Here is a 144,179-nt window from a genome sequence, read left to right as displayed (position 1 = left end):
CATACATTGTATAAAAACTATTTGTACAGTAGCTGTGGTTTCTCTGGTTTAACAGACAGACTGTTACCCTCCCATGCTAATCCTACTGTCTATCTGTAATAACAACACAGGTAGTATCTTGTTATTAGGGCCATCATCTAGTTGGTGTGCTGAATCACTGAGCACAATATGCTGCCAGTCAGTGAGGTAGAGGGCAAAGGATTGAAAGAGCTAGTTTGGTACCTCAAGCCTGAGTATGCTATGCTATCGAGAACACTTTGAGGAGAAGAACCAGGGCACACAAACTAGCTCTGACCACCAACTACTGGGCAGCTCTTACATATGACTACTTACTTCACAACTTTTCTTAAAAATTAACCGGTTAGTTACCAGTTAATGAGCATTGATCTATTGAAAGCAAAATTAACAGAAACTGACATGAAAATAATGCATCCCTCGCAGTGTATTGATGTAGCAACTACAGAGTACTCAGCAAAACACTGCAGTGGACATCCAGCAAGTGCACATATATAAATCTCATATTCAACTGTTTACATTACAACCATCTCAACAGAAAACAAAGTTTTGCCACTGTGATTATTACAAACGGCTGTGTTCATATCATTGTCTCACCAGTACCTTAACACAGGGCGGACATTTCTGAGACATTTTTTCACATGGGTCATCTTGTTTGAAGTCACAGTCAGGCTTTACGGGCAGCTGGTTGCTCTGCTCTCTCCTTATTCTGGGGTTTCTGGGGTTCACCTATGGGCTACAGGTTGTTATGTTGCGCATGTGTGTGAGTGTGCGTGTGTGTGTGTGTGTGTGTCTGTGTGTAAATGGAGGGGTGCTTGCCCTGCAGGGCATCGTTAAGGTCCTTTGGAGCTCCAGCTTTTTTCCCTCTCATTTCACTTTGATTCCTGGAACACTTAACATTGCACATGCATGAGCACACATATGCACACACTGACACTCACACTCACACTCACACACACACAGACACACACACACTTAACTAGACATGGACCCTTTACTGACAACAAGTTGGGCAACAGCTCACACGCTGCATTCAATTAGTGACACACTCACCCCCCATCTCCCCCTAAATCACTGGGAATTACGTGAATGTTGCTTTGATTTTAATGAAATTTGATCATCAAGAAAGCATAAAAAATTCTTAATTTCATGGTGAAATAAATTACGCGCCAAAGTTATCTTTGACAGGAACTTGAGCTGATGATTTCTAAGTCATGCCAAAAGGCTTTGTTTATTTGAAACTGTGAAGAGGCAAGCATAGTTTTTCACATTTGTAATGAATCACTGGTTGGAGCATCGCTGGAGCGTCATGTAGTACTTGGGTGTTTCCAGGTTTACTTTATTATGAAATAAAAATTAATCTAATCATTCAAAAGAATGTTTTTCCTTACAAAAGTCTCACTTTTCATTCAGCACAATTTAAAAATTGTGGGTTAGGGTATTATTTTGGTTACAGGGTAATTCCCATGTTCCAAGTCAATGCAATGTCCTCAAAAGTTTGTTAAACCAACATGTGTGTTGAATCTTTAGTATAAAATGGGGCAGAGTGCCCTCCAGACCTCTTCTGAAGATTCCTTCCTTCTCCCTCTAGACTTTTTGTCTACTTTTTTTACAGTCTTACTTTCGTACATTTTTCATGGCTTGTTGAGATTCCATGTCTTGCATTGTGGTTTTCTTTTGCCATGACGGTTATTTGACTGAACCTTGGCACTGCTCATAGTCAGAATTCTTAACATGCTCTTTTCATGGTTGGAGCACTGGAGAATGATTGTATTTTCCATTGTTATAGAGAGGCAATGAGTGCTTGTTTTGAACTTAGTTTGGCACAAAATGTAATCACAAAAAAAATATTTTGTGTGTTTTCCTCATTTTAAGTAAGGGCAGGAATGTAAATTTATTCAATTTTAATTTGAAGTAATTAAGGCCACCTTGCAGCTAGCTTACTCTCTTTGATTCTGATCATGTTGTACATTATTGAAAGATAGACAGCTTGAGAAAATGAGAATATCACAAATAAAATTTCGATATGATGACGGGCCTGGATGAAAAGTAAAGGAATCAAAGTTATTACAATTCACCCTGAGTAGGACCCGTAAATCTTTTCCAAATGTCATTCAATCTAACGGTTGTTGAGATAATTCAGTGGCTAGTACGGATTTCAAAAATAGTGAATATGAGCTCACTGCTCTGATTCTCTTTTTCTTTCTTCTGATGTTCCATCTTGTTACCGATTGAAGGATGACATGTTTACTTGTTTAACCAGATAAGTTGCAAAACAAACAGAGCAGATATACAACGGATGCAAAAAAGGGGCGTAAAGGTGCAAGACAAAACTATAAGGCAACGTACAGATATGGGAAAATAAGCATATGTATGGCATTATACTAAGCAGACAAACAGCCTGTCTGGGCCTGGATATAGTCAAAGCTATACGCAGTGACATTAAGGATCACAAACAGGCCAGAACAGAAACAGCACCATAAAGAATGCAAATATGCAGAGCAGAGAGTCACCATCCTCTAAATGTCACGCATATTAGTCTTGGATTCAAGGAAACAGGGCTTTGCATAGACCTTAAGTATGTTTTCCTCCTTTTAAGGGCAATAGTTTGACTCTTCTTTCTGCTGCTTTCTGTGCATGCTCATGACTACATAATTACTCTGCTTTGCTGTTTGGTCTTGCAGAAGCCATCCCAAATCTCATGAGCTCAAGTTTTGTTATGAAATATCAATCTGGAGAACATCCACATAAAATCTATTGAGCTGAAAGCTGCATGAATTAACAAACTCCAGAGAAATGGTTTTATTGATGAGGTGATCCGACAACTGGCCAGCTTCTCATTCCTTCACAATGTTTTTTCCACTTTGAAAATGGGAAGCGAGGACAGCTCAGGAGGACAAGGTTCTTCCTCATATACAGGTAGGCCTCAAGTTTATTGCAACACTGAAATAGAGTTGCAAAGTGGGAGGAGCTATTTCAGGCACCCCTAGTTCTGGAGGTTAAAATCCCATTCATTTTTCCCATAGACATCACATGACTCACAGTTTAAGCCCTTTTACAACTTGAAATTCTCACAGTTAAGTCATCAGTATGAAAGATGAACGACTGTGTCAGAAAATATCCATGTGTCCACGGTGTACATGAAAAGTTTGCTGTAAAAGACACTACGACTCCCAAGGTGCACTTTGGCAGCCAATGGTGAAGCTAATGGACAAAAATTGGTTTTACTCAGAAACTAAATTTAAATAATGTAAACTGACTGTCATAATATAAGCCTATAAGATTAACCGACCAATACTGAATTTCTGAGGCTGATGCTGATTGATCGATAAACATATAAATATACACAATACATAAATAAACACATATTTTATGCAATTATACCTCAAATATGGTTATCAAACACTAGTGACAAAGATATGTTAAGGAGGCATTATATTTTATACTTAACTTAAAATAAAATGACAGCAGTGCACTGAAACAGTGAATTTTACAAACTGCTGTGCGGAAAAACATACATATTGGATCATATATACGCCAATACCAATATATCTGTAATAGGCCAGTATGGGCTAAAAAATATCAGCTGACCGGTATATCAGTCAGACACTAATTGTTACATTACCCAGGTCCTAAGTTTCTATGTTAAATAATATTGAGGATATCATTAAAGAAAACATTGAAATGGGAATACAGAATGGGTAAAAACCCCTCTGTTACCAGCAGTCCCTCCCACTTCTCATCTATAGCGGAGGATGAGTCATTGTAAGGGAGTTTACCATCCTCTGGGCTGAGTGTTAAAGCCTCTGAAGGAAATGCTAATAATTGTAGCTGAAGGCTGACAAAGCACACTCCTCACTCACTTTCTGGCCAGAACTGAACTCACTGAACCCTCCCTGGAGAGAAATGTTTTAATTGATTTCACAGAACTACCGGTTTGTTTGCTTTCAGCAAAGTAATACTCCATATAAGCTGTTGCCTTGACGATGATAGTATGTATGGGGTCCAACATGGAGCGTGTGAATGTGTGTGCATGCAGCAGCAGAAATAGATTATCATGTTGTCATCTCTGTGCTTTTTAGGAATTTATCCTGACCTCTGACTCCAGACTGACTCCCTGACTAAACATTTCACATACACAGACTCCCAATAAAATATATTGCTGACAGCAACATTTTGCAAAGAAAAAAAGAACAGACTTGCGTGAAGTGAAGTGAGTGAAGTAAGGATTTGTTTGTGTTTGACTTAATCTCAGGGATAAATTGTGCTCTGACCTTTCTTTTGTTAATGGAAGTCATTGTAATCATTATCATGTCAATTATAAATCCCCACATCTCTAACACTCTGTATTGTTTTCCCAGAGACAGTGACTCTAGTCCGGCTCGGTATTAAGTTGTGTATTAGATAGCAGCAGTCACCTCCTCTCTGATTATTCAGTTCTCAGAAGGTAATCTGCCTGAAATCAGTGTTACAGACAGTTTTATCAATATTGATATAATCTCAAACTAAACAGCAGTGCAGGAATGGAACATTTTTCCCCTTCCAGTCTCTCTTTATCCTTTCATTTCTTCCTTTCCACTCGTCAAAATGAAACTGTGGAGCACATCTGAAAGGGCAAGACTTTAGAAAGAAATGAGACAAAAAATACTGAATAAATTCTGTTTTTATTGTTAATTTAATGTTATTTTATTGGAAGAACTAAAACTGTTAAATGTCATATTATTGGGTAGACTACAGTATTCATTACATTTTTGTTCCAGTTTTTAGATTTAGGAATTAGGCACCACCAAGTGCCAAATTATACTCTTCAGTGTATCAGTTTCCATCATTGTTTCTCCCACCTGCCTGTTCCTTGTCACCTCTTTTTTCATCACATCTGTTTGTCACAACTTTCCCTATTTATGACACTCTTCTCCCCTCCACATCTCTCACTCCCCTTCTCTTGTATTTCTCCACTTTTTGTGATTTACTACATTTTCATCTCTTCCTCTTCTATCTCCATCTCCCTTCCAATATCTCTTCCACCCATCCCGTTCTCCATCACTCCCACAGACCCATCAGTGCTTTTCTGAGTCCGGGCTTGTATATCCATTAGTCAGTGCTATCTTCATGTCAACAGTTCCTCTCAAATATTTACAATAGTCCCTGGTGGGGAGACATCCAGCCAGGGGTGGGATGATTCACCCTTTGTTAACACAATCACCCCAAAGTAACTCTGTACCACTCAGAAACACATGCTCATGAGTAATGAGCCCAAAGTGTCCCAAACTTGTTTGGTACACTGAAGAACTTGACCTTTGAAAATAGGCTTTATAATGTAAATTAAAGACGGAAGAGATTTAGCTGGACAGTTGCAGAAAAGGGGTGTATACCTGTGTGTGTGTGTGTGTGTGTGTGTATGTGTGTATGTGTATACAGTATGTGTGGCAATGATTGAGCCTAGATGAACTTTTTAAACATGAGTGGAACATTTATATCAATCATTATTGTTCCATATTAATACTGACAAGCAATGGCTGTTGAACTATAACTAATTCTTCTTATTTGTTTAGCATTTTAAGCATTGCAGACATTATAGTTCATACATCTGGGATGAGCAGAACAGGTTTCAATAACTGGAATTGAACTAATTGTAACTCGACTTGATGAATTGGACTCAAATGTTACTGTATTGACTAATAGTGACAATATAACATTCAAATCTTACAGTAATCCTCATTTAACTTTGCCCCTTTGGCTGTCACCTCTACTGTATGTTGTATCCAAATCATTAAAGCAAACCTTTGTTGTTTTTCTTGTTAACTACTGGATATGTGTATCATCTATAATAATACATGGTGATGGGGGACGGGGGCTCTATGGTTGAATATTGAAGATTTTCAGAGGTCTATGTGACATTACTATTCTCCTTAGGACAAGATTGATGACTGCATTTACCCACAATGCATCAGCAACACATTCTTTTGTGACCGCAAGTCAAGCAGCAGCAGTAGCTGAAGCAAGAAAACAAAACTAAACATACACTTTGAAATATATACCAGCACTGGCAGATAGGCCACCCCAGGTTAACCACAGATATGTTGCACGTCTACACAGCGTAACACTTCCATTTGAGGACACCCACTGGCAACACATCCAAAAGCCACGAAAATAACCATATACTGCAAAGGTACATGCAAAAGGTACACGTGTCACACAAGCAGCCGTGAGCTTGAGCTTACACACAGATGCAAACACATATACAGGCAAGCAACAAAAATATATTCACAGTGAGTCACAAGTAAACTCTGATAGATAAACAAGATGTTGGAGGCAGCGAGTTTATTTGACATTTTCTCTCTCTCTCTCCTTCTCCTTGTGGTGTCTCTATTGGCCCATCTTTAACCGTGACCTCCGGTTGTATTTGTTTGAGAGTTGGGACGCTGTAGGACTGTTCAAGGAAACACACACATACACACATACTGTACATGCACACACAAAAGCACAGACGTTGCTTAATGGAAGGAGGAAATGTAGTAACACAGTCTGACGTTAGTAAAACACTCAAGCGTTTCCTCATGGAGTTTTTTTTTTTTTTTTGCAGCATTTCTCTCTTTATCTTCAGATCTCACATATTAAATTTGGGGTCAGCTGGTGCTTGAACCTTGAGGACTTTTTTCCTCTGAAGCATTAGTCCATTCTGTCAGTCTTGTGAAGCTTTTTTGGATCTGACAGGCAAGCAATGTCAATGTATCCTAATGGTATCCTAAAAATTGATGATGGGTTGGTGGGAAGATTAAACAACTGTTCGGTTTTTAAAAATGTTCTGTTCTTTTAATAGTACATCCAATACAAGTAGGTTGAGGAGAACAAAGAAACAGATGAACACAGATGAAAGCAAAAAGTCAGTATTTCATATTAGTGTCATCATGAAGTCATCAGCTCAGTTTTGATGATGATGATGCACCTTCCTGGGTAGTCTTTCAGCCAATTCTGCACTGTGCACTGGTAGTTAACCTTAAACCTCCATAGACTACAGGGTAATCAAGGAACACCCACACATCAGCATACTCACACACACACACACACACACACACACACACACACACACACACACACACACACACACACACACACACACACACACACACACACACACACACACACACACACACACACACACACACACACACACACAAATACACATTCTCCTTGCCTAGTGATGAGCTGGCATGTGGAGAGATCCACGTGTTAGGGGTGTGAGGGATACCGTTTGAAAACACACCGCCACCAACTCTACTCAAAAACCAAGATGAAGTACACTTACTGGTACGCGCACACACACACATACACATGCACACACACATACACATGCACACACACACACACACAGACATCTGCACTAGAATTTTATTTTATTTTTTTAAATTGAATTCCTGGTGTGTGGAAAATTTTGGAAATAATGCGAGTAGATGATGGAAAAATTATTTGGCAGCAAATCTTAAACATCGGGCCTGTGTGTTAGTTATTAGACTTGACTGATGTCTCTAATCGTTACAAATAGCTGAATGCATTTTGTAAACCAAAACATTTGTTTGGACATTTCAAACTAAGCTTTGTACAGTATGGCCAAACTTTTCTTTTACTTTACTCTTAATTTAGATGAAAAATTGTGATTTTCAAAGACTTTAAGTTTGTATAGTCCTCATCATATTTTGGCGTTGTCAGTCTTCATACTGTATATCAAATCTGTGATCACATACAGTGTAATATCATATTTCTATTTGTTGCACAGGTCCTCTATCTGTCTCCTAAAAATATAATAAACAGATTCATGACTATTTTGTTTATAGCTTTTGCTCATTTGGACAGATCTGAAATCATAGCAATAACACGTGTTTTGGGGTGAATATTCCTGTTTAAAGAATCAAATCCTACTGCTCAAGTCATCAGCACTTTTGGGCAGCGTTCCCCATACATAGGCCTGCCCAGGTAGATAAATCCAAATTCAAAACAAAACAGATTTGTCCTATTTGTCTTTGTATTTACTGCTTCATTAGTTTTATGCAATGAATGAATGAAAAGGAGGAATGCAGAGAAGGAAAAGGAAACTAATAGTGCATGTTTCCACAGTAAATCATCTGTTGAGTGTTTGATGGTTATCTATTTGTGCTTAACGGCTGTGAAACAATCAGAAAATAACATTTTATTTCTCTCATTCTCCAGCTTTGTTCTTGCTACTGCCACTCCCTCTCCTCGCTCAACCACCGCCGCACTGTCTCCTCTATCTCTCAGGAAGTCAGGAAGCCGTTACCAAACAAAGAGAAATGTCCTCTCCTTGTCCCAAACTGGTCCTAAATCTGTACTAGAGTATTTCCTTGTGGAGATGCACTGATTGCAATTTTCACTTATCTGAAAGTCTGACCTGATTTTGGCTGTTTATTTTCTTTCTTTCTATAAATTATAATTCATAGCATACACAAAAATTGTTGTAACTTTTACACAACAAATACACAAACTTGTTGTGACTTTTCTTTATGGAAAATTCAATTGTCATAAAACATTGTTCATATAAAACATAAAACATGAACATTTTAATTTTTTTGTTTAGTTTAATAGTAATTTGTAGCACTCTGTTCAACTTATTTGGTCATCATATCTACATTAATAACGTTTATCGGCTGTGTTAACCGAAACTTAATTTTATATCTTTTCTTACAGATTGAAGCACACGGCATGAGTCACTTAATGTTAAATTAAATTAAATATAAACACAATCTACTTCCTTGTTTTGTGAATGAAGCAGTGCTCAAGTTGTGTGTGTTTGACTAATCAGCAATGGTCATCCCTGAAAACCCCACCCCCAAAGTTCCTGTACTTTTGGTAAGTACTAACCCCACAGCAGGGACTTTGGGGGGGGTAAAACAATATATTTTAGACCCTGTTCCCTCTGGAGGAAATGCAGGTCAAGGAACTGAGTTCCTCAACAGGTTCTTAGTCCCTGGGGACCCTTACATGGCTGAACTGTCAGAACATCAAAGCAGAGCCCTGAAGTTCCTGTACCATAGTCAGCACTTAACACAAACCATTCAACACCTTACCATCTCTGCTGGTGATGTCATCACGACATTATATGTGACAGCAAGAACCCTGAACAAGAGGCTGAATGAACACTAAAAACAGACATCAGCTGTCTGACCAAAGTTCATCCACTGATGGAGGCCAAAAGATGTGGCTGAAAGCCTCCCTATAAGAAGACCTTTTTGAATTTTCCTACAAAGAATTTGGTAAGTGACTACTGTAGTTCATTACTGAATTCGTCCGTCACATAAACCGAACCATAGTTCAGGTTAATCTGGACAGAGACCACCTCTTTTCACCTGACAAAGATTCAACAGTTTGGTCTGTACCATGGTCCCGCAGAGGTTTTCACACCTGTAATTTTGTTTCCATTCACATTTTGTATCAACATGACTGTAATGCCATTCCTGTAACAACATGTATCTATCACTGTGTCTGCAGACGTTTTTTTCACATTCTCCATTTCTTTTGTATTGTTTGCTGTGAGCATTGTGGGTGGTTTGCATGCAGACTGTTGAATGCAAGACTGACCACTTCCGCATCTGGTTTTGTAGATTCAATAGCTATTTATACTAAATCTGATTTCCATGCCTCTCAAAAGTCACACTAAAAAGACAAGTGTAACTGTAGCTTTGGTCTGAAGAATGATCTTCAGACCAAAAAGAACTGATTGCGGTCTCTGGGTTCAGTCTATCACCAGGAAAGACACTGGAGAGAATTCCATGATTCAGTGCATATTTTATCAGGCACCGAGACAAACCGCACTCAAAATCAAACTCAAATGCACACTTATTGAGCTAGAACAATATTCCCCCTCTCAGGAACAACTCCAAAAGCCTGGAAAAGATTGAAAAGACTTTTTAGGCATCTGGGTATGGTAAGGTGTGGATTCACATGCTTCACTGTCTGGTTTTCTCAGCATATCAAGACACAAATGTTAAGGTTGTATTTTATAAGGCTTAAGTGCATCTGTTTTAAAGCTGGACCATCTGTGCCCCTCTCTGCATCTAAAGCAGAACTCAATCATTTCTACACCTGACATACAAAAACTAGTTGCTGCTTTCTACATTTCCCTGGAGTGGTTATTGTACCCAATCGTAACAGAATAATCGTATCGTATTCAGATGAATCTGTCAAGTAATGTCTATCGACAGGAAAACTATTATGATAATCAGTCTACAGCCATGCTAACCGTTCTGTGAGGCTGTAGAGCAGTGCTTTGAGCTACATGCTACACTCAGCATGCTGAGAGAATGTATACCTTGTTCAACATATTAGTTTAGCATGTTTGCCAGTTAACATTTATTAATTAGCACCAAACAAAGTGCAGCTGAGGCTGATGGGAATATCATTAGTCTTGCAAGTATTTGGTCATAAACATACAAAATGAAATTTTGACCTGATGAAGGTGCTCAAGGAAAAACTGGATGAACCAAAAGTTCAAATTAGGCCCATAAAGATGGCAAAGTGTGATGTTACCCACGAGTTTGCTTTGGAGGCAGTTTGAAGCCCAGAGTTGCTGCTTTTGGACAGTGCCATCTTTTCGATTTGGAGTCAGGACATTCCAAATAAGGAAGGTGTTGCCATTAATGCTCTGGAAACCCATCCCACTACTGTGGAGCAAAGCAAATGCTAGTTTACTGGGTACACCGACAGAACCTTGAAGTTGCAAAAATATTGTAACAATCGTCCAACTCAGTGCAAGTCTCAGAGCTGGGGAATAGTCGGTCCATCAACTGTCAATCAATACCTACACAGCAGACATCAAAGCTACTTTAAGGTTTCAAATCTTATTAACGAAGCCATAATTTCACCAGCACACTTGTTAAAGGGTGCTCACATTAAGTGATTAAGGCCATAGTGACTCATTGGGAAAAATGACTAACGCTTTTTGATTGTGAGTCAGTTGGAGTCAGATATTTTGGAGCCAGCATGCCATTATGGATAGGAATGCACTCTAAGGTACTTCTACTTGAGGCTGAAGCCAGTGTAGCTCCCACTGGGGTTGGGTCAATGGGTGATACCATTGCCCATTGCAGATGACAGACAGTCATCAACCACTAAGCCCCTACCATAGTAACATTGTGACTTAAAAGTGCCATACTCTATAACGACAAAAAAATCTGAGGACTAACCAGCTAGCTTGCCACACAAGTGAGGCAGTGGAGGCATCAAATGAGAAGAGAAACGTCAACTCTACAACTCTACACACAGGAAAATATAAAGACTATACTGAATGATAGGGCACTCTGACTGACCACTGACAAATGGGCATTGCTGGCCATATATGCTTATGAAGTAACAGTAAATTGTACATCTGAAACATTACAGTAAATTAGTTGTTAGTTTGAATATGTTTGGTATATGCATGGTGTTCTCCATACAAAATCCCACTAACCACCTTCTAAGCCTTCTCACAAGTGCACTTGAAAATTAACAGACACATTTCAGTTTTTTCTTTTAACCTGCTGGATTGAATCAACTTGCACTTCCAATTTAACAGAACTATGTTGGAAAAAGGAGAGAGAAAACTAGGCAAGAAACACAGGATATGTGTAATTAAGCATGATAAAACAAACAATCTCTGTTTTTTAGGTCTTTGTACAACATACCTCTCCACAGCTCATCTTCGTTATGACGTTTCTACTCCCACTGCAACAGCTGAGGAGCGTCTTATAATGACGCTGTAACACCCACATTCACACAACTATAAACCCACACTTTCAAACATACTCACATGCACGGACACACTCAGACAGGTCATGGCCTCTTATTAATATTTCCTATTCTGGAGTGTTCTCTTGGCAGATGGAGCTATGCTGCTACAGTGTGTGGCCTCGCTGCACAAACACGTCAGAGTTTCACAAAAAAAACTTTGTAAATTAAGTTTTATTACCATTCCAAAGCGTGACTCATCGAACTGTCACACTAATGAGGGGTTCCCCTACCTTATTCTAACTTTTTCCTCTGTGTTTATTTCTGTATGTTGTTGTATATTAGGACTGTAAGGGTTAAGGGTTATCATTAGGGATGGATAATATATCAATGGTTGAGCTCTCAACACACGCACAAAAAACAGGCAGCAGTAACTTCAGAGCAGAGCCCACCATGGAGAGAATAAAATGGACATGGGGTTATGTTTTACACAATTCGATGACGACAATGCTTGTTGCCAATAGTACAACAAACTCTGCAAGTAAGACAAACAGTGAACAATTTATCAAAAACCTGTTGAACAAGCAGAACATTAACATTCAGAAAAGCCACTTCTTTGAGCGCACTCCTTGTAGTCAACTCCCTGTTCCATTTTCAACTACAGTTTGCAGCCATATAGAGTTTCTTATTTTAACAGCGAAATAAATATGAAGAAGCAAAAAAAACAATGACACAAAATAGCAACATATCCTAAATTACTTGAATTCTTGTGAACTTTGAGGCTGAAAACAAATAACCTCTCCTCTCCACCAGGAATACCTGCAGTATTCTCTTCACATCAGCAGCTAAGGGAGGAGGAAAGAGGAATGCATAAAAGATGCTGCAGGGCTGTTGACCAGTTTTTTTTAGAAAGACCGGTACCCTGTCTTACCAGTGAAGTCAAAGGCTGTCTGAAATTCACTCCTGGCCATGGCATGTACACTACTTTCTGCTAACAATCCCCAAAAGCAATTCTCCATGTTTTAAAGATGCAAAAACTACTGTCACGAGACTCAGCTGCTAGTGATGATACAAAATGACAACTATTAGTTAGTGTTCGAAATCTTGATTTGCTAGGGAGTAGTCACAGAGTGAATAAGGGAGCAATTCTGGACACAATCAAGAGCTTTCAGTAACCATCTATCAGTCGTATGAAAAAGTGCGGGCACCCCTGACAATTTCCATGATTTTCAATTATAAATAATTGGGTGTTTGGATTAGCAGAAAATGTGCAATATGCATCAAAACAAAATTAGACGGTGCATAAATTTGGGCACCCCAACAGAAAAATCACATCATATTTAGTAGAGCCTCCTTTTGCAAAAATAACAGCCTTTAGACACTTCCTATAGCCTCTAATGATTGTTGATTCTGGATGAAGGTATTTTGGACCATTCCTCCTTACAAAACATCTCCAGTTCAGTTAGGTTTGATGGTTGCCGAGCATGGACAACCCGCTTCAAATCATCCCACAGATTTTCAATAATAAAGGTCTGGGGACTGGGATGGCCATTACAGAACATTGTACTTGTTCCTCTTGCCTGAGTAGATTTTGAGCAGTGTTTTGGGTTGTTGTCTTGTTGAAATATCCAGCCCTGGCGTAACTTCAAAATTGTGAATGGTTCTTGAACACTATTCTCAAGAATCTGCTGATATTGAGTGGAATCCATGCGACCCTCAACTTTAACAAGATTCCCAGTACCGGCACTGGCCACACAGCCCCACAGCATGATGGAACATCCACCAAATTTTACTGTGGGTAGCAAGTGTTTTTGTTGGAATACTGTGTTCTTTTGTCGCCATGCATAACACCCCTTGTTATGACCAAATATCTCAATCTTTGTTTCGTCAGCACCTTATTCCAAAATGAAGCTGGCTTGTCCAAATGTGCTTTTGCATACCATAATGATGAACAATCTTTGTTTTCAGGTCATTTGAGAGTTGTTTTGGGGCGTCCATGTTGCCACTCTTCAGAGGAGAGTCAAAAAGAACAACTTGCAAATGGCCACCTTATATACCTTTTCTCATGATTGGATGCACCGGTCTATGAAGTTCAAGGCTTAATGAGCTCACCAAAACCAATTGTGTGTTCCAATTCATCAGTGCTAGGTAGTTACAGATATTCAAATCAACAGAATGACAAGGGTGCCCACATTTTTGCACAGGCTATTTTTCACATCTGATTTAATTTCATACAACTTTGAAAATCTTTGTCTGGAAAATACCCCAGTACTCAGCTTTTATTAGAAAATAAATGGCATGCCACTGTGATCATTTTCTGTGATGATTATTATGCAGCCTCAGAGGGGTGCCTAAACTTTTTCATACCACTGTAGTCCAGTGTTACTTAGTCCACATACAAAAAAATAGAAACTAAGGTGATTACTAACAAGTTTACAATAAATGTATGTTTTATTCTGGAGATATTGGAAGCTCTGTAAAGATTGGTGTTGTATCAGACAAATATAAAAATATAGGCATTATTGTCCTCTTCATATGTTTGCATTTTTAACAATCATTTTAACAGTACTTTAAATGGCATTTTCCACAATGAACAAGTAACTATCAGCTCTGAAATTCCATATCAGTGTATTTTTCCAGTTATCATGGCTTATCTTTTTTTTTCCTGTCTGTAGCATGTTCAATGCACTGACGCAGGACTCTAAGACAAAGGGCTCCAGAGGGAAAACACAAACAAACTCTGGGTCATTTGCCTCCACTGTTTACCTCACAATCATTGACGCACAGGATAAAATGATGCAACACACCCCTATAAAACACAGTGCTTTCTGAACACCAGGTGAGGGTGTAGCATTGACACATGACTGTGGTAATGAGGCAGCTACACTAAGCCCAAGAGAAACAATTACAACAAAACAAATTCAAGAGAATCTGTTTGCCATGGAAACTCGATAGCTTGTGATGTGGAGAAACAAACAATTGTAAAAATGAACAATAGAAGCTTTTTCTGTCAAGTTTTGGGACAGATCAACCAGCGACAAAAACAACAATCCAAGAGACAGACTGACTGGTATTTGCTGCACTTTTTAAAAAACAATTCTGAAAACATCTGCAAAATACAGCATCTCTCCTATCTGAGTGATTAATTCAAAATTAGTTTCTCTTCTGGCACCATGTAACCACTGTTATTTTTCACTGCCTGTAATCTGTTCATTGTGTCAAAGGCTGTCATTTATTATTCATGTCTGTTTAGTTGGCAGGACATTGATTGCTTTCTGTTATTACTGTCTGTTTGCAATCAGCCTAAACTGTCAAAAGAAAATGTACGCACTGACTAAAAGTTCTTGTCTGTTACCATCATGTAGTGTGATAATTAATGGAGGGCAATGTCACATCAAATGAAGTGCGCAAACCTAGTTCATCACTGTGCTATGGATCAGCTGATGTGCCAACTAAGCTTGTGTGTTGCATTCGCCCGTGTAAATAAGTGCAGCTGTCAAAGCCGCATCTCAGTCTTTGTTGCTGCTGCCGTCTGCTCGCCTCTCCAGTCAATCCAGCCCTCAGCTGGCTGTTCTTTGCCGTCATGGTTTCCAAAATGAGGTTGCAGTTAAGCTTCCTTTGCATTTTCTTTTGGCTGACTGTAAATAAAACTTAACATAGGAAGAGATGCTGTACAAAACAGAGACGTGAGGCCAAAAAATCTCCACAACCTGTACAGAGCTGGGCTGGTAAGGCATATTTGCTGTCAGCACTTACTAATATCACCACTTTACACAATAAAACCCAGATGGTAACTATGTTTTGGCTGATTAAAAGTATGCAAGTCATGGCTAGAATGGAGACAAAAGAGATTTCGATAAATTTAAGTAAAAGTGATGAAACGAGTGATCCATTGACCAATATTTTATTTTATTTTTTTATTAGATTATTTTTTCAGGAATTTTTTTTGCCTTTATTGGATAGTGGGCTGTGAACAGAGAACAAGGGGAGAGAGAGATGGTTATGACATGCAACAAAAGTCCCTGGCTGGAATCGAAACAGGGATGTGGTGGTTATATGGTATGCACAGTAACCATTCAGCTTCCAGGGTGCTTCAGTAATAACCAATGTTTGGTTAAAATGATGATCTTCATGTGATTACTTTACCTATGAACAAACAAATCTGCATGGTACGTGTATGTATGTTAGAGCAGGAATCTCTTCAGTAAGAATGGAGTTGCTCTTTGTTGTTCCAGAAATTCAAGCAGGGCAAAACAAGCCTGTACTGCCTTCCTCTTGTTCCCTCTCTCCTCCTCCTCCTCCTCTAGTGGCACGGAATACCTATTGTCCATCCCTTACACACGGACATGAAACACACACAACCACAACAAGTGCTTTTCTGTGCTTTAAATACACCTGACTGATATGGCTGGAGTGTTGATGTGGGTATCACGAGAGTTTCAAGGTTCCACCTGTGCCATCATCAACATCATCATCAGCGACCCACACTGTAATACTGTTGAAGTCGCTAAAGCTCCTTTTACACAGCCAAGGTTGTTCAAGGCAGGAATGTTGCGCCTTTATTCTACCTAACTGTTCTGTATGAAAAGGTACAGACACAGAGTGGTGGCGGTGGTGTTGAGGGAGTTGTCCCTCCATTAAGCTGGCTACAGGGGTAGTCAAAGAGCTGGATCCACATCTGTGTAAAAGGGAGAGTAGACACAGTTGACATTGTTGTGCTACACATCACGCCTTTGAATACAGAATATTGACATGCTGTGATGGATCTTATTTACAGCTATAAAGCAGGTTATAAAAAGGACCATAAGACACTGTCAGTCTCATCTTACTGTCATTCCTTCACTGATATAGTGCTGCCCACATTCATATTTCCATTATTATTTCACCATTCACATTTACTAAGGCCACAACTAACGATTATTTTTCAATTAGTCAGTTATTTCCCAAATAGTCGATTATGTCCTGTTTAGTCAATTAATCCTTTGGTTAACTTACACATAAATAAGAAACATACAAGGAGGCTCTTTCTTCAGCCAAGACCACATACGACTCAACATTAATCAGGACAGCTGATGGGAACACGAGAGCCCTACTCTCAAGTCTCAACAATATTCTAAAACCACCGGATGCTCTACCACCTCACTCAAAGTTACACAGTGTGATACCTTCATGACCTTCTTCAATGCCAAAATTGAAAATATCCACCAGACACTGACTGCTACGAACAACTCTGCATCCTCTCTGCACTCTTGGCCTACATCTCCCTTCAGCTCTCTGCTCGCCAGCTTCATACTGCCAACTGCCTCCGAAATAACTGGTCTCATTCATAAATCCAAGTCATCTACCTGCCAGTTAGATCCCCTACCTACCCACCTGGTAAAAATCTGCCTACCTGCCCTGTCCGCGTTAATAACTGACATCATTCAATCCTCACTGACTTCTGGTGTTGTTCCATCATCACTAAAGACTGCTGCAATAACACCAATACTCAAGAAACCTGCCGCTGATCCGAATGATTTGAACAACTTCCATCCCATCTCAAACCTGCCATTTCTCTCCAAAATACCAGAAAGAACTGTTGCAGCTCAGGTCCACACCCATCTGTCTGACAACAATCTCTATGAACAATATCAGTCTGGTTTCCATCCCCTCCACAGCACTGAGACAGCCCTAGTGAAAATCACAAATGACCTCCTGATGGCATCTGACTCTGGACTTCTCTCCATTCTGGTTCTCCTCGACCTGAGCGCAGCTTTCGACACTGTTTCTCATTCTCCTGGACAGATTAGCCTCCATTGGAATCACTGACATCTGGCTTGGTTCAGATCATATCTCTCTGGCCGCACACAGTTTGTTCAAATCAAGAACCTGAGATCTGGCTCCTCTCCAGTCTCTTGTGGTGTTCTCCAGGGTTCCGTCCTTGGCCCCCCCTGTCCATTATTTATCTTCTGCCTCTTGGTCACATTCTCAGGAAATTTGACATACAATTCCACTGTTACGCTGATGATACTCAGCTCTATCTTTCCACTAAGCCTACTTCCACTCTGCCACCCACAGCTCTATCCGACTGCTTACTGGAAATTAAATCATGGCTCTCACTCAACTTTCTTAAACTCAACGGCGAAAAAACTGAGGTCCTCCTCATCTGTACCAGATCAACCTTAGCAACACTCAACACTTTCTCCATGTCCATCAACAATTCCACTGTTCCTCCATCCCCTCAGGTAAAGAGCCTGGGTGTCATCCTGGACAGCACACTATCTTTCAAAGCCACATCAATAACGTTACTCGGTCTGCATACTTCCATCTACGCAACATCAATCGTCTCCGTCCCTCACTTTCACCAACCTGCACTGCTATCCTGGTAAACACCCTGATTACATCCCGTCTGGACTACTGTAAGCCTCTCTTCTTTGGTCTTCCGCGGAAATCTCTTCACAAACTCCAACTGGAGTGCTTTCAAAGGCACCTTTAAATAAAATGCATTGTTATTATTATTACTATTACAGTAGAGGAATGTATGTGTCTACACACTCTGCAGTCAGGCTTCCTCTTAGTCCCCATGTTCCCTGCAGCTGAGAAGAGGCATTCAGATGGGGTTCATGCTGCAGTGACAGACATCTATGGCTTTCCCATGATGATCAATATGGGAAAGCTTACCTCATTTTCCTTCCACCATTTGAGTGTATATCAGTACCTCATTCCTCACCTCACTGTTAGTATCATTATTTTCAACATTGTCTTCCTCACTGTTGCTGTGCTCATCTGAATCTGAGCCAAGCCGAGACAGTGGCATCCACACTGAAACTAATGGTTTGGCACTTGCTTAGTCATCCTGTTTCACACTGTGATGTGTTTCCTCTCTCTCTTCTTTTTGCTTGCACTGAAAATAAAACGTTGACTTGCACTTTTAAGCACTTTTAGGAAATCTTCTATCAAGTGCAGCTACAATAATGCATATATTTTGTGCATTGTTTCTGAATGTAGTCTCCAGCTCCCATCTTGAAGTCATCTTCTCTACTGCAGCAGCCTGGAAAGCCTTGACAGGAATGATCTCAAATGATGTGCTGTGCGTGGATTTTGGCAGCCCTTCACCAGCGGAGGTACGGCAGAAACAGTGACATCAGCCTCTCCACTCAAGAAGACAGTGGCATAGTCAACCAGCTTTAGGACTTGTTCCAGTTCTTCAAGTAGGCTCAATTGATCACTTTCCAGACCCAGGAAGTGCTTCCCCTGTATGACTTCAGGAACTGAAAGGGTTGCTGTCACGGGCCACCTCTGTTCCAGCTGGTGGCTGACCATGAATGAGCTGTTCCAGTTTACTGATACATCTTGTATTAGTTTATGCCACTTTGCTTTTAGCTTGGTGCTGTCCAGCTAACTCTTTCTGAAACATTCCACACAACATCTTGCAGTCCTGAATGCTTTGCTGATCTGTTCATCCTTCAGTACATGGTTGACAACTGTTGTGTATAGCCAACCAACCTGAGAGAAGTAACCCCATGCCTCTTTTTCAACATCCTTAGAGCAGCAACAACATTATCAGCACTGTCATACAAAACAACGATTACTTTAGTGATGGATATACCAAATCTCTCAGCTGCTTTTTCAGCAGCAATATTTCTAGTTGTATGTCACTCATCACGTGGCAATGTGGTCATGTTTACAATCACAATACCTATCTCAGTATAAAATATTTTAATTCAATGAATAAATAGTTGGTCTGAGCAACCCCACCCACAAGTATAGTTGTCCACTTGAATACTTCACCTTGTTCACTATCTCTCCTGTGTGTGCAGCACATACATGGAGGACTCAGCTCCACCCACCATGAACCACAAAGAGCAGAGGAGAATAGCACAACCATAAATGACTGCAAAACACAGCAGCTGAAATTAAATGAGTGCACATAAATAACATAAATAGACATTCTCCACCGTGTTTTGCTGTTATTTATAATTCACCGTCACGCTGCTTGTCTCTTCTTCTCTTACTCAGAGCAGGCAGGGCTGAGCAGCCAAGAATGTGATTTGTGTCACAATGAAATAAATGATAGAGCATAATATGAAACAACAGACAGTTTTCTATTGTCACACAATACAGTCATATAGCACAGCCCTAGTCAGGCTATATGAAGTCAGCTCCCAGTCTTCATTAATAGAATGGCAGGTGATGCTTAAGTATGCCTCAGTGGCAGTATTTGTCTATGCATCTGTGGTGAGAGTGATTTTTGTTTTGACCTCTGTAAGTGAAGCTTTTACTCTCTAAAGAGTCTCCTCATATTTCCTCTCCATCAGCTCAGTGGACCCTGGAGGGAAGTGTGTACTCCGGGTAAAATGTGTTGACCATCACATGGAGCCCTGACCCTCCACAATAGAAAAGGGTCTCATATCACATTTTAACATGAAGTCTATGAATGAATTAACCATTTCAACTTCAACTTTTACCAAATGGTACCATTTATCACAAAAGTAATTAGGAAAGGTATTTTTTTACTATATTTTTCCACTAATTATCATTTAGTGTTGAGTATGAGAGTCCCAGCATGCTTTCTTTTGAGATGCCCATGCTCAGCAGTTGTCCTGCTGTGGTATGCATGCAGAACACAAGTCTCTGTTAAAGGAATCCCCACAGTTTTGACAATCAGATTTGGGCTCTTTGGGACGAAGTCTCACTTTCAGCATGCCCAGGAGCAGGAGGCTATAGCATCAACATATAATTCCAGCCCTCCTATTTATTGTACCCAGGGGCAGGCTGGTTGACTGGTTGTCTTGTGGTTGATAATACAGCAACACCGAAAGTAAAAGATAAATATTCTGTTCTGATTGATCCTGCATTACAGTGGATGACACATGTCAATGTCATTGTTATGTGTTATGTTTTCATCACATTTGTCTTCTTCCTTTCCCCTTCAACCAAATTTATTCTGGAGCTTTCCATACAAATGATCATTATGCTGCTTTCGGAGCTGTAATGAAAATACCAACATTATAACCTGTGCATGAATAACTCACCAAGATGTTCTGTTTATGTTTGGTAACTCAGATTTTTAACCATAAAAACAGTGTATAAGACGCACCTTTAACGCAATATTTTTTCATTTCAAAGTGAGGTGCGGCTTATACACCAGTGTGTCCTATTCACCAGTGAAATACAGAGAGAAGTTGGATATGGATATGAATGTAGGTATGTAAAAGGCTGTCAACACTAAGAACAATAACTATAACTGTAAAGATAATGATGTGTGCATCCACACTTATGAACTATAATGTCCTATAAACAACGGTGTCAAGCACACACTGCACGCTCCAGCTGTGTCAGCAGCTAATGAAAATTAATGCTGTATGTTGTGTAGGAAAAATGATTGTGTTTTGATCAGAAGTATTTCAGATACTAGTTGCTGTGATGTTTCAGTATTTACAGACCAAACTGATGAAGCGCGATGTGCAAAAGTGTGACTCGGGTGCAGTAGTCTATTTGCGCACAGTGACAGCTCTGATGAAGAGTTTTTGGGACTCGAGTAAGCATACAGGTACACACTGTATTAAATATGTAAGGTTATTGTGTTCTTTTAAAAGGTTTAATTGAAACTCTGTCTAATCCGAACACAGTCTGAGTTAATATATCACAATACAATATTATTACGATCTTCAATATATGATAAAGATATATTGCAATTCATTACCTTTTTTCAACTGCAAATTATGACCCTAAATGAATATCGCCACACAAAATATTGTGATATGCTGTATCGATTTTTCCCCCCACCCTAACATGAGACCCAATAGACTGCCTCTTATACATCGGTGTGCAAGTTAACAAAATTTGGGCCTTTTAGTTGTGCTGCTACTACAGTAATTACGGTAGGCTAAAGGCACTCGTTCGGATTTTATTGGGCTGCTGCAATTACTGTATTAACAGTGCAACTTCAAAGGCAGATTTCTCTCCCAGAGTTCCACTCTGCTGCTGTGACACGCCCGGCAGAGGATGGAGCAAAATCGTGGTGCAGCCGTTTCTCGCCGCTGACAGACCCGGTGGAAATCCCGGGTGACTCTGGTCCTGTGCTGTGCTCAGTGTGCTGCGTGAGAGGGGGAGTGGCCGGCAGCTAGAGCGGCAACAGCAAATGTGTGCTTCTTTTACCGATATATTTATCTATATGTTTTACATTTGTCATCCAAACAACATCAAATTTGAAATCAATCGGATGCTCCATCCCAAAGTAATGTCTTCATACCGCTTGTTTTATCCAATTAATTGTCAAAAAAGAGAGCTTGGTGATATCCCTTTTCTTTTTGTGCTGATTATGGTCTAAAATATGATATTTTATACCCACAACATCCTTGGTTCAAGGTCATACCCATCTTTATCTCTCCCCTTGTTTCCTGTCTGCCTCTTCACTGCCCAATAACTGGCACAAATGCACAATCTTTAATCTTTTAATCTTTAAAAAACAAAGTTCTGCATTTTGTGAATTGACAATAAGCTAATCATTTTATTTTTCAGTCTTAGTTATTAAACAATAAACATCATATTTAATTGATGATTAAAATTGTCAGCTATCAACAAAATGATGAATCAATTGCATAGTTTCAGCACAATAATATTGGTTAAGAAATATATTGGTCACAATTAGATTATTTCCTTAATTTGTTCAGTATATAATGCTTTAAAACACAAGGGCAGCAGCACATCTGGGTCCACAAGATGTATTACAATGTTTTGGCCACACAGGTTCCATCAAAAGTGATGTTTTACAGTAGCATGATTATTATACAATCAGTATGTAGTCCAACTAAATAAGAGACTTGTTGAGAGTTATTTTATATCAGTGGCTTCTCTGCATCCGATTTTAAGTTAAACAGCACTATCAGTAGAAAATATCAGTAAGCCAACACATCGGTGTCTCCCTGGCTAACATACAGGTTTCATCAGATACCCACTCAGACTGTGTGATCAAACACTTCAGGCGAGCCACTGATCACTGAATGGGCCACCATACAGCTGGGGAGCGTTCAAAGACTCTCAGGTAGGTAGGCAGGTGAGGTATGCAGGCAGCTGCTGTTCTCCCTCATTCAAACACCCAAATACACACGCACATGCACACACACATACACACACAACCTCACACAAGTGGCACATTCCTTCTATGACACAGCCCTGCCCAAATAAGGGGCTCAGGTGTTTCTGCCTTTGTAGTTTTACAAACACTAAGAAAGAGACAGAAAGTGAGTGAGACAGAAAGAGAAAGGGAGGGGAGACATATGATGTTTTCCTTTTTCTGCCTCGGCTGTGAAACCTCATCCCTCTTTCATTCCTTCTTTCATTGTGTCAGTCGCTCCTTTGTGTGCGTTGCTGATGAGGCTCCCTTGACACTGAAGAGGTTATCCACTGATACCCGACTCCCATTGAAGACATTTTTCTCCCAAACACACATTACATGCGCACATCCACAACCCTATTTTCGTTCTTATTTCTTACACACCGAGCCTCTTAGTCACCTCTCTGCCACCCCAACACAGATACAAAGGTCACACCACACAAAGCTACCACAGAAGAAGAAGTGTTGGAAAACCCTTGCATCACTGTTGGGAGGGAGAGGGAAAGGGAGGGAAAGAAGAGTGGGAGTACATGGAGGAAGAGAGTGCATTTCTCTTCTCCTCTCCCATCTGTTACCATCTGTCCTTTTCCCTCCTTCCTGCCCCTTATGTGCATCACGTCTTCCCTTCACCCTTGAGTGATATTGTGATAATGAAAGATAGCTCTGCTTTCTTCAGTTTTTCTTTCTATACCATTTTTCTATCATTAACTGAAATGAGTTAAGTTTCATCACCTTGAAAAGAGAAGTAAATCCACTAAGAACCCCCTACCAACCAGACACAGGACACCACATGAGGTCAGATCCTGAGGGATTGAAACTCCACTTCAGACCTTCTTTTAGGTTGTTTCTCTGGCGACTCTCACGGAAAGCTCTAGAGTTCCCTCTCAGATAAAAGACACCTCAGATGACGGACCAAAGTGGCCACCCTGTCACAAGATAAGGCTGGGTGTATTTTACAGTGCTGGGTATGATAAGACGGCGAGAGGGAATGTGTGTGTACTCTGTGTGTGTGTGTGTGTTGAATAACAGCCCGATGACAACTTGAAATACCTAACAGCTGGTTCGCATACTGTCTATGCTTCTCTCCCTCACCCACTGCTGGCAGACCATTTGATCATCTGTTTTATCTTTATTATTAGATTTTTTTTTTTATATATTGATAAATTGTATTAGAATTGTTGGCTAAAAAATATAAATTGTAAAGCCTAAATGTGTGGTTAGTTATACTTGATCTGTTATTGATTTGATCTAAGATTTTATAAAATCTAAAAACATACAAACTATTATGATGTAACCATATCTAAGAAGAGAGCATAAAAATGAGATTTCGAAAGTGCAACAAAACTGTTGAAACAGATAAAATCAAGACAACAACCTTATGAGATGATAACACAATTACTGTTTGTTCCTTTTCCAAAACATAAGCATGAATTTAATGTTGTTATCTGCATTGTAAATAAAGCTGTTTCACATTATGCAGAGTATGATATCACAATTATGATGCCACTCTCCAACAGTATTCTAAGATATTTACTGTGCAAAATATTTTTCATAGCACAACATTTCCAAAGAGCCTTAAGGAATCAAGGACTGAAGAATTTCTGTATTTAGTATTTACCAAATAATAATTTAATGCAGACCGGGTATAAAATTGAACCACAACCGGACTGCACTGCTTTTGAGTTATACATCGCTATCAAGTCAACTCACGTCAGCCGGCCACTAGTCACCACAGATAGTACGTTTGTTATGGAATGTAGGAGCCTCGGTTAATAAAGTAAAATGGCTTGTTCAAAACTAGCCAATATAAAAAGAAAAAGGTTGACAGTGAAAAACATGCATTTACGAAGGACATTCATTTTGCCCAAGGAAAGTATGAGACCATTGTGCTTGATTTGCAATGAAACAGTGGCCATAATGAAGAGTGGGGACACAAAACACCACTACAACACCAAACATGCCTGGTTTGAACAAAACTATCCCAAAAATACGGAGGCAAGAACCACAAAACTGAACCAGATGAAGTCGTGAGCAAACATTTTCAACAATGAATGCAGTGCTCCAGTTTAAGGACTAGGTTACACAAAAAGAGTGTCCCGTCTCTTGGGCTGGGTAACAGTACTCAATACCTTTAAAAAGGTACCGACTGAAATATCCCAGAAGTATCCCAGAAGTATCCCAGAAGTATCCCAGTAGTATCGAAACTTCTCCAGTCAAATGCATTAGGTCTTTGTAAATAGTAGATAAAAAGACTATTTGTATGGTTCATCGATTAGGTGCAACATGTGATTGGCCAACTACTGCAGCACCTACAACTCAAAAAGTCTGTGGTTGTGAAGTCCAGCGTGATATATTTGACAGAGTTGGAAGATGGCAAATACATAATTATTGTAATAATGGGGGCCTTTGATGAGTATTATAAAAAGATACTGGTATCGTCATTTTTTTAACAAAACTGAGCCCTACACATCTTCCATCAATGCGGGAATTCTGTTCATAGGGCTGCTACTAACTATTATTTTCATTATCCCCTAATCTGTTGATTGTTTTCTCGATTTATTATTTAGTTGTGTGGTCCATAAAATGTCAAATGTCAATCATTGTTTCCTCAAATGTCTTTTTTAACCACAACCAAACGTCACTTAGTTTGCTGATACAGATTTTTTTTTAAAAACTGAAATATTCACATTTGTAAGCTGGAATCAGACACTAGTTGGTAATTGGACATTTAATATTTGGCAACTTATTAATCGACTAATAACTGCAGCTCTGGTTGTTCCTGTATATAATTATGGAGGTTTTGTACTCAAATATCACCTTGTAATGCGTCTTTACTGGACGCAATGGAAATGTACAAGTGTAACCCACACCTACACGGGTATTTTAGTTCCCCTGATTTACAGTATAAAGTGGATTGTTAACCTACAATTACCCCTCAGTCAATGACTTCTGCCTTCATCTGCCAAACTGACATTTTTACAGCAACTAAGAACTGATTTTATCACCCATGTTTCATGACTCAGACGGCAGCCAAAGATGCCTCGACCATGAGAAAACCATGAGATAATCCTCGATTGTTTTCACTACCTGGCTTTGCAGTGATAATCTTAAGGCTTAAGACCGTTGTCCTGAATTGGAGTTATTCATAGACAAATGTTTTGACCAAACTGGGAAACCTTAAGAGTAGCAGTAAAGGTAGCACTAACACTGACAGTGAAGTAGTGGCTGTAGTACTAGTGGTGGTTATAATCATTTGTAATAGTATAACAAAATAAGATTTGTCTTAATAGTCTTTATTGTCCTTGTTTTCTAAAGGAGTTTCAAAAAGTTCTACCAGAGTTTCATTTGGATAAATCCTTAGGGGAGCCTCAAGAACCTTTTCAATCTCACTGCACTGTCCTGGACTGCCCTGCTGTAAATGTAAAAGCATTCTGTTGCCAAATCCATATACTAAACCTGTAGGATTAGACTTAATCCATGGCCAGCAAAAAAAAGGGCATAAAAGGCTTGAAAGTAAACTAAGTGAACCTTCTTGAAGTGTCAAGTGATTGAGGTCATTTCTAAACTAGTCCATGAGACACACACACACATCTGACCTGAAAAAAAGAGAGACTAGCTTACAATGCAATATACAGTCTGCTGTTGCTATAAACAAGGCATACTGCCACTGACCGCTCTGAAGCTCTCACTATTTACTGTATATGCCTGGAAGCACAGTGGACCTTTACAGTGCTGTATGTAGTCATACTGTGCCTTAGTGTCAGATCATCTCGGATCGATAAAACATCCAAACAGACCAATTAGACATGTTGTTTCAAAAGTGAACAATTTACTTTCAACTTCTCTTTACCTTTCTCTGTCTTCAGACACACATAAAAACACAGCCAGAGCTAGGGCTGGGCCATATGAACAAAAACAAGTATCACGATATTCTTAGCCAAATACCTCGATATCAATATTGCAACAATAATGTGGAGATGATTCTTGATGCTTTCACTGAATATTTACATTATGAAATGTTTGGTAAATAATCATTGGTAATGTGGATATAATGACAAAGTGGGTAAAAGGTAAAAAAAAAAAGAAAAATTAGAGTCTGTTAAATTGACAAAATTACATCATTTTACAGTAACGAAGCATTTAAAAGCAGGAAAAGACAACACTGATGACATATCACGATATTACGATATCCAAAATCTAAGACGATAGCGATATAATATCAATATATTGTCCAGCCCTACCCAGAGCTGTTCTAGCTCACAATCTACCAGCTTGTAGATGAGACATTTCACAACCAGGCTGGCCCAAGATTTAAACCCAACCTCAGACTGAGCTGCATTTGTCTGTGTAATTAGACTGTGTTTTGTCTTGTGGGTAATTTAAATACCTTCATACTTGAAGCAGTAAATAAAATGCTAGTAGTTTGACTAATACTGACATGAGCATGGAATCCTGCCTTGACAAACCACAAATGTGCTTGCTATTGTTTTATTTCTTGGTCAAATAATAAAATTATTCATCTTTAGCCCTCATACCAGATACAGTTCATACCCAATACAACAGCTAGTACGGCAGCTTTAAAGATAGCTTTAGTACATGGTATTGCATTAAAAGTTGCTTTCTTTTCCAGATGACTCTACACTCTAGGCTGCTGTCACTCCAGAGATCCACAAAAAACACAAACACTTCTGGGCAGATATAAGAGAAGCTATGAAGATGCCTATAAGCAAACAGCTTATTACCTGGTATTTAAATGTTGTCATACAGAAAGTGTGTGAATCAAGTTTTTCATTTTAAGATCCTAATGACACTCTGACTAAACTGAGTGAGCTTTGACAGGATGTGTATCGTTTCTCTTTTTAAAGGACAGAACATTTTTAAACATGGGGCAGAGTGAATATTATTGAATGACCATCACCAAAAAATATTCAACCCGCATGCTGCTGTCTCTCAAGCATTTATTCGCCACATGGTTTCTTAGTTTGTAAATTTTCCTTATCAAAGGGTGAAAGAGAGCAGAACAAAAGAGAAAATAATAACTTTAATGAAAAAAGATAATAATAAATAAAAGGGAACTAAATCTGCCTCCCTGCAACTTTAATCGACTGTAGCTAAATAGTACCTGAAGACAATAAGCTTATTTCCCAATATGTCAATCGTTTGCTTTAGGTATTGTGGGAAGTGGGAAACATGGAAAAATAATTCTAATTTATGCTTTTGACAAGACGGACAATCTTACTGACAACTTACAAGCAAAACAAATAAATATCATACTGAAATCCACCACAGTTCCATAGCAAACAAGTTTGCAAACATATTTTCAAGGATTTCCATCCCAGTGTTTGTGTCTGACAGCCACAGTGAGGTTACACCGGCTTCAAAGCTCTGCGGTGTGATTCCCTCCTTCATTTGCATAGGTTGGGTTTCCTGACCATTCAGTGTAAATACAATTCAAGTTTACAAATTTTTTTTTTTTTTTTTTTTTGCCCCTACAACTCTAGAGTAGCCACAAGACAATAACAAACTGATGCTAAGCGGTCTGGAAAGATGTTTCAATAAACATTTTGTTTCTCTGAACTTTGTGATGCATCTGCTTTAATGACACTTATGCCCTAACAGAGAGATGCACAGATACACACAGAAAGAAACCACTCTAAATGATTCCTGCCTGACTTCAGAGAAAAACCCATCCCTTCACTTCTTACCACTACATTAACCAGCCCCTCACCTCTTTTCATCCCTGCCTTATTCCCCCCTCTCTTCTCATCCTTCCATCCCAACCTCTCAACAATTTACATCCAGAGGTTGAGAAGCAGCTGGACAATAAAAGCAGCTTAAAAGGACACACTCCCACGATGTTTATGTTAGCCAGCCCTGAGCAGCTATGAAATTGAACAGTAAAGAGGCCAGTTGTGTTGCTCGCTGGCCAGGTTAGTGTGTCTACATTTATCTCTTGCTGTCACAGTCAAAACGACTTAAGGACAGTGCGGGGCAGACATTGTGTATGTTTGTATGTATCTGTGGGACCATGTATCCAAGAGGCCGGGGTCTGGGGGGCTTTTAAGACACCGCTCAATAATGCAGTTTCTCTAAACAAGCTGTTCATCTTCTTCTGTTGATCAGATTAGACATTAAGGAAGGGAACATGCTCCAGATCAAAGATGAAAGAGATTCCTCTGGTTGAGAGGTCCTCCATTCTTACCACAAACCCATGACTCATAATCAGTCAACACAACTAGTGCTACGATGACGGCTCAAGATGATGCATCCTCTATTTGATACAGTTTCACCAACTCATCAGGTGGTTTGGTGGTGTCATCGCTACTCACAGAATTACTGTTAATAAGAAACAGCCGATATATAACGTTTGACATTTTAACTGGCAAAAGCATCAATCAGTGCCAGCTACACATGAAAAGCCACTACTTGTTTTGTACATTTCTCTTTGCTAGTAAGAAAGACACATAAAACAGAGCAAATGTGATAGCATCTTAGCTTTGGTTCAGGACAACCTTTTGGTTTGTTTCTACTTAAATCAGATAAGCTCTCTTTTGTAAGGGAGATCTAGCAAAAACAACAACATAACAGAAGTCAAGTCTTTTCCCCTACATATACAACAATAATGCACATACTGTAAAGTACATTTATCTACACTGATGTAGGATGTTATAATGTAGACAGTTTTTCCTATTTCAATGTACTTTATTCTTTGCTATTTGCTATTTAGTTTCATTTGTTTGCTTTGCATCTGTGTGAAGCTTTGATGTATGAAGATTTGTCCTGTTTATTTACATTTCTTTGCTCTGTTTTGATCCTTTTCATATCTTTATCTGTGTTTCCGGTAAGCAGTGCAGATTAAACAGCACTTTTTAATCATAATGCTGCTGCATTTAATTATTATCACATCATCGTGTGTTTGACGTTATTCTACAGAAGTTTAATTTTTACCAGTCCCAGCCAGGCTCAGTATTACAGTTAATACATAGTGACTTTTTAAAATACGATCACAATCATTTGTGGCCATATATTTGTTTGAGTATAATGAGCAATAATGTGTTTTAATGAGTCTGTGCACTGGAGTTAAAATGTTTATTAATGCCTCCTGTGGTGAGTTCAGGCTGTATGCGTTCATATTGCCTGTCAGTAGAGCAGCAGATACAGTGCAGTTCATGTTTAGACTGTAACTGGTTGGAAGGCATGTTTCACAGATGTTGATCATCGTACAAAGGCTTATTGGAGAGGTTTCATCACATAGTACAGCCACATCCTCTGGCGTGACACACTCTGAAACACACGCACACACACACTACTTCATCTGTGAAGAGGGGAAGCCTAACGACAAATCTCTACAATCACACAGAGTTTCATCTGCACGCTTTTCAACAAGGATTTCACACACACACACACACACACACACACACACACACACACACACACACACACACACACACACAGAGGTAACTAGAGTCTGTGGGTTTGGAGTTGAAGATAGTTTTGAGGGCTGCAGGATTTGAGGTTGGCGCTCATCACACAATCAAGCACACTGCAGTGACTCAAGCCTGTCTCTGTAGCATTGATTTAAAATGTGCTTCTGGACCTAACAGTGCTGGAAACAGTGTGGTTCCTACAGTGGTGAGTGAGGGAAAAGATGAGACATTGCTGTAACACTAAAACACCACTTGTCCAGGATTTGGGGGGATTTAGGAGCAGATTTTGTGAGCCAATTTGCATGGAACAAATTTTTCAATGTGAATTAAGAATATAGAGTTGAAGTTTGGGGTCTTTGCTCTGACCTCATCATTACCCGTCAGCACACGCCAAGCTCAGCACAGCAGCGATTGGGGGGTGAAAATGATAAACTTTCCCTCTGCACTTGGCCCATTACCAAACAAAGCACCTCCTGCGATTACAGGAAATATACTTTCAAGTGAATGGAGACACTTTAAACCACCTGCTACAACATCAGACTAAAACAAATCAGCTAGACAGCAAATAACTATCAATATAATCCAATTACAGACACAAAAATAATAGCTTGGGGCTAGACAATAATTTTAATTAAATAATAACAATAATATCATAGTAATTATTTCCAGGAAACTAAGCAACTAAAAAATGATTAATTAAATAACAGGCCTGATATGAATATGACTATTTAGATGGAATAGGCTATGTGTGTGTGTGAGAAAACCATGTTGTTTCCAATTGAGTCAATACTGTGAGGAAACTAAACAATTATGTGAATGAGCTGCGTGAAAGACGTGTTTACATCCCTAAAGCATTACTCTCCACTAACACTGAGCTATAGCAGGAAACCGCACAAACAATAGCCACAACCTCCAGACCAAAAACCAATTCACTCCAAAGACTCCCAAGACTCAAACACTAGAGTGCATTAACAAAAAAGCAAACACAGCAAAACAAATCATTCACATGGAAGCCAGCATATAAAGATACAATTAGCATGACTTACTTTGCTGGAGTAATGGCGGGAACCTCGCTCTCTGTTAGCATACTCCTTTTCCACCGAGCTGGAGCTGGTGCTGGTTCGGAGCCAGAGCCTGACTAAGCACCAGTTCTTTGCTTTTCCGCCGACAAGGCTCCAGCCTGGAGCCTCAGAACGGGAGCCAGAGCAAGCACCAACTCTTTGCTGGTCTAAAGCTACGGTCCTAACCCTAGAAGGTTGATTTATACTTCAGCGTAGGAGCCACGCAGTTGCTATGCTGTCCTTTCCAAGTTCTGCGTTGAGGGAACGTGTTGCTTGGGGGTGTGTGACTGTGTCTGTGTGTGTCTGTGTGTGTGTGTGGTTTCAGAGGAGTCTCTATCTGTATCCTTGTTTATCTTCGAGTCACAGTAGCATGTAGCATTGCGCTATGTGCTTTAATAACAGAAAACACATACCTTTTGTTCATTATTAATCAATAAAATAATAAATAAATAAATAAAGCAACTGCCGGAGGAACTGACGCTTTGCGGTCCGCGTTGCCGTGATGCATAGTTAAGATTTTTTGGAGGTGCACGTCAGGCTACGGAGTCGACGCAGAGAGCTCTGCGTAGGTACGCTGTAGGTACACCATTGTTCCGATCATAGACTGTAGACTGTATATAAGAAATGGACGTAACATCCGTGACGTCACCCATTGGTTTGTGGACTGCTGCTCGGAAGCCAATAGTTTCGAATCTAGACAGCGCCATCTTGAGAATTTCAGGTGCATGCTGGGAAAAAAAGAACACGGATTCTACTTATATGGGCATGAGGCGGAGTCATGGACGGAAGTATGGGCGGGACTAACGGCGGAGCGGGGAGGCTGCGATTGGTTGCGAGGGCTGGATCTCAAGGACATTGGTCAATCACCCTGTCAATCACAACGTAGCCACGTAGCCTGCTTTATCGTCAAATATAAAATCAGGGAGGCCAAAATTTCACAAATGAACACCAGACTGCATTGAAGAAGGCTTTAAACTAGCGATTGAGACCATAAACACATTTTGAAAACGTTTACTGAGGTTAGAAATCAAGTGAGAAGTTGGTGAATTCTCCATTGACTTGTATAGAGCCGGAAGTCTTTTTGAACACAAAACGGTCGCCCCCTGGTGGCCTTTTGATAAAATGCAGCTCTAAGTTACTTCCGCATTGGCTTCTTTTCAGAGGATAGGTACTCCCCGCCTGGTTCCGATGCAGAAGTATAAATCAGCCAGCAAGAACCGATTACGTCAGCGGACTGGGGGCGGGGCTAACGTTTATTAGCTAGCTAGTGGGGTTAACGTTTATTATGCTACCGGTTTCCTGAGAGAAACACATCATTCTCCGCAAAGCCGTCATGAAGTAATAAAAACAGACTCGGGTGACTCTTACACAGTTTTAAAGCTGACTGGAGTAATTAGCAAACTTCATGCACATTTGGCAGCACCTGCAGGGAAAAGATCCAATGTGTAAGATTTTGTGGCAGAGGTTGTAGATTGCAACCAAATAAATACAGTTGAAAGCACACAGTAGGCTAGTTTCTTGTCTGCAAAGTGTCAGATTGTATAGAAGTCTATGAGAAAACGAACTATATATCTCACTTGATTCATTACCATTCCCAATAATGTATGATCTCAGTTGAAGTCTTCTCCAATTCAGCATGATGTTCATTTTGCAAATCATGGTTACCTTTTAGAGTAAAATAGACAATAACACAGGGTATGATTTATAACAGGCATGCAACAAAAAAAAATAGAATAAGCTTTATTACAGTTATCACTGCAGCTAGCACTAGGGACAACTTCACCCTCTCATCCAAGAGACTGGCTTCAAAAATCAAAGATGGCAACCATTAAATTGGTAAACTCAAAGCTTCAAAGCAGCAATCCCCAAAACAATGGGTGATGTGACAGTGTCTACATCATTTTTATTTTTATTTTTTTACAGTCTATGAGGTCCAACTTGCAAATAAATGTGAAAGGCCCTCTCTGGAGCCTTTGGTTTGTCCATTTTGGGTTAATATAGCCTACTGAAAACACAGCAATTCTTATTTTTATGGGATTATATACTAATTCAAACATACTTATGAATATTATACTACATTTCTGCCAAATCTGTGCCACTAAACGCCACTAAATTCTACACGCAGGTAATTTTTGGTGGTGTGCCCTGAGGTAGCAAATATAGTTTGGTGGCTGTTGTGTGAAAACCAACCGACCATTAAGGCTTTGAAAAGACAAACCAGATCAAAACCTGCAAGCCAATGGGGAAAAAAGACAGCAAAAATGCAGAGAAGTGAAAAAAGTGCATATTTATCATACTGGAAGTTGTGTAATAAGCATAAAGTGGAATTATCATCTTTCTGGCAATGTCAACAAAAACTGAAAATGCATAACCTTTGTTTTTATGGCAGCACTGATTGCACAGGTGTTCCTAAAAAGGTGAGGGTTGTTCTGGCGCTTTAGCATTACAATATGTTTTAAATAAAGGTTTCCATTTCGTAAAATAGTTTTGTTTATTTTTAAAAAAAAACCTTTAGTAGAACATTACACCACTTTATCAAAGAAGAAAAAACACTAAACCATTTGAAAAACATATTTAACAATAACACAAGGACTATGTGTAATCTATGATGAAAATGTAGCATTTATTCTTAAATGCATTATGCTGACAATACTTTGTTACTTTTATACTGTCCTCATAGATGCAACAGTTTAATCAAACAGAATAATTAAAACCACCTGTATGGGTTTACCACAGGACATTTTACAGGAATGTTAAATGCAAGCCTATTTTAAATTGTCATATTTCGAATAAGGGATCTCAATACTTCATCCACAACTGCTTATTTTACTTCGCACACACCTGCATGCGTGCTCACTGACCTTATCAAACACGGAATCCCCATACTGCATCTCATCATCAAACAGATTCAAACACATTCATCCACCAAAACACACTCTCAATAAATAATTAAATACCATCCTCATCAAATTGCATGCAAGGCCAGGCAAAACAAACTGTGTTTTTTCAGGGGAGGATAGCCTATCCCCAAATGAAGGGAGGATGGAGGCTTATTGTAGCTAGAACATGCTGGTTATCCTTCAGCACTCTGGAAAATACTGGCTGCATGACAATAGACCACCTTGAGCTGAGGAGGCTGTCACCTCAGCACTTATCGGATTGTAGATCTGGGTGCTGTCTCTCCCACTTATAGCTCTCTCACAAACACATACCATGAAGACACACGTGACCTCTGAGACCTTTCAGATGAGCATCTTACTAGAAGCACACACAAAGTCCTTGATAGTAATTTCTCAACCCTTTTACAAAAAGAAAATCACTATCACTGCATCTCGCCTCTGCTTTGGGAGTGACAGTTCTTTTCAGATCTCCTCCAGCCTGAGAGCAGATAACAGCCCGTCTGAGTGCTACTTGTTACAGGATGAAGTCACCCTCATCGCTCACACATGCAATCCCCATCCATATAAATGTATCTACCGTCTAATCTATTCTATCTCTGAAGGCACCACTCCCCTTCTAAGTACCTCCAGTTCATTCTCTGCTGATGAAAAGCAATCAAGTGCCGCTTGTAGGTGAAAATGTCACACAAACTGATATTTACATTTCAGTCATTATCACAACCCACATGACGGACGCATGCGATCCCATTCTGTTGCACCGGGACACTTTGAGGTTTCAGAGGTGGCTTTCCTAACCAGCTTGTGCATCTTTTCTTCACTACCCCCCCATCAAAGCAGAGATATTGTATTCGCCCGCCTCATACCTTCATTTTTTGACTAGGAGGGATGCTCATTATATGACACTGTTTGGCAAAAATAAGCCTCCTCCCAGCTGTCTTTCAATCCCTTATTTGGATGACTTTATTTTAAGCAGCCTTTTATCTCCTTAAAAACATGTGTTATCGTTAAATTTCATCTTGACCTCTTCAGCTGCAATTAATTTAAATTTCAGCTTGATAACAATTTGGAAAATGCCACATAGTACTACATGGTATTACTCTTTCTGAAACATTAACAGACCCCTGTCAGTCATCTCATTTGTTATGACCCTGTAAAAGTGGCCACAACAAAAGGGAGACATACATAGTCAAAGTTTAACAACAGATTTTAATATACCATAATAAAACCAAATTTAAATTATTAGGGGGGCAGAGAAAGTCAGTAGTTTGTGATGTGCATGGGTAGAAGAAATATGTGGGTCTTGTGAAGGTGCATAAAAGCATAAGGATAATAACTAAAGTAATAACCAAACCAAATGGGAGGAGCAGTGAGAGCAGCAGCAAAGAGGCAGAGAGAGTGCAGCAGTGATTTCAGGAAGCTGGAAACATCATGCACAGGTGTTCGGGTTTACTCCAATCATTCATCTTATTCAACAGATCAAACCTCATATGACGAAGGGGGGGGGGGGGGGGGGGGCTTATATATCCCCGTCTCTGCTGCTGAGCTATTATTATCCCCCTGAGTAAAGAGAAAAAGTAAGAGCTGATATGTGAGAACAGTCATTGATGCAAACAGCGATAAAATTGAAAATGGGCATTCACTGTCAGTGCTCATGTGACAACTGGGATGGTGCTACGTCTAGGCTACATGATGATGCAATACAACAGACCAGGGATTGCCTCCTTCCCTGAGCAGATATCAGACACAGGAACGCAGAGATAGAAGTTTTCTTAGTCGGACAAGAAGGTATTACTGTAGCCTATTTATTGTTATGATCACAGCATGTTGTGATTATTTTCTGTTCAGTGTTGAAGTTTGCTGAATTAAACAGTGACTTGCAAGAATGATGTAAAGTGTATTGGTACTGAAAGGTGCATTGGGGGTTTTAATTCTCGCATTTTAAATGAGCATTTAACTTTTTGTTTCATATGATTACATCTAGCATGTATCCAGATGAGAAAATGACAAGGAATAAAACTAGACTTCACATCCCTGAGTGTGAAAGTATAATATATAACTACTTGATGAATTAAAAAAAAACAAAACATTGAAATATTCCTCCAAATTCAAATGTCATAATTGTTTTTATTAAAGTTCATAATCATTATATAAACATTACTGTAACTGCTACAAGAAAGCTTCATAGTCTATATATGCCTACTGTGGTTCCGATTTATTTTCACTAATAAAAACATTCCACCCCACACACACACCCCTTCTGATTTTTTCAGAAATCGCACCCTGCTGTTATAGCTGAAATCCTTTGCAGTGAAGTGTTTTCATTATTTGGTCTACCCACCGTAAAACAGAACTGAGCAGATGAACTGTGTGTGCGAGTGTGCAGAAATTTTTCCCCCCTTATATTCCTTCACCTAAGTAATTGCAGCAAATATTTGAGTTTTCAACCCCCGCTGTATAAAATTGGGCTGGTAAACTTACCATCAAAGCAGAGGTGGACCTCAGGGAAAAGCTTGCAGATCAACTTGTTTACTATTGGGGAATTCAATTGCACCTTTAAAAAGTTTGTCAGGGAAGAAATGACACCTTCGGGCAACGTCTAGAGTAAATACAGGTTTATTAGGGATGAAAATGTTCCATGATAAACAAAACAGGGGAAGAAAAAAAAACATTCACAGTACATTTCATCATTTCGTCTCCCTAACATGGTGCACTGAAACATTGTACAACTTCAAAACCCCATCTGCACAAATATGATGGCTCTTTACAAAAATACACTCCTTAAGAAGAAAAAAAAAAAAGGAGGGTGAGGGTTTTACACTCTATATTGGCCTTGGAAATATAACACGATTTTCCATCTTCTCTAATTTGATCAATATTTCAAAAATGGCAATAAAAGTTACAAATATTAAGCTGACATCTCTAGCTAATAGTCTTGGCATGCAACGCTTCATGTGAGAGCAATAACTCCATATGAGTACTAATGACATCTGCAGCTCTACACTAGCACAGCGTACAGTAAACTGAGGTCTGATGGTTTAAGATGCAATGTGAACACAAAAAACTGAAGGCAATTGGCTGAATGGCTGAATTAAGGATGAAAAAATGACTGGTCCTGTGGAAAATGCAGACAGGCGTGATTGGTCAGATGACATGAAAAGCTATTGGTCATTTTATGGAGAGGTAGGACAGTTGTCATGGTCAACTTATCATCAGGTCCCAGGATGAAAACTATAGGGCAGATCAGCAGGTCTACTTCTCAAATCTGCATCCTGACTACATACAGTACATTTTTTTAAAAAGACTGAATTAGAGTGAAGAAAAATGTGTCATTGTTCCTTAAACCATGTACTAGAGAAATATCTTACTCACAAATTCACCTACTGTATCATGACCATTAAAATGTCATAGCCCAAAATTAAAACTCAATGCACTAAGTTCATGGTGTTTTTAGTATGGTGGGATCTTCTGTCCGTGATTTTTTTTCAGTGATCTTTCAACAACAAAACATATACATATTTGTGCTGTATAATATATCCAGATTGAGCATAAAAAAGGGACTTTTTGGCACAAGTTTATAGTTATGGCAAATGTTGGGCTTTAACAAAAGAAAGGACCATTGGAATTCATAAATGCTAACTTAAATGTTTTACAATCAATGTACTCTGAAATGTGGCAACAACTCACATTAAAATAACTGCATTGTTACTTTCGACTTTACATAACAGTCAGGTTAACATCTGGCCTCCCTTTAGAAACTGTAATCCTTCATTTCCCTGTAGAGCAATAATGAGGACACAAATATTGGAGTGGATGAAGGCAAATCGAGCCACATTCACTTACAAAACAAACTCTTTTACCGTAGAGGCCGAAGGCAAACACCACATGTACTGTAATATCTGAACCACACACGGTGATGGGACACACCTGGCCCCAAAAACACCATAAAATCCACTAAGCTATCAGAGCTACAAGAGTGTTTGTTTGTAGGAGTGGTATAACCTTTACTTGCATGACAAGCTCACACTCAAAGGTCACGTCCATTTGGTGTATTGCATTAAATGCTTAATAGAAGAGGTTGGAATGGATTTTGAACTGTTTTTGGATCCGAGTGTGATTGCTGCACTAGAGGCTTAGGTGAAAGTTACAAGACACACTCAAGTGAAAAGAAAAAAAGCAAAAGACATGACTAGATTTCAATACTGGTTATGGCTTCTAAAACGTGGTCACAGGCATTTTTCTAGGTTTATGATCAGTATCAGACCGCATACAAAAATCTCTCAATACAGTATAAAACTTGAACTGAACCTTACAAAAATGTTGCACTATTTTGCTTTTTTTCTTTTGACTCGTACATAAAAAAGAAGGCATTGAGAGGAAAACACACCATGTGCGACAAAAGCATTTGAGATCTATCATAGGGCACACAGATGACCTTATTTTAAGAAAAGAGAACTCTGGAGAAAAAGGGGGAGAAAACTCTTTACAGTGTGGAAAAAACCCTTAGTAGTTAGGTCTCTCATACTTTTTTTTTCTGGCGGTTCCCCTTCATTTCGGTGCTTTTTGTTCCTTATTCATTCCAATTCATCTAGAAATTTACTTTTTCCTAAAAATATCTAAGATTGTACATATCTAACATCTTAATGCATCTACATTTCAGATTGCTGTTTTATTACAATGGCATTGTCAGAATATACAGAGCACTTGGACATAGTTGACCCACCCTTCCTTTAATATCTAGGAATAAAAGAAGAAAGAGAAAGACAACCTGTATTCACGTATATTATAACAGTGGGAGCACTAACCAGAAACCAGTATCAGCATTGGTTTGGCTTCTACTGTACAAATATAGTGTTTACAAGAAATGCTGTCATTTCTTTTATTTATAGATTATAGGAGGGGTTTGCCAAAAATCTTTTTACTTAATGATCCTGAGTCACAGATGATCTTAATGCTGAGATACTACAGGTAAAACTTTGTCTAATTGTCTTCTACCTTCTTCGCTCCATGTGTGCTCAAAGTGGAATCTCCTTTTTTGGAGGAGGGGATTTAGCCACCTTACTGGCTCTGGTTTTCGCGGACCTTGGCTTGAAGGGCATCACAGGTCTTCTTGGCGTCACCTAGCAACATGGCGGTGTTGGGCTTGTAGAATATGGGGTTGTCGACAGCTGCGTATCCCACACCCAGGGAACGTTTCATCACGACCACCTAAATGGGAGGAGATGCAATCGTGCACACAAACACACGCCTGTTAGCCTCTAACTGGACGCTCAGAGATGACAGAACTGAAAAAGCAGCTTTTGGAAAGAATCTAGGGGAGCTGTAAACTGTAAAAAGCTGTAAAAAGACTGTCCCAACTTTTCTAGAGTGAGTCAGAAAATTCCCCCCATCCCTCTCTTCTTCAACGACACCTGTCCATTAACGTTGGATTAGAAATAAAGAGGAATTATTGATATTATTACTGATTTTTTTCTAACAATCTCTGTACAGATTGGAGTTCAATTTTTCAAAATGTTTTGTTGAATAAACACAATTACAAACCATGTTTTCATTTTTACTATTCTGAGTTAAAAAAGAATCATAATTATTTAGGTTGGCATGTGTTTAAGAAAGATGAGTCTAAAAGTATTGTACAATATGTAAGTCTGTGTGGGTGTGTGTTCTCACATGACTCATGGCATCACTGGAGACTGGTGAATAACTAAAAGCATGTATATCCTGAATGAGTGTCTTCGTGTGTTTTTTAATCTGTGCACCTGTGTGTACGTATGCATGACTGTGTGTGTGGTTAAAGTAGAACGTCCTCTTTGATTTCCCCAGGGGAAAGTGTGTGGAAACTAGTGGGAGTGCTGTATGAATCCCAGATCTTGGAGTGGTGCCAGCGGGATGCTCTGAATGTCGTCATTCCACAGCGACACAGTCACCACTAATGGGATCAGGATGGGACTGCACCTGGAGCTGCAACAATCTGTGTCTATGTATGAATTTGAGTATGCTTTTTTTTAATTTGTTTTTTAAAATTTTTTAACAGTTTATGGCTGTGTTGTCAAATGGGGGCCCCCCTCTATGTGTTTGGACGTCCAACATCCAGTCGTTGGGATAAAAAGCTATGCAGTTGTTGTAAAATCTTCCATTCCTTTTTTTTTTTATCTTTTTGGGCTCCAGGACAAATCTTATTATTGCACATGCATGTACCAGATGTCTCACCTGTTTAGACTTCCAGACCTCCAGCACGGGCATACCAGCAATGATAGAGTTGGGATCTTCCTGGGCTGCGGAGTTCACTGTGTCATTGGCACCAATCACCAGAACCAAGTCCGTCTCTGATTTGACACACAACAAATTCATTTGAATCCATTTTTATCTGGACTGATTTCTTTTTCAGCATTTGGCTCATAAGCGTCTGTCTCAAGCAGATTGCATTTTTAAAATTAAGTAATATATTCTTTCCCCTTCATCCAATACTTTGCTTATCAGCTCAAGTTACCAAGTTGCAATGTAGTTGTATCTTTTGGGAGTCTATGCCACTTTATTGAGTTTATCTTCAAATCAAATTACAGTGTCCGAAAGTTTTGGGAAGGATGTTGCAGCTTATTTTGTCATGCATGTGTCGTTCCCCAAAATTACAGTCTCAACAGTCATTTGAGTGCATTTAGTTATTGAATTCCAGGCACACAAAAAAACACCAAGTAAACAATATTTGATTATATGTATCCAGTTTTTGAGCCCTGGAGTTCTGGCTTACGAGGTATGCCTCACTAAGTAGGAGATGGGGCATGAAACATTTGGAGATGATGGGATCAATATTGTGAGGAAAGTCTTCAAAAACAGCTTTTTGAAAATTAAAATTGATGGGAATTATTGTAACCATATGCAACAGATTTGGCTTCTGCCACGAAACCTCAGGAACAATTAATTACTGCATGTTTCTGCAAAAAGTGGTTTCCACGTTACAGGCAAAAACAGGCAAGCAGTTGTTTTTGTGTCGCTGGCTGGCTGATAGTGAGCGTGATCTCAAACCTGTCTGAAAAATGATGGTGTCAGTGAGATACAACAGACCTTGCAACTTCTCATCACAATCCATTTTTACAAATCATATCTGCCTTTGTTGCAAACTCTCTAAAAAAAGCTGCAGCAAAATCAAAAGTATTATGTCACAATAATTCTTCATGGCAGGTATGTAAGCATATGAAAGAGATGGGTCTTACCAGGGAAGTCATCATTAATCTCTTCCATTTCCAGAACAATATCATATGGGACACCAGCTTCAGCCAACAGCACATTGAGCTGACCAGGCATACGGCCAGCGACAGGGTGAATACCAAACCTGTGTAGGGAGGGGGTGCAAGAACAAATTGTTTCAAATGCATTCATTGTTTTTTCCATTTTTGTTTTTTATTCTGTAGTCCCACGGCGATCAGCCAGTTTTCAATATTGGTGAAAAAATGAAGCAGGAGGGGTGCTTGAATGGTTTGGTGCCAGGTGTGGTACAAAGAGTTGGTAAAAGGGGGAAAGGGAACAAATAAATGGAGACAGGAAAAGGATGAGACAATAAGATGTTTTGTAGTTGAAAATATGGTTATAAAGACACACTTCCCACTGAACTCTTCGCCCGTTATATTATTTGTTGAGCGTTTGTGTATGTGGTTGTACATAGCTCTCAAACTCAATTAGCCATGTCATGTAATCAGGGTAGGAAATTAACACCAGCCACTGAATTCTGGTGGCTGGCTCGCTCTACACATCCAGCCACTTCACCATGTAACCGACCACCATTTGGAAATGTATTTTCTATTTGTTTGGTGACTTTTTTTGGGGCGGATACAGAGTGCAGATGGCCTGTCAGATCTGGGATCTATTAGCAACGGTGGCTGCCGATTGAAAAAGTCAGTTTCTGCCCTCCATGTAATTCCATACAATCTACATGCATGGGACGACAATGGAAAGAGAGAGAAGAATCAGTCTTGAACAGGGAGGAGAAAGTGCGTTGTTCTTCCAAACGACATTGTACTGTGGATTCCAAGGAAGGAAGAATGTAACGGGATGTAGTGCATTAAGATCAAGGAAGGGGAGAAGAGGGATTACACATGCAGGTATGAAGAGGAAGATGTAGAACACAGAACAGAGAAAATAGGAGGGAAAGAACTTTTCCCTTTTTTCCCCTCTTTTTCTGACCACCCACTTTCCTCTAATCAAGTACAAATGCTCTAAGTAGCAGCAGCTGCCACAGCCAGGATCAAACAACTGAGGCTGGACAATTACACAAGCTTCCGCTCTACCTAGCCCTTCCTCTCCTCTCTTTTGCATTTCCCTTTTTTCTCATTCCCTCTTCGCACACAGGTCTCTTCCTATCTGTCATCCGGGACAACATGTGACTTTTTCTTCTCTGCCTTCACTTCATGTAATTTACTCTATACTGACAATATCTTTCCACATCTAAACCTATTTAGCCACCTGTAAGAATAGCAGTTGACTGTTTATGAACATGTCCTTAACTACTTTTTTCTCAAATCACACTTGTTACTCTAGTTTCTTTCAGTTAAATTAATGTATGTTTAATGTAAATGAGTTAGTTTCATTGCTACTGTACTTTACCTGACTTTCTTGCCAGCTTCATGCAGCATTTTCACCAGCTCAGCAATGGGGTACTGTGCCTTCGCAGCACAGAGTCCATAACCTGAAAGAGATGTAGGAGTGAGCTCTTAATAAAGCCCAGTGCAGGTTACACAATGCTTTCCACACTTTACCTGTCAAAGACAAATTATTGCGATCTGAGACAAAAACCCTCATGTTGAGACATACGTCACGAGGGATTGTCTAATGGAAGCAATTCTGAGATATGTCTTAACCTCACTGTGAACTACACCAGACGCTACTGCTTTTATTGTAGCCAAAAACAAAATGTGCTTGAAGCTGCATCTTGGAGACGGGAGGAAACTGGAGGCGGAGGATCGAAGTGTCTTCTTATTTGTTTTTATTAAATATCACCATCATTCATTCAAGTTACGGAAATAGTCTTTGTCTAAATAACGTCTTGTAGTGTGAGCAGTACAGCAAGACGTAGTAGATTGCACTAGCTTTAACCGACCCAAAAATGGAGTGAAGGTGCTCAACAGCATCAACAAGGTGACATTTTTCTTTTATATTTATGTATGTATATTATCTTGGTAGCGCTATTCATTTATTCCATCTAAACTTATTCCCTCTTACTGCAGATTAGATTTTTTCCTCTTGATGTGTGTATTTGTATGACTTTAAAACTCAATAAATTCAAGACAGCAGTGTGACTGACACAAGTGACTTGATGTGGGTAGAAATCATCCTTAAACACATTTCAAACTGTTCTTATAGCAACTCCAGCAAAGTTCCACACAAGCTGTGGGAGCACTGTGCTGCAGCTGATCCTGCATGTGACCCGGCTCCCTGGCTGCCCTGCAACTGCCTGCTGGGACTTTGATATAGTTTTATGATTTTCATGAATGTGATTGCAAGAGTGGAGCGAAACAGCGCGTATGTGTGTTTCTGAGCAGGTATACTACTTAAAATTAAACACATGACCCGGCCGGCTTCAAAAGGATTACATGAAGTAAGCAATAAAGGTTCTTGATGTTGGCTCTGTGCTGAGGTCTGTTCTGAAAACTAATCAGGATTCAGCACCATTTGAGCATAAGGTCAGCAGTCCGTCACCTGGATGTAAATGGCTCTTAATGAGTCTTAAATATAAAAAGGTATAGGTGATGGACAGCTTTAATATGTATTTCAATGTTCTGCAGCTTTATTTTGTGACACTTAATAACTTGCTTTAAATTTAACATTTAGAATAATATAAAACTATGTCACTAGTAGAAAGTTTGCACAAAAAACTGTTTTGTTCTCCTTGCCTTTGAATTTATTTCATGTTTAATAATGCTCGTGTGTGATACTTGATTTTTATCACTCTGACTATCACACACACAAACACATGCCAAACGGTCCACTGGTGTTTACTAGCCTTGTCACAACAACCAGTCAGAAACTGAAACACCAATCAAAATGACATGGTTTCAAATGGAGGGCAAAAAAGAAAAACTCTACCAGAAACATGGTTGACTGTCTGCAGTTCAGTTAATGTTTTTACTCTTTTTTTTTTCCCTCCCCCGTCACAATTCTCTCATTCCTTGTGCTTCCAATATTCTCTCTGGAGTTTCTCCTATAAGAAAAACAAGTGGACCCAGACCAGGCAGAGATGGGCCAGACGAAGCCTGGAAAACACTGATGTTTATCAGGCCGAGTCTTAACCGTTTCCACAGATGTCAATCAGGCAAAGTGACTGTGACGGCTCCAATTAGGGAGAATGGTCAAAATGGAAACAAGGGGACTGACTGAAAGCCAGTGCTGGGTAACAATACCAGTCTAGAGTGAAGAAAAGAATTACACATTTGGACGCTGTGTGTTCTGACACTGATGACATCTGGGCTAGGAAAGTTTTTTAATTTTATATTGTGCTTTACATCTCATTTAGCATGAAACTTTGGACTCGGGTTTCATACAACAGTTGGAACTGCAGAGAGAAGTGTCTCTGTAAAACTGCACCCTGAACAAATCCCATTTCAACAAAGTCTAAATGCTTTAAACGCTCAAGACCAAGTGTGATTTGGGTTTTCATGTCCAAGTTTACGAGAGATCTGTGGCTCCCTAACTGACCATCAAAGCCTGAAAACCTGACTGATGTCCTTCAAATCACTCAATTAATCAGCTTACCCTAACAGCGCCTGCTCTGATTTGTTAGTACTTATTCAATCCTCATAATTGCACTGGTTTATGATGTTTTAAAATCTTTCAAATAAATGTCTGGCATTTTATTATTTGTTCTGTTGGTGGTGTGGTATTGTTTGTACTATTTTGTGAAAAGACTTCATTTCCGCTGTATTTCTCCCACTCCTTTCAACTCTAAATTTATTTGGCCTGTTTTTGATTTAAGCTAACAGACTTGTTCCTCTTTGTCTCCTATTAGTCTCACAAATGTTAAAAAAAATAGATGGTAAATCTACATTCGATGTACTTTCATGGATCACTTCTTTCTCACTTGTATTCATTGTTTAAATCACATGACCACTTTTATCTAGCAATTCTTGGAAATAGCAGTGGTTTCCTCTGGAGGGTTTTGTATGTAGGCACTAAGCAGTCTGACTGGAATCACCAATTTGCAGGCTGGATGCTTTTAGTCTATGTTTACGTGTACCCACGTGAGTAAAACAACTTTTTGGAACAGTGACTAGTTTGCAACAGTCTGGTGAGAGGAACAAAATGTCACTGGGCCACTTGATGATGACTTTAGGGCAGCTCCAAGGACCCGTGTGTAATGGTCCAGCTGGGAGGTTCAGACACATATTTAGAGTCAAATATTGAAAACATGTGAAAATAAGAAAACCATGTAGCTGGAACAAAGGCTGGACCCCACACCCTAACCCCTGAAAAGGTAACTAGAAGCCAGTTTTGAACGTAGTATTTGAATTGTCAACAAAAACCCAGCATACCCTCATTCCATCTTATTTTCCCTTGACCTTGCATATATACGCTGCACTGTAGAATGTCTATTTACCGGGGACTGACGACCACACAGAGACCAGAGTGTGTGTGTGTGTGTGTGTGTGTGTGTGTGGCCACTCTACCATGACTTGTCAATTAGCCTAGCAAAATGGTGATGTAACATGGGTCAAGAAGAGGTTAAATAAACAGAACACACACTTTGCTAATGCCGAAGAAAAAAAAAGTGACTGGCAAAGTCAAAGTACCATGTTTTTCCACTCACGCACAAGGCCTCTGAATTGTGTGCAGTGTGTGTATGTGTGTATGTGTGTGTATTTTACCTGGAGTGATGATGATATTATTCGCGTCTTTAATCATGTCAACGGTCTGATCCACGTTGACCTCTGTGTGTGTGCCAACGATCTCCATGGGCTTTCCTGTACCGGTGGAAGACGTGCCATAGCCTCCCAGGATCACATTAGCCAGAGAACGATTCATGGCCTAAGAGAGGAGTAAACTATTTTAGACTTTCATTTTTATGACCAAACACTTGTCAACTGCATAGCTGGATCTATAACCTGACGTGCCAGATGGTTTGTTACACAGAACCGTCTGAGAAGTCATACATGGAAAAGGGCAGGCATTTTCAAAAAATACTTGGCAGGTGGATGAACTGGATGAACCATCTGTCCAGCACTGTCTTAGCCTGTGAAGGAGCTGGATTTGCAGTGCTGATTGGTCAGAACTGACTGATGATGAATTCTCACATGATAACGTGACCTCATGAATCCAGGTGCTTCACAAGGTAACAGGATCTATGCAGGCAGGCATTGTAGGCACATGCTCAGAGCCTCATTGCCACTAGGGGGCCCAGACAGGGGCATAAAGAACACCAATTGTCTAGATTAAATAGGCTAATGTTCAACATATATTTTAAAATATTTACAAAAATTTAAAAATATGGTCTTATACTTTATTTCAATGATTATATTTATTTATTTTATTTATTTATACACAGAACCAACATGCAGCAAAAAGTATTTCCGGTTTAGTGGAGGTCATTTTCCTATGTTAGCAGTAGCAACATATAGGCTAGTAGCTTTTCAGTATGCTTTTAGATGCAGCAAAGTGCAAGAGAAAAAAGGGAGAAATGAAGAGGGAGAAAGAAAACGATTGAGAGGGGCTTTACACAAGTTTACCTGGAGCCCTGCAGTTTCAAAGACCACAAGCCAGCCTCAATTAACGACTGCTGCAAGAGTCAAGACCCTCCGTACCTGAAGCCTTAGCGGCAGAGGCAGGTGATTTTAGCTCCAACATTGCATTAGCAGTAGAGCAGCAGCTGGTTGCAATTTTGACAGATACAGATGAGGACAATGCATCACCTACAACATCAAGATCACAGGACAAGACTAGGGCGTTACAATACGCCAGAAAACGTATCACTGAGAAAATATGAAAAATAAAAAAAACTGAGCATCTTTGCCATGCTGGCAACTGAGAATGGATTTATGACCTCCCTAAATTTTGATAGCATCAGAAGACTTCACCTCATTGAAAGTCAGGACAAAACATCTGTAAATGTAGATTTTCCATTTAAATGTCTAAATCTGAAGAAATAAAGGTACATATTAAAATCGAATGTAAAATGCATGTAATAAAATGTATAATAACTAACTAACTAAACTAATGACCATAATAATCATGTGGCAGTTAAAAGTCATATTGTTTCTTCACCAAATATAAAAAATGAATGTGCAGGGCCCCCGAAAAATACAGTCTGCCTATCATAATCTACCCATTTAATCCAGCTCTGGTGACCTGAGATTTCATTCTGAGCTGGGACCCGTGAGTCTTGCCATTATGGTAAAGTTAGAGTCCCTCCTGGTGGAGAGCAGAGGAACAACCACATGACAAGTATTTGCTGTTGATTTACAAAAACTTTATCATTTCAAACTATTCGTCCTAAAACTGAGAATGTGTGCCACTCACCACACACATGATGTATGACAGAATGGCTCCAGATGACCCGATGAGAGCCCCAACGATGGTCAGCAGGTTGTTGTTGAGCAGGAAGCCTTCAGCACACAGGGCCCAGCCTGAGTAGCTGTTCAGTACGGTGATGACCACTGGCATGTCAGCACCTCCAATAGCTGCTGTCAAGGTTACACCCTAAAGGAGAGGAGTGGGAAAACAGAAGAGGGGTTTAATAAAGCACTGCCTGCTGTAATCAGAGTAGACAGATAAATATCTAATGGCTCTGTATCTATCTATTGCTCAACTTTGGTTTAAGTTCAAATCATTTCTCCTCCACAAGAGGAAAAGAAACAGCCTTTCTAGCACCAGAAACATTTTTTACAATCAAATTCACCTGTTCCCCATCCGTCCATTATCTGTGCACTTTTTGTTTAACAAGGTCCAACTATTGTTACCAAAGCAGCCGTATGATTCAGTGTAAGCTTAACTGTCTGGAGGTGCACATCAAAGATTGTTCTCAGTGATATATTATGGGATTATTTTTAGGAACTTTGAAGGGAATTGAAGGGCTGACAGACACACGAACCAAGACGGTGCAGTAGATGATACATTATAGTGTACTTTAAAGACTGATTGGTGATCACAAACAGCTATTCAAAACATGTTCACATAAAACAAATTATATCCATCTAACGACTCAAGGGACGGTCTGATTCATTTTTCTGGGACGGAGTCCAGCTGCTGATTTTCTAACAGCACATGTAAATATGCAAAGCAGTCAAACACAAAAACTCAACAGCAGAGTCTATCAAGGCCAATCAAAACATTCTGTAACAGCAATTTTATACATGTTATGGATGTATAGAATAGTGTACTATATATCTAATCACTATCACCATTGAGTTGATTAAAAAAGATGATCAGTGGTTAGTTGTTGTGTGCAATATTAGGAATTTTTGACAAATTGTTCTTTGTGAATTTACTTAAAATGTGTTGCTTCATTCAAATATTTTGTATCGATGATAATTAACAAATGTCAGATTTAAATACAGACGAAAATGTACAAAATGTAAAGCTAAAATTTCCAAAGCCCTCCCTCAACTCAAAAATGTGTTCCTAATTATTACTGCACCTGATCTTCACTGTGGAGAATAATGAATATGCAGAGTTTGACACTAAAAAAGTTTTAGACTTTCATCTGCTGAAGAAAGAAAATGTCTCTGTGATTGCCTTAAATTTGAGTTTAATTTGAGTGTACCTATGAGCATGATTTGTGACATCACAACTTGTTTTTCAAGCTAACATGGTCCAGTATGCAACTTACACAAGTTTGATGTGGAAACATAAAGCCTTCAGTGCACAGATGGAGATGAACTTTTGAAATTAAATACATTTGTATATATCTATAGAGTCCTTAACCCTTTTTTAAGTGGGATAAGGAGCATATGTCATTTTAAGGATTTGAACAAAATAACTTTTTTGGAAAAAATGACATCAGCTACAAATTATTATTAAAAGCATAGTATTATATATACACATCTTAAAACATGTCTGGAGGGGATCTTTAATAACTACGCTAGGTAGAATAAAATATTTGTAGAGATCAACAGTGACTGGAGCTGCTGTTTGTTTTCCACTATTTCCACTCATCCAACAGGTGACAAATTCTGTGGCACATTTTCAAGCATTTAAGCATGACTTAATAACAGTGGTGCCCGACATAATGAGTCAAATACGAGCAGGATGTTGGAAGTTTTAAGTCAAGCCTGTTTGCCACTTTGGTTGCCAGACTATTAACATGTTTCTACTGAACTCTGACTGAAAATCATTTCTGGGCACCTACTGTTTCCTGCAAACCTGTTTAATACCTTTTTTTTGTTTTTTGTTTTAGCAAATCCCTGCTGCTGTCTCTTTTCTCGCATGTTACATTATAATGTTTCCAGCATAGACTTTTCATGACCCTTTTATGCCTTTTTCTTCTTCTGATGTTTAGTGAAGTCTCTCAACTATATTCTCACATGTTCAGTCTGTCAGGTTGTAAGAAAAATTCCAATCTGCAACGTTTAAGTGCAGATTTTTCTCTAAAACAGCTTCACTTTGTGAAAACCAGACCCTAGAAGTGTACACACACGTACACACACACACACACACACAAGCCGTACCATGACAGCAGAGAGAGCAGAGACAGACCCCAGACAGGTGATGCCTGTGGTGTAACTTGGGTCCAACATGTAGGGAATCATCATCCCAACACTCGCGGCCATAAGACTGGCATTCAGAGCGTGACGACCAGGGAGCATCAAGGGAGCACTGCTCAGAACACCTGCAGGGAGAGAAGAAAAGCAAAGAGAAAATAATGTTAGTCAGGAATAACATACCACCACTAATAACTGCAAACAAACATCTACATTTAGTTATCATTCAGCTGTGAACATGACACTGAAAGGCAAAAATGATGACAGGAGATTTCAACATTATAAAAGCTCTTATATGTGAAGCATTCATCATATTTCTCCTTCAGCAGCAAACCCCTTGAGACTCGTGATCAACTGAATGTCATGTTCATGCATAAGTTGTCCTTATGAAACACCCGCAGCCAGCATAGCACGGCTGCTAGGACTGGTGCCAGTACGTGAACCTGATGAACTCCCCCCCCCCCCCCCCCCCCCCTCTCTTCACAGCAGGCAGCTCTGAGTATGAAGCATTAGACTTTTCCTTGTTGACAACTATAGAATGGCCAAGCTGACACATCATCTGTTCTAATCTAAATTTAAATTTAAAAATGTACTATTAATCTTATTATGAGGGTGTTCATTCACATTAGTAAACAGGACAATATCTTCTTTATATAACCAATGACATGTACAGCTAACTTAACTGGTGGTTTTGAACTACACAATATTCTCTCAATTTGATATTAATCTAACCATCTTTCTGATGGTTAAAAAAACAAAAAAAAATCCCCCAAAAGATGCCACTCTCTCGTCTGTGGATTGTCTGTGGTGCTTTTCTCACCCTGCAGTTTGCCATATGCCACCAAAGAGCCGCTGAACGTGATTCCACCGATGTAGGTGCCGAGGTACGCCACTATCTTGGTGAGGTTGGCAGCAGGGTCTGTGGCGAAGTGAGGGTACTCAATCATGTACTCAGCCACACAGGTTAGCACTGCGGCCAGCCCCACCAAGCTGTGGAAGGCAGCTACCAGCTGGGGTAAGTCGGTGATCTGGATCCTCTTAGCAATGGTCAGGCCTTAAGAAAGAAGGAAAGATAATAAATAAATGAATAATTAGATAGATAACTACACTAGACCTCAAAGACCCACACACAAAAAACACGAGCAAAATCACAAGCATGTGCACACACACTCAGACCACTGCTGGGAAGTGGGTCCATCTGAGGAACCAGGTGTTGCTGATGAGGCCTGTTTGGGGAAATTCCATGTTTGTGAGTGAGACTGCACTTTGTGTATGTGTGTGTTTGTGTTTGTACGTGTCCTGCAGGAAGTCTTGTATCTTTCCTGTATCTGGGAAAGAGCATTATTGTCTGTGTGGACAGTTTAGTCTAGGATTCAGCTTAGTTACTGGAACAATTAGCATTTAAATGATTACACTATCTTGAGTGAGCAAGAGAAAGTGAGTAATGCATGATGCTGACCATTTTGACAGACCCCCTGTCTGGCAGGGAATTAGTCATGTTGTGTTTGATGTAAACATCACAGAGAATCTCGGCACTCAGCACACCTGCTGCTTAATCTGTCCAAGCTTGGAATACATGCACACACACAGCGCAAAGCACCGAAATAATTTACGCAGTTAAGAGAACTTCCATCTTCTACAATACAACTCGGCAATTTTTAGAGCTGGCTTCTCCTTCTTTGACATAAATCCACCGTGACTCACCAGCAGTGCCGCCTACAGCCATGGCTGCACTCATCTGTGCCAGGAGCTCAGGACTTGGTTTGAGGGCACCCAGAGTGGCAGCGATCCCCCCAGCAACTCCAATCATACCCAAAGTATTACCCAGACGGGCTGTGGACTGGTTGGAAAGGCCAGCCAGTGCGCCGACACAGCACATCCCTGAACCCAAGTACATCATCTGGTGAGAGAAAGAGACAAAAGCAGAAAAAGTGGTTATAGACAAGATTGAAGAACCACAGGATGAGAAAAAAGGCTGAGGTGATTTACTTGGAAGGTCTTGTACAACATCTGGGCAAACAAAGAATACACATGGAGGATGATTAGCGTACCTTTATATGGTCATGAGCTGCATCAATTAGCTGAGTAAATGATTAGATGACTGACAGAAAATTAAGCGCAGACTATTTTGCTAATTGATTAATCATATTGAGACTTTTTCTTTTAAGAAAAAAACTCATATTTAATAAACCAAAGCTAAACTGAATATCTCTCACACCTGTTCAATGTTGTATCCAGACTGCAGAGCAGCACCGTATCCTCCGACGAAGACACCGGTAGGAAGCAGATAGAGGTAGCTGTACTCTGGAGGATCAGTGGGACGCTTGAACATGTCCAACATCTTCTTAGTCACCAGGAAACCACCTGGATGAGAGAAAGAGAAAGTATGAGTTAAATGGCACAAAATCAGGTTTAAAAAGAGCTGCACAGCTCAAAAGGTGCAGCAGGACAGAAAAAAACAAATCAGAAAGTAAAAAAGCAAGATGCCAAAAGAAAAGAGTTAGGGAGCTGAAGTAGGGATGTAGAGGCACTTGGAGTTCATAAAAAAGTATCTATTGTAGACAACAGGTGTTTTTAAGTCATTGGCTGAAAACTGTTGCCAAGCCCAATAACAAATGTTATGAATTTAACGAGTCTACTTTATGTCAGTGTAAATATTTCAAGTAGGAAACCTCAAAAGTGTCAAACCGGACCAGACAGTGTCTCATTGCTTTACAGGGAGAGATCACATTACCGTGTGCATGTCTCCCTTTTTCCCTCTGGCATGATTGTAGCCACGTGCACACACATGCGCCCATACACCCAAAAGGTGAATCAGAGGCTAGCACCTGTTTCTCTCCAGTTCATGTAATTTTAGTCCTCGACTGTCCGACTTAAAACATGTAAGAATAATCTGTCTACTATTATTTCAGACCAATCTGAGTCAATATATTCATATGGAGGAATGTTCATGTATTGAAACACTGCAGAGTCAGTATCCACTCATTTCTTCTTGGTTATTTTATCCCCAAAATGATTCTGCTGGCAGTGGATTTAGAAAAACTGCAAGCAAATTGGCAACAGTGTCCGGAAAAGTCTGAAATCACAACTAGTCATCCATTTTTGCAGTCAAAAATAATGTCATTTTGAAATATGTTGTTAATACATTTGTTTTTTCAGTTGAAAGGAGGAATATAGTCTTTGCTGTCAAATGTGAGGCTGAGGCAGGCTGAGCTCTGGAAGAGAAACAAAGTAAACAAACCTGCATTGCTAACTTGTGTCTGTACATTATATTCATATTAATTCATTATTTATTACTTTTTTACTCATTAGTAAGGGTGGTGGGGTAAGTATGAGGATATGGAAAACTATAACAACAATGTACACTTGTTGTTATAGAATGATGTATTACACTGTGTATGTGTGGTCTATTTCTTTTAACTGTTATACATTCACCTGTGGATACACTGCAAATTCAACAACAAAAAAGGAAAAACTTATAACCAAGGACACACAATGTTCATCAGTGAACAATAATGATCAAATTACACTAAACTAAACTCATCTAACTGATGTTGACATTTGTTGATAAGTTTTTCAGCTGTTCAATGTGCTACAGCTGATTGCCTGATTCATTCCCAACCCTGCAAACTGGCATCAGCAGAGCACACAATGGTTGTTTGGTTGGTAGCTAGTTCAGCAAGCTAATGAAAAAAACAGGAAGTGTCTTTGTTGATAAGGGGGTAATTTCACTACAACACTAAAGTGGACCAAAGCTTGTGGAAATGAGGGGCCTTTTGCAATAACAGGGAAAATAGTAATCTAATAAGACCTGGTAGCACAGATTGACCTTCAGATACAGACGAGAACATATTCAGCAGGTCCAGGTGTTTTCTCACACATGCCCACATCTGATGACTGTGGAGATGCAGAGGGAACGAGAAGCTACGTCCATGGACTTGTTCCTCAAAACAGACACACAAGCTCAAAAATGTCAGTCTGTCTGTTTTATTGGAGCTAAATTTCACTATTGTGCTTCGTTCCTTTCCATGGAATGTTTTTTTTTCTGTTCCCAGGGGTTTATGGGTAATGTGGTAAGCCACTTAGAAATGTGCGTGTGGAACCGAACCCATGGAGAACATCAAAAAATAAAATGAAGCAACAGGCAAGGAACTAGGTATTTCTATAAAGGCTGTGGTGTTTTAGCATGCTTTCATTAAGGGGTCTAAAACACTAGAAAGTGAAGCCACGGAGCCCAGGGGGCCCAGGATTTGTGGTGGTCTCACCATGAACTTCAACCCTAATAGTCTTCTGCAGATCTCACACACAATCCTCAAAGAAGCGTGGGTGCCTTTTTTTTTAACAAACAGGCAGAACTGATCTCTAATGTGAGTTAACTATTCATTCGCGTGCAGAAAAGTCTCCCCAGGTGTCTAGCTGTGAGTTCGAGATATTCAAACTAATTCATCGCTCATCCCTGAAGGAACACGCCGTTTCCCCTGGACCATTAGAGTGATATTAGAGTGATGAGTATCATAATGACTCCAGGAACACTTCGTCATTATAATGGGAATTATTAAGGGTAATAGCAGAAATGAATGTGTGTGTGGTCCAAGTCAGAGCCACATACGCTGGTCAGAGCAGAGAGGGCAGCTGCAAAACTTGGGTCAGAGGCATGTTATTGTACAATCAATATAAAACACTTCAATCTTCAGCCTCCGTTGATATTTTGTTGGCTACAGGTTGCTGTAACTGGCAGGGATGACTATGAGGTGTCTGTGTGCGGGGTGACTCACCAGCGATGTTGACTGAGGAGATGAAGGCGGCGAGCACAGCCAGTGTCTCAGCGGTAGTTGTCGGGGTGTAGCCGCCTCCCATCAGGGACAGACCACCCACAGCCGTCAGACCTGCAGAACGCGGCAAATTTAGTATTCATCAATCTACAATTTCATAATAGTTTTGGTGACGACGTCAAAAAGAAGAAGAAGAAAAAAAAAAGAACAAGATCACAACAGAACATTAATTCAGTCATTTGAAAAGTTAATTTTACACTGATTAGAAGCTCAATAAGCACATCTAAAAAGACATTTTACAATTACGTTCTTAACCACAGAATGCTTCGCCTCCCAGATTGGTAAGAGAAAGAAAGAAGATTTAGAGATAGACAGAAATAGAGAGAGAAAGAAAAGGTTTGTGCATGTTTACCACAAGAGGCTCAGGAATCCTTGATAACATCAGTCCTCTAATGACTTACAGGCAGTAAGATGCAATACACAGCACCCTGGGAGCCTTCCTTCACACGGACATGTGTTTTTGTACAATTTAGGCTGACTAGCAGGTATAGAGTTTGTGTGTATGTGTGTATGTGTGCGTGTGTGCGTGTTTGTGCTTGAAGTCAATAGTTTTAGATTGGATTTTCAAATAAGGCACACGTGAAGTATGACCTTCTCTCACTAATCTGCTTTTCTTCCCCAACAAAAGACAAACTTTATAATCATGTGTGTATATCTGCTCCTAAACAAAGCATGTTTCAAAGGCTGCCAAACAATGTTTTAGAGAAAAGTCCCTGTAATCAATTCACAACTTACGCTACACACGAGCTAGGTTACATTTTCCACTGTAACAAAATAGACGACTGCAGCAGGAAATGTGCAACTTCACTGTAACAAGTATGTAAGACGACATCATTAATTGTGGATAATAATTGATAAAACGTATTTTCATTATGAACAATGTCATTATGAATTTAACTTTTATGTCATATTAATCATATTAAACATCACATAATCATATTGTGTGTTAATAGTAAAAAGTCCTGAATTAAAGACCATTAGAATATGATGAGTCAAATCTGCAGGAACTATTAAAACTAAGATGAAGGTCTTTTGGGGTTCTAATAATGAACTGTTGCCAAACATATAAAAATCACTGAATAGACAATAATGCATGTGCAGTGACACACATAGTATATATGTGGAGAACTGCTGTGGACTCTTTGGAAATGCTGTTTATGAGCACTGCACTATGTGTGTTCATTAAACTGCTTGAACTAAGAATTGAGCTTCATCCTACTTTGTTCTCCTCCAACCTCCTGAAGAAAACCCCCTAACAATAATCAACTGTTCATTTCCTTGAAATGTAAGAGACATAAAATAGACTCATAAAGAATACTGGGTTTAAACGAGGAAAGCATTAAATTATGACTGATACATACTTAATATTTTATATATCCCCATCCAGTAAAAATCTGGTTTTACTTTATTATACTAGGAACCATCACACTCCTAATACAGAGACCTTATTGTGCCCAACCTCACTTAATACTGATAAGTGGACATTTTAAACCAAGTTATAGTATCAAAGATACATACACATATACACACATACATACATACATACACACACACACACACACACACACACACACACACACACACACACACACATATATGCACGCACACAGACTGGGTGGGCCTTTAGGTGCAGTGTGACTGTGATTCAGTGCTCTCAAGTAGATTAAAGGGTTTTCTATCAGACACCGGATATTAAGATATGCCTCAATGAGCCACTGGATATGGAAGTAGTGTCAGAAGAATTTAAGATGACCCAATGGTCACATTCACTACTGGTTGTAAAACGAATCTCCCCATGAAGAATATAACTTTCAAACCCGAAATTCCAAGAAGATTCCCTAATGTCTGTGACTGATTGTGTGTGTCTTTATGACGCCTGGCATAACAACAATGTAATTCTGCTGTTCTCACTGTTTCCATAACCGCAGTCAGTCAGTGACAAAAAAAAGAAAAAAGAAAGTAATAGAGCCATGCCAAATATAAAAGGGAAAAATACCTGGACTGGGAGGAAAGAGGGATGGAGGGCAGAAAGAGGGGGAGATGACAAGGAAAACCTGCAAATGAACTTTAATGTGGTTCATATGTGGTATTAATGTAACTATTTAATTTGTGGGAACATGTGCCTTTTAGAGTATAAAAAATGTTAATTTAATGATGGATTTATTTAACATTTTATTAACATGACAAACTTGAAGGTCATGAATTTTAAAAAAAAAAGAAAATAAGGTAGAAACCCAGTGGAATAAGTAAGACATGTGAAGAGGGGAATGTAAAAAAAAAAAGAAAAAAGGAGGGGGTATAGCTGTCACTAATAAAGTTTTAAAACTGTCCACCTTTGTTCCCACCTGGGCTCCACAACTGAGCTCAGATGTCTGGCTGTGTGCACGACTAAATGAGCAAAAGACCACCCTGGCCCCCAAAGATCACCGACGATGTGTTACTTCCTACCAGAGTGTGACTCTCAAGAGTGATCAAGGTCGTGAGAACACACACGCACTTATGGTACCTCTCTAACCTCTTAACCCCCTTGTGTTAAGTGGCAGCCAACAATAAGGACACTATTTTTTTTCTTTGGACTGCTGAAAGGTCATGTGACAAACCTGATCTTCGTGCTAGGTCTTTTTATATATGTCATTTCAAGTGCTGATGTATTAAAAGTTACTTACCATTATATTTATTGTTATGAAAATAAATATGGCCATTTATCTAAATGTAGATTTTAGATCATAACTACCCTGAGGTTGTATAAGTGGTAACAGTGTAATGGATTGCATTAAATTGAAAGGTGTTCCTGATATTTTGCCCACTCCTCTTTTACTTACAGCAGGTCTCCCAATCATTTATGTGCATTCGTATAAAAAAAAAAAAAAAAATGTAAAATGATTTCACTAAATGGAAGACACAACACCACAAACACTAACCTGAGATGGCGTTGGTGACAGACATGAGTGGAGAGTGCAGAGCAGGAGTGACGCCCCACACAGTGTGGTATCCCACAATGCCTGCCAGGCCAAAGGTGGTGACCATCTGGGTGAAGGCGGCATTAGGAGCTGACAGACCCAGACCCAACAGAGTGGTGAAACCTGGCACAAAGAGAGACAATGTTAAAAGGAAAAAGAAAAAAGAGAGACTGTGGCAAATACAAAATTGTTTCTACGGTATATCTAATTGATATGATTAACATTTTGTATACAGTGTATTTGCCACCAGACACTGTATAGTGAAATAGTTCCCAACCCCCTTTGGCTTATATATAACCCCATGATACAAAGACTGGAAGTGGTCTTGCACCTCCTTGTCCAAGGTTGAATATGTTCATGAGTTATGAGCATGGAGAGAGATTTCACCCTCTCACATTGTTTCATTTGAACCATTTTAGAGGCCTGAAAACTATCCAATATTTCACAAAGACTGGATAAAAGTCAGACATAATATAAGTTGCAGTGTAGCAGATTTGATTTCCCTAATAAACCATGACCATCCATGATGTCCTTATTTTCTGTTACTTCAACAGACCTGCATCGTTATAAATCAGACAGCCATTTGTCTGGTTATATTCGCAAGACTGTTGTCTAACAGTTATAGCAAAAAAGATTGTCTATTCCCATGACAACTGGTATAAAATGATCTAAATAAATACATTACATGCCAAGCTAATAAGCACATCAGCACTGTCAAGGAATTCCTGGAGGGGCACATTTACAATAAAAGTAGCTGCACGGAAGTGTTCTCGCGCACCTCAACAATGTGTGATTCACATAAACTGCATGTGGCGCACTTACACAGAGCGCTATGTGGCACCATGGGAACCGCTCGCTACAGCACTACTTCAAACAAACACTCAGCATGACACTGTTTTTACAATGCACACTTCCTGACACTAACAGGGTGTCTATGTGTGTGTGTACGGGCTTGTAATCTGCCTCTGTCACTTCTCGCCTCCTGTGCACATTCCAGCAGTGACCTAAAGAGCTGATTATTATCCTTCACCTTAAGCCTCCCTAAAGATCCGATGAGGACAATTAACAGAATAGACTTGAATGAGCACTTTTGTCAAATATGGCACACTCTTGACTTCTCTAATTAACTAGAAAATATCTCAATTTCAGGACACATTTGTGACAACTGACCTCCAGTGTACATGGTAGCAGTGGTGAGTGTAGCATTGAAGGGTGAGACATGTGACGCCTTCTCTGCTGCCAGTTCTTTGACAGACTTGGTTTTAGGAGGAGCGGAGGTAGGCAAGTTGTTAGGCTGAGGAGCGGGGAACAGGTTGTTTCCATCCTGGAGATGACAATAAATAGAGAATAGTACAATGTAAAAGAGAAACATTGGAAATATATATATATATATATATATATATATATATATATATATATATATATCCTAACTGCCAGCATATTATTTGCTCTGCTTGAAGATATCTACATGTGATTGAGAAGAGAGGAAAGGTCACAAAAAGTGGTGGCAATAAGGGTAATTGTTATGACATTTATTAAGAGCTGATTTGATCTTTGCTGTTTTTCCCCCTGATGGCCTCCAGTGACCTTTGCTACACTCGTAAATCTATGTAACATTAGACCATGCTGTCAAGATCAAAGTAAGTAAACTAATGATCAGCAGGTAGGGTAAGTAATATCTGCATTTCAGCATCATTTGTAAGATTTGCAACCTTTATTGTGATCAGATATGGGTAAAATACATCTGCAATCTATTTGTTCAGTTAAACAAATGAATACAGATTTCCTGAGATTGATTACAGCAAAAACAGATAATTACACTAAATAGAATAATGATCTATGACGGACAAGGGGGTTTTAAGGCTGATTATGATATATTTGAGAGATTTTAAAAAGTATGTCTGCCAGTGTTTTTTTGTTTTTTTTTACTTTAGCACATATTTGATGATGATCCCTAAATGGTATTAAAATGTGGTTATTTCAGAACTGAAACCAAAACCTGTTCAGAGCCTGACATTTTACAGATTAAAATAAACAACACTGTTTCTAAATCACTGCACAAAGAGCCTTTCTATGCCGAAAAGTGAAAAGTCATCTTAATATGTGCACACATACTTAAAAGGCACAAACAAGGCATGGGCTTGCATCTGAAGATGTAATCTTAAATCTGTGATTTTTTGACTGAAATTATAAATATATATATATATATATATATATATATATATATATATATATATATATATATATATACACATATATATATATACATATACATACACAGACCTTCATGTAGAGCTGTACTGAGCTCCAGACAATGAATTGTGTGACACATGGACACAGTATGTTTAAATTATGATGACATGACAATAAACCCTTGATTTGAGACTTTTTTGTTTTTGGATAACATGACTATAACCATTCATTAAATCCATTCATTAAATAAACCCAAGCTTTATCAAAGTGATCATTAAAATGATGTTCATGTCATTAAATTATTGAACAATGAATTATTTTCAGTATAATACTCAGTCACACTATTTATGAAAATTAATGACATATTATATATTATAGTTATCAAAGGTCTCTTTGGTATGTCTAGTTTAGTCTGTGTGCTTGTTTTTTTTTTTAATTTTAATGATTTTATTATTATAATACACATCTATTTATCACTGTTAATAATCAAATTAAGTGTAGGTATATTTAGCAGACGACATTTCTCTAATGGCAACTGAAGACACTGCAAACAGAGAGAATAAGAACACAAGATTGTCCTTAGGGTGACATCTAGTGATTATGCAAGGGACCTGCAGGGCATTTTTACTCTATACCTAAATGCTACCTGTTCAGCTGAAATGTTCTCTGCTGTGCAAATACATGTGTGTTTGTTTTATTGCTGGCTTCGTACCTGCATGACGACAGATCCTCTAACAACATGGTCCATGGTTCCGTAGTCAAACGCTTCCTTTACATCCAGGTAAAAGTTTTCCTTGCCGGGGCTGATAGCCCGCAACAACTTAGTGATGTTGTTGGAGTACAGAGTGCTGGACTGTGTGGGCAAACGGCTGGGCAGGTCTGTGAAGCCAATATGGGTCACTCCCTACAGAAAAGAAAAAAAAAAGTTTGTAATATTTAATTGAATGTGACGAGAAGACCAGTGACATGTAAATCTCCTAAAGTGTGCCCCCTAAAACTCTGGAAGTTTTATACCACACTGTTTTAGCATTGTGAGTGTATGTGCACAGACCTTGTATACTGACAACTCTCCGGGTTCTGTGGTCTCAATATTTCCTCCAGCCTCAGCTGCCAGGTCCACCACCACTGACCCATCTTTCATGCTCTCAATCATTGGCTTGGTGATCAGGATGGGTGCTCGTCTACCTACAATGTTAAAATAGAAACACATTGTTACCCAAGAAGTGACTGATATGCACTAAAGCTGAGCTGACTGTGGATTCGTGGCCACATTATGCAGAAAAACATTTGAAATCCACAAAAATAATGGAACAAATATGAAGTGGTTGTAAAATATGTTCTGGTACATTCTGGTTAAGTATTTTTTTTAAATTCAATATTCCGTGACTTGCCCTTTTTTATTTAGAAATTCTCTGACTACCAGCCCATAATACATGTCTCAAATTCTGTGATGTTCCAGATATTCCACAAACAGAGGAAAGCTGTTTACATAGCCTTGAGTTTGAAGAAATGCCTCCTTCGCCTTTTACATTTACAGTTGGTGTTCACATTGTGCATGAGTCTGTGTTTCTGCACATACCTGGGATAAGAGCAGTGCTGATAACAATGTCCACCTCCTGACACTGTTTGGCAAACAGCTTCATCTCTTCTTCTATGAACTCCTTTGACATTTCCTTGGCGTAGCCTCCTTGGCCCTCTCCTGACTCCTTCATGTCCACCTCCAGTGGCTCTGCGCCCAAAGATTTAAACTGCTCCAAAGCTGCAGCTCTGGAAGGCGAGGAAGAGGGGGGGTGTCAGAGATGATTGCTCATTTGGGTAGAAGGAAAATGTCTGATAGATTCTCAGATTAGTAATGCAAAACATGTTTCTATACTCAGCGTGAAACTCTGATCTTTTCTTTTCACTGGCCTGGTCCATTTTGAAATTAGAAAAATATTGTGGGTTTTACTACATTACCAATTCATTGTCTCAAACCACTTGACTTCATTTACTGATCTTTAACCGATCAGTAAGACAATCAGACACTGCAGTCGCCAGACCTCGAAAAACGAGAGCAACTCGAGAACTGACCATATTTTCTGGTAATAATATTCTGTCTTTCTATCCAAATAGAAAGACAGAATATATAAAGCCAGTATCATCATTACATTTTTTTAGATTTATTTTTTTAATTTTTTGCCTTTATTTGTAGGTACAGTAGGTGGCAGACAGGCCGACAGGAAACAGGGACAGAGAGAGGGAAATGACCTGCAGCATAGATCAATGGCTGGATTCGAACCAGGGATGCTGCCTTTGTGTGGCATGCGATTTAACCACTCAATTACCCAATGCGCTCCGAGCCAGTATTCTTTCCTTTAGAATTCACACATCTGATATAAGATACAAACCTGGTATCAAAACCTCTGACAATAGCTCCCATGGCCCTGGCACTACCAGCTGCTGCCAGCCCAGCCACACCTCCACCAATAATCAGCACCTATTCACAAAGACATGAAGCAGTTTAGCATGGTCAAAAAAGTGCTTTAGCGTTTTAAAAGTCTAATTAGCATAGGGAAATTCATATGATAGTAAAATAAAACAAATGCCAACTACAGGATAACACACTCATACTACACACCTTTGCAGGTGGCACTTTCCCAGCTGCTGTGATTTGTCCAGTGAAAAAACGACCAAAGCTGTTAGCTGCTAGCACAACGGCCTTGTACCTGAAATAACAGACAGGAAAATAGCACAGGAACGATGGAGAAATTGATTATCAATTAATATGTAATTATAAAGTAAGAACTGTACTTTTCTGTTTAACATTCGAAATTGTGAAATGTAATTTAAAGACATACTAGCTACGAGAGAAGCATGACAGCACATAGTATTCTTTGTGTTAACTGAATGATGCATATGCTGTGAATTATTGAGCTCCTGTTGTTCTTTTTGCCTTTCAACTAAAGAGTAACGTTATGGCCTCTGTTAATGTATGATAAACCAGTAGCCATTCAACTGTGCTTGTTTAGGTTTAGGTTTATGTGACCATTAGAAATAAATGACCAGCACTGTGGAAATCCCAGTATCGGTCGTCTTCTACTTTAACAAGAAACATGGACCAAACTGTTACAACGCGTCCAATTAATATATTGGAAAATATTGGAATAGATGTCGAATTTGTGACTATTTTACACACATATGCAGACGTAGGTGTGTTCTCTCTGTTTTTCTGGGCATTAGCAAAATACCTAAATATAAGATGTCTTTACACTGTCAATGTCAAATTAACTACCTGCCCATTAAATATAGACATTGTTTTAAACACATAAAAATAGGGAAAAGGGAAGTTGAGTACTATATATACAGTACTTCAAAGTTAACTGGTTTAAGTTGTGAGAACAAGAGGGCATAAAACAAAAGTAATTTGTAGAAAGACAAAATGTTAACTTCCACCATTGAAGGCGCCACGTACATACCCTGCAATGTTTGCCATAGAGCTCAGGGCATCATATCCCTGGGCGATAGTGACTCTGGGAACCTGGTCCATAGCAACGACAGTGGTTTTCTTCTGGGACAGCATATCCATCAGCTCAGGGTTCTGAGCCGGGTAGATGAAGCTGACTAAAGTGGCTGCATCCTTCATCAACTCCACCTCATGAATGCCCAAAGCAGGGTTGAAAATGGGAGCACGGACCTGGAAACCGAGTGAGAGGACACAGGGGGACATGAGAATGAAACCAACATATTCAAATCTCTTCAACTTCAGAGTGCGAGTTTGAGTGACAGAGTGTGTGAAAATACATCTAATTTAGGTCAAAAAGTCAGATTATGTGTAAATATATCTGCAAAACATTATAATATCCTTGAAAGTGCTTGAGCTGTAAAGTAGCTAAAGGTTTAACTTATAGTGTCACCCTCCTCTCTACAATGAAAATACAATCCAACATCAACACCTTTGACATCTTTGAATGGATGTAATGTGTGTGCTCTTCATCTCTTCTCAACCCTCCTGTCATATATCTGCCTGGTTCAGTGTGTCTCATTCCAGGATGTCTGTAAAAGCTACTGTACAAGAATAGGATAATTGTTTCCTCACTTTATGTCTCATTTTTCTCTGGGCTGTCAAATTACATTTAAAAAAAAATACATTCCAGCCAAAATGCTCTCTGTTCCGTCTCACACCCTTTAATTTTGTTTCCACATCTCTCACCTTGTGCCTGTCAACTCAGTCTCCCTCCTTCTTTCCCCACCTTGGCATATAAACACATCAAGAGACTCCAGTGGCATCTTAAATGTTTACTTTGGATTCTCATCCTCTCTTTAGATCCACCCTTTCCTTGATAATAATGGAAATATATGTAATCGTCACATTAATTTTCATTTGCCTTTGCTCTCCTTCCCTCTGCTTCTCTACAAAGACATACTTGACAGTTAATTGCCGTTTTGGCCTGGGAGAAGTGGGCTCTGTCATTCTCCCTCTTCCCCCTGCACCTAAATGCCAAAGGTGCCAAAGCTGCTACCACCTTAAAAGACTCACCGGCCCACAGAGTTCCTTCCTTCCTTTTTCCCCTCATTAACTCTTCTTATACCTTAATCAGACCCTTCAGGTAAGAAGATATTTCAGACGTATTCAACTGCTAACAAGTTAGTCTGATTCATCCAACAACCTCATTTACCTTCTCATTCCTCTGTCTGGCCTTACTGAGCTATTCAATCATTGACTTCTCACTTAAGGCTTACCTTAACCAACACATCAGATGTCAAGACATCTTTGATGTCTTTAATTGTTGCTCCGGCTTGGACATACTGTTCATCTGGGAACTTGGAAGCCTCTCCGGCTCCAGACTCCACGACGACGTTGAAGCCCTGTTTGATGAGTGCCTGTACGCCAGCGGGAGACAGCGCCACACGCTTTTCATTCTGGAAAATTTCTTTCGGGACACCCACTGTGAGCTGTTTGTATGGAATTCCTGGAGAGGCAAAGAGAAACAACAGAGGAGCGTGTGAAGTATAAATTCACTGATTTCACAGCAGACAAATGGGTAGATGCTTGTGGGCTTGCTTAACCTATTTTATGGCATTGAGTGTTCATACCAACAGATTATAAAGCCAAAGGATTGTTGACACAGTCTGATTGTTCCAAAGTTTTCACAAAATATTTGATCATGTTTCAGATCATATTTTCACATAAAACAACAAACATCACAGTAATTAGGGAAAGAATATGCAGTGTGTATACAGGTTTATATGCATGTGTATGTACCTTGCTCTGGTCCAAACCAACAGAAAGATACACAACACGCAAAATACTTCAAAAGCTATTTTGCTGAATGGATCATTGCAAACTAATGTATGAATGAACAGCTTTTCTCTTTTTCACAAGTTGGAGCTCATGACCGTGAGTGTGAGCAAAACTGTGTTGACCATAAATACTGTATGTGGCCTTTGACAGACAAGGTCAGTGTCTTGTAACAACACAGCAGCTAGTGGCTCTGTAAAGCTGTTCCTAGGCAAAGCCTGAGAGGAATACTAACATCACACTAACACGCTCACACTGACAATGTTAACATGATATTAAGCAAGTTAACTTTACCATGTTAGCATTGTGACATTTGCAAATTAGCATTAAACACAAAAAGCTGAGGATAAATCAAAGTATTAGAGAAAGTAACATTTTGGCCTGTAGGGGGTGCTATATGTGAATGTAAGTGGTCACCACAGTAATTACAATTCCTCCTCTCGTTGAATGAATGTATGTACTGAATTTCAAGGTTATCTAGACAATAACTGTAGAGACATTTCACTCTGAAGCAAACATTTCTACCTGCTTGTGGCACCAGATGAAAAGAAAGAAAATGATCAAAACTCATCAGAATACATGAATACTTTGAATTATTACAGAAGCACATAGCAGCCAAAAAGGAAATACTTTAATTCACTGCCTAAACTGTTGTCATAAAACAACAATTAAGTAGCAAAAATGTCATGAGACTAAAGACAACAATCCAGCCAAAAATAAAGACATGTCTGTGTCTTTTTTAGTACTCTTATTCAGGTCTAGTGTGCCAGAAACAAGCAGGTCACATGCTCCGTTTTCTCCTATGGAAAATTCCACTGCAGCATTTCCCACTGTCTCCTCGTCTATACATAAACACAAGAGGACAAGCTGCCCTTCCTCCCAACCTGCTGCAATGACCTGCCCTCTAGTTTCTTTTGTTTTAAAAAAAGTTCCACAACACAAAAACACCAAAAAAACAACTGGTTGCAAGCTGTCAGTGTGATGTTTAGATGTCTTTAATCCAAGAAACTGAGCAACAAAGCAGTTGCCACAGGCCCACTTTCAGGCATCACCAACACAGTTAGCCCTCAGGTAGCAATTAGCTTAAGGCTAAGAAGTGATTACACTGAGAGGACTGAGCAGCCTATCCCATGACTATCATATTACTGCAGTTTGAATTATGTTCAAACACCACTAAAATCCTAAAACAGCTGCAACTGTTCCAGCATTATTTTGTATTTATATTCTACAAATCTGTACTTTAATCTCACAGTAGAGATAAAATGATAACCTAGAGATAAACCTCAACATTGTGTTTAAAGACAGAAATGTGTGAACGTAAGTTTCCATGGTAACAAAGTTTTCAGTGGTAGGAATTGAAGTGCTATATGTAAACTGTTTCTCTGTGGGATTTCATTCAGGGTTTGTTTCCATTCAAGTAAAACCACAAGTAAAACCCTGGCCTACTGAGGCTTCCTAACTTGTGCCTACTTCTGGTGGCCAGAAAGAGATGTCAACCTCTCTCCCCAGGAGCTCATGATTATCGGCATGGCGTAAACAGGCTTTAACTGTCTGGTCCTGCAGAAGGTTTCATGCTATTCCACTGTTCAAGGTTTTGGTAGCAGACATGCTCCAAAAAAGAGAAGAAAAGAGGCTGATAGCTAGAAAACATGGATGTAAAAGATGTATGACCTGACATTAACTGATTTTTTGTAGCACAGTGCCACCTTGTCCAAAGTTCACCAGTCACACGGGATCATCTGCCACAGTCTGTACTGTATGTATGTATTGGCTGCCTAGAAGTCCAAGCATAAGCACATCTATATGCAGTGTGCGTTTGCCAGCTGGCAGCGGCTATTCTTGACTTTCCCCTCTAGATAGTCAAGAATAGCCACTGCCAACTTGAGCTGGCTGAGCTGCAGGAATGTCAACCTGTCACTGTTGTCACTGTGAACCAGCTCCCCTGCACTCCTTTAAACATCCACCTACACACAGACACACATGGGCACTACCATGAACCCAGCACACGCACTGATATGACGCACCTGCAACCAGCTGATACTGGCTTTCACAGTACACACACCTTCTGTCTGGTTATTGGATACAGACTGAGGACATGGAAAATGGAGAATAATGCCTGCAGTATCCTTGATGTGACCTTGGTACTGAGATAAATAAACTTCTGACAAGAGATAAAGGAAAAGCTATCTTTCAGCTATCTTTTATCCTTATTTCCCCCCCAAAAAAATATGGATTAACTTCATAACAATTACAATGTGTAGTCCCTAAAAATGAATCAGTATGCATAGAAAAACATGATGAATTAATGAATGGGTAGCAGTCTAGTTTGTAGTATATTTATGTCACAATGACAAATTCATAATGATTCAACAGTTTAACAGGCCAACAAAGGACAATGATCTAAATACCATGCTTGTCTTCCCATATAAATGCTAAATTGTGCCACAAACCAAACCTCTGTCAATACACATACAATACATTGACACCTACTGTGCTATCAGCACATACATGAGAATGTACACAGAAGCTACAGGTGGTGTTTCATGTTGCTATCAGTAGTTCAATGTGCATCTATAAACCTTCCCAGCAAGGTTAAAAGTTTGTTAAATTCAAGCTGGAGAAAAATCCACCTGAAAATCATGACTTACACCATCTTTTTGTGATCCTGTTCATTTCAAGATGAATACCTCTAATATAGATGTATTATGAAGTCTAAAAGAATTATATACTGTATACTGTACTGTATTTGTCACATAATTATTAAATACATAGCACTACTCTTGCATGGAAACATTGGTATCTAGATCAGAAATGCTCATGGCTGAATAATAATTTGCAGGCATAGAACTGGGTCATCCTGCCCTCTTTAGATTTTAACAAACCTAGATATTATCTAAGAGTTTCAGCTGTGGAAATATTTTTCCAAGTCAGTTCCACATGCTTTCCTTAGTGAGTAGTGACTCTACTCACTTTGGTCTGTGGCTGGTGTGTCACATCACCTAAAAAAGGAGGTGCTATGTCATCGGATAAAGAGGTCATAGGTAACTGTGCACAAGTAGCCTACCTTTTAAACTAAGTTGTTGCTACTAATCTGATTAGCCTGAAGCTCGTCCATCAATGTATGAACACTGTCAATACATAAATTGTCCAATTACTCACACTATACAAAATATTTGGAACTATTTTATGTGTTCAGAAATGGTCAGAGGAGATTTTATGTTCCAGGTTGTGACACGGTCTCAACCCCTATGCTTTCAGTGTATATTGCACAAACAATACCCATGTTGTTACCAGCCTTTTGTCAAAGAGTAGTTAGTAGTAGTTGCATTCTACTTAAGGTTTGTTCCTTTCAAAATATCAGCTGTCTGTAGGTTCTTGTGTTGCATGTATTATCTTAATTGTGCTGTGTTCATTTAACCGCTTCTGAATATTAAATATTATTATTATAATATTATTTGCACTATTCTGTAACTTCTGCCCTTGCCAAATTCCTGTGAATGTGTATAATGTCTTACCTGGGCTTGCACATCTTCTGAGAGCTTGATGGGTCCTGAAAAGGCGAATACAGGGCGTTTTGATAGCATGGCTGTTCTGCAGCTTCATGCAGGAAACCCCGCTGAACACAGGGGCCGAGCAGCTGGCCGCCACGACACGTAGGAGGCTCGCCATGGTGTACACGCACCCGACACACACACCAGGAGGAGTTCAACAGGACAGACGGCACTCCTCCTGTGGAAGAAAGATGAGAGAGAGTTGAAAAAAAGGGCACAGAGAGAAAGAGTGGAGAGGGGGGTTGTGGGTAAAGAACAACAACAGGATGAAAGTGTGTAAAAGTTAGTGAATGTCACTATCTCTACTCAACATGATCAACTACTTTCACACAAGCAGATGCCCATTTGAAAAGATATGCAAGTTGTGGCTTCAAGTTCCACAGAAATACACTCTACCCTGTTCCCCTGCAAAAGCACACACATACGACCTATGTTTATGCAATAGGTCACAGTCATTCAGACACTTTCCTTCATGCATTTGTACCAAAATACACACATGTATTTTGGCTGTTGGACCCACACTACAAAGACTCATTTTTTTCTGCCATTTTCATGCAAAGAAATATAATTTTATAAAGAAGAAAGTGTATAATTTAAACACCTTTCTATTAAAACAAATCATAGATGACCACGTCTTTAAACTGCTGCTAACTCACTGACTCTGAGGCAGTAAACAGCATGAGAGACAGCATGTTTACTTTAAGGGGAGATAATGGAACAGGGATAGACTGGGATAGCCTGGCTGACAGAGTGGGGCTCAAACTGGAATTGACTGGCAATACAAACTTTGCACTGAAAAGGTGAAATGCAAACATCAATTTAAGAGCCGAAAGCCAAATAGAACAGCAACAATAAACACCTCTTCTCCCTAGTGCTTAAATTAGAGCTGAAATGATCATTATTATTCAATTAGTCCATTTATTATCAATAAAAATCATACAAAATCCATCAATCATGTCATTTATCAAGTAAAAATGTACACAATTTGCTTGTTCCAGCTATCTAATGTGAGGATTTGCTGCTTTTCTCTGTTTTATATCATTGTTAATTGAAAACCTTTGACTTATTTTACTGTTTGAATGAATGATTGGCAGTTTTCCACTATTATCTGATGTTACAAAGGCTAGACAGGACTTAAAACATTAAAAATGATAATCTTATTAATTGAATTATCATTAGTTGCAGCCCTACAGGGTATTCCCCACAACACAAATGAGCAGAAAATAATGATACATTACACCATCAGATGTTAGGGTCCTCAACTATATAAATCATCTGTGTTCCAGTTAGGCCACAGATGCAGATTAGTCATGTGGTAGAAATGACCTGATTTGGTCAACCTTAATGTAGTGGAGTCAAAGGATCAATATATCAATAAATCTAATCAAAGTGACTCCATCAAAGCACAAGTATAGCATAGGTCTGATTATGTTTTTAATTTATCAATTAATTATTTGTTTATAGAAAATAGTGGAAACGCCCCTCTACTTATGTACACTGATATATAAAAGATGAAAGAAACACATCTGCACAGTTGAGAAGCTCTTGGTGATTATTTTCAGTATTGATTACTTTCTCGATGAATCGATTAGTTGTTTGGTCTATAAGTTGTCAGAAAATTGTTTCCCAAAACAATGAATCAAAACAAATTATAACAATATATTTCACTTTTTCCTGATAAATGTTGTCTAGGTTGCTGACAAAACACTTTAAATGGATCAACTTGTGTTTTAGCACTGTGAAATAAAAACCACACACAGCTGTTGCAGGCAGAGCAGCGATAGAGAGGGTTAGTTTCACTGCTGATTTATCTCATAACGGCTTGTATGAACTGTCACTTCATGTTAGACTTTGCGATTAAAAAACAAAAACACCATCGACACAGATTCAGATAAGATATTGCAAACGCTGCAGCTCATTAAAGAGCCAGCTGAGCGCGATCAGCTTGTTGTTTTTCTTCCTGACTCGGGCAGATTCAATCAGAACAATTATGACTCAATAAGTTACCAATAAAACCTCATTTTCGAGTTGAGTCAATGACATACTGTCATTCAAACAAGATGCGGTCTTAAAGAGGTTGGCCTGCTTGTTTTTTGTGAAGCAGTTCCTTTATGAGTCAGAGATCATCATTATTATAATCCCACTACACTTCTCTCTTGTTGTCTCCACTCTAGCCTCGGGAGAAAGCTGGGAGAGGAGGTGGAGGAGGAGGAGAGGGGGAAGCTAACATTGACTAGCGTGCTAGCTACCCACAAATACACTGCTTCGTGCATGAAGGCCACGTATGAATCAAAAAGCGTCCTACACACTCACACACACTCAAAGCGAAACAAAAGCATGGAGTAAAAATTAGAGTAGAGAGGTAAGAGGCGGTTGAAAGGCGACTGACCTTTGCAGACAGTCCTGGCTTTGTGCAGCACAGGCGAACTTTCCGTCGACCCGGAAGATATGTCACACGGGAGGTAGGACTATGATTGGATCCTTAATCAGATGCATCATATGACTTTTGATGTGCTGTCACTGTGGAGACACGTAGAGGCTGCCTGCAGACATGCTGTAGGGCAGGCTATCTATATACTAGCCTACTACTGTATATTTCCCTGAAAGCGACACCTGTTATCGTTTGACAATAACTTTATCATATTTACAGCCCATTATCATACCAAATTATCAGATACAAGCTTTAACAGACAGCGTTGGAAAATAAGCATATGCATTAGTAGGCCTAGATGAGTAAATAGACAAACAGCTACATTGCAGTTACACGTATATTGATTAAAAATGATTCATGACCACATTGACTACGTCTTTTATTATATCAGAAATGGCGTCTCATTACTGAATCATATTTAAGATGTAACTCTCTATATTCCCACTATGTGGCTCTCTTTCACCATTTTATATTCAGAAATGCACTAGATGCAAAATATTAAAATATATAGGCTACAATAGCAAGTGTCTTTTGACTGATACTATATGAATCAATCTATTATTCATCTACAAATAAATTGTGCATCAGAATAATATACACACAGATGTTTCAGGTATGGCCAGATTAGCCTGTTACTGTTACTGCAGGTTGGTCTGGGTCAAAGAGTGGGCAATATCCAGGTTTTCAGTGTGCTAATTTGATTATTTACTATTTTATATCTTTCTGTTATCTACCAGCTCATAATTTTAAGGATCACACATGACTGCATGGAGCCCATACCAGTTCCTGTTGATTGAGAGGTGATGATGCCAACCTCAGGGCTGATATGTATCGCAAAACAATTTACTTACAATTACATCTTCAAGCAATATGTCTCAAATGAACCCAACCTGCATGTCTTTGAACTGTAGGGGGAAACCTTACACAGACATACGAAGAATGTGAAAACTAATTTTAAGAGTATGTTTTTGATAAACCGTTTTCAATACAAGGCCTCAGGATTAAAATATAAGAAAAGTAGTATTTACCTTAAAGCCCCTCATCGTGTCAGTTGGTTTTGTGCTTTTAGTGATGCATAACCCCACAACATTTTGATTCAATCAGAACAAACCAGTTTAGGGCCCTTGGAACTCTGGCTGTCTTAAATTATTACAGCTGTTCTGAAAATAACAATTTTACTATATAACAATAACAATTTAAATGTTTTGACATTCAAAGGAATAAAAGCATTAGATACATCCACAAACAGCATGCAGTGGGTCATTGTCTGGACTTTCAGGATTTAAGTAAGTGAAGATTTATATATATGTATAGCATTTTTAAAAACAAAGGTTAAAAGTGCTTCACATTAAAAGCAACAAGCAAACATAAAAATAAGTTTTATGTTGATAGAAAATAGTTACTTCAAACAGCTGTTGTTTTATAAAGCTTTGAGTTGTACACTCCCTTTTACTTTACAGGGGTCAAAGGGAACAATGGATGAGGAAGTGTGGAAATATAGAGACATACTATTTTTATTACTGTAGATTAATGAAAAAGCACATGTTGTAAAGGCTGGGAAAGAGTACTGTTTGATTTAGTGCCATTAAAGTCTCAGTTGAACAGGATAATCTGATAGTAAGAAGTAAACTATTCCAAAGTCTCAGGTCAAAGATGTATATTTAACAGGTGTGACCAAAAGCTTGTTTGCTGACCACTTGATTTTGAATATCTTTTGATATGAATTATTACAGGTATAATATGTGAAATCTATTTTTAGGTACTTTGTTCACCAAAATGGTCCACAATTTTAAAGTGTACTTTACAGGGGGAATTCAAAAACTGTGGGCCTCCTCTCATTCAGATAATGCTTGAGAAAAGGTAAACCAAATCACACGTATAGGCTGCTCCATGTGATCTCCTTTTGATAACTAATGTGATATGTTTTTCATTTCCATTCACTGAGCCTCTCCTGAAACTGCTCTGGGGGCCCCTGGGGAAACCTGGGGCCCCCTGGGGAAACCCGCCTCTCACAATTGTCTTGTGATGGTGATGTTTCTTTTCTGTGATTACATGGTGTAAACCAATGTTATACCAACGTGTCCTATTCTTTTATAATAATGAAATAATAAAATGAAATGAAATATGTTTGAATGAATTCAACTGTTCACCATTTGATCTCCAACCCTATTTATATAGTATAAGACACAGGTTTCTAACAAGCAGTGCCCTTTAACTATATAACAATCTGTCACTAATTTATTTTCAGTTTCATTGCTCCTGAAAATGAGAAAATGATAACTGAGAAATCATTATTAAAGTACAACTTAGGGTTTTAATTGTTAGGGAGATGGATGCTTCTGGGTGCTGGATAACCTCCAGGAGTCAAAGTACCAATGAAATATGATACCAAGTAACTGACGATAAGCCTATTCTCCTCTCAGTTCTCATAACATGTATTTTACAGCTGCCTTGTTCCTCCAGTGCTGATGTGTTATAAACTTTATGGGATGTGAAGGACTAATGGCATCTGCATTTCAGTGCTATTGAGAAATGAGATGTCGTTCCTTTTTCACTGTAAATCTTTTTAATGAAAAACTGGCATGCAGACATAACTTACGTGGACATAAATACAATAAAACAGGAGCAATAACTTCTTTGTCTGTTTTTGTTTATCCTCTCTTCAGCATACCTATTCACTCTGCAATAGCACATCCATTCACTTACAGCAGTACAGTGTAGACAGTATACTGTGTATGTATATATATATATACATATATATATACTCTCTCTTTCACAATCATCTGGTTCTCCTTATCGGGCTCAAAGAATGGAATGCATTGTTTCTATGCCTGTTTCTCATTTTAGCATTTCACCCTAAAGACAACTCTAATTGCTACACTTTGCGCATCTTTGATGTTCTTTTTCCAATATTATATTTTCAATTTCTTCTTCTTCCTCAGTGATGTTCAGACTGTATACAACACATTTCATTTTGGGGTCAGGAAACAGGTGGAGGAGGGTGACCCCCTCCCCCTAAAAGTCATTTTTTCAGTCATTTCCAACACGACCTGTTGTACTGTTTTGTAACTTAATGCCAGAGGTCTCTTTTTTTCTGTCTCTTATTTTGTTTAATTATCAAACAGTGTTTGCAAGAAAATATATTCTCCTACTTATAATGCAATAATATAACGCATAGAAATGCTTATGGCACCTTCTGTCATGCCATACACGTATTGGCCAAGTTCTTATTTAGACACTATGACTGAAAAACCGACAATGTGATTTGTATATCAAAGGTCATAGAAGTCTAGACCTGTGGAATCTTATCTAGGTCAACATAAAGAAAAGCTTCAACAATAGACTAGATAGAATCGTTCATATGGCAGTCACATATGAATTGTATTAGAGCAGACCTAGTGATTTGATTCTCAATGAATGCTTCTCTTATATTTTGCTTCAAGCTGCTTTGTAGATGTTAAAGTCGTTAATTTGCTCATAAAATCTAATTCAAGTCAACTCAATTATATAATTCAAAATGTAGTTTAAATGCAATTTTTGTCTTCCATGGAACAATAAGCACATAGACCAAAACTGAAATATGAAAGTATGTTCATTCCTATTGTTATTAAAATTAATCTCACTCAACAAAAGTGATTTCTCTCAGAATCAGGCTGTTTATAACATTGCACATCATCAAATGTATAGTTACATTAGGCTAAGTTTGTAGTGCTGTTTCTTGCAATGCTAGCTGTTTAGAATGACATAGAGAAATCTTGTGTTACACTTGGATTTAGTGTGGTTAAGATGTGAAAAGTTTTGTTTACAAGATTTGAGAGATGACCACCTTTTCCTGTCTTACTGGCAGCAAGTCACACCTGTGGACACACATTTTGCATCAAATTCACCACTAACTTTGAACTGGTGTTATCTTTTCTAGACTGCAATGTCTGTTAGCCTGCAGGGTAATATATGGTTGCTGTCATTCCCCCTCACTTAAATACTTTAACCTCCTGCTGAACAAATAGCACTGGGCTGAACTTCTGAATAAGGTAATAAAAGTGAGGGCTCAGAGGGGGATCGCAACACTTTTTTTTAACCTCTTTGTTTTTGTTCCACCATGTGTGATGCAGCTTGCAATAGTTCGTGATTGGTAACAGTGACAAAGTTCTGTGCCAGTGTCAGATAAAAAGTGACAAATGTTAAAATCAGAATTGCCAGATATAATAAATCTTTACCCGATGTTACGGGGCAAGTAAATTATTGTTTTACTGGTCTGTCTCTTCTTGTCTCTTCACATGCTCCACTCTAGGGAGGCCAGAGGTCAGGTACAGCTTCAAAACAGCCACAGTGAAGGAGGTCTCTGCAGCCGTGTCTTCTTGATCAAAGACACAGTTCTGTTAATAATGGACAACAGTCAGATAGGAGACAGCCTGAGAAACACAGAGAATATGTGTGTTTGTGTGTGTGTGTGTGTGAGAGAGAGAGAGAGAGAGAGAGAGAGAGAGAGAGAGAGAGAGAGAGAGAGAGAGAGAGAGATTTTTCAGCAAGAAACTGCTTTGAAGTCAAAGAAAATTCCAGGAGTTTCCTGTTAACGAGCCTGGTGTATAATGTGAACCAGGAGTGTGTGTCTTTGTCTGTGCGCAAGGAGAGGAGAGTCTCCCCTGTCAGTCTCTCTCTGCTGCAGAGGGGTAAACATCACTGCAGTTTTTGCTGACTTTTATTTTTTGATACATTCAAGATTTGGTCTACCTGTTTTGTTTAAGGATACACAATGTTTCAGCCTTCAGTGAGGTTTTGAATTTGGATTCAAATGATGGAGATTTCACAACTGGGAGTTTTGTCACTTTTGAGCTTTTTAACTCACTTTTAAACAGCCAGTGAATCCATCTCGTCCCAGCAGTGCAGGCTGTTTCAGATACAACGCTGCTGCCTATGACTTTGCAAATGTATTGTTTGACCAGAGGAGGATTTGTGAGCTCCTAACCAGCTCCAGCTGATCTGCAAACCAAAAAAAATCAACTTGAGAATCAGCAAGGATGGTGCATTGCTATAACTCACACTGGCCACTGCTGTTGTTTGCTGCTCTGTGGAGCCTCAGCTACCCGAGTTTGCTGACTGCCTGGCCAGGTATCGGTCGGAGCAAGGCCAAAGATCAGTCAGACCCCAATATAAGGGACTGGGGAGACTATTCAGACCTCCCTCCAGGAATTGAGCAGGGACTAGGTTTGGACGAAGACAGAGAATATGGAAACCACAAAGGAGGTAGAGAGACATCATCAAGCTTGGCTCCGGAGCTGGATTTCCTTGCTGACTTTGCAGGCAAGAGAAATGAACAAATCAGCTGATATATCTATAGTATTTGTCTGTCTACCTACCTTCACATACCCCTCTTCTTCCATCCAGGTAAAAAGCGGTTGTGGTTGATAACAGCCCCCTCACACAATGACCACTACCTTCGTATGATGGAGAAACAGCTGGAGGACATGGAGCAGGTACTGTGTTTATAGAGCTTTATCAAACATAGCACTGAGACATGCAATATTTACTCTTTAGAAAGAAGAGTGTTTTCCAAAGTTTTTTCATTTAATTTGAAAAAAATACTAATTTCATTGGAACTTCACACTCTCTCTGTCTCATTTAGAAAGGGCTGAACTGTCATCTGGCAGAAAGGGACACCTTCATCATCACCATCATCCAGAACGCCATGATGGAAGGTAGGATCCAGAAGACAACTTTCCAAGGAGATGCAACAGTAGAGAACCTCGACCCCGACACAGTTACTAAACTGCTGCACTACCTGGATCTCACCAGTCAGGTAACCAGTGTGTCATACAATACAGTTTGAGTCATTTCAGTCTATTAAAATCTTTCTGAAATGTTGGTTTACTTTTTCTTGATGAGCTTTTTATTCATCATGAAATCATTTCAGGATCAAGCATTCACCATGCTGGTTATGAAGAAAAACCTACTGGTCAGTGAGCGGTTCCCCTATCCAGTCCGTGTGGAGGCGATCTTGGAGCTCATTGATCAGTTCCCCATGAGGAAGCTGGAGAAGATGACCAGGAAAGGATCCAATTTGAGGTTTCACTATAATACTTTGTCCCTCACTGTAATAATGAAGAACTAAGGAGGTTTTTACAGGGTCATTCAGTTTGCTTTACATGTAAATGGATGCAGTTTGACTATTGTTTTAGGTTCAATCACTGAATTTTCAAATAATAATGAAAAAGTGCAAAACTGAAAGCTTGGACCAAAGTTCCCTAAAAGTTTTCTAAATTTAAGCTGCTGGGAAATTTGTGACTCTATTTTTACAAGCAGTTGAGTCAGTGATTTTCATCTCACAGTGTGCCGTATGTGAATATTTTTTTAGGTGGGAGAAAACGATCCACTATTTCACAAGAAGAAAAAAAAGAGATAGATTAGAGAAATAACAACTCTGTATGACCTCTGCACTGATTATCAGTTTGGATGACGTTACTGAGAAAACATCTACACAAAACCACATTAGACAGAATTATATTTAATGCTCTTTTACCAGGTGTAAAACCACCAAAAAGGTTTTGGTGAAAAAGAAGAAAATGAGGAGGAAGACGGTGCTGAGCCCTCAGAGGCGAGGGAATGTGACCTCTATGGTGGCGACACAAATGAAACCTCCCATAGACAAAAAAGCTGCCCTAAAGAGCAGGATCCAGGATATACTGAATGGACGGTCAAGGTTTGTCATCCGGAAGGAGCCAGCTGTGGGGTCCACAAGGGGAAAATATTCAACTAGTGGTGGTCGAACCTCATCTAATGGACAAGAAAAACAAAATACACACAAAACTCAGTCTGTGTCCAGGAGCAATGAGGAAGTGAAGAAAGACAGGTACTGTCTTTGCATATTTTTCTGAGGAATAGTGTGGATGTTTTTATTTAATTATTTCAAAAGCATACTTAGATTTTGTTTTCACATCTGGTATGTCATGCTTCCTCATGCCCTAACACCAGATGAGAATTTTCTGTAATGTATTGCAGGCCTGACTCCTCTGTGGAAGAAGGAAAGAAAAGACATGGATCGAAAAACAGTGAGGATACGACAGAGAGTGTAAAAGATGACACACAGGAAAAACAGAGCTCTAAGAAAAAGGGGAAAGGGAAAAAGGGAAAGAAAGGGAAAGGAAGAGGGAAAAAGTCTAACAGAGAGGCAAGTGAGAAGGATAAAACAGCCCTAAAGGAGTTTATGGATAATTTAAAGGGGACAAGAAGGTTGATGGTAAGAACTTTCACTTTCTTTTTTCACATTCAGCAACATTTTAAATCCCTGGATTTAAAACGACTGGATTTTTAAGATATTATAGTAATTAATGATGATTTTCTTATGATCCCTCTGTAGCTGATCTCGACACCCAGCAGAGAAGCAACACTGTACCTTCAGCAAAAAGAGGAGAGCGAGAAGCAACACTGTGACCTCGCTATGAGGAAGATCACTGTGGCAACCATTGTGGGTGAAGGCAGTGAAACCACACTCACGCTACGACACCACCAGCTTGGTAGGAAGTGTTTGTTCATTTCTCTCTGCATGTTTGATGTTGTATGTTTGAATATTTGCAAAAAAATTTGGTTAGGTTCTTTCTAGGGTTGATTCAATCGGAACATCTTGCACAGATATTTTGTTTTTACAGATGCAAATACTGTCAGAATACATACAAACACATTGAAGTTTTACTAAGGCATGACCAAAGCAAATATGGTGCTTCCACGTGATGTATAACTGTTAAAAATAAATGTATTCACTACTGCATTCGTCAAGGATCATACTGGTGTCTTTGCACACCTGATCCTGCTACTGTATTAGATTTACAGCAAAGACATGTGCTGCAGCTGCGTTGTAAGTATGTTACCGACAATTGTTGTGCTGTGGGCACTTCTAACTTCAAAGACTTCAGAGTTAGCAGCTGGACAACAGCCTTTTTAATGGAGGAATTCAGCTTGTCAGTTTCATGATGATGTCCATGTTTGCCTATAGCTCTTTCATGGCTCAGCTCTTTCATGGTTTTCCCAGTTTTATTTTTTCCCACATGCATATTAACACCAGACGGTAATGAAAAGCACTGTTTGATATTTGTTTCTTTTCCGACTCATATCCAAGTCTGAGTTTGGCACACACTGCTCAGGAGGAGCATCTCAATTACAGCCATTCTTTTCACTGATTTGCTGAAAAGAATCACTGTGCTGTTGTGGTTATACTAGCTTGCATTACACTGTAAGGTGTTGCTGTTGTATTATCTGCTCTCTCTTTATGCACACACATAAATTAATATGTTACATATGTGTGTGTTTCAGAGTCAGAGCCTCCACTCAGCGGCCTACCAGAAAACTTCTCAGATTCAGGTCTGATCTCCCTGTTGAGAGCAGAGCTGGGTCTGTCATCCCCTGACCTCTTTTCAATGACTGTCACAGACTACGACATCAAGCCCAATGTTTGTATTTGTTCTTTTATTTGGGTTTGATACGTGTGCAAGCCACATCCAGCAATACTCTTGTTACTATATACTATGTTCACACCTAACAGCAGTCTAGTTTACAGCTGTGATGAGAACAACATTCACTTACTCACAAGGCAAGATTTTTCAAGAGAGTGCAGATGTCAAACAGACAAACATTTCTTTCAAAAAGCTAGCTAGTATTGAAAATGTAAAAGAATCCAGCATTATTTGGTCTAACTAGCCTTTTGCTTTTTATCAAATACGAGCATATAATTAATTGATCCCCTATTTATAATCCAGCTGTGCCGCAGTTGTGCTTTTAATAGTTTGTTGTTGTCTTGTGCTGTTAGAAATTGTTGCAGATGTTAGCTTATAAAGGCCATATGCAACACTGGGAAAACACAAATACACTCAACTCTAACAGACTTATTTTGGTGTTTTTATGGTTTCCCTACAGAGAGTGTTTGAAGCTCCTCCATCAAGCCCCGCACTGTTTGAGTACATTGACAACTTTCCCTCAAGGCGCGCAGAAAAAGAGAAAGAAAAGAAAAGTCCTCCAACCTGCTTCAACAACAAGCAACAGCCTGAGGCCGAGAATTCATTACTCAGGTAAAGTACTACAAATCACTACTCGCTGTTATCTATTTTCCTTGAGGCAAACAGTGTCTGGAGCCTGTTTAGAAGAATAAAACATGTCTGTTCCCTAACACTTAAAATGTCCTGATGTTACATAACTATAACAGCATGAAATTACACATTATTCTTCCTTTTCTCCCAATATGAAATCTGAATTAGACAGTTTGCCACAGTAACATTTTGCGCCTTAAAGCCTTACAATAACAAAGACAATTAAATTAAAAAGAGGATAAGAAACTCCAAACTGCCCATAGGAATGCTTGAATGCTATTTTCAATGACTGAGTGAAAGAGTGTGACTGATCAATTTAGTAGCCAAACTTAAATGAGCCTTTTTATTGACATCTAGGTTCATGTCTAAGAGGAGACTGCTACTCATCTCTGCTCCCTCTGAGGATGACTACTCTTTCCAGCAGCAGCTGACTGCTCTCAATGGACAGGAGTGTCACCTGGGTTAGCAACACACATTTACATCTACTGAACAATACACTGTCTGTCTGCTGTAGCTTTTGGTGAAATAAGGAAATGTTTTTAAAAGAGTCACATTTCCCCTCTGGCCTTATTTAGAACTGAATATAAAAAAGTCATAAATGTTAACTATTTATGAAGTAGGCATGCATTTAGATGTCAGTCAATACCTGAACATTTTTACTACCCAAAATATCAAAGTATAGAAGAAAAAAAGAAAAGCACTGAATTATTTGTACAAATAATGGTTTGTTTTGTTTGTTCATTTGAATCTGCAAACTTGATGTTCCTTTCAAGCTCTTATTGTTAAAATGTCTTTCCCCAGGCATTCGCCACTTTGCCATGTTGAAGCTGATTGGGGTTGGAGACAAAGCTTCAGGGACTGTTGAGTTATTTCCCCTCAATGGTAAGTCAAAGTCATGTGGGACAGTCCAGGTGTATGGGACAGTGATGGAAACCAGCAGCTTGCACATCTTTAAATGTATTGCTAAAACACAGAAACTATTGTTATGATGTTAGATGTCTATGTTAAACATGTACAAGGGTCCAAAACCTGAGGTGATAGCATATAACATGCTTTTTAGGTCAGTGCGCATCATGTGACAGATCCAGAAGTTGAGCTGTAGTTCTCAGAATTTGTATGTCTATGTCTTAATATCCCCTTCTTCTGTGTTTTGTCAAGTGCATTACTTAGTTTTCAATCTGTCATCTGTCCAGGTCGTAGTCAGAGTGAGGTTGAGCTGTTGTCCCGTGACATGGTCAACAATCTAAAAGAACAGCTGAAGATCAGTAAGGACTATTTCAGCATGCTGGTGGTGGGGAAAGACAGCGATGTCAAGGCATGGTTCCCGTCACCCATGTGGTCTTTGGATAACATCTACGACCTGGTGGATTCCATGGAGCTTCGCCTGCAGGAGGAGAAGCTGCAGAAGAGGCTGGGGATCTACTGCCCTGAGGACAGAGGAATAGGAGGGAATGAGGGGGGACATTATGGTGGCTATGATGAAGATGGTGCAGAGGAGGCATACTCGTATCACCGGTCAGAAGAATGATGAGAAAGGTGCAGGAAGAAGAGCTATCTAAAAAACCCTAACCCTTAAGATGAGACACCCTAAACATGAACACTTGGATTACACATAAGCAAGCTATTAAACAGTGACCTCAAAAACCTTTTAATTGTTGGATCCACATTAATAAGATGGATGTTCTATGTTTGAAGGGAATATATTTAGAAAGTGGAGCAGAACATGGTGGAATGGTTTCATTCAAGAAAGTCTTGATGTCTTGTGCTTTTTGGCAACACTTCTGTCCAATCTTTTTCAAACACATTCACTCTGCAAAGTACACAAATGGAAAGTTCCTGTTTTGAAATATTGTGATGTTGAAGTTGAAACTGTATTTAGACAAAACAAATGTTCTTTTCTTTAGCTCTGAGCTAAACATCTGGTCATCTTTTTAAGGAGCTGCAGTCTGCTGACACCTCAGGGTTAGTAAAACAAAGAGCTGTTGACGCTGGACTCTTTGCATGCCCAAGGAGAAGCTTTTTTAACAGCTCTTTAAACAGCAAGATTTAACTTCTCTGCAAAGGCTTTCAACTGTTGAAAAAACGTACTATAAATGCAGGCAAGCATGGCACCAGAATTTCCACTCCATCACCTTAATTCAACTGTCCTATTAATCGCTAGCAGTACATCAAATACCATACAGTACAAACAAACACACAAACATTATTTTGAATTTCATTTTAATTTCATGTTTCTTTCATTAAGAATACAATAACTTTTCAAAGATACTCACATGGATCTTGACCAATCCAAAATCTAGTAAAGAGTGACTATGAGATGACACCATTGGAAACCTCCTGAAGCAAAGTTTAATATAATCATAAAGATAGGGAGATATGCAGACTGAGTTCAGTGGAATCTGTGTCAAAAACAAGAACACCACATATGCATAGATGTAGGTTATCATTTCTGTAAGTATCACAGCATCTTCATAAAGAGAGAGAATTCTGCAAAGTTTAAGAAGTGCAAACAATCCAAAGTTAAGGGGATATTTTCTTAAATTTGATTTACTTTGTATTTACAAGTGGATCAAAAGTGGATCTGTTTTGAATAAATCCTTGTCAATTGTAAATTGGTGCAACGTGTCCAAATGTGCCTGTATGATGAAAATTGGAAAGTAATACCATAATCCTGTCAAGTGTTGATGCCAAAAATATCGACAGACTGAAGACTGATGTGTGGAATGTGTTGGTAAGTAAGTGAAGGAATGACCTGGGTTAAATATTTGCAGCAGTATGTGAAATAAGTGGGGCAGAGAAGGAATGTAGGGATTTAGAGATGAAATATGACAAAACAAAAGGCCAAAATATATCAAAGAGAGAAAAAAAGCACATCCTGAAAAAAACAACTTGTGATTTACATCTAAGTACCTAAGTATGAGCAGCTCCACTGTGTTTGACTGCTACTGACACTCACAGAGCTACACAGGAAGCTAAAAAAGTTGAGAGGTTAAATGTGAGTAAAGGTTTAATAAGAAGAAGTTGGGCATTGGAGTGAAACAGAAAGTTGAACTGTCACGTGTTGTTGAGTTGGCCTGTTTGCAGGATGAACCATCAACAAAAAATGGCGGCAGCAGATTAGCGACTGAGTCATGTTATTAATGATACATTTAGACAAAGTTGAAGTCTCTCTTAATCATCCTGAAAACTAAAAGTCACCAAAAACATTTATGTTTATATTCTCATCAACAAAACAGCAGCTTTTTATTGAGCTTGACATGTTTTAATATCATATTTTCTTCTTTTTTTAATGGATTATGGAATATTTTTGCATGACATTACAGTAACAAAAAATCCTTATGTATCTTTTACTGACCCTTTACATAGCCCCTCAGTGCAGTCTCTGTTTGAAACAGGTCGTTTTAGCTCCTGTCTCTTTAAACGTCCCCTCCCCATGAGCCCACTCTATTCTGATTGGCTAGCTTCCAGAGGCTACGTAAACAAAAAATAATAGTATTTCTTTTTTTCTTGCACTTTATTCAAAATGGCAACTTCTCCAATACATCTGTCCATGCTCATTTAAAATCAGATATGAAACATGCTAGTGGACAATGTGAACAAGACATGGAAAAACCTTTGCACAAAGGCTACGGAACGGACAGCCATTTGTGGGCTCACACGACCAATCTGACGTCAGTTTGATGGGGAAGTAGAGATAACTTTGCAAATGAAGCATTCAGAGCCGGCAGAAGCCTGGACTTTTGACTTTAAGGCAGCATTTTTGCATACGTTCATCAGCAGTTTTGGTACTTTGACCATGTTTAAGATTGACATCCGGCACTGTAACAGTATATAAACAGAAATTCACAACAAACATGTTACGACCCCTTTAACAATAATTTAAGATTTTATTTGCAACTATTTTTTGCATTTGGTTGATTAATTTGATTTGAAGGATCACCTTTTTTGAGTTATGAATTGATCAGATAACAAATGGCCACAGATGAAGCTTGGCTGTAATTACAAACCACTGTTTTTGCCCACTTCTTCTTCTTTCTTTTTAAAAAAAAAATTAAATGTATTAATACCAGGGACCATGTACAAAATATATTCATCTCAAAAAAGTGAAAAGATGCTTTCTACCAGATTTAGCTACCAGGTAATTTCCATCTTCAGTCCCTGGGCAGGTATAAAGGAAACAATACAACACAGAGTAAATCTTCTTATACAGCAAAGAAACCATGTTACATGTTTCTATCAACAAGCTCTATAAGAGTACAAAAATCAGAATGCCTATGACCATCATTGAGAAGAATTATCTACAGCCCGCCCTGATTTACTTTCCCTCCTAACTTTACACAACTTGTTTTTTTTATCACATAAAGATAATGCTAGCAGCAATGACATCCACTAGGGGGACTGTTCAGCTATCTTAGGTTTACTAAGGTACAATAAGGTGAGCTTGTGCATCCCTGATAAACTAATTAATTATTAAGAGATTTTCAACACTGATCTTAAGTCATTTACAATTTAGGGTTCATGTAATGAGCTCTGATTGCCTTTAATTCTTTGTAATTCTTCTCATTTTTAAATTATATACTAAAAAAATTGTTTCTCATGCAGACAATGATTGTAATGTCCACTACTGTTATTAACTACAGTCTCATGGGTGTAGCTTTTTGTCTTATCATATCTTTGTTTACCAAATCACTTTATCAGGAATAAAGTGTTGAATATGGTTGCTAAGAAACCATTATATTTTCTTTCTTTTTTTTTCTTTTTTTTTTTTTTGTTGACCAGGCGTGGAGGGTGTGTCCATTAGTTGTTGAGCACAGAGGGAAACTGCAGGGAGTTTGCCAGGGATAGGCAAATCCATGAGATGGAAACACAGAGATAAGAGAGACTGTGCAGACTCACACTCACACAAAGCACACATACTACTAAGAGAGGAAGTAGTCAGTTGTGGACAGGCCTATGTCACTGACAGAGCTAGAGTATACATCCTCCCACGTACCAACACTCAGCCTCACACACTCAATGCTTTGTCACACTCTTTGTCATTCACTATCTCTGCACCTTTCTCTCTTCGACAGTTACAGAGACTCACACAGATACACTGAACAAACAGACTGTCCACGACCTTATCCACCGATCATTCGGACATACAGAGGTAGCTGGGATTGTTGTCCTCAACATGGTGAGTACATTTTATCTCTATATTGAAACTATTTGACGTAATCACTTTCTAAATAAGACAACCATGGTGCCAGGTATTCTGGGGTCTGTAAACGAAAGCGTCTATTGTAAATCTTTGTTAGGATCATTTTAACACTTTTTATACATTGATATGATGAATATTTATGTGTAACAATACCTTCATGTCATAGTTCATTCTTGTACACATGATTCTGACATTGCTGTGTCTTTGGGCAAGTTACTGCATGTGTGATTAGAGAGGAAATATATTTTGATGTTACTCATGCTATTGACACTTCACATAGAAAATCACCTTGGTGATTGGTATTTATAGCATTTAGGATCCTGTGAGATTATACTGATAAGTCTGTGCTTGATACTCAAGATATTTTTGGCCACATTTTGGCCATGTATAATGTATAAACAGGAGAAGTCACCATTAGGTTTGGTTTTGAGTCAACTAAATTGTGCAAGACAACTTTGGTGTCCGCTTTTCATCACACTGGAAATAGAAATTGTGCTTCCTCTTTGCTTTGACCGGATGATCCTCCTCTCTTCTCTGTCATTTCTCAGCAGGTTATTGGACTTTGAAATTTAATTGCCCATACAACTGCATTTTTATTTGTATTTACATTAGCAGGGACACTAGCATAACATTTCAGCGGCTGTCTTCATTACCAACATATTAATAGAGTGGTTGTCACTTGTTCCCCTCTGTTTCAACACACTCTATTTTCATAAGTGTCCACTAAAACAACTCAATTCATAATCACCCAGAATATACAATCAGTTGCCAGTTTATTAGGTATGTTTTGTTTAACTAAGGCATTATAATTCAACAGCTCTGCAGTAAATGCTGCCTTTATGAAGGTTATAATGTTTTTAGTTGAAACTATTTTCTTCATCATCATTTTGACGATGTAGTTTGTGGGGCTGTTGAGTTGTATTACATTATTCGTAGAGTTATTTCCAGGATTTGACAACATTTTTAGGTTTTCACAAAATTGCAACTGCACACATATTTAGAGAAGCAGTAATTGCAAACGTCTGGTACAGAACAGCTTGAGTAATCTTTAGTTTACTGTGGTTAAGAAACAGAAGTGAGATGAGGGAACTTTCCTCTGTTTCTCCTCTGAATGTATATTAAGCTACATATCAGGCTTACTGTTAACACACTTACAGTTTGCCACCTCTATGTTACTGACACCATTAAAGTGACACTCCACCCAAAATATTTGGGGCACCAAATACATAACTTCAGTTAGCTTGAAAGGCAGTTTCAGTTGTTAAAAATAAACAGTATTTTCCTTCACAACAACGAATACGGATGCGACTAGCTTGACTGCTAGCATGTTTACCAAATGTGTGATGGTTAATGGATACGTTTTTTTTTGTTTGTTTTTTTTTACAGAGGAATAAAACATTTATAAAACCATTCCTGCAACATTGTCCACTTATCTGTCCATTCATAATCACAGTATTCCTTATAGTTTTGCTAAATGTGACTAAAATCGTCTGGGTCACACTAATGCCCATATAAAGCACCAAAGCTCTAAACTGTAGCAGTCAAATTGGATTAAGGACATATTTTCCATTTTGTCAGTATAGTTTATCCAGAGGTTTGTTACTAATGTTATCCACATACAGTAATTGTTTTTTGAAGTTTGTGAATTCAGTTATATAAGCAACCCTTCTTATGATAATAAAATAGTAATTGTTATGCTGTAAATACAGTTTTAAAGAAACTACCACTGAGCGCAACATACACGAGATCTGATGTTCACTGTAGTTTATCTTTAGCTGTTCCCTCCGTTGTACATTTTTTCCTAACTTTACTGCTGTAGGAATAGCAGCGGCTATGTGTCCACTACTCTTATCTTCACTTCCTGGTATGGTGTCTCTGACTCCAGTCAAACCAGCCTCATTAAAACGGGTGTGGCTGCTCCATTATGACACTTTGTGTCAGCTGCTGGGCTGCTTGTGTGTTACACGTGATGTTACATAATACACAAATTTGGTTCCAGATCTCATATTTGCAGGCTACATCACCCAGAGAAACATAATATTTGCCATATTAAAAAAATACTTATACTTTTTAAAGAAAGGGGACTGTGAGCAGGAATACCTGAACAGAACCTGTAGTACTGGTTGCAAGTACAGCTTTGAAAAGTCTTACTCCAGATATTAAGTGAAAATATGTGTTTACAAGAGTATTATGAGGAGTTGGTTTATGGTTTATGACATATTTATATGTTCTATTACTTCATTTTTGTCAATATATGCAGTTCAAAACCAATAAGATAAAACTGATTAATTATTCACTTGATAATTTGAACGACACACCAGCCGTGGGTGGTTCAGCCATTAGTAATGGTGCAGATGAGTTGTGTTATGACACACGCATTCACACATCGATAGCTACCATGCAAGGTGCCAATCTTGGCATTTGGAGCACTATGGGGTTTAGTATCATTCTCAGTATCTCATTATCAATCCATCAGCTTTGTGATTAATGGTAAACCTATTCTACCTCCTTTGAAAGACAATGTTATGATTATTCGCACATAGCCTATGCATATTTTTATTTTGGTTTGTGTATATGATTGATTTGTGAGTGGCCTCTGGAAAAGTTTTGAAACCTTTGCCAATGAAATGTGCAAAAACCTTTCAGTTTAATGAAGGGTGCATCTTGTTTTCCCTTATTTCTTTTTTGCTACGTCCATCAGTGTGTTTCTATTATGCTTCCTGCTGAAGTTATGTTATTCTGCCATGTAAATAATATCTTAACATCCTAATACCAGTTAAGTATTATGATTAACACTATTTCTGGTCCTCTTCCACTCTGTCAAGGATAACAAGGGCGATGTGAGGTCCATCATGGCTCGCTTCCAAACGAGTGGGGCAAGCACTGATGACAGTTCCTCCACACCGCCCATACGAGCCAAACCACAACTGCACCCTACCCTCTCCTCCGGCCCACCCATACAACCAAAGAAACCTGTCTTGGAGAGCCTTTCGGGCAGTGCGATAAATATACCTCCTAAACCCTCTTTCCTAAAAAACACACCATCCAGTAAAAGTGACACAGATGCAGTTGAACCAAACAGAGCAAAAGCCCTGGCTAGCAGATTTGGAAACACCCAGGATGACAGCAACACCAACAACAAACCTTTCCTTAATAAACAGCAGACACCCTTGAAGTCACCTTTTTTACATGGTGTTGAAGCTAAAGACCCTGTACATAAGCCTCCATTTCACAAGCCCCCCCTTAGCGCCACCATGTCCGACGCCAAACCTGCCTTTCCTAAACCATCTCCAGCAATCGGCACCAAGCCCAGCTGGGTGAAGCAAGACAATAGTGGGGGTGCACCATCCAACACTGGCTTCACACCACCCAAAGTACAACCTTTACAACCAAAACAGAGCAGTGGCCTCAGTAAACTACGGCAGCATAATGAAGACATAGGAGCAGCTAACATGGACACTGCAAACAAAACTTCACCTCCAACAAGCTACAATTTTAAGCCCCCTCCAGCCCTCAGGACTGCTCAGAATATCTTCAACAAGGAGGACAAGACAGAGCAGTCAGATAGTGGCATGAAAGCAGATGGAGGCAACAAACTGCCTGTCACTGCTAGTAAGTCCATCCCTCCTCCGAAACCTCCTGCCAGTAAAAAGCCTAGCATTAAGAGACCTGCATCTAAGGCTGGCAGCATTAATGGTGACACCACTTCAGGCCCCAAATGTAATCCTCTCCCCAACAGTTTAGCATTGGGCCCTGCTCCTGCTAAACCTAACCGACCTCCCAAAGTCAACCTGGAAAGTTTCAGAAGAACTGCTAAGGCCTCTGATGATGGTAGGTTGTCCTGGCACTAACAGCTTTGTTTGTTTAGTAGTGACACAATAGAAAAAAATTATTTTGTATTGATATGTAACAGCCAATCCAAGAGTGGAAATTAGTATTTATGTAAATAACATCAATTTTCAATATGGTGAAATACATTGCAAAAATGTATATTTAAGTGTAATCACAGGCATGACCAAAATAATAACAGTTAACGCTTGTGTGTTGACTCACATAGTGGGTTGACTCAAAAATGTGTGATCACTTGTCAGAGTGCTAATTAAACTCCAGTAAGCGTTCTCACTTTTATCTTTGCTAGCTGTAGAGGGCTATAGGAAAGCTACAGTATATTACAGTGGCCCTTTACTCATTAACTCAGTTACGCATATCTTCCAAAAATCACAAAGTCTTTGGGCGGATCCTGTATTGGTATTGCTAGATCAATTCTGGCTTCACAGTTGGTATAAACAGCAACAGATTAGAGACACTAACTACTCTAAGGCTTTGATTTCTCAGTGGTGTTCCTGGAAAATCTGGGGGTTTTAATTGCCTCAGGAAGAGGTTCCATAGTTACAAACAAATTACACTTTTTGTGTTTGAGATTTTTACTTATGTATTATGATCAATATGCCTAAAATTGATTGTCTTAGTATTTCTTCACCACAGTCATTTTCCTTGCATTGTGTAAGTCTTTGAAGCAGCATTTAGAGCTTTGTGTAGGGAGATTAGGGAGAAATGTACAGAGAATGCAGTTGTTAAGCAAATGTCATGAAATCTTGTAGTTGCAGATCAAAATATCCCAAGGTTACACTGGGGACAATTTTGACACATGAAGCCAGTTTTTCTAAAATTCTGGCTATGGCCCTGGTTACTGAGAAGTGAATATGTCATGTGTCCTTAAGTTACTCCTGCAGAAGAGATCTTGACCTCAATGACACATCATAATGAGTAAAGCTTTTTTAACAAACTGAACACCATCACTTTCGGATAATGAATGCAAACAAAACAATGTACAAAAATATGTAGATAGATAGATAGATAGATAGAATATGTATATCAGTATAAATCTGCTTCCTGTTGAAGTTAAAACCATTACGAATACAATATGACCCACGTTAAGCATGGCAAACATCTGGAAAGCACAGGGTGAGGCAGAGAAGGAGAGTTACAGGAGGGAAATTTCTGGCAGCCAGAAGGCACACACATGTAGCCTTGCAGTTGGGAATACCATATCTGACTGCATTTAACACATGTTTTGGAAGGCATTCATTTAGTGTATATCTTTGGTTTCTTGAATCAAACATTGCAAAATGTGTCAGCTTAATTTATCTCTAAAAAACAAGCAACTCTCTAAACTTAGCAAGGCCCTTTCTGGCAAGTTGATTAAATGATGCAGAGTGGTAAGCACATCTTGTGACAGTTTGAAAGAAAGACGGGGTTCCTCTTATTTGGTTGGCTCAATTGCATTTCTTTTCTGTCACTTTAAAAATACTTACTTCAGGCACTCTTCAGAGGTGTGAAAAAGACATGTTTCACAAGTTGACAAGTGAGGTTTCAGTAGCAATGTTTAGCTTTAGTTGTGATTTCACTTTCAGTTGTTTGTGTTTCCAGCCATGCTAACAACTCAAACAACTCCAGTTTGTGCATAATAGCATTAAAAGCAAATAATTCTTACAAATCTTTAGTTTATGAATTAGCATTTTGTAAAAAAAAAATTAGAGCAAGTAACACAGATGTTTTATGTACTGTTGTTCATTGGTTTAAAAAAGAGACCAAAGTCATTGGTTCCTCTATTTGTCTGGCCAAGTTCCCTGTCCAGTTTCTCTCTTCGCACCCCCCCCCCCCCTCACCCCCCTGCTCTCACAGCAGAGTGTGTTTCACCATATGGGGAAGTACAAGTTCTGACAAACAGGGAGAGTTTCGAGTGAGAGCACTCTGTTTTTAGGCACACACCTGATGCATTTTGGCGCAGTCAGAGGTGAAGGATGAAGCTGAAAAAAAGGAAAAAACAGAAAACAAAAATAACTGAGCAATTTTGATATTGTCTGCTCCACATGATTATTTGGTGGATGCTATGTGCTTTCCCTTTCTTACCTATTATCATGTGTTATGCTGTCCTTTCTTTTGAACTAGAAACTTAGTTAATATGAGCACGTGAGGTTTTAAGGTTTGATGTCTGTATTGCTTGCTGTATTGATCATTTGATTGGCTTTTTACTAAAATATCAACTTTATTGGTATTGTTCTGTCTTTGAACTTGGTGGCTATAGGTGTGCTCCGTAGTAGTGGCTGAATAAGTACATTTACCCAAATACTGTATTGTACTAGTTTAGTACAATTTTTATATACTTGCACTTGAGCATTTCCATTTTGTGCCACTTCATACTTACACTTATTAATACGCTACTTTTTACTCCTCTACATTTACCTGACACTTAATTCACAGATAAGGATTACAATTACGTTTATGAAATATGAAGTATTACAAATTAATTATATGAATTAGTTCAAATCTGCTCCCACATGCCCAACAAAAACACCTAAAAGCTGCTTACGTGTTAATGCATCAATGTCTGTTTTTCCCAAAAAATAAAGTCAGGAAAAAAAGGCTGCAAAATAGAAAGGGAGAGGGAGATTAAAGTAAAATAAAAATGTTTTTTTTTAAAAAGTATTTTCACGTTGTGGTGTTGTTTGACTAGCTTAGCCTCTAAGGATTGATACATTTATTTTCCTTCTACACTACAGTATTTATCTATACATTTTGTACATACAGTCTATGAGATAGTCATTGACAGTACTGGTAAAGATACTTTAACTTCTCTATTTTATCACTGTGTGTTTTTGTTACAGGTTCCGGCACCTTTAAGAAACCTGTCATCCCGACTCCTTCAGCATTTCATCCCAGTAACCATGTGACCCCACCTCCACCCCCTGTGAATGCACTCCCCAGTCTGCCCCCACGACCACCTGGAACCATGTAAACGCCACATTCATGCCCACTCATGCAAATTTACAAGTTATATATGCTGTGTATTCTCTGGACAAAAGTTACACCAATTAACACACAGTAAATCCTGACTGTGCTTTACAGGATGCAGGCAGATGAGTGTTATGATGATGTTGATGAACTGAAAAGCGCTCCTCCACCTCTACCACCGTCCGCAGGTTCAGTAACAGTTACTTTTTGATCACATGTAAATGTGTCATCGTCAACATTTATGGTTTTATACACCACAGGAAGACAAAAATGGACATGTGATGCTGAACCTTGTACCTGTTTTTACATACTAGACACGCACACAAGAAATTATTTTAGTTTAAGTTTAAGTTTAACTTTGGGCTAGTTGTTTCAGTTTTCTGTGGTTTCTGTTGACCACTGCCTGTCTCGAGATTCTTGTTTGTTTTTTTTAAACTTCATAACTTAATATTCATTCCTTGTTTCTCTTTAGGTCATCCGAGTCAGAGAGCAAAGGTGAGATATGCTGAATTAATTTAATCTACATAAAGTACAGATATGTGCAGATGCTGACATATACACACATAATCAGATTGTACATGGATGTGTGTTCATAATGATAAATGACCCAGTGGTGGACTATGGTAAACATTAAGATGCAACATGGTCAGTATAAATAATTAGGAATAAATGAAAACACTAAATGAGAAAATATTGAAGTAACCATATAGTAGGGATGAGCAATATGGACAAAATAAAATATTATATTTTTTTAGATGCCTCAATATCAGTATTACAATGATATTGTATGGATGACTATTGGTGCTTTTACAAAATATTTACACAATGAGAGTTAGGGTTAAGGGTTTAGGGTTAGGGTTTTGATTATGAGTTATCAGTAATGGGGATATAATGACTAAGTGGGTAAAGGGAAATAATTGAACAGCTGTAACAGTCTGGTAAGTTCGGAAAATTTGATTACTTTACGGTAATGCAGCATTTAAAACCAGGGAGCACCTATGCCATCTCACAACATTATGATATGTAGTCTTTTATCACAATATCAAGATAATATCAATATATTGCCCAGCCCTAATATAAAGCAAATAGTAATGCTAATGTCTATTTTGAGCTGACACAAGAACACAGTAAGATACAGTATGTTAATCAGAATATGAAAAATCTTTGTGCCCTTGCAGAAAATCTGAAAATATTAGTACAGTAGAAATGACTGAGAAAAAGGACCTGCAATATTTGCAGCTTGACGGACATTAATATGTTTGCCACTACAAACAGGAAGAATGAGAAATGAACAAAATACATATACAAAAGGTGTAAAGTTCTTCTATAGAAGTGAATTACACATGCTGTAAGACAGACACTGTGTTAATTGCAGTGTATACTGATGTTTTTATTGATGTTTTCTCTGACCAGGAAGAGAATGATGATGATGATGATGATGGAGAGATGTACGAGGATCTTGATGAACGATGGTGAGAGAACGTTCCACATTAAACATTAGCTTGTTTTTTAAAACTAAGTAACGATTCTGAGTTATTTATCTGCATCTGGATGGATGAGTGGAATGTTTGTTTTTAAGAGTTTGAAGGGAGGCTTTGTTTGACTTAAGGCTATTCAGATCGAAACCTGACAAACCCTGGCACAAATAACACTGTCTCTACAATTTACTCTTCACAATATTGGTTTTAAACCCAGTTAAACTGTGTACTCATTTACATTTACGAACACTACTCTTGGTGGTTGTTTTGCACACTAAAAAGAAGCCATTCATTCTCACTCTGATTGAATTTTCTGATTGAAAAGCAGACAAACTTTCCCGTTTTAACAGCTTTATCTGTTCAGGGAGTTAATGTGGTGACCCCCAAGTCAGCCGCATCTCTACAAAGTGCATCTGTTTATCTATCAGTCTCTTTCGCCTTATCATTTCCTCTCTATTGCCACCTCTCTTATGCTCTCTCGCTCTCTCTCTCTATCAAGGGAAGCGGCTGAACAAAAGCAAGAAAAGAGGAAAGAGAAAGAGGATAAGGAGGAGAAAAAACGCCTGGAGGCTGAGAAGAAGGGGCAGAAGGAGCGAGAGAAGAAGGAACAAGAGGCCAGAAAGAAATTCAAAGTGAGTAGACAAGAATGGAAATGGCAGTTAAATCTCAACCAATTCCTCTGAAAACATGTCTAACAATTACATATTTTATAAAATGTTCATATTTTCAGAGACTTTTATGTACAATACATGTGTACATGCAAACACATGAAACTTCACTGCAAAAATAAATGTAATGATCTATCTATCAATTTTCTTCCTTTGTGTGTGTTTGTGTTTGTGCATGGCTGCCTGTATATTAGTTGGTAGGCCCTCTGGAGGCCATCCACCAAGGGAAGGCTTGCATGGACTGTCGAGGCACTAAGACAGACCTTGCTCTGAAGCAGGGAGACAGCCTCGATATCATCCGTGTCCAGGGCAACCCAGAGGGGAAATGGTTGGGACGGACGCAGGATGGATCCAGTAAGTTTACATATTCCTTCCTCATTATATTTGCCTTGGTTTGTCATGTGTCATCTGTTTTGTTTTTTTCTGCTGTGACACCCTCTCTGTCACATCTGCAATTACAGGACAAGATTAATCTACATTTTCCTCATTATTTTCCTGTCTTTCTTGTCTTTATTTTCCCTAAAATCCTGCGGTCAATAATAGAAGAGACAAATGAAGTGAATATTTCATTTCGCTCTTTCTGTTTTTCACAGTTGGTTATGTCAAGACCACTTCAGTGGAAATCGACTTCAACACTTTGAAGAATCGTCAAAGTCAAAGTCAGCAGCCGTCGTACGACCCTGAGGTCTACGATGACATTGATGTGGCCTCTTCTGATAATAGGTACTCTCCTTTACATCAGTTAGTTGCAATGAAAAGTTGCACTTATGTAAGAATAGGGGGGAAGTTAAATGGGATGAGCCATTACAATTGTTCCAAAAGTGTTATTCCCCTCATAAATAAATTCAGATTGCTCAAGATAGAAACACATGTTGACGTTTGCTGTAAAAATGTCACTTTTGTGTCATTTTGGTATTTTAATTGGTGCTATATATTATCTCAGATGTGGGCCTCTGGTAGGCCAGTTGAAGCCAGGAAATAAGAATTGTCGTATGTTCAGTGTCTTCAGAAATGTTTTTTGTTAATATGGTGTGCTGTTTTGTTCCAGGTTTGACCCACAATCTTAATAATTGTAGATTTTGTTCAATAAATTCTGGACTAGTCTAAATCATAGCTCACTTAATGTATCTTTACACTGTTAGTTAAAAAAATACAATAGATGAGAATTTTACATCTGGAACATGTTACAAAAGAAAATTGACTAAATTAACCCATGTTTAATGTTTCTTTTACTAACTTCTCTCCCTACAGTGGGATGAAAGGGCCAGGAGGTATGCTTTAAATCTATATAAATATTATTATACTCAGTTACATTCTTTGATATTGTTGATATCAAGTGGTTTTGCAGAGATAAAACATGTCAATAATTGCATTACATGTTTTGTTGCCCTATAGTGATTCTACCACCACTACCAGGGGACGGTGGAGAGATATACGATGATGTCCTCGATCCAAACCTGGATGTCAGGTGGGAACTGATGGATAAATAGCTTTTTGTTTTAGAAGGAGTGGGTAGATACTAAATATATATATACTAAATATATATTATATATAATAAATGGAGAAGAGGAAAGATTATGATGTGAAACAGTAAAGGAAATGCAAGTTTTTTCATCCTTGGTTGGCTCTTTAGTCCCCTGGATTCCAGCTCTTCTACTACAAAGCCACGTGGCTTCCTGTGGATGTTTGAGCGGAACAGACGTCCTACCATCACTAATGAGTAAAATACACTCAGTAGTAAGACTGATCACAAATCTACTGTCCACTGTTGTTAATCCCAAACGGTTCCTCTCGGATGAAGACACCTTTGAATGTTGATTTTATGGCCAGATCAGCCTCAGATCATCTATTTCACCTCTCTCTGAATAACACTGAATAATCCTATTTGCAGATTGATTATTGCATGACCCGTCCATGAAACTGGAATCTAACAGTGATGTTTCTGTAATTGCAATCAGTGCAGCTGATTATGTGTGATTTTACTAATCTTCACCAGTTGTTTGTCTATAGCTGATGTACTGTATGATTGTCGACTTAATCAGAAAATCAACGTCTCATCTTCTAACACCAGAAAAAGAATGTTTTAGCATGTATACTAATTAAGATATATTGTAATTTGTGAATATGATTATGAATATTTGAATCAACCTACTCTAAATTGATGATATTCTAATGATATAAATGATGTAACATCTAAATTATTTTTCTTTTATTGTGTCAGAGTGCCTCCACCCAGCCAGTTTACCGCAGATGGAAAATCAGGTATTACTCAAATTTTCATGAAAAAAGACATTTGTTCCTCAATATATGTCCATCCTTGACTGTTCTTTGTTTTCTCTTTGAAAAAGAAAGACGTGCTGATTGATATGTTTTTGGTGTACTAACTAACGGGATTAAATGAGACGTCCTTAACATTTGATATTTTATATCTATCACTATCTCTATTTAAATGATTGTAGATTTAAGCAAAATCATGTCTTCAAAGTAGGGCTGGGCATATTGTTACATCAGCTTTTTTTGTTTTGCATCTCCTCTCTTTATACTTTGCAGCTGACAATCTACTTCTTGCTACATGTAGTCTGATTAAAATGTGCCCCCCCTAAATGCATGCTAATGTCAGGTGTCTAAAAGTTAAAGATTTGACCTCACTGACTTGTTCCTTGTGTTACTACAGATCAGTCACCAATCGATGAGGACATTTACGATGATGTTGACTCTCAAAATTTGCCTCCCCTTCCTCCCATCAACAGGTACAATTACAAGAGTCTTAAGAGAAATGATAATAATCCTAGAGTCCATCTATTTATATTGAAGATTTCAAATGTCACAATTGTCAAATTATTGATTGATTGATTGATTGATTGATTATTTTTTTGGGGGGAGGGGGGGTTAAACCAAGTAATCAGTAATCAAAGATCATTGTTGTTTTCGGCTCTCTCCTCTCATTTTATGTTTATTCTTCTGTCCAGCCTTCCAACCATGAAAGGCAAAAGCAAGTCGGAAGAGAAAGAGGACTCAAAGAGGCAGAAAAAGTTTGAGAAAGAGGAGAAGGACTTCCGGAAGAAATTTAAAGTTTGTCTCTCTAATATTTCTTTTAACGTATCAATTCTTTCCTCCTAACTATTGCCAAGATCTCAAACTTGTTGACACAGTTCAATAGTGCAAAAATAATAATAATAATATTTTTTAAAATTCACTTTAATTTATTTAAACTCCAAACAGTAAAATTGACATTTCAAACCAATTGATCCACCAAGAATGTTTTGGCGGTCACAAACTTAACAACTGATGATATAAGTTTCAATCTCTTTCAGTATGATGGGGAGATACAGGTCCTGTACCAGGTGAGCATCGTACCCACACTCACTAATAAGAAGTGGAGCGGGAAAGAGCTGCCAATCAAAGCAGGAGAGAAACTTGATGTCATGGTTAAAGCCGTGGATAACAAACTCATCTGTCGGAACGAGGAAGGAAAATGTGAGTGTCTGCTGTTAGTTTATGTGTTTAATACCATAAACAGAACTTATAAATACATATATTGAAGAGGCCCATAATACTCAACATGTATTTAAAATCTGTCTTTTACAGTTGGTTACGTTTCGACCAGCCACATTTTCACGGAGTAAGTCCCACAGTTAAACATTTACACATTAATACACAGACATGGAAATGTAAAAATATGCTGATTATTTTGTGTTTGTTTACAGCGATGGTGATGATATCTATGATGATATCGGAGATGGTATGTTTTTAAGTTAATCTTACATTTTGCATGAATAGATATGCAGACAGTAGACACATGTTACCATTCATTATTTAAGAAATCTTTCTAATTGATATTATATCTTCTTTTCAGATTGCATCTATGACAATGATTGAAAAAACATCTTGCTGCAGGTCTATTGTCTTACATCGATATTGTTCATGTTATTTATTACGTTTATTGATGGCATATATTATGTTTGCTTTAAGTCCGCCTGATAATCAGATTGAATTTCACTTCATTATTTATTAATGAATATTTGAATTGCTGAAAAATAATTGGACATCTGTGCAGGTATTGAATAATCTGGGACCAGGCTAGCTTTAAGTCCTTTTAACAATGTGATCCTTTAAAATGTTGTTTCTTCAAAAAACTAGAGGTGCACTGATACCGATATCGATATCAGATATCTGATACTGATTCTAATAACTCAATCAGATATCAGCGACAAAGGGCTGATCTGGTACCGTATACCATTATTTTAATTAATATCAATTCAGTAAATTTATATCTATGTATATATTTGTTACATTGTTTTGTTTTACAAAGTTAGGAAAGCAATGTTTAAGTCTTTTATGTGTGATTTTGCCTTACAGGCATACATCTTATTAATTAAATACTGGTATCGGTATCAGCCTATAACCAAAGCCCAGTTATTGGTATTGAGATTTAAAAAGTTGCATCAGTGCATCCCTAAAACATTTTTAAAACCAACAAAACAAAATATTTTAAAATGGTTATGTTATTTGCAATATCTCAGCAAAGCAGGAACCATTTGTTGGATCAACAGTATTTGCATATTTCTGTTTGATGTTTTCTTTTGTTTTCTTTTTAAATCTTCATAGCACTGTATCTACATGCCTACATTTTTATAAGAACAGTCACATTTTTAAATGAGAATTGTTAACACTGCTTACTCTATTATTAAATGCTTAACATGATGTTACTGTGATGTATGTATATTACATTGAAATCTGTACAACTGAGCTCCTGTGCTGACTCTGTTTTTTTTTGTTTTTTTTTTATCTCAAGCTGTTTCAATATGTAGACTAATCATCTTTGTTGGTGCCAAAGTGCCTCTGAAATGCTGTTTATACAATTTTTGAAAAAATGAAAAAGGCCTTTGATTTTCTCTACATAGCTGAGTTTGTTTTGTTGTTAAAGAGGACATCAGCTATAAAGGGATGGCTCATTTTCAAGTATATCAAGTATAAACTCACACATGCATGCAAGATACAAAATGGTGTGATGCCTGTAAACTTGAGTATTTTGCGTGCATGTTTATAATGTGATGTGTGCACGGCTAAATTACAACTATCTTATTTTTTTTTTATGAACCAAGATTACCAAATTGCTTCTCATCATGACATGTTATAGTGATATTTTGCAGTTCATATGCAAGAGTGGAGTCTGTAAAATGTGGCTCTTTATTAACATCTAGTGGCAGCAATCAGGAACAACAACAACTACAAAATTCACACAGGTCTGGATTTCAATTTGTTTGCTGCCAAATAATTTCTAATAGTGCTTTAGAGATAAAGCCTTATGAAAATGTTTAGTGTAGTCTATTTACCCCACATTGCTATTTTTACACTGATTCGTATCCATGTCTTCACCAAACTGACTACAGTAAGGGTCGAGGCAGATATGACAGCATGTCCTCTAGGCTGGGAGCATGCATATTGACTAAATTAGTACAGTATCACATAAACATCAATTTATTCAGGATTGCAAATAAGCAGAGAGAATGCTAAATTAATCAGGAGCTCAGAACTGGAAAGAAGCTCGGAAAAGTACCATAGGGATTAACGTATTTGTGTTTGAGCTGTTTCCAGGAATCACAAAATTAAAATACATCAATGTACAAGAGGAGTGATACTGGTTACGGGTTTGGGTAAGAATATCAGGGTAAACCAATCAGAAGCAGAGTGGGGCAGGATATGAATTTGCTCACAATAGAGTTATTCAGATAGCATAGCAGACCAGACATTTTGATAAAAGTAGCTGCAAGAAGCATTGTACTGAACTCAAATGATAGGTCTTAAAATAATATTTTTATGGGCACCGACACATACTGATATCAAAAGAATTTAAGTGGCAGATAAGTTGCAACTTGCAAAGGCCACAAAAAAAATCATGTTGATTTGGTAGTTACCTTCAGTGGGTGGCCGGATGGTGCCACTGAAAATCTTGGGGTGGCACACCAAAATCATAACCTCTCCATAGTAATTATCGATTATCTGTAATATTAGCCTATTCTATCCAGACTATTCAAAGTCAACTACCAATAAACATGAGTCAATATGAGACAGCTTTAAGTGATTATGTCATGACAGTCAAAAAACAAGTCAAAAAGCCTATACCAGCACCAGTTAACATTAGCTAGCTAACTCAATTCATCATGACAAAAAAAAAATGTGTCAAGCCAGCCACCACAGTTTACTGAATCCGCCCCTTTTTATTTAAGAACGTGACGGCTTGTCCACACCACAAACTATAACTATAACAATAACTATAAATATATAGTTTTAGAAATCATTCTACTAAAAGTGGATGGTGGAGACCACACCACAACAGTACCAAACAATATCGTTTGGGTCACTTTCAGAGAGATTTCATGAGCAATAAAAACACAGCCAATCAAAATCCTTTCCATAAGCTGTACAGCACAACAAAATCTACATCCAGCCTGACACTTACAGTAAAACTTAAAAAAAACTTAATTATTGAAACCAAATGATTATTTTATTTATTTATTTTAATGCAGCTTTGTTCCTCTCTCACCACAGACAGGAGCAGAATGACACCCAGAGGTGTTTTCTTTAGATACGTTTATGTCTCTTTATTATACAAAGATGCAGGACCTTTGTTCTCTATTATAATGTTAAGTTAGCAGATCTTTAAGACTTCAGTGCTCACAGCGTGCAATGCCACAGTGGCTTTTGCACATCTTGCTTCGACATGCTGCTGTCGGTTGGGTCAGTTAGGTCTGTAAGTACTGTACTGAAATATCACAGTGACTAGTGTCCCGAAATACTTCTGAGCATCACATTGAATTAGCATTCGCCTGTGAACTCCTCTGCTTCTCTTTTTCTTTCTCTGTGCTCACAAACTGGTACGCTTTTGCACATCGTGGTTCAACATGTGCTGCTGTCTGTTGGGTCAGTTTGGTCTGTAAATACTGAAATATCAAAGCAACTAGTTTCCCGAAATACTTCTGACCAACACACTGAATCACCACTCGCCTGTGAACTCTTTTGCTTTTCTTTTTCTGTCTCTGTAAAACTATAGCACTAACAGGTCATCAATAGGGCTATCTGTTTTAATCCTCATATTGTGTTCCAGTCAAATTTGACCGATTTAAATGTTTTATCTCTGAAAAATGTAGTTAATTTGATCAGACTGACTTAAGATTCCATGACTTTGTCAACAAAGAGGATTTCAACACACAATACAATAAATTGTATTAATTTGCATACAATTTTGTGTGTTTTATTCAACTTTTGTACACTCTTGGTTTTCCCGGTCATTAGAAATGAATGGGGGAGACTACAATTAGTGTAAATAACTAAGCTCAGGTACATCCTCATTTGTCAGATGGATACAAGCGCACACACACACACACACACACACACCTTTGGTTCCCTAGCAACCACTACTTTGTCCAGTAGTTCTCTCTCCCACGTGAACAACACCTGTTGGCAGTTCTCACAGATAGTTGCAACATAGTTTCAATAATATTGAACTTTTCTTGTAGCTTAGGAACAAAGAAATAATCTATGATTGGTCAAACATCAACCTACATGACTACAGCCAATGGCAAATAGCCACAAACAAATACATACATGCATATTTATTACCCAAAGTCATGTCACACAGGGGTCACACATCCCCCTGGACACAAGGAAGTGGAGTCTTGAATCACAAATGATCAACTAACACTTAAACATGTCCTGCCCTTTCCAAGACCCCAAACTTTTACCTTATCTTAACACAGGTTAAGAACCTGATGACCTACAGACCCTTGATGTAGTTAATATGAGCATTCCTCAGGACACACAGACCTATAAGGTCAAAGCAGTGGTCACATTCACTCAGAACTTGCATCTTACTTAGCATGGACCACAGTAAGGAAGCAGCAATGAAAGTAGGATACATAGGGTATGCAGGAAGGAACACAGGAGGTGAGACAATAATATCAAGATGTAAATGTAGTCACTCTGGACTAAACAGGACACTATTCGAATTAAGCAAACATAATACAGATGTAAATTCAAACTCAGAAAGATAAAGGTACACTTTGATCTGATAGATATTCTATTCTTCTAATATCAAGAAATGAATGCTATCCAATCTTTTTTATGTATTTTAGACTAATGATGGAGAAGATGTGTTTTTAATGAATATTGTAAATACTAGACGTGCTACTCCGCTGTTCACCAGTTGCTGGCGGTAATGCACCAATTCTTCGTTTGCCGACCGCCATTAAAAGTCAAAGAAGAAGAACTCACTTCCTTGCTTCACCATGGTTCCTCCAGTCGCAGTGTCGCCGCTCATCAAGGTAGAGTAGTAATTTAAAGAAAGTGTTAATTATGATTGTATTAGTTGGTTTAAAGCAGGGTGATTGGTTTAAATCTCCAGCACAGCTTTCAAAACTCGGGACTGTCACCGATCTGGCAGTTAATGTCCGGTATGGGAATAGCATGCTAGCCTTGTTTGCTAGCAATGACATTGAGAGGTAGTACAGGTGAATCACTCTCCGCTTAATAAAACAGCTGGAAGATTTGAGGCATTTATGACATTTATCTGCTGTGCTGTGTGATTATAATGCACTGACGTTAAGTTAGTTGGCAGTGAACTTCATATGTCATTGCAGTCCTGAAAGGTCAGAATTGAACTTCGCCCCTCTCACAGTGTGGTTGATGTGCACTGTGCAGCTAAAGTTGGGAAAGCTGTGACACTTATTAAAGACAAAACTGTTAAAACTGGTAGATTTAGCTTTTAAAAACTGACATTGTCGCATCAGTAAAATTTAGCAGTGGAAATTGTGAAATGTGGATAAAGTCCTCTGGCTCGACTGCTTATTTTATCACTCAGTTATGTTGGTAATTATCACTCAGTTCTAGTCTTGTCATGAGCTAACACAGTTGAATCTGTTTTCTTACAGACGGCCAGGTGGTCTGCCCTCCTCCTCGGCATGTTTTATGGCAAACAGAGGTTTGGTAAGTACATGTGCTTGCAGCTGTAGTTAATGTGATGGTTATTAAATGAATGGAGACTGAATTTCGTTTTCAGGGTCATAGATTACTCAGACTATAAACTAGAGCCATCATTTTAAGTTAAAATGTCTCCTTGGGAAAAGGCCTACAAACGCACACTAGTGTGGGACCTGCATACATTTTATTATTGTTATGATATAGTTATTGGATGTAAAATATATTTATTTTGTCAGTACATTTAAATAAAATACAAACACTACTTCCCAAACCATGTTATCCATGAACGTAAAGCCACTGTGTAAAATACGAATCATAGTTTGGTGTTTTCAGAAATTAAGCCTAATATTTAGCATTCATCTATATTTTCTTTACATGTTTAAATGTTGAATGGTGAGCAAATGCACGGACAAGCAGCTTAAGTATATCTTGGCCCCAATAATATGGGTATAATGGTGCTGCCATAAATAGGCTAACTGATATAACTATAACAGAGTTTTGCTACTCTGCTGCCTATTTAAAAAAACCTAATTTAAGATGTGTCCTTATCCAAAGAAATAAACTATGAAACCTTAAACAATCCTTTTGTCATTAGACAAGAATAGTACATAATTGAAAAGATCAGTATTGACATGGACCCCTTACATTTATTCTTTTCTTAATTGTGATCATGATGATGCATACTGATAGGGTCAATTTACTATTGAAAAATCAACTTGTCAGTGCTCTCTGGTGGACAAACTGTGATGGACACTTTTTCTAATTTACCTCTAATGCAGTTGGCATTTCTGGACTAGAGTTTCTTACCTATTGACTGACATATTCTGTGTTGTAATAAGCTAATATTTGCTTTATGTCAGCCGACTCTGTTGATCTATAAAGTACTGTGCACCTATAAATGTACTGTAAACCTAACCATGCAATGATGCACAATAAATCCACCTGTCATCCGGATATTTCACACACTACATGAAACTGAAATAAAAATATTCAGCATTTGTTTTAAAGTAACGACTGGTTATGTTGTCATTCAGATTACCTAAAGCCCATTGCTGAGGAAGAGAGGAAGGTTGAGGAAGCAGAAAAGGCAGCCAGAGAGGAGCGGGAGCGCATCTACAAACAGCTGTCTGAAGGTAAAACAGTCACACTGGGTTTATCCCTGTCTCTTTAACTGTCCATCACACACTATCCAAAAGAAATCTCCAAGAATTTAACATTATGTTGAGAAAATGTGTTATTTACATATTTCTTCTTGTTCTCTCTCTTTGCAGCAAATTCCGAGACCATCCTTAAATGAGTAACCTCTGGATCTGTGTTGATATGTTCCAAACTCAATAAAAACAAAACATTATTTTTCATGTAGTAATTGAAGTTTTTGCGTGTTATTTGTGGTTTTTGTAAGGATTGATTTTATACTTTACATCAAACCAATTAATATTATCTAATTAAGATCAAAACTGTTCACTCTGTGTTCAGTATTATTCAGCTGTAGTTTGTTAGCTGGATACAAAGAAAAACCTATAACCAAACTATACACAGATTTGACTAGAGCAGCTGTGTGTGTGTGTGGGTGTGTGAGTGAGAGAGAGTTTAAGTGTGTATGTACGTGCGTGCCTGTCCTTCAGTAGGAGATGAGCCTGAGGGAAGAGCATGGTTGTAATCCTGGCCTAGTTTAGCATCAATCCCAGGATTGAGGTCACGGACCAGTAGTAGAAAGTGCTGTGTGGACAGAAGTTCCCTCAAAGCTCTTGTGTGTTGTATAATATTGTAATCTTCATTATGAACTCTGTAATGCATTACACAATACAGTGTATGCTAGTGCTTTAGAATGAATGGAAAATTTTACTTGATTCCAATAAGTCAGGTTAGTGATGTGTAGCAAGAGTAGTGTGTTTGAGTTTTAATAGTTTCAATACGCAGAAACAATTCACCCATTTACAGCCATTAAAAATACAATTGCTTTATTTGAGTCATTGTGTACACATGGAGCACATGAAGAGGCAAGCTTTAAAATACTGACCATAAATCAAATTATTTCTATTTAAAAATGTTATGGGTACATTTCTTCTTTCCGTATATGGAATACTTGTACACCAGTCAATTAAGACAAGCACAATAAAGTCATATTTCAATAAATAAGAGGAATAAGAAATTACTTAACTCATTTTGCTAGTGCGCTCAAATTTTAATAACTTACTAATTAAAAAATAAGCCTCTATATTTCAACTAGAAAAATATTTTTTATATATTTACAGGGATGGAATCTGTACAAGTCGTCACGAGAAGCTCAGTTGCTCCTTTGTGCTGTCTCAAACAGCTTTGTTCCCTTGTCGCCTTCAAGGCCTGTCTTTAGAGGTTGTTATTAGACTTAGTGGTTAGCACTGCTGCCTCACAGCACAGCAGTCCTGGGATCAGGCTGGACCTGATGGTTTATATTTGTGCAGTTTGCATGTTTTTCACATTTCCTGAGGTGTTTCGGTTCCCTCTGACATCAAAATACACGATGACTCCACTGCAGAGGTTCATTTACACATGGATACTAATGTACTACTTATTTTTAGTTTTTTGCAGCACTGTGAGAGATTTTTAGTATTGCTGCTGGATTACAATAGGCTTAAAAATTTGAATTAAGCTTGTGGTGAGGTCCAATCATTGAATTCATAACAATAACACTTAACTAAGATTTAAACAATAGAATAACCTAAATGAATCAGTCTTATCTGGAACAACCCAATTTTACAGCTAAGAACTGAATGTCAACTTATTATTTAATAAGACATTTGTCAAAAAAAAATCCTAGGCTACTCTCACACATATGTACAGTATAAAGGCATCATGAATAAGCTTCTAAACGCTTGTTTGCTCGCAGTAAACTTCTCAGTAAATTTTCTATTGCGTTGCATTGATATTTATGAGAAGTAACTGTACTTTAGCAGCACTGAACATCTACTTTTGGCTCTCTGCAGTTACGGTAAACAGACTCTCATTTGTAAATAGTAGATGACTGGAAGGAGTGAACATTAGATAAACTCTTTGGACTATAATGTACAGTAATTCTCTAATAATGATATGATATGAGGATGAAGCCTAAAATAAATGTTACAATAATGCACAATATACATGACAAAATAGAAATCCATTTCTTACTGTCTACAGACTGTACTAATGACCTGTTATGTGTTTGAAAACAGAACTGCATTTCACTCTTAAAGTATGTATACTGCACATGGGTATTATTTACTACATGGATGTATTTACAGGTTGTATCTTGTGATCCTTGCTGTATTAAATATCTACATTTGAGAGACCAAAAAAAATATAAAAGGTTGTGGTCATTTGTACATTTGAGAAACATGACTCACAACAAGCAACATATACGTGAACACACACATACACATCGTATATATCCAAACATACACCCACTGTAACTACCATTAATCCTTAAGAGATAAGGAAACTGACATGCAAGAATCACCATGACTCTATGTTCATATGTACTGTAAATACAAATGATTATAAGACAGGGATGGGAGGCTTTCCTTCAGTGTAACCTGAAGTTAAAGTAGCCATGACTAGCTGTTTCTATTGTGATGTTTTTCCCAAGGCATGGTGGTGTCCTGCCCTGCTGTGTCCCATAATGATTAAAACAATGCTCTGCTCTGTGAAAATTCTGTCATTGATCTGACGTTTCCTTTTTGATCGAAATACTACGGCGCTCTGCTTACACTCATGTATCAGTTTTCCTGTCTTTCTTGCATTTTTTTCCTCAGTAGAAGAGACAGGAAGTCATTCTGTCATTGCTGTCTGTGCACTCACATCATGTGCACAGCTCTTAGGTGTTTTAGCACACTGAGCAGGTCTTTGAGCCTCCACCAGCGTTGTTTGTAGTAGCTAAGGGACAAAAAACACATCAGATAAATTAAAATAAACATATTTGTGAATCAGGAACGAGCAAAAATGAATAGTTTTTAGCTTTTTTCATTTAATCTTTTCACTTCACCTTTGGCTGGCTCTTTTGCGGCCTTCGCGTCCTCTACAGTTTTGAGTGTAGCCTCGTACTCTTCCTTTTTAGCATTCCACTCCTTCCTGTTGTTCAAGATGCCATCTAGCATGGGTGTGATTTGCGGGTGGAAGCGAGAAAACTCCTGAGATAAAGAGGGATAAAAAATAAAGACAGTGGTGTAGGTGAAGTGGGATCGGGGGATTACTAATACTTGTTAAAGCTCCAGTAAAAATAAAAAGCTTTTGTTTTGTGGGCCAACCTTTATATAAAAATAGTAAAAAGGACCAATAACCCCTCTCCTCCCCCAACAATGAACATGGTAAAAATGTATTTAATTTACCTAAACTAAAAAGGAACCATGTAATGTTTAGTTCATTAGTCACATTGTAATATTAAACTTTACCTTGTAGACAAATGTGCAAACAAAGTCAATGAAACCACACTGTAGTTTGGGAAGCTCTGCTGATTTGTTTCTGTCCATCATGGGCTGGTGGGAAAGAAAAAAAAACTGTTTGTTACATTCAAAAACATAACAGTCCGGCAGCTGCTGCTTAAGTGATTGGGAGTAATTGGATGTAAGCTTTACATTATTGTAATGGTACTGTATGTTCCTAACAGCATCTGTGGCAATACTAAGCTCAGTGCTGCTGACCCGCTCTCCTGCAGTAAGCAAGGAGGAAATGATTTGCCATAAATTCAATCCTGTTAGTTTAAACTTGAATTTAAACAATACTTTTCTTCACTGATTGCTGAATACATCACTTTTTTGCTGGTCAGTTTTTAATGTTTCAATCTATTAATGAACTGATCGAGCACTAAATGCCTGAGATGACATCTGGCTGGCTGGTTGTTAATAAGGGTCTCAAAGTTTATTCTACTGTGTTTATACAGATCCATGAAAGATTTGTGATCAGTGTCCACACAGCAATGACTCAATGGGTGCTTATCAGCTTGCTAGTCAGCTTTAAAAGAATAGAAACAAAAATATGAAGGCTTCAGTTGTTTTAACATGTTACTGATGATTAGAACCAGCCAAGATGTTACAGATACTTATAGTAATTCACTTATACTGACCCATACAGTATATTCTCACATAGACACCCATAAAAACCTTTACTACAGTTAAGTGTAAACTCACAATGGGCTGTTGCTCCAGTACTGTCCTCTCCAGGTCACCCTGCTCCCAAAATTCTGCTGCTACAGACAAGGCGACCTGAAAGATAATAACACACACACACACACACAGTCATGTTTGGAGACGCAGCTCACAAACACAGTTAAGATGCTCTAAGATAATCATAATGCTAATGTGGCTAATCTATGAATTTTACATATTCATCAGTTCACTCGTTAACTGAATAACTAATCATTCAGTGAGTCACTGATGTGATTTATATGTATTTTTATACTTCTCACCTTACTCTGTACCTCCCACGGCTTGGTGATGGCTGACAAGTCACATGCAGTCATCATCATTGCCCTGAAATGGTAACATTTTAGAGGATTTAGAGAAATGTAAAGGAACAAATGACTGTGTGAGCGTGCTGGTTGTACTCACATGACGATCTCTTTTCTGGTTGTTTCTAGAGACATGAAGTCGACCCACTTCTTTTCATCCTCATACGTTTTTGAAAGATCCACAATCTTCTGGAACATGGTCCTCTTCCTAGGAAAGTAAGAGCAGAAGAGCTGTTTTTGTACTTCTTATGTTTATGTATTTCCAGTGTATAGACAAAGAATAAAGAGGATATGGAGGGCATAAACGAATAGGAAGTTTTTTTTGAAAAAATGTAAAAAGTTAAATTAGAGATTGTGCTGACTTGAAATAAAGAGCCAGGTCGGTGGCGATGATTGCGATGTCCATGAGATGAATCACATGATCTATCTGCCGTCTGTTAAGGTTCTGGTAGATATTCAGTGTCTGCAGAAGAGATGGGAGGAGAGAAATGAGAATCAATAGTAGATAAATGGAAGATGTGCCAAAGAAGTTTGAGTGATGTACTTGAGAAATGTATTGACTATTTAGCCAATATGAGAGGTAAAAGTTCTACCAAATGATATGTCCGTGTGGGAGTGGAGTGGCACTTGATGTAAATTATTCTCTAGTTAAACTTCATTAAATTCTTACTTCATCAGCCAAGAGGAACTTTCCAAACTCTAGATGGTGTCGTTCCAGGATGGAGGAGCCATGTAGTTTGGCCAGAGGGTTGCCAGACCTGTTGGGAAAAATAGAATCCCTCAGATTCAATAAAAGATGGACATGAGCTGAAAAATGATTACCATCAATGTAAAAGACCTTGGTGTTGACCGTGTGAATAATTAACTTCGAATTGTCCCCACTTTGAGAAGTAAACTCAACCACATGACTCTTAAGATTGTAAACCCTGTTTTCTTCCAGGTAGCTGCTGGTTTAAGTAACTGTTCATGTAACAATAGAATAAAATAAACTTTCAAAGACTTATAATTTCCTTTATAGATGATCCATCACAGTGAGCATTATGTCTAAAAGGGCTTAAGATGCATTTAAGTTTAGGATGACAAACATCCGTGTTGGAAAGCCATATTTCTGATACACACATGAGCATCATGAATACATCATTAATGTACACTATTTTGAAGCAGTCTGTACTTTCAGCTGCATTATTACACAAAAATGAAACAACTTTAACTTAAAGAAAATCATGATGTTCACTGTGAAGAATAACTAATCTCAAGCAAGTTTAAAGTCTTTGTAAGTCGATTATCATGTTAAAATAGATTGAAGATAATGGCACCAACTAAACACTGAGATTTAAAAAAACTTTAATGACAGGTCTCAGCTCAAAGAAAAAATCTCCTTTTCAATGCATACAATATATTGAAATTGTCCACTGTGTGAAAAGGTCCAACCAGCATACATTTTATAACATCATTATTGCACTGAGACATAATAGTGGGGTTATTTTATGTCCCTCAAGAGGATTGGTTTTCCTTTTTGACATTTAGTTTTGACATTTTTAGATTGTATTGTTTTAATGAATAAGAAATGAAAAAGTTCCCATAGGCACTTACTTGACCTGGTACAGGTTGTTGGTCCCTCTGTGATCAATATCATGGAGGAAGCCTGCAGTTATCATGGCCATCACCTCCAAGTCTGTGTAGTATCGCTTCAGCGCTCCCGTCTAGGCACACAGGTTGGTCCAAACAAAGAAAATACACAGAATCCATAACATGGTACTGTAAGTTGTAGCAAAGACCTAAATGTTGACACTGTCTTGCATTTTTTAGGCTTGCAGGCATCAAAGTGGGACATATATAGAAATTCTAATAACCTTGACTGTACATGGAGGCTGAAACAACACACAAAATAATACCGTTAAGAGCGTAAACATGGTTTGTCCCACGTTGAAGCCATGACGCCAGTTGTGGTAGGTGATTCTTCTGTAGCCCTTACTGACAGAGTACATGAAACGAACCAGCACCTGAATAACCACATGAATGATGAATAATTACATCACAAAACCAAGACAGACGTTTTGTTCACTTTGAAGTGTGTGTGTGTGTGTGTGTGTGTGTGTGTGTGTGTGTGTGTGTGTGTGTGTGTGTGTGTGTGTGTGTTAATCTGTGTGTCTTAAATCACCTCTTGAGGGACCTGAAACTTCTTGACCACCCCGACTTCATAATACATCTGGATCCCGCACCTCACCAGATCCATCTCTGTGCAGGCAAAGTCTGAAAAGCGGAACTCGTAGATCTCGAACTTCTTAATCAGTGGAGGTAGGTCTTTTTTCTAACAGGGAAATGAGCAAGGCAAAAGCAGAGCAATTAAGTAAAGAATTTGTTTCCTTTTCTAAAGATCAAATACTACATATGGGACAAATTACATGCATACATATCAGACACATTTTAAGATTACCAGAATGCTTAGGAGGTCCTCCTCTTCACAGTCTCTTGGTTCACAGCCATAGAGATCTCTAGTGTTCTTGGAGAGATAAGAAAACCAGCACAGAGATAGTTAAGCCTCCCACAAAAGAGTGAAAGAGCTATGTTGAACAGAATGTGTTAAACATGAAGCTTTTTGTGAGCTGGATGCTTCACTGTTTCTGGTGCACATTGGAATTTTTGAAAAAGCTTCACTGAATATTCAAATGTTCATAATGAATTAAAGGTTAATATAAAAAAATAGATGCAGTACTGACCAGGATGTTTTGAATTTCATCATCCCGACATTTAACATGGTAGAGCACCATGTCCTGGGCAATGTCCTTTTTATTCTCAAGCTTGTTCATCTTGTCGTAAGTGTCCGGGTTCAGTACTGACCAGCCCAGGAACTGAGTCAAAGCCTGAGAGATGAGCAGCAGCAGAAGGTCAGAGATCGCACAATATGTACAGCACAGTATGTGTATAAAGAGGACGTTTTCTTCCTGTTTTTGCTTGAAGAACCTTCCTTCACCAAGTCATACCAAGATGTGCCTCAAAGTATGTATGACAATTCAATTCAACAATTTGATGCATCAAAAAGCTCAACAGACTCCCCCAATTTGTACATAATTTTGAATTCAGTTAGGTTAGAGTTAGGTAAGAGTGATTAATATACCTCCATGAGCTGCTCATCCTGATCATCAAAAGGCTTTCCATCTTTTCTGTTATAAAAGGTGGCCACACCGACTATCTCTTCTTTTTTGTTGACGATTGGTAGCGAGAGAACATTTTTTATGGTCCAACCACTACTGTCAAGTGGCTCACTCTGCAACATTGGAACAACAAGAAAGCATTTGTCATTTGTCTGACATCCCTACTGGAGTTTGTAAAATCTCTTTATAGCTCTCATACCTGAAACTGAAACATGTCCTCAGCTGGTGCATTCATGATGTTACAAATCTAAAGGAAGAGAAAAACAACATATTTATCAAGGTGGAAATGTGCAAAATCATGAATTTGGTGTTAACTTATCCAAATTTTTGTAGAAATTGTATAAAAAGAAACTCACAAAACCGCTCTCAGCAACATAAGTAGGCAGGCCGCTAACCAAGGCCCAGTGATCTGCTGGTGGAGTTCTGTGTGACAGACAATTAAGCAGGCATGAGCACATATCATGAGACTGATTATTATTATCATTATTAAAATCTATCACTTTTAACTTTAGCTTTAAAAAACCTAATAACTAAGGCTAATTTACTGATCTTTTATTGGCATGCTATTACTTTCCACATGCATTATTTAGACTGAGGCAACTACGGTTACTTACGGTATTACTTTGATGTCTTCCTTCCCATGTAAGATATAATCAATCACTTTGTAAAATATGATCTCCTGAAGAAAGAATAAGATACACAGAGACAGTCATAGAAAAGTCAAGTAATGAGTGGTGATGACTAACCCAAAAATTTGGTATTAATGTGTAATCTTTGTGTTATGAGTTGGATAAATCAAATAAAAGAACGTACCCTCCCATCAGGAGTTACAGGGCCAGAGTAAGGTGCCTGCTCTCCCATCAACACAGGCCAGATATCAAAGAACTCCTGGAATGAAGATAGACAAAAAATATTGAGAAAAAGACACATGAACTCAGGATGTGGGATATTAGAGGCAAAGACATTTAAACATATCTTACCTTTTCCTTCGTCATGTCTAGTAAACCAACAGAGTAGCGGTCACAGTTGAGGTAGGCTCGGACTGTGTACAAGGCTTTGTGAAACTGTCGCTCAATGTCTGTTAGCTCTTCAAATACCTTGTTGGCAGACCACAACAGCAGCTAGGATGCACAACACACATGCAGGACAGTAGTTCAATTAATGCAGCAATTCTGTATTTCTATATTTATAAAATAAAAATAGAATGAACAATTGAATCCTGACAGTGACTTCTGATTGTCCTTTACCTGTCCTTTACGTGTCTCACAGCTGTGAAGATAACTCAGGTGGTAGATCTTCAAGTTCAGAGTGGCAATTTTCAGATACTTTAAAAAAAGCTAGATGGATAAACAGGAGAAAATGGACCAATATAAGAGCATGATATGACACGATATAAGATGTGGTGATGTGTGATTATATAAGATACAACGCAAGCTTTGACAATACGCTAAACAAATAACTAACTTACTAAAAACACTATAATTTAAGCATTATGACAAAATAACTACTGTCTATTCTTAGTTAAGCATCTTTAAAAAAAATACAAACATATTTTTTGTCATAATCAAGAAATGTGTCAGTTAATTTACTTAGTATTACTTAGTTATTTCTTAGACTGTTTTAAACAAAGTAATAAGAACCATAATTAATGAATGAATTAAAGGTAATGACGATATTCAGGCACTTAACAATCCTGGCAAATACAACTACTGTACAGCTACCAGAAACACATTATAATCTTTTTGCAAGCAGTATTTATTCATATTCAAGTAGATCTTATGTGAATTTGCTTTAATTCTATACTGAACATAATAAACTGTGATTCAGATAATATACAGTATAGGAGTTTTTGGTTAATGATATCGTGTCTAATAGTTATGTGGTGTTAAAAACAGACATGATGCTTCTGTGAATTTAATTTTATAACTGACCTGTCTTCCCTCTGGCTTATTTTCTATATGAAGCTTAGTTTATTCCTAATTGAGATGACATTATCATACGTGATGGATTAATGACCTGACGTGTATTGAACACACTCCTCCTTAATAATCTACTAATTGGTTCAAAGGGAATTCCCTCCCAGCAATACACTACTCAAAAAGGAGTACAGCAGTGGGCTGACTTATTATCATGGTTTGATATACTATAGTGTATGTCAGACTGTGCACTCTTGTATAAAACTCACATCTTCATCTTCAGCAGTGAAATGCGGTCCTGTAGTCTTGTTGAGAGCCATGATGACGGCAACCATGTCTTTGCCATTGAGAATGGGTGAAGCCAGAATACACTTTGTCTCGTACTCTGTGAGTTCGTCGACAAATGAGCTGAAGTGCTCGCTCTGAAAGACAACAAGTACTTGCTATTAGTGTGTGTAGTATTGAAGTGTACTAAACACATGCAGAACTTTCTTCATGTTACATTTCAGCTAGTTTTCCTACACAAACAAACTTAATTGTTTTGAAGAAAAAGTTTGGTCCAAAATTAAATTGATCTCTAACATAATATACAGTTTATGTAATTTAATTATAATTGCTGTAGAATGTCAGACATGTTTTTACTTCATTTTTTTCATTTATTCACATTAATGGCACTCCTAATCTATTAGAAATCCTGTTAATAAATTATGTTAGTTGCCTTCAAATTACTATTTCTACAGTATAAATGTTTTTTTAATGTCTCATGGTAGGCAATTCTAGGCCTCTAAAGTATCTGCTGTAAACAAAGTCCACAACTGTAATTGTAGCCCAGATGGAAAATCATTTATAATAACATATTTAGAAGAAATACCAGAAATCATGATATTGAAATTAAATGTCAGAATTACAAGGCACGTCCTCTTCATAGTTTACAAAACCAAAATGTCCCACAATCATAGGATTAACCAGCTGTTTCCCAGGTGTTGTCATCATAAAACCACAATACTAATTTAAAATGAATATAGTATATAACCAGATGTAAATATCAGCTTCATTCAAATTCTAACTTTAAGGTGTATTGTAGACACAATGCGCAGTATCAGTGCAGTATAAAGGAAACCAGTTTTGATCTGTTTTACATTCCTGCTGACTAAATGCCAGAGGCATCTAATCCACAGCTAGAGCAGAGGCTGATGGGCTCTGGAAATAAATGGATTATGTCTGGCAAGGGGATTTAAACCTTCACTTGGTCAAGCATAGACCCATGTCATTAGCTCCTGTTTCACTTGTCCACAATCAAAAGTGGTTTTATGTGTAAGATAATTCAATACAAAATGCAGCTTTATAAAGCACCTGTCACTACTGTCTAAGCTTTACATCTGTTGTGTTTGTCATAATAAAAATATTATTGAATGTCTGCTTCATTAACAGAAAAGTAGGTGACTGGTTGTACATCTACACCTGTTTTATACTGTATATAGCCACCCTATGTATTAAATTTGAGAGAACATAGAATATATATAGAATATTATATATGGTGTGTCTCAACTCTGTCCTAACAGATAATAGCATTTATACAAATGGGCTTGAATAACACATCTGTCCTATTCCTTGACTAAATTGTAACTTTCAAACAATTCCTCCTCATGTTTTATTCTGAAGAATTCAGTCCTCATGGTCGTGGCCTTGTTACTAACACTTGTCCTAAAACTACTTTTTGGGTTAATATCCCCTTAACATATCAGGCACCCTGCCTGTTAGTGTGTTTAAAGTTGTAAAAGTGAAGACCAGTCTGTACACTACAAAATCGTCTTGATGCAATCAGAAGAGTTGAAAGGAGCTTTCACTTTCATTATTGGCTGATGCTTACTCCATTCATAACTTCTTACTTATAACAAAACTTCCTGCTATAGCTTATTTTCACTGAAGACTAAAATATACACTTACATTCTGAGTAATGTGAAAGGAGTTATTGGCAAAGGCCAAAACACCACACATTTAATTTAGACCTGCACTGTGTTTTATGCTGATGTTTTAACTTAAATTGTGCCTAAAGCAGTTTTAATGTTTGTAGGCAGTGAAAATGTCACACTTTAAGAGCTCCAACTTTGAAATAAATTGCTAAGAAGATAAACTTCTAATTATTTGTTAAAGCCACTATGTGTAAGAATTGGGGATTGTAGAGATTGATGGCTGTGGCGTCACCTCATGGTCGTATCATGAATGACACTGTGACAGCTCAACTGCTCTCCGTCCGGATAGCGTTTTATCTTTCCAAGCTTGGGATTAGTTTTAATTGGTGCCTTTCCCCCCCCCCTCCCTCCCACTTACCTCTTTGACATCTTTCACATTAACGGTCTTCTTGGTCAGAGCCACGTGTCCAACTATTCCCATGTCCAGTGGATAGACAATCTCAGAGTCTGGCGGAACCACACAGTCATCCAACTCTGAGTCTGTGCTGACATTGAAGAGCCTTGTGGCGAGCTCTCCGACACCGTTGCGCTGCCGATACATAAACAAGCTGCAGCGGTCAGCGTGGATGAGCGCAGTGATTCTCTGCAGGATCTTAAAGACCACCTTTTCCACATTGATGTTTTCTTGCATGTCTTTGATCAGGTCATAGATGATTCGGCTCTCTTCAACCTTGAAAAAAGGAAAAACAGGCCAATTTTCAATAGTCTGTACCCGATCTTATACTTTTTAATAAACAATTAGTGAAATAATTTCATTTACCTGACTTAGCTCCTGAAGCATGCTGAAGTCAACCTGTGCCTCCTGGAGTCCTGAAACCTTCGATATGGAGGCTGCGCCCATCTTCTTGGCAAAGTACTGTTTCGCAAATGCTGGGTTCCCTTTGAGGAACTTTTCCACATCTTCCTGCGCAGCCATGATTCCTTCTGTCTACTTTTCTCCTCCAAAATGTCCTTGTCTTCTCTGTCTTCAAGTCAGCGATAGAACTCCTGCTTGGTCCAACACTGCTCTAAATGAGCTATCTCCAACTTCTCAAAATGTCTGAGCAAAAGTAAAAGAGAAAAAATTCCAAACACATACAGAAAAGAGTCAGTAATCTCCAGTTTAGTCCTCTGAAATATAACTGCACCTTACCCAACTTTTATACAGAAAGGGGGAAAACAGAGGTGGACACATTCAAACAAGCAGGTAAAAAAATAATCCCCCCCTGTTAGTGGGATGAGCGGACTGAGTGAGGGAGAGCCCTGAGGTGAAGGCAGAGGGCTGAATCCAAGCAATCCTTCTGTCATCAGCAGATAGTGCTGAAGGTTAGCAGGGATCTGCCTATGCTAAACTTGTCAGCTGATCATCTTGTAACGGATATGTGGGCCAAATGATCCAGCCGCAGCATGCCTCAGAACATTCAGTACCTTTATGACAGCATGATAGGTTGAATAAATCACAATAGATCAAAATGTATGTCTTCTGTATGTACAATGTAAAAACAAAAACTTGAAATTATTCACCTTACTATGATTTATAAATAAATGAATGAAAAACACCTCTCTCAAACAGATTCAATTGACCATCTTGGCTTTATTACTAACGATTTAGACCCTAACAGCAGAAAAGGAATACCATCTCAAAGAAAATGATTAAACACATGAAATAAAGATAACAAATGAGAAATTCTTTGTCAGGCAGGCGTTGTTTGCACCAAAATTAACTGTTGATAATATCCATTCAGTATACAATCATATATCAATGAGCATTTTTTCTTTATTCCATCGATATTATTTTTCAATATGTTGTGTTTATTTTTCAGTGTATTGTTTCTGTCTGTCGCTCTCTAACATGCAGGCCTACAGCACCTGTACAAGCTCTTTAAGTCCTTATTAAACAAGGCCTCCTCTGGCATAAGCCCTATTTAGTTAGGACACTAGCTGATTATCTCAGCACCCCAACTCTCTGTCTTTCTCCACATGCAATCTTTAATTCAGTCCACCTGCAGTGCATTTCTGTGTTTCTGCACCAATAATCGGTATGATGTATCTCTTGTGCTAAAAAAGGCTGAAAGAGACGGTTACTTCAGAGCTTCTGATTTGACATTAATGGGATAGTATTGTCAGTAGGAAAAAGACACACACACACACACACACACACACACACACACACACACACACACAGGGTCCCTTTGTTAGCTAATTATTTCCCAGAGAAATTTAAATATATAAAATGAGAGACAGAGATGGTCTGTAAGAAAATCCTTTCATTCAGAGCAGGGAGTACCTGTATAATACGGTTTCATAAACATCTTAAACAAAAGGTCATATAGATAATCTGCTTCTACTATACTAGATTACGGCAGGTCCAGAGTGTGTGTGACTGTGAGGGAGGAGGGCGTAGCAGCCTAATTACGGTTGGTCCGTGTTATAATACTGTGTTATGGATTTGAGTGTGTGTGACTGTAGGAAATCCAACATCAACCTCATCTCTTTATGGCACAGTTATTTAGCCTGGTGAATTTTAGATTGTTTAGTAGCACACACCATTTATGTATTGGCCTATGTACCACATTTTTTAAATCTACTTTAATATGTTTAACCCTTCTGTTGTCCTCAGGTAAGGAGTAGTAAGGAGAGAAGGAAGGGAGGAAGGAAGGAAAAGGAGTAAGGACGGAGGGAGGAAGGAAGGAAGGAAGGAAAGAAGGAAGGAAGGAAGGAAGGAAAGGAGTAAGGAGGGAGGAAGGAAGGAAGGAAGGAAGGAAAGGAGTAAGGAGGGAGGGAGGGAGGAAAGGAGGAAGGAAGGAAGGTAGGGAGTAAGGAAGGAAGGGAGGAAGGAAGGAAGGAAGGGAGGAAGGAAGGAAAGGAGTAAGGAGGGAGGGAGGGAGGAAAGGAGGGAGGAAAGAAGGAAAGATGTAGGGAGGGAGAGAGGAAGGAAAGGAGAGAGAAAGGAAGGAAGGAAGGAAAGAAGAAGGAAGGATGGACGGAAGTGAGGAAAGAAGTATAGAAGGAGGGGAAGAGCAAAGCAAAAATTAAAGAAAGAGGAAGGAAGGAAGGAAGGAAGGAAGGAAGGAAGGAAGGAAGGAAGGAAGGAAGGGACAGTCAAAAGAGACAGGGTCAATTTGACCTGGGAGGACGACAGGAGGGTTAAATAATAGCGCATTTTTAGGAACATTGAGCTAAACCTGTTCTATCTTTGGTTTGGACAGGTGTGGAGAGGCAATGGAGATGGATTATCATCTGTGGCAACCCCTAGGAACAGCTGAAAGATGGTTCATGTTTTATCTCTTCTCAGCTGTCATGACCTTCTGCAGACTATCAAAAATATTCTCCAAAACTATCTCAATCTTTTCCAGGCTATTCTCAACCTCAGTCATTTCATTTGTTATGCTGGTGAATGAAATTTCTGCATATCATGACACAAGTCCTGCAGAAGTGTTTTTACAGTGAACTCTTAAGAGGTGAAATATTTGTATGGAGTCTGGTGAGAGTTCTTAAAGGATTAGTCAGGCTGCAGCTGAATTAAAAACAGTCAAAAGAGGATTTTCCCCCTGTAAATCAGTGAAAACATACTTATAGTCTGCAGGCTGAGGGACTGGAAAGACAGAGGTCTAAGAAACTGTGGCTGTAATCTGATTACTGTGAAAACTGTAAACATATCTCACTCATAGTTTTAATTATCATACCTCGAAATGTTGCCAAAAGCCCCTTCTTTCTTAATATATAGTAATATTTCCTATAGGATTCATAGTTTTTGAGATCTAATTATTAATAGGAAGCACACTGTCCAGCTCTTATTGACTGCAATAAAAAGTGCAGGTGGTCCTTTCTGTTTCTAAACACACAGATTCTTTCTTTCTTCTTTTCCTTCAAACACCTTGTACAGATATTATAAATCCTCATCCTCTGTCGATCCAGCTGCCACTAATAGTGTACAGATCTCTGGACTACAAGCTTTAGTTTTAGGCAAATCAATTTCTTTCCATCAAAATGGGAACATTTTCTTCACATGCCAGGGCTAGTCTTTTGGCTCAGTGGTTTAAGTACTATTCTCATGGTCAGTTTCCCTGTGAGATTACAAGGCAGTAGGTTTGATGTCTGTTCCTGCAAAGACTGTTTTTTTAAGGAAATGCAGACACAGAAACACGCAGCTGGCTCCACTCCCAGTTACCTGTAAGAACATTCAAACCTTCAGTCGCTTCAGGTTTCACTCAATTTAAAACCACTTCAGTTTCACACACACACACCAGAACAATGCATAGAAGGACACACTACACACTGGCATGCACAAACACACACACAAACCTAACTCCTTGTCACCTTGGCTCCTATCTTCAAATTAAATTGTTTAGAAACAATGTTAGCTTATTTAAATATTCCTCCCAGCATGCATTGCAGTGATGTGATCGTCCAATTGTCCAAGAAAGTTTTTTGCCTGGACTATTATGTGTCTTTTTAAATATGTGCAAGAGGAATCAGGTGGTGAAGATATATATCCACGTTACTTACTTGCTGCATATTGTTACATATGTACGTTTTCTATATAACCTCCACTACAGTGGTGCTACAATATTAAAATAATTTACATGCATTTTCATCAGGAAATGCACTTTCCAATTTGGCTTTAATCTTCTTCATCAATACTAAACTGCCAAAATAGTCACCACTCACTGGTTGCAGTGTTGACATGCACCACAAGATGTCAGCAGACCCACATCTTACAACCTGTTTAATGTTTTAACTTACGTTGCTTTATTAGTTCTGTATTCAGACCTGTCTGGGCCTGCAGAGAATAATGATATTAAAAACTTATATTAAATATTTAATATTTTTGCTCCAAAATGACTGTCATTCCCTATAAAGTAGATGATGAATGACAATTCAACAATTCAATAAAGGTCTCCAGCTGGAAATGAGTGAGCTTAGAGAGGAAATACACAATTTTAATCATATCTTCCTAAATCATTCTCAACCAAGGCCTAAATAAAAATATCATCCCTTCCCTTAAATAACTTAGACTTTTTCTTTTTCACATCACAATATACCAAACACAGGATCACAAATCTAAATGCCAGGAATTAGCTCTATGTTTTGAACAGTACAAGCTTAAGGTTTTAGGCAGCGGATGTTTGCGAAGTCCATGAACATGCGAGTACTAATATAGACATAAACACAGTACAGCATTCATTATCAGCAGTCTGACAGTCCAATAATCATCTTAGCCATGGCCCTGGTCTGTCAGCCAATTAAAATCATCTGATGATCATGACCTGTGACTGGGAGCATGCTCTGTTGATATAACCACATTTGGGCCCACAGGTGTCCTCAGACCAAAGGCTCATTTATATAATTGGCTTTAGAGGATCAAAAAAAGGTACTTGTCATCAAACAACCTCCTTTTTTACAGTAAAGTACCTCAAGAATTGATGTATGTTTTAGAATGATTTGTGGGAATTTTATCATCAAATCTCTGTTGTCACCATGAGAAAGTCCTTCATGTAATTCTACTCATTGACAGTATTTACTTTGGCACATTTCATAACTGTGGCACAAATGCATATATTCAGTTTTAAAACTGATTTTGAAATATTTTTTTATAAGCTCCCATATTCATCTCCAACTTCCAATGAATATGGTACATTGCCTTTAGTAATTTACAAAATATATAAATAGATACGTGTTAAGTCTATTTCTGTCGATGATCCATTTCTGGCCATACAGAAAGGATTTTAGTGCTGAGCAGCACAGTCAGTGGAAAAAATAGATCAGCCGTCTTGATTGGCTTGTCTATCTGTATTCTTGTTGAGGGGACTGTTTATTTTCAGTGTGAGGTGAGTCTGCTGTGGTTCATGTATTGTTATAAGTGAATGAAAACAGCAGATGAAAGAACTTTAATTAAATAAAGACAAAAAGAGCAATAGCTGAACAAACCTGCACATGAAGAAGACTTTGGATATCATTACATGATATATTATGACAGCAGTAATCTCACAGGATCGGTGGTAATCCAGGAAAAGAGAGTTCAAAAGTTGAAAGTGTGTGCGTGTATGTGTGTCCACGTATATAACAAATACATTCAAAGTTATAGTTAAAATGATTAATTCTTCTCTGTTTTTCATTATATTTAAGATAAGTTGCCATTTTGGTTGTTTGTTTTTTGCAGTGAAAACCCTTCTCAGACATACATTATTGTTATTATGTAAATGTATTATCAGTGTTGGAGTTATTATTAGCTGATCACCTTGTTAGTTACAGTACATTTGAGAATGCTTACAGACTAGTTCTTAGAAGATTACACATTGATAGTTCAACCAAATGAAGACTAAATAGCATACTGTAGAAGTCCAGGTCTGTCAGTAATAACATGTATTATCTATATGTCCTTTATATTTTATATTTAAACTGTCCTAATAATACTTAATACTCTAGCTAACCCTATGCAGTTAGATATAAACTTTACATATATTGAATGTCTCTGTATGTGTATATGTACATGTACTGTAGGAGTATATATACATTCATATTATTATTCATGACAATCCAATACAAAATTTGAAATTAATATAGATTTTAGATCTAAATCATGAAAGCCAGCTATACCGTGATACATTATATAGATTATATTAAATTAGACTATATTACGAACTAGGACTGTACCTTATTTTACTTCAGTTTTAGTTTTGTTACCCATGTTGTGTTATTTATGTACATTATAAAGTATATGTGCATTTATATGTGTAATGCTTTTTTTAAAACTAACTTTTATTATTAATAATAATAATGCATTTAATTTTAAGGTGCCTTTCTAAGCACTCAAGGACACCTCACAAGACACACATAAAACAACAATAGTACATCAAACAATATAAATCAGGTAACATTGAGGTGGAAGTTAGTATAATTTTGTATTTGTTGTTGTTAATAAATAAATAAATATGAAATAGTTGTTGCACTGGTAACAGCTAATGGGGCTCCAAATAAATAAACAAAATTCTCCTCTCTTAAACCTTGTAAAGGCTTTAACCTGCAATATTTATTAATGACAGCACATTATATAAAGTATTAAGTCCTATTTGGATTTAATATCCACATACTGAACCAACAAATCTAAGCAAGGTGGTTTAAATTATACATTTCTGCCTGATTTATTAAATCTTTAAATAATGCTCAAAAAATCAACCTTGGTCATCAAACAAAAACCCTTCAGTTCTCTATAAGAAGTGTCAGTTTGTCTTCTTGATGATCCTATATACAGGCGTGGCAGAAATGGTCTCGTTTTGATTAGACATCAACTTATCTTTTTATCTGGTCTGCAACAATCATTACTACAAACTCTGAAAACTGCTTCCTTTATGTATCCCAAACTGTAGTTTGTATTGTAGCAGAATTAATACTGGTATAGTGTCATCTACTGTGACTTTTTTAAATGAGCTCAATACTCCCAATGTATGATTTTTGTGATGCAGATGTTTAAATTCTATAATCCTATAACATTGTATTGAACATCATCTTTTTTCGTAAGCTCAATGTGAGAAAAGTATCTGATGCTTTAAGTAAGCAAAGATTCAAGTACTGGTGATATAAGAATCCTACAGATTCAGACAAAACGTGAATGGCCATGTGTTGTTGTTTTGTTTTCTTTTACTTATTAACAATAGTGCTGTGTGTACATGTAAATACAGTTTATATTAGCACCTGCATCTGCTCAGGTGTTGCCTGTTCTATTGTGCTTCCCATCTCTTATATAAAGGTCTGATTGTTTTTATAGTAAATCTTGGGCAGGTTTGAGCGTAGAAGCCAGATTACAGTAAGTATTTCAACCCAACAGGATTACCTCTAGATTTAAGCACCTTATTTAGCTCCAAGCAATGAAAATCAGTCATAAGCTGTCTGTAGTGTGTGTATATAAAGGCAGCCTTTGACACAACAGTCAATCTGGTGGATAACCACGAACGGTACTAGAGTTTCATCATTGCTGATACTCTGATCCAAAACAGGTAAGAGGCTGAAACTTTACTCATTTTAATACAAATGCATTATTTTTTCTTGTTCTTGAGATTTCTTTAGCCTGTATCAGTGATAACCAGCAAAAACCAAGTCAAATTAAGTTCTGTGAATGTCTGTAACTTTATAAGCAAGTCTGTTGAAATAACACACTTAATGATTACTTTACTTCATTAAGTGTTAATACCTTTGTGTTTCTGTTTGAATATGTCATTTTGTACATGTGACATTTTCCTGGGATTACATTTTTAAAGTTGATTTAAGACAAAATAAATTTTAGACTGCACCATCTGAAAATGTTTATTGCTCCAGCATAACTGGGGATCTAATAGGCTGTCAAACAATGCTACTACATGTCATTAAATTGTACAATATATTGATGTGTTCAGATTAGTGTACAAGAGCTCAGAGATTGTTGGACTGTTTTGGCCTGAGACCCCACGGTTCGATAGATTCAGCAACCCAGTAAAAAATAATCCCACAGCCTGTTTCTGGTACTGACCCTTAGAGCACCATGAAAACACATAATAATGTGTATTCATTGCAGAATGGCATCCTCTAAGTTGGCCTTGCTGCTGGTCGTGCTGTCCTGCATTGAAAGCTGTTTGTCCGCCTCCTGCATCGTTGACAGCTTCACAGTCAAAGACGACTTCGACCCCAAGAGGGTAAGTCAATTCAAAACACAGACAAACAGCATGCTGGGGGAAAAAACGGTTGAAATACTTTAACTGACTTTCTCCCTCCTTTCCTGCCACTACAGTATGCAGGGAAGTGGTACGCACTGCAGAAGAAAGATCCAGAGGGTCTTTTCCTACAGGACAACATCTCTGCAGAGTACACCATTGATGATGACGGCAGCATGACCGCTTCCTCCAAGGGACGTGTCACTCTGTTTGGGTAAGTCTGATGGCCAAGTAGAGATTTCTTTGACATCACAGGAATGATACACATCTTATTTCACTTACAGTCAGTAGATAAGTTTATATAATTCACTTTAGTGAAAGTAAAACCAGCTGGCCTCACCCTTCTTTGAACACCTCCTGGTTAGGCCAAAGGGTCAGTTTGGTCACAAAGACCTTCTTGACTTTTGATCTATACAGCTCAAACATTTAGTTTCTTGGGATCAGGAGTTAAGAAAGGCCCTCAGGTTCTGTTTGTGGTCCACCTGAAGATTTCAGATAGCAGCAGGTATAATTTTCTAGAAGCGCATTCTGAACAGCATTAACTACAAACTTGGTTTTCCCTGGATTATGGAGGATTAAGAAGAAATGCAAATTGGAGAGGTAGGGTTTAACATAAGAATGCTTTTACAAACACACAGCATTAAAGCTGATTTAAGTGGTCATGGCATGAACAAAAGCACAATCTAGGCTTCATTTAGATAAGTTATAGAATATACTGTGTGCATTCTGTTTTTCAATTTCTGAACTTTCCAAAGTTCTGTGCAAGAAATGATACAAGCAAAAGACTCATAAAGATAATAACTTGTTTGTGTCATCACGTTGCAGCTTCTGGGTTGTATGTGCTGACATGGCTGCCCAGTACTCTGTCCCTGACCCCTTAACCCCCGGCAAGATGTTCATGAACTACCAGGGACTGGCCAGCTACCTGTCCAGTGGAGGTGAGCTGTGCACAGATATACTCCTGACGTCCCTCTTACATCCCCTCATCCCCTTTCCACACTTGCTAACTTCTCCCTCTATTTACATCCAGGTGACAACTACTGGGTGATCGACACAGACTATGACAACTACGCCATCACTTATGCCTGCCGCACCCTGAAGGAGGATGGCAGCTGCGAAGACGGCTATGCCATTGTCTTCTCCAGGAACCCCCGTGGCCTGCCCCCCGCCATCCAGCGCAGTGTCCGTCAGAAACAGGAGGAAATCTGCATGGCTGGCCAGTTTCAACCTGTCTTGCAGTCTGGAGCTTGCTAAATAGAGAATGCAGAGAGAAGAGAGCGTGTGCCAGTCGGCTGCAGCCTAGGTGATTTGACAGTGAGAGGAGGGAGAATGAGAGTGCCTGTGAGAGAAGGTGTGTTTGCTGTGTATGTGAGGGTGAATAATAAAAAGAATAATAATAATGGGAAGAAGAAAGAAAAAATGAAGCAAAGATGGTGAAAAACCTGCTTGTGTCCCACTAGGATTCCAACTGATATTTCCTCTTCTGTCCATTACTGTTGCTGTGGCTTGAGTGAATGTGAAAAATGAAAATTAAAACAAATATTTTTCTAAACAAATATCTGTGGAGTTACTCTTTTTTTGAGGGGGGGGGGGGTGTTATATGTTCAACACATGTAAATTCACTACACACACTGTATGTAGGTAGATAATAAAACTCTTTGTCAGCAACTCAGGCTGAAAAACATGCTGCACTTTGGCCATGTAAGTGTCTGTGATCCCTCCTGAGCCTCTGAGAAAATGCAGCAAAACCTAACACAATACACATTGAGCAGTAATGGGCTTACCGGTGGTCTGATGGTCAGAGACCTTAGTCCTATTATACTAATTCACCTGTTAGGCCAATTAGTGTGCTCCAGGGGTCAAAGATTATATCAGCAGTTTTCTGAAGCTGTCTTGTTTGGACAGAAAAGACGCCTGAGCCATATGCAACAACATGATGCTTAATGTCAAAATGGTACTAATGGTGTTTTTTTGTTGTTGGTTTTTTTTGGTGACAATAGGACAAATATTGTCAACTAAGTCGTGGTGGATTAAGGGTTTCTATGGGTTAGGGTACACTGTGAAGAAGCCTGAACCAAGCCTGCTGTTATACAACAAGCTGGAGTGAAATGTGTTAAATCCAATCATGTGCACGCATTACTGTGCATCAGTGCGACTGACACGATATCCTGGCTTACAGAGCTTCATTAAGTCCAACATTTTTATTTGCTCAGACTGAACGTCATATAAGCAAGCTGGACTGAGACATTATCCACATTGTTGTTCAACTCTCTTACCCAGTTGTGGACCATAAAAGTGACCAAATATATCAATAAGCATTGTTTTGTTGGTCATATTGTGCTATATTTTCACATCTAGTAGTGCAGACTTTTGATCGGCAGCAGCATCAAACCAAGTGCAGTGATGTTTACTTATTTTTTGGCATCTCACTTATCTAACACACCTGATCAACTACAATACACAAACCTTAATCACAATAGGTTGACGCAAATAAGTTTTTGTGACATGAACACTGTGGAAAAAAACAGGTTTGCTAGAAAAATCTTCTTTTCTGTGTTGTGCTGTGCTGTGGTAATGTTTTGTGTGGGTGTTTTGCTCATCATAAAGACACATCTCAGGTGTAAAATTAGAATATGTGTGACAGGATTGTGGTTAATCACTGTGAGTAATGACACCGGCTGGCGGGACAATGTGTAAAGGGCACCAGGCCAGAGGTACAGATAGTCTGCCTGTAAACTAGCTTAGGGATCAGCTGTTTGAATTTACTGGAAATGAGACCATCTGTAATTCTCTGTTTAAAACAGCTAAACCCAAACAGCCCTCTTTCTGTTCTCCTGTCATGATATAGCTTGTGTGACAAATGTCTTCTACACTTCTTCCACATTAATTCTTTTCATATCATCTTGCTTTTTTGTTTTGTTACTATAACAGACACCCCTTTGAAGGAAAAAGGGAAAAGGACAGGAAAATAAAAAAACCCAAAACATTTGTACTACGGTTTCACCTTCATTTAAACCAACCATGCTGTTGAAACCCAGATGGTCTCCGTGTAAACAGGCTACAAGCCTGAGGTAAGAATGTAAGTGGACTGCTCTGATAATGATACTCCAACTCAGAAATCCCACGTCTGGAAGATAATTTTAAGTCTCATGATATTTTCTAATGCAGCCTGATAAAGCTGTTATAACGATACAAAACTTAAAATGACAAAACAAAACTCAGAAAATGACAATCTTCTAATTGTATGGCCATACTGTTGCACATTTGAAGACTTGAAGTACGGGTGAAAGCAGCATTCAACTCATATCAACCAGCTGTGCAGTATACTGACCTATGCCGTTTTATCCCTCTGCCTCACATCATTTTACATTGTGAATGTTTGCAATTTCACATCTATGGTTGCTGAATAAATGATTTGTAAAGTGGTATAACAAGACATGTCCACTAGAGGGCAGTCAAACAGCAGGCATAAAGACCTTTCAGACTTCAATAGTTACTGTTAATGACTGTCACATAATAATAATCAGTGTTGCTTTGATTCCATATTAGAGTCAACTGATCATTGGGAGCTGATCTACCCACTGACTTAACCATTTACCCTTACTTCTTAATGTGTTACACACAGTTTTAAGTTCTTATGTGTTAGATTCAGCACAGTGGATGTTTCTACTTAACATGACATTCCTAACGTTTTTTTTCATGTACTGCTGTTTAAAAGAAAAAGAAAAAAAAGCACTTCATTAACCACATAAACAGGTGAAGGGATGACGGATGTAGGGAGCTAAAAGATAATGGGCCCTATTGTGTTTGAGCTTGTGGTCTCATGGGTGGGGATGAGATTTAATCTGACTGTGGATTTTTGTTGTGTCTTTAAAATGTCACCCAGCTCATGTTAGCACACCACAGAAGAAAGTACTGTATGGCATTATACAACTTATTTCCGCAGTGTAATTTACAAAAGAAGTGGAGTCTATCTAACAGGTGGTTGTGTTGTGCAGGTTTGTATTAGCATAGTGTCTGTATGTGGAGGATATCTGGAGGACTGCTTGTTTTTGAAACACCACCAGACCGCTTAATCCAATGATCTGTTTGTCTCCGACTCATCTGTGTTGTCATTCTCTCTCTGAGTTTCTGTCAGTGTGTGTGAGATATGGATGAAACTGAAGAAAAGGAGAGAAAAAGAAAGATAGAAGGTCACTGTGTTTGTACTCTGCCATGCAAAGAAACATGGACACATTTCTGTGAGTTGGGCTCCTCAGATTTGCTCTACAGATGGGGCACTGCAACAGAAAACTGAATACAACTCTATATTTTGTCCACCTGGTCACACACAGATTTGTGTATCCATGACTTCAGAGGGGATTACATTGAGTTACATTAATTATTATGAGTATAACATCAGTTATACAATCACACACACACACACACACACACACACACACTCTCTCTCTCTCTTCTTGTGTTGTTGTAAATTAAAACTTAACAAATAGGGAGTAAAATTTGACTCTATTCAAAATAAATAATGACAAAATCTCTGTAACTTCTTCCTGGAGGCCATGTGCAACTCTTTCCAGGAATTTACCTGGACAAAAAATAACAAAAACAATAAGAACAACAACCAACAAAACAAAACATTTTTGCAATTTGCAGTCAGTCATTGGCTTCACTCATACCCTTGATTATATGCAAATAAATGATCTTTTATTCTCAGCCTTCAAGACTTATATTACTTATTCTGCAAACCAGAAAAGTTCATTTTATGCTAATTGACTGAGATAATTCCACTTGTCCCCATTTACAGTGTTCTAGAAATAAAGGTCAGTGTCTTGTAATACAACACAAACACCCCACAAAAAAGTTAGGAGTCTTAGGAATTAGGATAGAATGACATGTTCAGGGGGATTTGAAATAGTTGATTCAGCAATACAGTCTCTAAGCTGCTTTGGTTCTTAGTTTAAAATGTCCTAAGATACTGTTAACTGTGAAATAGCAGTACAATGAAGATTTTAAAGGCTCACCCTCAAGGGTTGGATTTTGGCTTTTATTACACAAATATACTCCACATGAGGCTATTTGTTCTTTCAAAATGTGTACAGAGGACATTCTCATTTTCTTTGTTCAGTGTTTACCTATTTGAAAACTTTGTTGACCTCATGTGTCCTCTCTGTTTGTACTGAGAGAGTTGTCCGACTTACTGTCTCTGTTTTGATGACTCTTTGAGTCATCTGACTGGGAACCTGTTGGCAGTCTTGACATATGTATCCAACTGCTCGTTAAACGGGTGGTGTATCATCATTTTGGGCATAAACCCCGTTTGATGGAAACAGCGAGCTGCTGTCTCAGTTTGCATGTTTAATAGAAATTATTCAAATGTTTTGCCATGTCAGGATGGATGGGTCATTCATTTGGATTTGGCCTCAGATACAGCGTGCAGAGTCATGCATGTGGGACACTGGGACATTCATTTGTTTTCCTTTGACTTGTTCATGAGCTTTTTTGGTGCACAGTGACCCCAGTCAAAAAGGTTGTGACCTATAATTAAAGTGTAGATGGATGTCACGGTGAGGTTGTTGTGTCATGACAGACAAAGTGAGTTTGCAGGTTAAGTGCTTATTAAGGGATTATCAGATATATTAGTCACATTTTTTCTCTCAAGTCAAACAGAAAAAAAAAATCCTAAAATTACCCAAAAAGGAGATACGTCTTTATCTTCAAGCAGAGACACAGATGTAAGTTGCATGGCTGCCTGTTGGTAAATGATTTTATTTAACAATTCTGTCTCATTATATGAATTTTCTTTGTATTTAACTAATATTACCAAAGTACCTCTTTAATAAAAGACCTGTGGCACATTTTGTAACTGATAAAGACATTACCTCATAATAATAACTAATTACAAGGCAGGCATTCCTCTCCTTTTCACATTTTGTATTGTCTTTTGATATAATTATCTATCAATTTTGTCATCATTGTAGCTCCTTTGGTCTTTCCCATCAGCAATTCCTTGGACATCAGACTACCAATAATAATGTGATAGTCAGGTAACAATGCAAAACAAAGTATGAAGTGTTCATTTTAATTCTGTCTTCACACATGAACTGATACAGTACAATTCAACAAATGATTATAATATAGTATTATTTGATGTTAAATTTAAGAATAGAGACATTGACACACCATGGATTAAAGAAACTTTATTTAGATAGTGTACAAACACAAAACAACTAAGATGATTAAACTATATTCTTGTAAAAGGAGTAAAAGCATATATTATATTTGCTACAGTAAACTTTACCACACTAAGCAATAAATATCTTGCTGAGGTACACAACTTCTTATTATTACCTAAACTCTATGAAGATGGGTTAGTTCATTGTTCTCTCTTCAGAAACAAACTAGAAATTGGGGGGAAAACACAAAACATTCATAGTCGAATAATACCCACCCCAAAAAATGCCCTATTCTGCTGAAGGAATGAATGACACTGCTGCTCCATCTCCACAGCTCATATTTAATATTCTCTCTTTCTTGCTCTCTGTTTTGCAAATCAGTGAGATTTCCTCCTTCTTTCTATTTCTTGGTCTCCTCGATCTGCTCCACCTCGCTGGATTCATCCACCACCTTGCCATTAATCATCGTCTGAGTCACCACCTTCACAATCTTCCTGGTACGAACATCAGGCTCCTCTGCACAGGACAAGAACATGCAGTGACAAAGTTCAAATGAGATGAGGAAGTAAGTTGTGATTTTTGATACAAGTTCAAATGAGAAAGAGAAGCAATGTGTAACCCATTTTTTGACGTGGGTTTGACTGAACATCTACAGCAAATGAATGATGTGTGTTGCCAACTAAAAACATGAACCAGAGAACTCTTAAAGATGTCACAGTCTGTAATTCTATGTCATCTCCAGTCTGTTAAAACCTTCCAGTTTGTTAATCCATCAGTGTGAGTCAGTCGGCTTTAAACATAGTTACAACACTGGGATAAATGTTTTTTCACTACCTCATTTGTTGCTATAGGAGTGGAGGTGTCAGTGGTGTTTGCATTGTTTGTACGTTCATAAAACTATCATTAGCTCTGGGTCATTTGGGTGTGTGTGGAGGAATATACGTCTGTGTTTGTCTGTCGGTGCCACTACACTGTTGTCTCGAACTCACAAGACTCCATATAAGGTTCAGCTATTGTGCAACAGTTGTTAAATAAACATTTTTGAGCATTGTGCTGTACTTATCACCTCCATCATTTCATCTTTAGTCAGTCTTTACTTCTCTGCAGTTCCTTTCAGGCTGGTGTACTATTATTATATAATACTGTGCTTGAATATCTTTCTGTTGTGCTGTAATACAAACAATGACTTAACTTTCTTTGATGATTCACAAAGCAGCCGAAAGTTAAGTACTTACTTTTTGGTGGAGGTGGAATTTCCTTGACTCTGCAGGGCACAGAGGAAACAGAAAACATAACTGATTATTTAAATTGATTTGAAAACAAGATCAACACATTTTGAGTAATAGTTCATGAAGCTGGTTAGCTTAGCTTAGCTTAGCATAAAGGAATAAACGAAAACCAAAGTGGTGATTATGGTCTTACATGGGAGTTGTTGCTTTTGAACAGAGCCAGGCTATCTGTTTCCTCCTGCCTCCGGTCTTTATGTTAAGCTAAGCTAATCAACTGCCGACTTTAGCTTTACATTTAGCGTACAAATACCAGAGTGGCGGTATCAATCTACCCATCTAACTCTCAGCAAGACAGCAAATACAGGTATTTCTCAATATGTCAAACTATTTCTTTAGGCATTCTAATTTTGGCCTTACTTTTGTAGTTTTGGTCTTCATTTCTATTTCTGCTAGTACAGTATAAGTACATTTCTGAGAATTGGAAACATGACATCATCACTACATTGAAATTCAACATAGCAAGAAACACAGGCCTGTACAAGATCAGACTGGTTGTAAAACAGTTAGACAGATTATCCAATAGCAAAGCAATTTGTGTAGTCATTTTACTGCTCGCCTATCCTCTAAATAAGTTTGGGTAACATCAGAGTTTGTTTAACACCTAAATCATTGTTCAAGTTTCTTGCCTTGGTCTCAATTAACTTGATGACAGCATTGTAAATGTTACTGGTAGAAATGATGACCAAAAAATAAAGACCTAACTTTTAAGTCAACATGGCTTAGAGGTCCTCGAAGTGCTCAAAATCATGAAAAATGTTAACATCTTACATTTCCATGACAACATAGTAAAATATGGCCAGCAATATGATCGAAAACTCCCAAACAAGCCAGTTAGTGATCCTCAAGCTGAGATGGTTAGACGATATAAGTCCCCTTTAACTCTTGCATGACTTGCTTTTTTATTCTCCCTTTATTCATCATATGTTATAAACTCACGTTTCCTCTCCCTCCAGCAGGCGCCTGTAGGTGGCGATCTCCATTTCCAGGTTCTGCTTGATGCGGAGAAGCTGCTCGTAGTCAGTTTTGGTCCGCTGCATGTCAAGTCTGAGTTGGGAAAGGTCGTCCTCCAGCTGACTCAGGGTGGCCTGCAGTCGCTCCATCTCAGATGAGTATTTCTGACCTGTCTCACCCAGGTTACCCTCCAGAGCTGCTATCTGAGGACAGGAAGGGGCAGTAATAACAGAGCTGACTGCATACCACGTTGTAAGAATACCATTGAGAGTTTTGTGTGTCATAAATAATTGTTGTCAAGAAATGTCCAAAAATCATTCATAACTGTACTATAAGTTACTTCTGTTCTATAGCCAGTGTGCAGTAATGTGATGTTTCAGGTCTGCAAGTATTCAGAGCTCTGGCTTTTATACCTCCTTCGATTTCCTCAAAAGGTGTTTGCCAATGGAAATCAAACCTCAAGAATGTCCCTTGATTCTTAAATTACTTCCCAAACCATTATCAACAAATAGCCATGAACGGACAAGGCTTTGGCATCCAAAGCAAACATTTGCTGCTCAGCCACTGAAAACTCACCACTGAAACTCACCCCCATTCAGTTTAGCAACTGACTCCGTTATGCCCTTACATGACTTATCAGCATGAGAGTTTACTGTCAACACAGGATTACAAGAGAGAAAATCTTTTCCCAGACGCTAATGATACAGGATGGTGGATTTGCACAAACTAAAAAAGTTTTTTCTATGTGGTTTCTTGCCAAATCCCATAAAATACAGCTCTTTCTTAAACGCAACACCATTACTAATTAGGGCTTTGTGAAAAGGTAATACTCCTAACCATCATGCACCTTTTTATTTGCACTTGGTTTTGCTTGCACAGCCACAAATTTAATACCTGATTAGTTTTATACCCAAAACTTCTCCTAAAAATGTCAGACTTATGACTCCAGGGATAAGACACAGCAGTTTTTTAAGTCCCTTCTGGCACCACAAGCAGATTGTTTTGTTAACTATTGTCAAGGTCATTTTTTTAGTTCTTCTGGAGCCAAAAGATATGAAAACTCATGCATTTGCTGTGCATTTGGTCAATGAGAAACCTCTTTCACCAGAAGGCCCCACGGCGTGTAGCTATTCTGTTTGTACTCCTCGGCTGCAGCAGCTCACCTGTTTGTGCAGACTCTCCAGCTCCACCTCCAAGGTCTGCAGAAAGCGCTGCCTCTCAGTTAGCTCACTCTGGGCTGCTCGCAGAGCTTCATTGCTCTCCTTCACCTCATTCTGGACTGTCTCCAGCTGGACAGAAAAAAAAAGATAAAATATTTCAGTGAATCTGTTTATTAAAGAGAATTCTCTTGTCATGAGAAAAAACAAGTTTCTGACCTTCTTGTGATACCACTGCTCGGCATGTTCCTTGTTCTTCTTGACAATGCCCTCATACTGGCTGCGTAGGTCAGACAGAATGGATCCCAGCTCTGGCCCACTAGCCGAGTCCACCTCCACATTCACCTCGTCTCTAGCAATACGAGACTTCATCTGCTCAAGTTCCTGCAAGAGGAGAAGTAGTTTACACATTTAATGTTGCTTTGCCACAGTGTGTGTAGCAGTCTCTAAATAAACTACACTTAACTTAAAGTTGTGTAAATATCTAATGTGTGTTAGTGTCTGTGTTGTATTTGGGTCAACAGGTGACATATGGAACCAGGAAGAGCTTTGTGAATCCTACACCACAGGGTGGCAGAGAAGATGTGAGAGCATCTTCAATATTTATTCGTTCTCCATCAATAGTTGATGAAGCAGAGCTCACCTTACTCCTGACCCTTTCAAAGCACAAACACAAACACACACACACACACAGACACACACACACACACACACACACACACACACACACACACACACACTCCCTCCCTTCATTCAGACACACTCTCTGGATCTCTTTCACTCTCTCCTGTGCGACATTGTCTCGTGTCACATGCAATTTGTTTTAACGTGATCTAATCTGGTTTTAATGCTCTTTACGTATAAATTGATAGATTATTTTCTATCCGTGGTTTGACAATAAAATGTGTTATTATTCTTTGTTTTATGCACAGGAAGCATTATTTCAGAAGACTGTGGGAAAAAACAGTGTGATCTAGTTTCTCAGCTAACCCCAAGAGATGCCGCTTTTCTATTTCAGTCGGGGGAGGTCTACAGTATATATACAACATGGAGAAGTGACATAGATTTCATAGACAAAGAGACATCTTCAGTCCACAGTGAGCCTGTTGAAGAGACCAAACCACCATTCCACCACTTTGCTCACAGTAGACAGCATCGAAGTAAAATAGACAACGGTCAAATGTAAAAAAATATATAAGTAAGTATGTGGTTGCACAATAATAGTAGTAATAAGTTAAAATAGTGCAGATATGTATGAATAAAACTAGTCTAATTTTGTCAAATGTACAACTTGATGCCTTCTAAAAGTCTTGAAGCGATATCTGTCTCACTTATAGAGTGCGAATACTGACATTTCTTTTCATGACAGTGAAAAAACTGCGTAACTGTATTGTAGAGTACTGAACGTGCCCTTCAGCGCAGTTTTATTCGTCTCTCGTTTTGTCTCTCCTCTGGAGAGACTTAGTGAGAACATTTATCTTAGTTTATCTTCCCCCCTGAGGAGAGTAGTCAGGGTGCCTCAGATCAGCTCACTGGACAGAAAGAGCAGGTTTAGGAAACCAGATCCACCCGCTCCTTTTGTTTGCAGTAACTGGAGGACCACCTCTGTTCCTCTCTCCCGCCCTTAAAGACCTTGTAAGTCCACAAAATTGGGTCAGTCAGACACCAGACAACTTGTTGTTTGTGTGGGCAGTTTGGAGGATAAGAAAGAGGGCCAAAATGAAAATGAGATGAAATGTTAAAGGATGGAGAGCGCAAATGAAACACTATAACACAGAGAGGGATAAGTGATAAACAAAATACCTCCTCATGGTTTTTCTTGAGGAAGTAAAGTTCTTCTTTCAGGCTGTCCAGATCTCCCCTCAGAGAGGCAATGATCTGCTCGTGGTCTGTCTTGGCCTTCTTCAATGCAACACAGTCCCGCTCCACAGACTGACACATCACCAGCTCTGTCTCCCACCTAGTAAAAGCAGGAACAATGCTATAGAGTCTACAGACACACTAGCAGGCTGTCAAGTGGTGCTTCGAGCTAAATCCCTAATGTCATTGCCAACACGCTGGTGTTAATGTTGACCAACTTGGTTAGTCAGTTTCATTATATTCAAAGTACAGCTGAGGCTGATGGGAATGTGATGAGTTTTGCAGGTATTTGATCAAAACCCAAAGTATTGGACATATTTTGACCTGATGATGGCGCTAGATGAAAAATCAGGAAATCATCGATTACAATATATCCTGACAGGGTTATGAATTTTTGAGACAAATTCCATGTCACTTCATTTAATAGTTATTGAGATATTTCAGTCTGGACTACCTGATCCATATACCAACAAACTGACATTGACATCCTGAAAGCAACCATGCTAACAGGGTAAGAAATAGCTGTATATATACTCTAACTGGAAGGACAGCTTCAAGTTTATAATTTACCTCTGAATTTACCTTAAATAAGTTAAACATTAATGGCAATATCTACATACATTTACATTTAAGAGAAACATTTTGTCCTGCTTCTGTTCATGGCAGCTGTTTTCATTTCAATCAGTTGTCAAAATATTCAAGAGCTATGAAATAAATGGACACTACTGCATGGATTCTTAATCAAATACATGGATAAAACTGTTCTGAAGTCATGCAATGAAAAACAAACAAACCCATTTAAAACAAACCAGTCTCTTTTTTTATCTACATAGTGTAATCATTAATCACTCACTTGATTCTGAAGTCATCAGCAGCCAGTTTAGCATTATCGATCTCTAACATGAGACGAGCATTTTCCAAGGTCTTCTTCCTCACCTGACAAATATTAACATAGGGGTAACACTGTTATAATAGATTTTAAAAGAATGTTAATTTACAAAAGGTTACAAAAGACACCTGAAAACGTGTCCAATGAGGTAACACATTCCAACTTAATTAAACTGTAAATAATGATTAACTTTGCATTAGCTCTGTTGCGTTAACCCACAGGTCAAGTGTGGGTAAAGATCTGCTTTTGTTGAGCTTACTGATGCAGCAGGTCAGCATTTACATGAATATTTTGTCTTCACCAAAGTCATCATAACTTTGGGCTTTGCTGATGGATACTTACAAAACTCAGAACTTAATTTATGTCTACATGTGGTTGCATATTTCTTCACGTCTTCAGTACCTCTTGCTCAACAGCATGAGCCTGGGCCATCATGGCATCAAGGTCATGACCTTTGGGAATGCGGTCAATCATCAGCTGCTTGATCTTCATCTCCAGGTCTGCGTTGGATCGCTCCAGTGAACGCACCTGGAGCGAGACAAAGAGACATTTAAACCCTGAGTTACCAGCGATCAAAGTGTTTCAGCTTGCTACTAATAAGATCATTTCCTTGTCTGCAAGGTGCCAAATGGTGATACACACATCACCTATTTGGCTGATGACCAAAACGGCCAACAGTGCAGGACTGTGTCATCTGTCAGACCTTGTCTAGGTAGTTGGCCAGACGGTTGTTGAGACTCTGCATTGCTTCCTTGTCGTTGGTGCTGTTGCCGTGGAGTCCATTAAGTTGCAGGCTGATTGGGCCGTTGAGATCTTGGCTGATAGAAGCTGAGCGGGTCAACGGGCTGGTAGCTGAGAAAGAGACTGAAGCACGGGAACGAGCACGCCCGGTGTCCATCATAGAACGGCTGGAAAAAGAGGGCTGACGGCTCATAGAGTAACCCCTCAGTGACATGCTGGAGGCCATGATGGTGGCTGTGAGGGGCGAAGACACAGGGAGCAACACAAGGAAACTGGAAATTAGATGGTGTGCAGGTGAAAGCAAGATATAAAGAGAGACACAGAACAAGAACACAATCACAGATGTCACATCTGTCACAGCACCTAAGGGCCCATTTCTCTGAGGGGAAAATGGATGAAATTATAGATGTCATAAGAAAAATACATAACTGAAAAGGCCTGCCTGTTTGACCTCCTGCAGTCATTTAAAGCTAGTGTTACATGAGATCCGGCTGTAGAAAAGCTCTTTTGTGGCTCTTAAGCAAATGTGTTTCATTCTAGCATTTTGTTGGACTCTAATAGAAATACAAGTAGGTCCTAATATCTAAGACCACTGAACCCCCACTGAAAATGATGAGTCTCTAAATGAGTGTACAGTCATCTAGTGCCTATTCAAGCTAACCATCTGCATCTGAGAGATGACTGACTTTACGGTCAGAGCCACTTCAGTCTGTCCGTCTCAACTCCATTCAAATTCAAAACTCAACTCAACATTAAATCAAAATGTAAATGACGACAGCTCAACCCTGGGTCGAAGAAGAGCCTCTCACTGGGGCTGAGGACCCTCTTATATAGTCTATTACTATGATAATAAGATGCATTATATATTCCAGAAGAGGCTAATAGAGGATTCATAAAAACAGAAACAAACAGAGGAGATGACAAGTGGCTCCATGGCTATAAATAATATCTTCTTTAAGGTTAAATGTTATCAAATTGTTGAAATTCTGCAATCTAAAGTTCCTCTTTTGTGTCCTTTTTTCAAACCTCATTTGATATCAAGTTCAACAGGTGTTCACATTACTTTCTGAACTTGAAATGAGACTAGCTGGCGTGCGGATGTGGAACATAGTTTTAAGACAGGGAATCTTGTGTGTGTGTGTGTGTGTGTGTGTGTGTGTGTGTGTGTGTGTGTGTGTGTGTGTGTGTGTGTGTGTGTGTGTGTGTGTGTGTTTATGAGGCTTCTCGCATGCTTGCTTTTGTGTGTTTCACAGCGGGGTTTCAGTGGCAGATTAGGAGTCAAGGGAACCTCTCTGTCTCTCTGTCACCTGATCCTTGCAACATCGTTCCCACAACACTACAAAGGACCCAGCAAGAGACAGACGGTCCTTGTTCAGATGAAAGATAGAGCTTGGGAAAAATGATCGGGAGAATATTTGGACTGAATTCCAGTGACACAAGAAGACACTTTGTTCAGCAGGAAATGACTTCCATATCATGATTTTTTTTTTTTTGGAGATTACTTCTCCACTTGCTAACCAATAGTTGTGTTGACAACTTTGGACTAAAGTGAACAGTGAAGATTCACTCACTTTTGCAAAAAAAAAGCTTTTCCTCCAAATATAATTTTAAGTCAGATGCTTTTAATATTTCTCATAATCTCAACTAGTGAATTCAATAACGGAACAAAGTAGAATCAGTTTATATTATAATATTTAGATGATCAATTTGTAGAAGTCTGATTGCCAAAAATAAATAACATGGTACTTACCAGGACTTTCTTTCAGGTAGAGGACAGGTGGGATCCAGAGGAATGCAGGAGGGCTCTGTGCTGCTGATGCTACAGGTGAGTTTATATGAAGGTGTGCAGGTGTGGGAGGAGCGAGCTTTAGTCGGGAGGTGTGTTTACTGCACCTGAATGTTTTAAGAAAGGTAGGTGCAGGTAGGTGAGTACTATACATTGTTGCCTACATTTACATTTTTGCTGACCCTGCTACTGCTTAAATGCTGTAGAGTTCTTTGCTGAGATATTTTATACTCACTTTTAGGCACTTACAGCATCTTTAGTTTCATGCTATGAAGATTAAATCTTATATCTGATATTTTTGTGTCATCAAATACTTTTCCAGTTTGATAAATCCTATACTCTTTCTCTATTGTCTAAAAATACTTAAACATGTAACATAAACACATAGTTAAGAGCCTATTTACCAGAAGACATGGCACAATATTAGCATTTAATTGGAATTTCTTATCACCTGGCGAAAATGAACAATCGCTCTTGTTTTAGCCCTGTTTTGCTTTCCATCAACTCCTATAATGTTCAGTAGCTTGATGCAAACTGTGTTGTTTGGTGCTGGAAAAGCAGTGTACAATGTGGTTTTTCTACTGGAAACTGCTGCCTTTTGTGGTTGAAAACAGGGTTGGTGAAAACAGGAAAGCTGTGGGTTGTAAAAGCAAATCAAAGAGCTGAAAGATACTAAAACACTCCGTAGCTCTGCAGGGAGCTAGTCAGGCAATAATGTTTGGGTTTTGTCACCACAAGCAAACCCTTTCACTTTACACATTGTAATTTTTTCCATAATTAAGATAGAGATATTGATAGGTGCAGCTATACATACTGAAAAAATACAATATTTACAAAAGGAAACACATTTGGACAAGTGGTGTGAGTGATGTAAGCGTGCTTCAACCCAGCAGTGTCACTGACATGAAGCACACTCAGTCTCATGTATCTGTGTTATTAGATATCTCATTATCATTCTCATCCCTTTTATTTGTATCTAGCTGGGTGAAGCCCTGCCACCACATCTCTGGAGCCCTCCTGTCCTGCAGTCACTCATCTTGCTGGAACCTGACCTCCCTTCTACCTGTCAGAGATAAAATATTCAACAAGTCACTGAGAGAAAGAAAACCTGGCAACCAAAGCACCTCGAAACAAATGTGCTCTGTAGAGGTTCCATTCAAACAAGTCAGGATGGATATTGTGTCACTATCTGTAGCTTTTTTACATAAAATGTGTTACATGCAGATTGTTTAAAATATACAGTGTGAAATACTGAAAAAACAATAAAAAACCATGTCAATGTTCCTAAAGATATGACTTTAAAGGTGGGTTTGCTGAATTTGAGCAACAGGGGGAAACTTATTCTTCTTATTTACTGTTTGCCTGTATGTGAGAATGCAAATGTGTGTGTGTGTGTGTGTGTGTGTGTGTGTCTACTGCACACTAACATGCACACACACACATACACACACACACACACACACACACACACACACATTCCTGGAACATGAATGAATGTGAAGGTCTGAAACTGTAGTTATTCTCATTTGCAACTCTGCCTCTCCCTCTGAACTTTAACTATGCAAAGTCTGCATAGTGTGATATTTGTACTGTTAAAAATGTGTGGATGTTTACTCCCACATCATATTATCATATTCAAATTCAAGTGAGATGAAAATATTCCTAGTGTCTCTCAGCATAGCAAATGCCACTATTTGCATCACATCCAAAAGCATTCTGAATTTCTGATGAACCGGTAGTTCTCTGCAATGTATTAGTAACTTTTATTTTTCCCATCTGCAGAATTGGTTACCTTAACCTCAGAATGAGAGCATTACCACAGTGATCAGTAAGGTAATATTGCAATAACCAGTTTCATGTTCAAGATTAGATTTCATTGAAAGAATGATATTACTCTTGTTATGTTCTGTTAAAAGCCTGTATGTCAAAAGACAGTTTAAGAAGGAAAATGGTAAACTAAGGCAACAGTGAGATAAATTGTTTGCACTGCTATTCTAGTTAATACAGTAAGCTGCTGCAACTTAAGAAGTTAATTTCTTGCATAATAATAATGATCTTTCACTTCAAGCACTGGAACGTTGACTAAGATCAAATCTAAAATATACAGCATATAAGCCATAATAAGAGGTCAAGTGTTACTGTATTAGTAATTATGATTAAAAAGTCATTTCATTTTCAAGATTTTTAATGAAACATTTTCCAATGAATATGCAATCATTTTTCCATCATCTATTGTTGAAAAACATAAACATCAGAATTTGGTTTTAAGAGGTCATTTTAATTATTTAACAGAATATAATGATCTTATTTTCTAGCTAATGGAAATGGACAACAGTGCATAGTTAAACTGGATTATGTGATCTGCTGGGGGTTAAAATGTTGCCACTGCCCCTGGTGCATTTTGTCCCATCAGATCACACATCATTTACCACTCGGTGAGTTTAAATGTTACATACTGCCTGTAAGATGTCACCACTATGTGGTGGAGGCTGGTAAATACAAGCTAAGTGTACATCAAAGCAGGTATCAGTGCTTCCCAAAAGAGGGCAGCAACAAGCTGTACTGCTACAGTGCCTGCAGTCATCTTCTCCTTATTACTCCAAGTGAGAATCTGAATCTTTCATATTTTTCATTTGAATATATTTGATTTTGAGTAACAGTAAAAGTGAAAACTAATATATTCTTAACATGCAGTTTTAGTTTCCCCTTACAGTTTTAAGGTTGTATACTATATCATTTTCTGCTACACTATTTGACAATCTCAAGATTATATTCTGTATCACTTTGTTCATTAAAGCTTCACTGAAGCTAAGTGATGTTTACACTGAGTGAAAAATTCCATCTGAGGATTGTATTATATGGCTGCACCTTTTTTTCAAATAGAGTTTGAGTTGTCTTTGTGCACCATTTTATACATGATTCTCCAAAATCCAGCCTGCCATATTTGGCCAATTAAGCACAGTTTGGCTGCACAGCAAGAGTTTGTAATGACAACGACACATTGGGAATTATATAAAATGTAGTATTAGCTTAGTGGGTTGTAACTAAATATGAACCTGAACCAACCTTTCCTCTCACTTTCACTTTTTCACTCTCTCTTTCTCCTTTCTCTATCCCCTTCAGTCAGTGCAGATCAGGGTTTGGTTGTTAAATAAATAAACAGATGATTAGACTGGCAGGATGTCAGGATACTACTCATGACCCCACTTGACCCCTCATGACTCCTGTCACAAGTGATCATGTGACCAAACCAGAGAAGTTGCGTTGTGGTGCTGACGACATCCAGGCTGGGTCATCACTCTCTCAGTCTCACAAGACATTAAACCATATTGATTTATAATTTATTTAAATGCTGAAAAGTGACTGCATGACAGCTGAGGACGTAAAACTCCAACAACATGACACAACATGATGTGTCGCAACTTCTCAGAGGCACAAAGCCACATAACAGAAGCGCAAGAGAGGGCCGCAACAAGAGTATGCAAAACACCAACTGAAATCTGTTATTTTAAAAGCTGCTTTATAATGTTTTAAATCCTCTAAACAGGACTTCACAGAGAAACAAACTTCAGACAACTTGAGCATCAAGCTGTGTAACATCCTAGCTGCTTCGGCTATGAATGTGACTGACGCCTCTCAATAGTCATTTTGCTCCTGAAGAGATTGCTTCCTGTTACAATTCTAGTGCTGGCAGGGCTCACTTGTATTCATGTTGGCCAGCTGACAGACAGACAAACAAACACAGACATCCAGACAGACAGACTGAGCCACAGACGATCAAGCAGCCAAAGCAAAATAAGCCCCTTTTACAACTTTTCATTGTGTTTTTACTCATCAGCAACACTGCACTGATCCTCCAGGAAGGCTTTAATTATGGTTGACAGCAAGTGAAAATGATCCAAGTGAGACAGCCGAAGCAGAGATAACAGTGGATGGAGTTTGGCATCATCAGATGTGTTACTAAATTGAGAACCCCTTATTCCAGAAATCAAATGTGCAAAAATCATCTAAACATAACACTACAGAAAGCATAAATACATTGTGTGATCTTTTTTCTTGCAGCATCCTTGCGGTCCACAGTGTACAGATTAATTTGTACATTTAAATGATGCAAGATGGCAGCAACAGGTGATGAAAAGGAAGTCAGATGTGGATTGTGTTTATTCATTAAAAGACAAGTCGATCATTTTTCAGACAAAAAAAAATCTTTAAAGGTTTATCTGAAGATAATATATGGCCTCACTGCATTATTTTCCACAGTTACAGTCTTTTTAGTAAAATGTTCCCTTTTTGTGTCTCAAAACAGTGTTTTCCTGTTCAGCTGCAGTGGCACAGAGGGGGGATTTGGACTAAAAAGACAGTAGCTTTAAAATATTGATTTAATTTGCCAGCTGATGCTTCATATAAGCTTAAAATAAACTATTAAATACATTTTTGCACAGGAGGATTTTGTCTTCAATCACTTAATTGAAAGTGCATTATAAAGGGATCTATTAATGGTCAGTATGAACATGAGGAATGATTACAGTAACACAAGTGTGTGTTAATATTTATTTGGGAATCTAAGGACAGGGCTATTGTTTTAGGACATACTTTCTTTCATTCAGTAATGGAATTATATCTATTTTTCACACACTCTAGTATATTATTGAGGAAACCTCACAAAAACCATCTAAAAGGTAAGATATTAAAGTAAAATCTTTGATGTGGCAGGATGTCAAAAAAGCAAACTTGTCATACTGTCACCTGCAGGCCTAATTTAAATGTACTTTTTTATTATTCATATCAATATTCCTCCAGTTTACTCCTTTTCTTTGTTTCTCACAGTTCCCAATC

General features: G+C 38.4%; 6 protein-coding genes across 6 annotated transcripts; 3 read left to right on the top strand and 3 right to left on the bottom strand.

The window, feature by feature from the left end:
* Positions 1-36,813: 36,813 nt before the first annotated feature.
* nnt (nicotinamide nucleotide transhydrogenase) lies at positions 36,814-71,159 on the bottom strand. The gene is made up of 22 exons (XM_053340451.1): positions 71,094-71,159; positions 68,669-68,882; positions 64,595-64,824; positions 63,331-63,548; positions 62,493-62,580; positions 62,263-62,351; positions 61,455-61,642; positions 60,927-61,060; positions 60,588-60,779; positions 58,853-59,006; positions 57,644-57,805; positions 54,666-54,776; positions 52,109-52,254; positions 51,595-51,790; positions 50,711-50,944; positions 49,858-50,018; positions 47,711-47,890; positions 46,063-46,222; positions 42,809-42,890; positions 41,422-41,540; positions 40,421-40,536; positions 36,814-39,421 (listed from the first exon to the last, which is right to left on the bottom strand). Exons 2-22 carry the CDS (start codon positions 68,820-68,822, stop codon positions 39,272-39,274), a joined length of 3,264 nt encoding a protein of 1,087 aa, XP_053196426.1. The 5' UTR covers positions 68,823-68,882; positions 71,094-71,159; the 3' UTR covers positions 36,814-39,271.
* Positions 71,160-76,086: 4,927 nt separating this feature from the next.
* ccdc80l2 (coiled-coil domain containing 80 like 2) lies at positions 76,087-81,737 on the top strand. The gene is made up of 12 exons (XM_053339466.1): positions 76,087-76,436; positions 76,521-76,609; positions 76,759-76,932; positions 77,047-77,198; positions 77,656-77,982; positions 78,132-78,369; positions 78,490-78,646; positions 79,440-79,576; positions 80,040-80,191; positions 80,567-80,670; positions 81,011-81,091; positions 81,403-81,737. The coding sequence occupies exons 1-12, from the start codon at positions 76,154-76,156 to the stop codon at positions 81,735-81,737; spliced, it is 2,229 nt and encodes a 742-aa protein (XP_053195441.1). The 5' UTR covers positions 76,087-76,153.
* A 3,470-nt stretch (positions 81,738-85,207) lies between these two features.
* fybb (FYN binding protein b) lies at positions 85,208-99,131 on the top strand. Its single transcript, XM_053340459.1, has 19 exons — positions 85,208-85,385; positions 88,235-89,240; positions 92,078-92,204; positions 92,319-92,392; positions 92,677-92,699; positions 93,618-93,676; positions 94,182-94,314; positions 94,545-94,704; positions 94,944-95,073; positions 95,602-95,621; positions 95,746-95,818; positions 95,999-96,070; positions 96,572-96,612; positions 97,025-97,100; positions 97,320-97,422; positions 97,665-97,827; positions 97,939-97,972; positions 98,058-98,092; positions 98,207-99,131. Exons 1-19 carry the CDS (start codon positions 85,383-85,385, stop codon positions 98,227-98,229), a joined length of 2,355 nt encoding a protein of 784 aa, XP_053196434.1. The 5' UTR covers positions 85,208-85,382; the 3' UTR covers positions 98,230-99,131.
* Positions 99,132-107,170: 8,039 nt separating this feature from the next.
* Positions 107,171-116,750, bottom strand: pde6b (phosphodiesterase 6B, cGMP-specific, rod, beta). Its single transcript, XM_053340452.1, has 23 exons — positions 116,595-116,750; positions 116,193-116,504; positions 114,131-114,283; positions 113,193-113,282; positions 112,926-113,066; positions 112,759-112,833; positions 112,560-112,624; positions 112,302-112,368; positions 112,145-112,192; positions 111,909-112,058; positions 111,511-111,654; positions 111,228-111,293; positions 110,952-111,101; positions 110,686-110,793; positions 110,384-110,493; positions 109,461-109,548; positions 109,153-109,253; positions 108,891-108,998; positions 108,749-108,812; positions 108,471-108,545; positions 107,736-107,819; positions 107,330-107,474; positions 107,171-107,220 (listed from the first exon to the last, which is right to left on the bottom strand). The coding sequence occupies exons 1-23, from the start codon at positions 116,748-116,750 to the stop codon at positions 107,171-107,173; spliced, it is 2,550 nt and encodes an 849-aa protein (XP_053196427.1).
* Positions 116,751-124,365: 7,615 nt separating this feature from the next.
* rbp4l (retinol binding protein 4, like) lies at positions 124,366-125,754 on the top strand. Its single transcript, XM_053340455.1, has 4 exons — positions 124,366-124,482; positions 124,578-124,714; positions 125,326-125,438; positions 125,531-125,754. The coding sequence occupies exons 1-4, from the start codon at positions 124,366-124,368 to the stop codon at positions 125,752-125,754; spliced, it is 591 nt and encodes a 196-aa protein (XP_053196430.1).
* Positions 125,755-130,685: 4,931 nt separating this feature from the next.
* Positions 130,686-139,349, bottom strand: si:ch211-243g18.2 (uncharacterized protein LOC559906 homolog). The gene is made up of 10 exons (XM_053340453.1): positions 139,308-139,349; positions 137,520-137,791; positions 137,219-137,344; positions 136,781-136,863; positions 135,871-136,027; positions 134,287-134,451; positions 134,074-134,199; positions 132,896-133,113; positions 131,906-131,934; positions 130,686-131,186 (listed from the first exon to the last, which is right to left on the bottom strand). Exons 2-10 carry the CDS (start codon positions 137,781-137,783, stop codon positions 131,071-131,073), a joined length of 1,284 nt encoding a protein of 427 aa, XP_053196428.1. The 5' UTR covers positions 137,784-137,791; positions 139,308-139,349; the 3' UTR covers positions 130,686-131,070.
* Positions 139,350-144,179: the final 4,830 nt, after the last annotated feature.

This window comes from Scomber japonicus, chromosome 19 (genome assembly GCF_027409825.1).
Source record: "Scomber japonicus isolate fScoJap1 chromosome 19, fScoJap1.pri, whole genome shotgun sequence".
In the NCBI taxonomy this organism is placed as follows: domain Eukaryota; kingdom Metazoa; phylum Chordata; class Actinopteri; order Scombriformes; family Scombridae; genus Scomber; species Scomber japonicus.
The sequence above is the reverse complement of the archived record's forward strand: the minus strand, read 5'-3'. Positions and strand labels throughout refer to the sequence as shown.

Excerpts from the sequence above, each read along its gene's own strand:
- nnt (XM_053340451.1), bottom strand. The coding sequence starts at position 68,822 with ATGGCGAGCCTCCTACGTGTCGTGGCGGCCAGCTGCTCGGCCCCTGTG. Across the intron at positions 42,891-46,062 it reads TAATATCATCATCACTCCAG|GTTATGGACTCTGTGCTGCG; the intron begins GTAAAATACACA and ends CATCTCTTTCAG. Across the intron at positions 39,422-40,420 it reads AGGTCTGGAAGTCTAAACAG|GTGGTCGTGATGAAACGTTC; the intron begins GTGAGACATCTG and ends CCTCCCATTTAG.
- fybb (XM_053340459.1), top strand. Across the intron at positions 95,819-95,998 it reads GATCCAAACCTGGATGTCAG|CTCTTCTACTACAAAGCCAC; the intron begins GTGGGAACTGAT and ends CCTGGATTCCAG. Across the intron at positions 97,101-97,319 it reads CCCCTTCCTCCCATCAACAG|CCTTCCAACCATGAAAGGCA; the intron begins GTACAATTACAA and ends TCTTCTGTCCAG.
- ccdc80l2 (XM_053339466.1), top strand. The coding sequence starts at position 76,154 with ATGGTGCATTGCTATAACTCACACTGGCCACTGCTGTTGTTTGCTGCT. Across the intron at positions 76,610-76,758 it reads AGCTGGAGGACATGGAGCAG|AAAGGGCTGAACTGTCATCT; the intron begins GTACTGTGTTTA and ends TGTCTCATTTAG. Across the intron at positions 76,933-77,046 it reads ACCTGGATCTCACCAGTCAG|GATCAAGCATTCACCATGCT; the intron begins GTAACCAGTGTG and ends AAATCATTTCAG.
- rbp4l (XM_053340455.1), top strand. The coding sequence starts at position 124,366 with ATGGCATCCTCTAAGTTGGCCTTGCTGCTGGTCGTGCTGTCCTGCATT. Across the intron at positions 124,483-124,577 it reads ACGACTTCGACCCCAAGAGG|TATGCAGGGAAGTGGTACGC; the intron begins GTAAGTCAATTC and ends CTGCCACTACAG. Across the intron at positions 124,715-125,325 it reads GGACGTGTCACTCTGTTTGG|CTTCTGGGTTGTATGTGCTG; the intron begins GTAAGTCTGATG and ends ATCACGTTGCAG.
- si:ch211-243g18.2 (XM_053340453.1), bottom strand. The coding sequence starts at position 137,783 with ATGGCCTCCAGCATGTCACTGAGGGGTTACTCTATGAGCCGTCAGCCC. Across the intron at positions 133,114-134,073 it reads TGGAGAGTCTGCACAAACAG|ATAGCAGCTCTGGAGGGTAA; the intron begins GTGAGCTGCTGC and ends TCCTGTCCTCAG. Across the intron at positions 131,187-131,905 it reads AATTCCACCTCCACCAAAAA|AGGAGCCTGATGTTCGTACC; the intron begins GTAAGTACTTAA and ends TGTCCTGTGCAG.
- pde6b (XM_053340452.1), bottom strand. The coding sequence starts at position 116,750 with ATGGCTGCGCAGGAAGATGTGGAAAAGTTCCTCAAAGGGAACCCAGCA. Across the intron at positions 113,283-114,130 it reads TCACTGCTGAAGATGAAGAT|CTTTTTTTAAAGTATCTGAA; the intron begins GTGAGTTTTATA and ends TTATCCATCTAG. Across the intron at positions 107,820-108,470 it reads TACTGGAGCAACAGCCCATT|CCCATGATGGACAGAAACAA; the intron begins GTGAGTTTACAC and ends CTTTCCCACCAG.